Source organism: Gymnoscopelus microlampas (assembly GCF_963454915.1).
Source record: "Gymnoscopelus microlampas genome assembly, chromosome: 4".
Classification (NCBI taxonomy): Eukaryota; Metazoa; Chordata; class Actinopteri; order Myctophiformes; family Myctophidae; genus Gymnoscopelus; species Gymnoscopelus microlampas.
Window position 1 is genome coordinate 11,371,841 of NC_139941.1, and position 127,598 is coordinate 11,499,438.

Sequence of the window (127,598 nt, forward strand, 5' to 3'; positions counted from 1 at the left end):
TTCATGAAACATCAATCATTTTCAAAGGATCAAGGTTTGCATCGATCGAGGCATGGTCAGTTTTCTGCTCTGTGTGTTCGATCTTGTTGGTTTTTATGTTCAGACTCAGAGTGATGCTGTCGGGCTCTAAACCATATTTTATCCTCAACAGGTCTCCCTTGAGTCTCTGAGCATCTATTTGACAAATGGGTGAGGGAATCTCATCTTTCTATCATCCCTCTCCTCTCCTCCACTCCCCTCGTCTCTTCACCTCGCCAACCTGTTTGTCATTCACTCCTTCGTCCTTATTTTCAGAAGTTGATAATTTATGTATTGGTGGATTTTTCAGGTTTTGTACATTTGTGGGTTTGTAACAGCGTTCTTTGTTGACGCTTTATGTTCATGTTGTCATTTTTGCATGGAATATTTTTTTTTACATACATTACATTATTTATTTATTTACCCCCCCTACCTTTAGAGATTCATTCAAATTCAGCATCATTAGGGGTTGTGTCACCACTTCATCACTTAACAATTCTCATTGGAACCAGTCCTCACTAATTACCAGAATTCAGTGAATAGCCATGTTTCTATCAACACATTTATTTGTATGTACATTAACATGCACATTAACATGGCAGCCGTTTGGCTTCCATGTTATGTGGTCAGATCATGGGTGGGCCACGGACACTTTTGAGATTTTAAAATGGACACTGATCGAGAAATGGGTATCTCGACCTGAAAATGTATTTTCTATTTACTAAAGAGCTGGAGAGACGGAGTGACCCGTTACTGAACAAACAGTCAAACACTCTATAGCAGTGATTTCTACCAGGATATAGCTATAACGTTTTTTACAGCACATTTAATGTCTTATTGCATGAAGCAGTTTGTTTCCTCAGCAGTAGAGCAAAAAGTTTGGCCTAACTGAAAAGATCCCACAGTCAAACATGAATTTGTCAAGAGGCAGCGAAACTACAAACATTAGCATAACAGGACCTAATACGAAAATTACTCAATTAGCGGTTTAAAATAAGTTCCATTAGGTAACTTATTTGCATTAGCATTGCAAATTAGCATACTCAGAGGTAGTGAGATGAAATTAAACTGCTTCATTTTCATAATGGGAGGCTTGTCATTAGCTTCAGCACCATAATTCAAATCAGCAGTTAGACCTATTAGGTTTTGCCTCGTGTAATTGGTTGAATAAAAACATGAGATTTGTGTTATTGGAATGAAAGTGGATTAGAGAGGATAACATCTGGATCCTCCTATATTGAAATTGCCTAGAGGGTGGGTCGATGGTCGAGGGTGGACGTCACAAACGTAACATGCGGCGCACCGTTGCTCCACACTGTTCAGGGTTCTACCATGACAATAGTCACAGCAGGGGCCACGTCAGGACCCCCCCCCCCCACCAGTGGCCTCAGGCACACCGTTTTTTCAATCATCACCAAACTTGACACAAACTGTCACGATATGAGACAAGTTTTGGACCCAAGTGCAGAACCAGGCAGGCAGGGAAGGTTCAATGAATATTTATTAATAAACTCAGGATACAAACTGACATTAAAGCAGGACATACAAGGGCAGGACACACCATGACATTAACTATAAACTGACAAGGGAACACTGAACACAGGGAGGTTTAAATAGACAGACCAACAAGACACAGGTGAAACATCCTACCACTCAAACAGAGAGCGTCTCCTTTCAAACCCCAATGGTTCTATTGAGCCCCCCGCCCACAGGAGTGGCCCAATTCTCTCACAACTTGCTACAAAAGTCGCTCATGAAAAACTATATAATCTCCTACATTTCATTTTCCACCTTCACATGTGTCTCCTTCTCTAATAATCAAAAAGTGCTATATATTTCATCCGCAATTTACTTCCGGATGGTTCGTTTTGCACCTTTTTTTGCCACATCGGTCACGGGAAAGAAATAAGCACTGCCGTGGTCTATGGAAACGAGCCCAAAAGTGCACCCAAATAAGCCCAAAATCGCTTATACAAACAGTCAGACCTGGCAACGCAGCCTACTCCAATCATGCGTGAGAGATCTACAAGCTATGGGGCAGAGACGCCACCGTATCTTCGCAACAACGACAGCGCTCACTCTCATTGGTCGTGTCATGCCAGGAGCAGTTTCCAGACAATGGCATCGCAGAGAGCTTGCTGTAGCCATCACATTCAGTCGCAGCAACGACGGACAGGGAGCTGTGATAGCTGGCATGTAGCTAACACTAACGTCGCTGTCATGCCTGCAGCGGCTGTGCAATCACTTTGTCAACAATGCACGTTCGTGCGGCGAATGTTATTATTGCTGCTCAGTTAGTCCATTGTACATGGTGTGTGTTGTGGCCTTGTGTATCTTGTGGAGAACTGTGTAGCTCCACAGCAACTCCAGTAACTAACGTAATGGCAGGACCGCCCCGTGCAACGCACGTTTAGCCTGCATTATGGTAATGTAGTAATTTCAGATAATTTCGGTCCAACTAGGGCAGTGGCTCTCAACCTTTTCAGCCCCCCCCCCCCACCCCCAATTAATCATATTTGACCTGGGGACCCCCCCCCCCCCCATTTTGTTTGACTCCGTTCCACAAGTCAATATTGCGAAATAGCTTATCTACAAGCTCAAAACGCCTCACGTTGAGAGGCGCTGTAAGCTTGTAGATCGTCTATTTTCAACATGTTTGCCTCTCTTATATTATTTGACAATTTGGCCAATGTTATATAGTACAGTTTGTTGACTACTTTTGTTGCAGTAATGGTCTTTTCCTTTACTTTCGTTTTTTATTGTCTCCGCCAGGCCGAAAGGCATGGCGCGAGAGTATGTTTCACCCCCTGTCCGTCCGTCCGTCTGTGGATAGCCAATCTCCCGCATCGTTGGCTTGATCGCAGCGAAACTGTGCACACACACTCCCTGGATGCCAATTCAGAACCTCTGCCCCATTTTTTTCACATGGCCCTGTTATAGTGCCACCAGGAGGCCGCTTTTTGCAAAACACATTTTTCCACAGTACTCCTACATATTTTGTCCAAACATCACGCAAATCGGTACACAGTATCTCTATAGTCATTAAAAAAAACGGGTCCTTCAGATTTTTCATATTCCATCCTGATTGGCTAAAAATGGCTTACAAAGTTTGCAGGACTGCTCCCTTTTGACCAAAATGCACTCAAATTATGAACACAGCATGCACTTTCCGTGCAACTTTGCACCCACATTCCCACTATGCCCAGGAAGAAATTCCACTTGAGATTTTTCTAATCAGCCACATGGTGGCGCTATAACAGCCCGATATGTGTTTTTACCTAAAACTGCACCAATCTGTGTAAAACTTTGTATGTGCACTCTCTACAGGTCAAGGAAAAACCTTTGCCCTGCATTTTTTCACATCTACCTTTTATAGCGCCACCAGGAGGCCGACTTATGTAAAACATATTTCTTCACATTACTCCTTCCGATTTTATCTACATTTCACGCAAATCGGCACACATGATCTCTATAGTCATGTGCTCAAGACGGATCTGTTTAACTTTTCATATTCCATCATGGCTAAGATTCACATCTTAAGTTTGCAGGAGTGGCCCGTTTAGAACAAAATGCCACAAATCATCAATGCAGCGTCCGATTGCGGTTTTTGCACGCACATTCACACTATGTTGAGGAACAAGTGCTACCATTTTAACATTGGCCTGTGGGGGGTCCCCACCGACAGGTTGAGAACCACTGTATTAAGGGAGAGTCAGTGAGAGCTGGATAAACGAGGTAAAATGTGTCAAAAGGAGTCTGTACGGCTGTCGACAAATGAACACATGACGTCGGTGGGAGAGGAGACATTGTGTATTTTGGACAAACAGCAGCGTGGTGCTGATGTTTGTTGTGTGAAGCAGCTTAATGTCAGAGTCTTTGTGTTGGAGCGCCTCAGTGCGGCTGCAGAGTTCATGTGCAACATCTTCCAGAGAGAGATAGAGACACTAGAAACTCTGCTGGAGAAAAAACAACACTGCTGGGCATTGACTTTCATATGGACATTGATCTACACACTGCAGGTATGTCTGTTACACACACAACATCAAACTACACACTACAGGTATGATGCAGAATTTGCATTCCAGCCAGCACGCCAGCGGAGTTCCCATATGGTTTCAAGGTGGGCTAAACCATATGGACCCCATGTCGGCAATGTCATTGTGGACATACGTGTGTTCTACCTGGCCCTTAGGTGGGCCCCACCTAGGCAATTCTATGTGGGGCCGAGGTGGGTCTTAACTGCGATGCCCATGCGAGTATAAGCAGCTTCTACCTGGCCCTTAGCTGGGCCCCTACTAGCCACGTTTATGTGGGACCGAGGCGGGTCCTAACTGGGTTCGCCCATCCAGCCTTTAAGTGGGTTCTACCGGGGCAGTAGGTGTACCCTAACCAACCAGAGTGCAGTGCCCATCGCTCCAAATGTTGTGACGTCAGGGCTCTCAATACTGCACATTGGTCGAGGAGGAGGGGCCGCAGGGCGACCGCACACATCGCTGAACCAATGGTAGCCCACGGATGTTTCCTCTGGAGATTTAAAATCTGCCCCTCTATGCCACATATCATCCGCGCTACAGGGTCTTCACTGACCAAGCCACGGCCCCACTGGCCCTCATGACGCTACGCCACTTATATGCGCTGCCAAGTGGCCGCGGGCGCTACGTGGGCGTGGCCGCGGGCTAGACGCGAGGCCCCGCGTAGCGGGGCCGAGCATCTAGTAACTACAATCAACACAGGGATTGGCTGGGAGACTAACAGGACACAGGTGGAGAAACAAGTACTCACAGGGATGTGAGACAAGACAGGTAGCAAACACTAGGGCAGACAGTAAAGACTAGGAACATAACTACACAATAAAAGTACAAGGAGAAGTAAGGAAACAATAGGAGCGATACTACAAAATACGATACAAGGACACAGATCCTGACACAAACACTGCAGGGGTCTGCCATGACAATATGACAAAAAAACAACTAAGTTGCACATACTGTATATGGGGCACTACAGAAGTGTCTGTAATTTCAAATAGCCATAAATCTGTGACTATTGCTCTGATCAGCGCAATATAGGACTGGATTTGAAGGTCCATGTATTCTGAAAATCTAGTCAATTTAAATGTTTTGGGTTTCAGAAATTAGGGCTGTATCGTTGAGCTGGTCATCAAATTTGCTCTTTATCAATGATGAGGCACTGTATTCATTACATAATAACAGAGTTAACCATGTGAACCGTAATGTCCAAAATTATTATTATTATATATATTTATGCACATATTATATTAAACTATTATTATACAGGTCACAATGTTGTGAGCTTGGTAACTAACTCAGTAACTCTGTTGCAGATTGGTAATTAACTACCCTGCTGTGCTCTACACAGTCCCTTTTTGAATCATGGTTACAAAGTGCTTTACAGTGGCAATATAAAATACAGTACACCAAGAACTATTCAGTTTAATTGTTTTTTGATGTTTATGCTGAAACAATTCAGCTTAAAAACAGAATGGTAAGATAGCAGGGCTACAGCCTGTAAAACACAAAAAGACTATATTTGCCTATACTGTTATAAAACGGTAATAACCAGGGCCAGCTTAAGACTTTTCAGGACCCTGCGCATGGACCACTCTCTTCACAAAGAGCAACTTCTGGTATTTTTAAACTGCTGTAGCACACAGGCAAGACGGAGTTGGACAGAAACAGAGACAAACCGAATGAGAGACCGTTTGACAGAAAGGAAGATAGATTCATGCATGTTAATAGAGCGTGTACACAGAATGTACCTGCATGTCCCCACCCTGTTCCGATGCATTACGGTATATCTACGATCATTCCCAGGTAATCCTTTCAAGGGACATTTCCTCGTTCTAGATCACTATCTTGTGCCACTGTCAAATTCTGTGTGTGTGGGTTTGCTTGAGCATTTCTCAAACAAAAAACAAGTGATCAAGCATACACTTATTGACCTATGTTTTCCGTTTTTGTTTTATGGCTATTAGTCCTGTTACAGTTATTACATGATCGCCTAATCGCAATTCTTTGATATAATGGCAAAACATTTTGCATAACCATCATAATCGTCCTAAACATTTCCACGTTGAATATTTTTCATATATATTCAAATATTTTCAATCATGCATCATATTTCAATCATATTTTCTTTAGTATAAATGTATTAAATTATGTGCATTATTTGTCATTATCTGCCCTGTGCACCTTTTGTTTACGATGCCTAAAAGCCAAACTGATAATGTTCCAACGTACAACAACAGAAGCACAATAAAATCGTTAAACACAATTATTTGTATGACAATTAATCGTCAACTTAAATTGTGTAAATTGTCCACATTTAGTGCTTTGCATCATCACAAACAGTCAGTGGTGGAAGAAGTACTCAGATATTTTACTTAAGTAAGTAGGCCTGTGTTCAAAATCTTACATGAGTGAACAAGTACAAAAGTATTGGCATCAAAATATACTTACAGTACAAAAAGTAAAAGTACTAATGTTTTAGAATAGCAGATCTACAAGCTCACAACGCGTCGCTACACGTTGTGAGCTTGTACATCGGCTATTTTCAAATAGCCTATGAAGTTTTCAAATCATTGTAGTGGAGTAAAAATACAATATTTGCCTCTGAGGTGTAGTGGAGTAGAAGTAAAAGTATTGCAAATTGGAAATACACTAGTAAAGTAAAAAGTAACTCAAAATTGTACTTAAGTACAGTACATGTACTTAGTTACTTTCCACCACTGCAGACAGTTCGTTAGAAGGGTGATGTTTTTCAACAGAAATATCCTCAGATTTCCTCATACCAGGCTACAGTATATGACCTGGTTGTCTTATGTACGTTCACTCACTAAACTCACTCACCAAATCATGTGTCTCTTTTCAACACCGTTCCTGTTGCTGTTGCTCTGTGGAGCTCAGGCGACCCACTTTTATGGAACGGTCATAACCTTTGACTCAGAGGACCCAAACCCAGATGGATCTGTCTCGGTAGGTACAGGGTGTCTTTTTTTTTAATAGCAACATATAGCAACATATAGCAATACTTTAACCCATTAAGACCGGGAACGCATCTGTGTGTCATTTTTAGATTTCTTTGCCTATTCAAGAATAGCAGATACACAAGCTCATAGCGCGGCACCGAGTGCCGCGCTATGAGCTTGTAGATCTGCTATTTTTGAGAAATCGTGAAAATTTGTGATAAAATCTTGGATTATATATTTTTTAACGTTTGTAAAATATTTAGATCCAGGAACCCAGAAGCAAAGATTTGAGTTACAAATGTCCGCCAAAAGAAAAAGAAACATTTTTTAATATTTGCACAAATGTTCATGATTTTTGAATACCCAAAGAAATCTAAAAATGACACAGATGCATCTTAAAGAGTTAATATCTATTGATTAACATTGATCTCATTTGCAACTCTCCATACTAATTCCATGTTCTGTAATTCATTCTGTGTTTTGTCTATTTTTCCACACTTCTGTAAATGTGTTTATTTTGTGACTTAATCGTACAAATTAATGTAATTAACGATCTATTATGTAACTCAGTGGTTCCCAACCTTTTCTGGATCAGGGGCCACTTGAATATCTCGACTGTGATCTCAGATGGGTGGGCCGCGGGCAGTTTATTTGAATGATTAATCAGTCGATTGTTTTCTGGCTTGGATCAATGGAACTAGTGTAGTACACTTTAATTAGCTATTTATCACTATCAGAATGAAGGTTTCAAAGAAAAAATACCACCGTTTATTTTTTATATTAAAATGTGTTTATATATTTATGTTATATTATCAAATTAATCTTAGTGTTTTGCCAATTATTTGGGGGCACACTTGCAATATCCTGACGGCCCACCAATGGGGAATCGCTGACCTAACTCATTATCTCTTCTCAGTTCTTTACTGCCATCATGGTAAACAGTGGTGTAAAGTAACTACTGTATGTACATTTACTCAAGTACTGTACTTAAGTGCTGTACAATTTTGAGGTATTTTTTACTTCTGCTCAGAGCTCTCAGAGGCAAAAGTTATACTTTTTTTTAAAGTATAACTCCACTACAATTATTTGAAAACTTTAGTTACTAGTTACTTTGTAGATTTTTATTATTACTACAAAACCATACATTACGGCCATTTGAAAATAGCCGATCTACAAGTTCACAATGCAATGTGACACATTGTGAGCTTGTAGATATGCTATTTTCAAAAGATTTGTATAAATTTAAAAACTTGTGAAATGGGACATTCTGCATAATGAGTACTTTTACTTCTGATACTTTAAGTACATTTTGATACCAATACGTTTGTACATTTTGAATTCCGGACTTTTACTTGTAGAGTATTTCTATATTGCAGTATTGCTACTTTTACTTACGAAAACAAACTGTACTTTTTCCACCAATGATCATAATTACAGGCGGTCCTGCGGTATAAGACAGGCTTTCATACATGCTCACAAGCAGACACATGGGAATGCAGTAGCGGGTCGTTGTGTGGCAGTCAGACAGCCCTGTTGAGGGACACGGTGCAGAGCGCCACAGAGTGGTGTCAACGAGAAGGAATCATGAAACGACTGCTTAACAGCAACGCTCCCTTCCAGATGGAGTGAGTGAAGAGGGATGCATGACACAGCAAAAGCAATACAATTTTAAAACGTGATTTTCAACTTTTACACAGTAGCTAAACTGCTCTGGCCCGATTAAAGCTCTATATAGGTTCAATCAACCTAAAACAAGTAATTTTATGAGGATTTTGTTTTTGCCTAAATCATTCACTGGCACCTCTGGTAAAATTGTAAAATTGCCTGTATCCTTATTGAAAAGATCATGCTCTTCCCACCCCAGTATTACAATAGATTGTGACCTCTAGGCCATTTTATTTTGCGTAAGTCAAAAACAATGTGACTTAATACAATAAAAAATTAAAAAGCCCACAATTTTGGCCTGAGTAAAGTCTAGAACTGCCTAAGTCAAAACATAAATTGGCCTAAGTCATTTAATCCTCTTATGTTACATCATTGACAGACAGAGTTATTTGTATGTCAATACAGTATTGTTCTGAGATTTTTGGGTGAAATGATTAAGAAATAATTCATTATAGGCCTACAGTATAGTCTGTATTTGGTCCAGTTTTTTTTTTTCTTTTTCTTTTTTCAGTTTTCTGAAACGTTTTGTTTTCTACATAGGCATTATTTTAGCAAGGCTATAATTAGCTGTAATTCTGTATGTTTTATATTTACACATTTATTTGTATTTAGGATATTTAGGATAAAGGTTTTGTTTCTCAAATACTTTGTCTGAGATAAGAAAAAAAAAAATTGAAATACACTGTACTGCTATTATCCTGCTGTCTGCCATTCTACAATATAATGGCTTAGTTTCTAAACCAAACCACAACAACTGTATAACCTTATCTTCCACAGATTAGAAGGCGGTGACTGGATAAGTAACATCTTAAATAACATTGTGAGCTGGAGAGCTGTAACGCTGGTGGATCTCAGGACAAGATCTGACACTGGGAAAGCCAACAGGTCTCCTCAGACCACCATCATACCGTCACTACGGTAACGTAAAACACTTCCCTTTTGGTCTTTATATACTCAATAATAGCATTTATACCTATTATTATTATTATGAATCTCACTCTCTCTCTCATTCATACCTTCTTTTCTTTCACACTCTCTTTGTCTCCAAGAGTCCCTTCTAACTGTGTGAGGAACTTCAACCTGTTAGCATTTGATCCGGATGGAGACCGGGTTGAATGCAGGGTTGGTACAGGAAATGAGTGTAACCCCTGCACTCCACCTTCTGTTCTCAGCATCTCAACCGTGAGTCTAATACATTTTTTTATTTTTTATAAAAGGACTAACTCTAAAATACTTAGAGACTCTAATGTTAATACTAATTTGAATTAACAACTGAATGTATTTATTACCACTGTATCTTGCATGTATATATATGTATACATGTATATGTATCACTATTAATATTTAGTTTGTACAGTTTTTTTCTCCAGCCTTGTCTTCTTTCTTCTCCCTTCTCTCTTTTTTCAGTCTTGCACTTTGTCGTATGCTGCCCCCTCTGGCGTTACTGAGGGTGCCTATGCCGTCCAGTTGTATATGGAGGACTTTCCCAACCAGTCACTCACCCTCACACAGACTGGAGGATCTCAGACCAGTAGAACTACAAGCAACGCACTCAGCAAAATACCTCTACAGTTTGTTGTCAAGGGTACGGAACAAAATCCTCAGTTCATGTGCAAAATAGACCCATGCAGTCTGTTTTCATATATGGGGTGCTAATACATTGATACATTATATAGATACATAACCAGACGAAATTAAACATAAATAATCTGACATACAGTAACTTAATTTACCCTTTGTGCCCAGTGGATGGAGCAGTAGCCAGCTGTACAGAGGGACAGTATCTACCCAGGTTCCTGTCTCCGACCCCGGCTAACAGAGCACAGCTCTACACCCCTGTTGGTCAGATTCTGGAAATCACCATCAACACAACGGCAACACTCTCCACGTGAGTAAAACACAACAAGACTGAGGCCTCTAGTTGATGGCAGTAAACTGGAGCATTTAGCCATTAACCGCCCATCATATTTTCTAAGAGTTCCGCACAGATGCTAACGCTAAATCTCCCAACAGTGCTGACTTTCCCAATTACAGTGAGCAAAAACTGTATTGGTGGTGCTTGCAAGCGTGCATGCATGCATGCGTGTTTGTGTGAGTGCGTGCATATGTGTGTGTCAGCAGTATACCTTGCCTTCCCAGGACTTTGGGAATTCAGTTCATCATTTACTAAGCCCAGAAATCTGATACACCCTACCTTGAACCCTGGATCGGTTCTTGTGGCAAAATTCTTTATTCGTTCTTGCAGCATTCAGACTGGCACACCTCAGAATTCCTGAACTTCCAATGAACCAAATGAAGCCATTTGAATTGTCCTTTCTTATCCTGTGGTGACTGCATTCTTAATGTACCAAATTATGTATTTCAAGTTGTCCTTTGGTGTACTAAATGTCTAAAGGGTTGCTAAACATTTGATGTATCAAATGAAGTAATGTAGTTCCTGTTTTTTGATGTCCTATGGTGTCCCTAGTGTTTCTGAAAGTCTGAAGATGTGAATTAAGACCATCTTTGCTGGTGTTGTAGGGTGTCTAATCTGTGGTTCAGTGGACCCCACAACATGAACCTGACTGGGTCAGGACAGGGACCGTTCACCCTGAGATGGACGCCATCGCAGTCAGAGGATGGAGAGCATCACCCTGTCTGCTTTGTCGCTCAGGCTACTTTGAGGTGAGCAAGGTTACATTATCTGTATTTTTGATTGATTGATTGAATACTCTATTAACAGATTGCAAAAAAAAGCACAGAGGTACAGTTTCATACAAAAGGATGCTAAACGGATAAACCCAAGAAAGCCTTACGGCTTGTTTCCATTGGGGTCCTGTGTATTCAATTCATAGAAACATTTAAAGACAAACAATAATTTACAATTATATGCAAAAATGTCATATAAACGAGTAGTAAACTAGAAAAAGTGCTCCTCGGAGCACAGGTCTCCGCCAGGTTGGTAGGACATTCCACATTTTGGTGGCATAGCAGTAGAACGAGTTTAACCCCTTGTTTGAGACGAATCTGGGTTTAAGTAGTTTGACAGGTACATGGGTGTCTCTGTGGTGTTGTGTATCTTGTAGACCAGGCCCATTGCAAGTTGCTGTACTCTGTCCTCTACCCTGAGCCATCCCACCCTAGCATAATGAGCAGGGGTTAAATGAGTTGTAGGTGTGAGGCCAAGCAGTAACCTGACCAGTTTGTTTTGGGATTTGGCCACGGTTGCAAATAAAATTTACAAGGGGAAAAAAAGAATAAAGAGAGTAGCAACTTTTTTTATTATGTAAACCTGGCAGTGCTTAACATATATATATATACACATATATATATATATATATATATATATATATATATACACATATATACATATATACATATATACACATATATATATATATATATATATATACACATATATATATATATATACATACATACATACATACATACATACATACATACATACATACATACATACATACATATATATACACACACACATATATATTTACTTTTTGTTTTGTTTTTAGTTTTTTAGTGTAGTTTTGTTTGTTTTTAGTTTTTAGTTTATGAATCTAGATCATTATGTTAAAGCAATGTTGTTGTTTTAACTCAACTGCTACAACCCCAAACATAGTCATAGTTTGGACACATGCTACAGTACATCATTATGTACTGTAGTACATAACATTACATCTACTGTATAGATCATATAAGAATGTTTGAATGTTTGTAAACAAACAGGTATTTCTGAGTAGGATATCTATGGCATTTTCACAATGTAAAACAAAGTGTCCAGCATATTAGCTTTGTCTAGTTTAAATACAATATTTCCAATAGTCAAAAACAATATCATAAGTTTGTTGTTCTTCCAGATATAAGGTTAATGAATAATACTGCTCCAGTGCAACTTTGCTGGTGTTATCTACCCGGAAATATTTTTTTGGTTGTGGTGATGACATGATGATTATGTCTATTCCATGACCTGGGGTCATTAAGCACAAGTTCTGCCTATTGGTTGTTACTGCTGCCTGGAGCTACAAATGCCTGTGTGTCATAAGTGCACTCCAGTACTTTGTGTCCTCGTGTCCTGTGTCCCTGAGGGTAGGTACCCTCACAAAAAGTGTTCCTTCCACGCGCTAGGTCCAACCCTAGAATAAATAAGAAGGATGGATTACAGGGGCGTGTCCCAGCGTAGTACCGGGGTATTGCACATGCGCAGTGTTATCAGGAAGTGCACGACGGAGTGTTCCAGCAGAGGCGCTACATAAAAACCCCCAGGATCCCTTCTCAGTCGGTCGAGGTGTGTGTTTGTTGTTCTCTCCACTCAGCACCTAAACAGCTGGAGGTTTGTAATTCTAATACACAAGTGGACTAAATGACTTACATAGTTATAAAGAACAACAACAAAGTGACATAAACCCCCATATCCAAGTTATTAATATGCATATCTATTGTGTTTATGTCCCTACTGTTTATTATTGCTTTCATTGTTGTTGACCCACTGTTTGACTGAATTAAAGTTTTGATATAATTCATGCAGGTCTCCGTGGCTACTGAAGTAACACAAAACAAACACTACCGTTTAAGGGTCACACGCTGCCATCTACTGAGCCTTTTTGTATGTTCAGACAGGATTTTACTGCGCATGTGCAATACCCCGGTACTACGCTGGGACACGCCCCTGTAATCCATCCTTCTTATTTATTCTAGGTCCAACCAGGGAAACTCCCCCTGTCAGGTGATAAGAAGGCTTGGTAGCTCTCATGCATTGAAGGAGGCATGAGCTTGGCTCTGGGCTCTCCCTAGGCTGGCAGAGGGAGTGCAGCGCCCAGGATTACTTAGACAATTGGCACTGGGCGAAAAAAATGGGGTTGCAAAATCGTGGGATAAAAGGAAAAAAAAGCATTGTGTCATTCTATACAGCTTCCCACCCATGACTTACTTAGCCCTGGGTAGGTAATCCGGCCTGGCGGAGATCTGCGATCCGAGGAGCGCAGTTTTCTAATTCTGTTTGGTGCATCATTTTGAGGGCTAAATCAAGTTTACTGTGAGAGTCGCATTATTTTACTAGCTTACTGACATCACATGAAAATGATTAAAGTAAAACAAGTCATGTTTTTCAAACGTGTTTGTTTTCACAGCACAGCCAAGTATGACTCAGAGCTTCGCTGTGTCATTGTCAGTGTCTCAAATGGTACGTGAAGCCACACATGTTTACCACCATATTTCACATTCCATCAGTGAAGATCTGTTGTGAGGAGGCTCAAAATAAATCTGTATCTTTATGATCTCCACCACTACTACACCAACACCAACTACAACACCACCAACTACTTTTCCTAAATTCCCATTAAAGTGGATGGGGAAATTTAATGCACTAATAAATCAATATCAAAAAATCTATCCAGACGCAAATGGGCGTGGCCTATATGGGGAGATGCATCGTGACCGGGAAAAGGAAATTTAGATTTTACGACCTACGGTTCAAGAGTTATAGGCCAAAAGGTAAAGTGGGCTGTTATAGCGCCACCATGAGGCCGAATGGTGTAATATTTGTTTCAATAATTTGGCAATAAACTATGAACCTCCCCTCCAAATCTGGTAACTCTAGCTCTTACGGTTTCTGAGAAAAAAATACTTGAATTTGAGTTTTTCACTTTTCCATTAAAGTGGAAGGGGAGATTTAATGCACTAATAAATCAATATCAATAAAACTATGCAACCAATCTCTTAGCAAGGTACAAGCAGTCGATTCCCGGTGAAGCCGGTCATTATGACATCTGGCACAAAATTGGGAAAAATAAACTTTGGGAGGAGTAGCGAATAACAAAAAAGTTATTCTAGAATAAAGTATCTAGAGTACTATAGTCTTAACTTGGACCTATACAAATTATGCAACCAGCCAATGTAATTACAACACCAGTTAACAAAACATTGTATGTGCGAAAGCTTTTTACACAAGCTTAGTTTAGTCTCTTTTGCTTACCACAAAATAATAACAATATAATGACTAATATTACATTCCTTCAGTATATCTTTACAATATGTTTTTTGTTTTTGTTTTGTAAACGTATTTGGAGATGTGTGATCAGATAATGCTACTTTACCACAAGTTACTTCACAGCAAATCAATGTATTATTAGTGTGGCAACCAGACTATAGTAGGCCTACTCTATAAACTTTATTCTTCTTCTAGATAAACGTTATTTTGTCGCGCCACTCCTCCCACAGTTTTTTCCCCCCAATTTTGTGCCATATGTCAAATTGACCGGCTTCATCGGGAATCACAGGCTTGTACTTTGCTAAGAGATACGTTGTACAGTTTAATTGATATTGATTTATTAGAGCATTACATTTCCCCATCCACTTTAATGGGAAAATGAAAACACTCAAATTCAAGTATTTTGTCTCAATGAAACCGTAAGGGCTAGAGTTACAAGACTTGGTGGGGAGTTTCATAATTTAAAGTGAAATTATTTTTAAAAATAATTATATCATTCGGCCACATGGTGGCGCTATAAAAGCCCACTTTATGTTTTTGCCTATAGCTCTTGAACCGTAGGTTGTAGAATAAAAAACGTTTTCCCCCTAGATTCCTTGGGTCATGTTGCAACTCCCTATATAGGCCACGCTGGATAGATTTTCCGCCATTTTGAAATTTCTTCAAAACACACCTTTAGCTTCTTTTCCCACATATTGTGTCCAAATCTCACAACAATCGGTACACATGATCTCTGGACCCATGCGATAAACACCTCCAAGCGGAATTTTGATAGTCCGACTCCTTACCGTACGTCCGTAATTGGCTTCCAAAGTTAATGGGAGGGGCCCGTTTTACCAAAAACGACAAAAATCACTAACGAAACGTCCGGTCAATCCCAAATTTGAATCACACGTCGAGGGTGGTTTACTCAACGAACCCCCAAAAGCATTTCCACTTTGATCCATAGGGGGCACCAAAAATGCGCAAAATTTAACCTGATTTTTGAGGGGATCAATCCTCTCAAAATGAAACGAAAGTCATCTCAGGAATGACGTGACTATATAATCGGGCCGTTACATTTGTGGGAGGGGCCTGTTTCTTTATTGGGAGGGGCTTATTTCCTCAAATCAAAACGGCACGTGTCACGAACGCGGTCCGATCGGCACTGAATTCGAATCGCACGTCGCACGGCCTCCGACAATATTCCTGCAGGCGTATTCCTCAAGTCCTGGCGGCCGCGACCCGCAACCGGCGTCGGCGCAACCACACTTTGCAATTTCCCAGAATTGCGACACGTCTAGTTATTATTGTTGTTGTTGTCAAATGCAGGTCCAACAACAACTGCAGGTCCAACAACAACTGCAGGTCCAACAACAACTGGAGGTCCAACAACAACTGCAGGTCCAACAACAACAACAACTGGTCCAACAACAACTGCAGGTCCAACAACAACTGCAGGTCCAACAACAACTGCAGGTCCCACAGGTCCAACAACAACTGCAGGTCCCACAACAACTGAAGGTCCAACAACAACTGCAGGTCCAACAACAACTGCAGGTCCAACAACAACTGCAGGTCCAACAACAACTGCAGGTCCAACAACAACAACTGGTCCAACAACAACAACTGGTCCAACAACAACTGGAGGTCCAACAACAACTGGTCCAACAACAACTGCAGGTTCAACAACAACTGCAGGTCCAACAACAACTGGTCCAACAACAACTGCAGGTCCAACAACAACTGGTCCAACAACAACTGCCGGTCCAACAACAACTGCAGGTCCAACAACTGCAGGTCCAACAACAACTGCAGGTCCAACAACAACTGCAGGTCCAACAACAACTGCAGATCCAACAACAACTGCAGGTCCAACAACAACTGCAGGTCCAACAACAACTGGAGGTCCAACAACAACTGGAGGTCCAACAACAACTGGAGGTCCAACAACAACTGCAGGTCCAACAACAACTGCAGGTCCAACAACAACTGGAGGTCCAACAACAACTGAAGGTCCAACAACAACTGGAGGTCCAACAACAACTGGTCCAACAACAACTGCAGATCCAACAACAACTGGAGGTCCAACAACAACTGCAGGTCCAACAACAACTGCAGGTCCAACAACAACTGCAGATCCAACAACAACTGCAGGTCCAACAACAACTGCAGGTCCAACAACAACTGCAGGTCCAACAACTGCAGGTCCAACTACAACTGCAGATCCAACAACAACTGCAGGTCCAACAACAACTGCAGGTCAAACAACAACTGCAGATCCAACAACAACTGGAGGTCCAACAACAACTGCAGGTCCAACAACAACTGCAGGTCCAACAACAACTGCAGATCCAACAACAACTGCAGGTCCAACAACAACAACTGGTGGTCCAACTACTACTCATGGTCCAACTACAACTGGTGGTCCAACTCCTAGACCTACTACAACACCTACTGCAACACCATTTACTTTCCCTACTACAACACCAACTACTACACCTACTACTACCCCTACTACTACACCTACTACAATACCTACTACAACACCAACTACAACACCAACTACAACATTTAGTACTACACCTACTACAATACCTACTACAACACCTACTACAACACCAACTACTACACCTACTACAACACCAACTACAACACCTACTACAACACCAACTACAACACCAACTACAACACCAACTACAACACCTACTGCAACACCATTTACTTTCCCTACTACAACACCAACTACTACACCTACTACTACCCCTACTACAACACCAACTACAACACCTACTACAACACCTACTACTACACAAACAACAAATGGGACATCTCCACCCATAACAACCCCACCGCCCACAACAGAACTCCCAGCTCGTAAGTTTTATAAAATTATCTTTAGTTTTCCCTTCCTTTTTTCAAAGCTGTCATGTTAAAAAGTGTCAATAGAGCAAGTGATGTTATTAGTACTAAAGGCTACATTTAGCGCTAAAGGTAATAAATGTCTGTGTGGTGTGATGTGACGGCCACGGGCACCTGGAGCACAGGGCCGGGGAACGGCCGCACACCCAGCCCCCCCCCCCCCCCCCCCCCGACGCTCCGCCCCTGGCTATAGAACCCAAGGTTCTACCCACGTCATCAATAATATCATACCCGTCTGTATTCTAATTCTGGGATATTTTACCTGTAGGTCACGTCATTGGTCTGAGGATGGGGCTCTCTTCAGAGACATCATTAACCGAAGAAGACATCGAGAATATTGTGTTGCCGCAGGTACTGTAACCAAACTATCCTACTATAATTCTAGAAAGCTCTGTGGTGGTGGTGAAGCCAAAATCTCTTCTGCCCGGTTCTCCTCAGTGGCTGGAGCAATTGATCTGCATTTGCACACAGCCATTGACCATCACCATGTGCACGTTTTTATGTAAAAGAATGTTGCCATGGTTACGGCTGCCCAGGGATGGCCGCAAGCTATGGGCTGCATGATCAAACTACGCATGTGTTGTGTTAAGGCAGGTGCACACTGCAGGACTTTTAAAGTGGTCGGGGAGTCGTCTGATCGTTAAGCTTTACACATTGCAGGAGTTTATTTCTTGAAATCGTCTGTCATATATCGTTGTGGTTTTCACCCTATAGATTGATCCCCGACACCAGGGATTACACACTGTAGGATAGTTCACTAGGATGCTGTCCAGAGTCAGACCCAATACATACATTTGTTTTTATTACAATTCATTATAATCGAATGCCGTGATATATTTATATGCGCATATCTCTCTCTCTCTCTCTATCTCTCTCTCTCTCTCTCTCTCTCTCTCTCTCTCTATCTCTCTCTCTCTCTCTCTCTCTCTCTCTCTCTCTCTCTCTCTCAAGTGCGCAGAAGCACGTGTTGCTGCTTGTTCGCTTATTGTCCTCCCCCCTTCTTTAATATGTTCAAAGGCTATTGTTGGGTCTCAGCTGACAGCCCCATTAAAGGGATTTTCACCTGAACCAGCTCAATAGCCTTGGATAAGTAGGGGAGGGGCCTACACAGTCTGAAGGTGTTTATAAGTCTGTCCAGGCACAGTGTTACTTAAGTGTGTAATTGAACTTCTGGAGGAACCCTGTAAACTGCCTGGCCCACCTAGACAGCTTGAGTATATTTTCTTATATTAGCATGTTGCTTTAAGTAGCTGTACTTTGCTCAAAAGTATCTACGATGTGTTTTCTTCCTATTCCTGTCCTCTCCTCTTCCTGGTGGTCGCAAAAACACTGGGTTACACCCAGATGTCGTGATACCACTAATCTAATCTATCCTACTCTTTCAACTCACATTGAGCAAGTGGTAACAGGAGGGCTTTGGAATTGCCACTCGGCTGTGGTGGAAGGCAAAGCTGCTTTCATCACAGGCTACGCATCCTTGCTCTCCCTCAACTTCCTTGCTCTAACTGAGACTTGGATCAGACTAGAAAACACTGCTACGCCCGCGGCTCTGTCAGATGTGTACTCTTTCTCTCACACTCCCAGAGCCGTGCGGACAGGTGGTGGTGCTGGTCTGCTAATTTCCAGAAAATGGAAATACTCCCCTGTTTCACTGTCAAAATTCTCTCCTAACTCTTTTGAATTTCACGTGGTCACTGTTTCTCATCCAGTCAAGCTCACCATTGCAGTTGTTTATCGCCCACCGGGCCCTGCTGGTGGCTTCCTGGAGGAGCTGGACCATCTAGTCTCTCACTTCCCTGTCGATGGCTCTGGATTCATCCTTCTGGGTGACTTCAACCTCCCGACTGAGAAGCAGCTAGACCCACACTCCTTTTATTTCTCGCCGCCTTCGACCTAGTAATTTCCCCATCTCCTCCTACCCACGAGGCTGGCAACCAACTGGACCTGATCTCTCTCTCCTCTCTCCCTCTCCCTCTCCCTCTCTCTCTCTCTCCCTCTCTCTGCCCCTCCCTACCCACATGATTTCCTCACGTTGCAATCTTCGCTCACTTTCCTCCACTGATCTTTCCTCTTCTGTTCTCTCTGCTCTCCCTGCCCCTGAATCCTTTGCTCTTCTATCCCCTGATACCGCCACAGATCTTCTGTTCTCTACTCTATCCTCCTCTCTCGACCCGGTCCCATCCACTCTGCTGCAGTCCACTGCACCTGAACTTCTTCCCTTCTTAACCCACCTTATTAACACCTCTCAGACATCTGGTTACTTTCCCTCTGCTTTCAAGACTGCCAGAGTCACCCCCCTCCTGAAGAAACCGACACTTGACCCCTCTGAAGTCAAGAACTACAGACCGGTTTCCCTTCTATCCTTCCTATCTAAAACTCTCGAACGTGCTGTCTTCAAACAACTGTCCTCGTACCTCCAACAGAACAACCTCCTGGACTCCAACCAGTCTGGGTTCAAAGTGGGTCACTCGACAGAGACTGCCCTCCTGGCAGTGACGGAGTCGCTCCATGCTGCTAGAGCGAACTCTCTCTCCTCCGTCCTGATACTCCTGGACCTGTCTGCAGCGTTCGACACAGTGAACCATCAGATCCTCCTCTCCACCCTCGAGGGGATGGGTGTCTCAGGCTCTGCACTCTCCCTGTTTGCATCCTACCTGACGGGTCGCTCCTACCAGGTGATGCTGAGAGGGTCTGTGTCAGAACCACACAGGCTCACTACTGGGGTTCCCCAAGGCTCGGTTCTGGGTCCTCTTCTTTTCTCTCTCTACACTACATCTCTTGGTGCTGTCATCCACTCCCATGGCTTTTCCTACCACTGCTATGCCGATGACACCCAGCTGATCATCTCATTCCCCCCCTCTGACACACAAGTCGAGGCACGCATTGCTGCTTGTCTGGCTGACATCTCGGAGTGGATGTCGACAAACCACCTGAAGCTCAACCTGGACAAGACCGAGCTGATGTTCCTCCCGGGGAAGGGCTGACCACACCGAGACATGGCCATCACCATTGATAATGCTGTGGTGACGTCAACTTGGACTGTGAAGAATCTGGGTGTGACCTTGGACTATCAACTGTCGTTCTCGGGCTAACATCGCATCAGTGACACGGTCCTGCAGATTCCTCCTCTACAACATCAGGAGGATTCGCCCTTTCCTCACGGAGAAGGCAGCCCAGGTGCTCATCCAGGCTCTTGTCATCTCCCGCCTGGACTACTGCAACTCCCTCCTTGATGGTGCTCCGGCATCTGCCATCAGACCTCTGGAGCTTGTTCAGAAAGCTGCGGCTCGTCTGGTGTTCAACCGCCCCAAGTTCTCCCACACAACTATCCTTCTCCGTTCTCTGCACTGGCTCCCCGTAGCGGCTCGCATTCAGTTTAAAACCCTGGTGCTAGCCTATAGGGCAGTGAAAGGAACAGCTCCTTCTTACCTCCGGGCTATGGTCAATGCCTACACCCCTGCCCGACCACTTCGGTCTGCCACCTCGGGCGACTGATTGCCTCGTCACTCAAGGGTCCTTCTGGTCGATCGACACGGTCACGACTTTTTTCTGTTCTGGCCCCACAGTGGTGGAATGAACTTCCCACTGATGTGATGAAATGCACTTAAGACTTCCGGTGAATAGTAGTTTCGTTCCCTACCTATGTTGAATGCAGTTATTGTAAGTCGCTTTGGATAAAAGCGTCTGCTAAATGACTGTAATGTAATGTAATGTAATGTAATGTTGTGCCATAGACCCCCATACAAGATCTGTGTGGATTTGGAAAATATTCCACAATTTTCATTTATTTCCAAAATATTTACTTCTTTGAAAATAGCCGATCTACAGCGTGAGCTTGTAGAAAGGCTATTTTCAAATATACAATGTATTTGTATATAGGTTTAAAGTGCTCATAGTCGCTTTTGTTGGGCTTGTTTTCACAAGCCCATCTGAGTCAGATCGGGGGGGTTTTGTCGGCGAGCGCCAAAAAAGGTCCCGGACAGCATAATCGGACCAAATATCCTGCAGTGTGTACCTGCCCTTACACTGTTGCCGTCTGCCACAAGCACACACAGAGAACATGCTTCAACCAACGTGTGTGTGTGTGTGTGTGTGTGTGTGTGTGTGTGTGTGTGTGTGTGTGTGTGTGTGTGTGTGTGTGTGTGTGTGTGTGTGTGTGTGTGTGTGTGTTTTGGGGGGGGGGGGGGGGGGGGGGGGGTGAGGTTCAGGAAGGGACACGTGCAGGTCCGACGGGACGCGTGCGGTGTGTGTGTGTGTGTGTGTGTGTGTGAGAGTGTGTATGTGTGTGGGGGGGAGGGGGGGCTACGGGACGTGTGCGGGTCCAGCCGTCTGTGTGTGTGCTTACTATCTGTGCTCAGTGCATAACCCAAACTGCATATACTTTGGGTGCTCATATCCCCGACGGGTATGGACGAGAGATAGCAATGCGAATCACACGGGTGAATGAAATCATGTTTCATCATTATTATTCATAGGGTCTTGCTTCATCCTTGCTTGGATTTTTGAGAACTTTTGAAGTAAAAATACACAAACATTGTTGTATTATATATCTCCTTTGTGACCACGGATATGCTCTAGGAGTGTGAAAAATATGTCATTTCATGTTGTCTTTAAATTCTTTACAAATGTACAATATTTCATATTTTCTCAGCACGTTGTGCAAGCTATTTGACAGGACAATATGGTACTATAATGATTATCGGACTGAAAGGTAACCAGAATCAACTTACTGATCATACAGAGACATGATATAACTATTTATCAGTCAAACTATTTCTCCAGCTTGACTTCCTTCAAACTACACCATCTAAACCAGTTAAAACAAAAGATAACATCCGTTATCACAAATCAAAAACTTTGTTTACATTTTTTTCACTTCCAGCTTAAAGAAGAACTGGTCAAACTGGGGCTGCCAGCAGACATCGTACTAAAGCTGACAAACGTTAAAGACAAGGAGTGACAACTACAGCTACAGCACCCCCTTCTGGTCATCTCTTTTGGTCTCTCTCTGTAACTTTACACATAAATGGAGCTTGGAGATGAATTTTTATTTCACATTTTAAAAGTTGCGTTTAACTGATAGATAAACAATGTTAAAATGACTAATTCGATATACGCCTATACTATTGTCATACACAAAGGAAAACTGCAGAAAAAAAGACTGGTTCAGATTTTATATATTTTTAATGTACACGTAAATTGATTGGACTTAGTCATCAAACTTCGTTCAAAATGTTATCCTTAAAGCAAACCAAAACACCATTATTATTATTATTGTTCATATTTAGGGTTGCTGAACGTTTTATTTTGTATAATTCCATGTAAGAATGGAAACAAAAAAAAAGAAAATGAAGAGTTTGGTCAGTGGATCAACATACTGAAAGTGGGAGCATATCTATGTTCCCTGGGCCCACCGTAAGCCGCTGAAAGAGAGGAACATGTTTTGTGCGTGCTTCATCAAAACCTCTATGCTATGAGGGTTCATTGCATGAATATACAGTAGTGTTCTGTACTGTTGGCCACCAGATGACAAGCTCTACTTCCACATTCTTCTTGTGTGTCGTTATCTTGTCTGAGCACATCAAAACTAATTCCAACTCAACTGTATGTTGGTTTGGGCAAATAAATGATTTATTATTGAATGTTATACAAATATTCTTAATTTACAATGCTATATCTCTCTCTCTCTCTCTCTCTCTCTCTCTCTCTCTCTCTCTCTCTCTCTCTCTCTCTCTCTCTCTCTCTCTCTCTCTCTCTCTCTCTCTCTCTCTCTCTCTCTCTCTCTCTCTCTCTCTCTCTCTCTCTCTCTCTCTCTCTCTCTCTCTCTCTCTCTCTCTCTCTCTCTCTCTCTCTCTCTCTCTCTCTCAAACCCCCAAAGCTTAAGCCTACACTATTGTTAACCATAATAGGACCCTGGGAGCAAAAGAATGACACCCTGTGTAGCTGGAAAATATCACAGATGACCTAACCTGTTATTATCCACCCTCTCTGTGTTAATGAATGAGATCTACTGTAGTGTTTGGGTGAAATGAAAGCCTGAACGCACTTCTATCTCCATCGATCAACACCACTGCTCTAAGTACAGGTTGTTTTCTTTCCGGAGAATCATCTGTAAATTAGCCAGCCAAAACTAGCCTACCTGTTCCTAGTGGTATAAGGTGACCAGATGTTAACACACAGGCTTTCACACAAGTTCAAGCAGTAATAAACATTTATAGTAAATATCATAGTTTGCTAAATGTGGGCGGGGCGTATAGACTAAACAAGACCAGGAGACCTGGATGTGCCAGACCCCTAGTGGTTAAATACTCGAGGTGACGTCATGCCGACATCTGATTGGCTGGGTAGGAAAAGAGGAAAAAGGGACAGACCGACAAAGCCTCATGTAGGCCGACCCCATGGGTCTGGCAAAGACCAGGTGCACAAAACCTTTGTTTTTCTGATATATTACTTTTTTCAAGGGTATGTTTTCTAAAGAATTCTAAAGAAAGTTAAATAATCCATCTATCAATCATTCATTTATCCATATATTCTTCTCAGTTCGTCCGTCCGTTCGTCTGTCCATCTGTCCATCCATCCAAAGATCACCCAGCTATAACGGAGGCCGAGCAATAGGAATAGGAACTAGAAAAAGTGCTCCTCGGAGCACAGGTCTCCGCCAGGTCAGGTAGGCTATTGTGGCCTCCTGGTGGCGCTATAATAGGCCAACGTGAAAAGGGTGCCATTTCTTCTTAGGCCTTGCACGACAATGGGACACCGACTGCATTCATGATTTGAGGCATTTTGTTAAAAACATGTGTTTCGCTAAATTAGACCTGTTGGTGGCGCTATAACAGGCCAATGTTAAAATGTGTTCCTCAACATAGTGTGAATATGCGTGCAAAGTTTGAGCGCAATTGGACGGTGCGTTCATGATTTGCGGAATTTTGTTCAAATCAAGCCAATAATGCAAACTTTAGATGTCAATCTTAGCCAATCAGTATGGAATATGAAAAATCAAACACATCCGTCGTGATCACATGACTATAGAGATCATGTGTACCGATTTGCGTGAAATTTGGATAAAATTGGAAGGAGTAGTATAAAATAATGTGTTTTACATAAGTCGGCCTCCTGGTGGCGCTAAAATAGGCAGATTTTTCCTTGACCTCTAGGGAGTGTGCATACAAAGTTTTACACAGATCGGTGCAATTATAGGTAAAAACACGAATCGGCCTGTTATAGCGCCACCATGAGGCTGATTTGAAGAATTTCAAATGGTAGTTCTTCCTTGGCCTAATGAGAATGTGTGTGCAAAATTTCACGGGAATTGCATGCTGTGTTCATGATTTGAGGCATTTTGTTCAAAACGGAGCACTCCTGCAAACTTTGGAAGACATTTTTAGCCAATCAGGATGGAATATGAGAAATCTGAAAGACACGTTTCGTTTAATGACTATAGCGATACTGTGTACCGATTTGCGTGATTTTTGGACAAAATCTGTAGGAGTACTGTCAAAAAATATGTTTTGCACAAATCAGCCTCCTGGTGGCGCTATAAATGGCCCATGAGAAACATTTGGGGCAAAGGTTCTGAATTGGCATCCAGGGAGAGTGTGTGTGCACTGTTTCGCTGCGATCAAGACAACGGTGGCAGAGATTAGCTGGTCACAGACGGACGGACGGACACACGGACACAAGGACACACGGACGGACGGGCGGACGGGGTGGAAAACATACTCTCTCACCATGCCTTTCGGCCTGGCGGAGACAATAATACAAAAGTACCACAGTTCCAAGCTAGTTAACAAGAAATAAATAGCAGTCATTAACTGTAAACTTGGTCATCCTGAAGCTACATGATATTAAAGCCTTTTTACCAGGTTGCATAACCTGGTCTACATCTACACTCGCTAGTCCTGACTTTTGTGTCACTTTTTCCTCATTGGCTGGTCCATTAGCCAATGAGGGCTCAATGTCCTCTCAGAATATGGGAACTAAAGACGACCCACAATACTGTGTTCGGCCACTAGTGTAACCCTATGGTAAGTGGCCCTGTTGCTCAATGTCCTCTCAAAATATGGGATCTAAAAACGTTGCCATGTTTAGTGAGAGAAATAAGCAACCATATGGGATCTAAAAACGTTGCCATGTTTAGTGAGAGAAATAAGCAACCTGGTATAATATGACATTGTCAAGTTGATTTTAAGAGATTTTATGATTTGAAGAACAAAAAAAAAAACAGAAAAAGAAAACACAGCTCACGGTAACTAAAGCTCCACTGGCTAAGAGAAACAATCCACAGATCGTATAAAACAATTAAAAGAACGCTTTTTGAAACGCTTCCGTCTTCCGGTGAAAACGAATGGAATTCTGGGTAACGCAGTAATAAACGAACGGCCTGCAGTGACGGTAATGACCAGCAGAGTTTTTTTTAAATGTGCACTGTACAACTTTAACAAACCTACGTGGTGTCTATGTATAGAGGCCTCTGTCTTTCCTGTCCCAAGGCAGGAAAGACACATACAAAGTAGATTAGGTAGGGGAACAGACACTAAGTTACAACATTTTGCTCTGGGAACATATATGAGGGCTACAAAACAAGGCTACACCGACAGAGCTACAAACAGGTGAAATGTTGGTGAGAGACTGAGCTAAGGTGGGACCCAGCGTTTTATAGACAGCAGATGGTGGTGATTGGATGAGGGTGGGGCTAGGTAACAGGTTGATTGACAGCTGATGAGACCTGTAGTGAGTGACAGAGGGAAGGAGAGAGACAAGGGGAGGAATGCAGAATCCCAGACAAACCTATGTGGAACGTAACACTTATGGATTTAAGAGTTATTGGACTGAAATACATTTGTGATTTTAATAGGAATCTAATAAACACTGCCTCGTTGCCCATAGTGCTACTGCTTACTGTTTACCTTTCTGTGTTTTATTATTTATAAATCGATGTGTTTGGGGGAAACCTGTGTCTGTGTCACAAACCTCAGTCTGTGTCTTAACTGTGTTTTTGGGGAACCACATTTATAGACATGCTGCCTTGATATAACAACTTCAAGGAGGCGGTGGACATAATTTATTATGTAAAAGTAAATTCCTTGCCACCCCAGGTTACATTTACAGCAGCATTTATCAAAGGAAGAACAAGTGATCAATTATAGAGACATGGGCCGGATTCACTAAGCAATTTACGCCCATATTTTGATCGTACCGGCATTTACGACAATTCCTACATTAGTAGTATGATTCACTAATGTTTTATTGTCGGTGATTTAAGCGGAAGCTCCGCTCTTTCTCAAGTCAGCTCAGAGGCTGTCTTACCAGGGATCAAAGCTTGCGTATGTCATTAGATTAGAATGCTATATTCTTCATGCTAAATCAATTACAACAGTGCCAAACCTCAAATAAAATATGTATGTGCCCAACATTTGTCAACACAAAAATATGTCAAACTAGAAAAAGTGCTCCTCGGACCGCAAGTCTCCGCCAGGTCAGGTAGGTTATTATGGCCTCCTGGTGGCGCTATAATATGCCAATGTGAAAATGGTGCCGGAGTGTAGGAGTAATATACAAAAAATTGAGTTTTCAAAAGTAGGCCTCATGGTGGCGCTATGACAGGCTGATCTGAAAAATCTGGGGCAGAGGTTCTGCTGTGGCATCCAGGGAGTGTGTGTGCACAGTTTTACAGCGACCGGGCCAACGGTGGTGGAGATTAGCTGCTTGCAGACAGGACGGACGGACACACGGACGGACGGAAACACCGACGGACACACAGACACACCGACGGACACACGGACGGACGGACAGGGGGAAAAACATACTCTCTCGCCATGCCTTTCGGCCTGGCGGAGACAACGATGTATTGCTTGTTGCCAATGCATAATATAGACATGATGCAGATCCCACCGCTTTTTATTTATTTTCTAGGCTATCTCACCTCCAGTGTCCGCGGTATTATGTAGGCTACTGTATATTGATCACATGAACGCCACACACAATAGCCTAATAAGTCTTACCATTGTGGATGAAAGCTGGGTCCACAGGAATAGATCCATTCCCCATTCCGACGTATAGGGATCTATTAATCCAAAGGACGAATTTCCCCTCAGTAGATCAATAAGATCTGGTCCATAATCTTTTGGATAGCAGCGTTCCACTTGCCCTGGATTACATAATCTTTTCACCTATGTAAAGGAGAGCAATGTTCAGTAGAAAAGGCTTATATAATATCCTTTCCATTTCAATTAGTCTATTATTTGGTGGTTGAGGTTAAATGTTTTAAACTTCTTTAGTCTCATTACACATGAGATCATTAAGTTCAGCTGATCCATCATGCAATAGAGGGACTCGCTTCCAGACAGAACAGATGTACAAGTTGTCTGTCAAGGCGATGCAACGCCGACATCCGTATTTTTAGACGGGAGACAGGCGACGTTGAACTTCTCCAGCACCAGTGTTACCAGATTTTGTGAGAGAAATAAGCAACCAGGTCTATGAAAATAAGCCTAAGAGAAGCAACTATAGGGCACTAGGCCACATGAGAACTGTAAACCATAGGCCTACTATAAACATTGAAAATAGCCCAACAAAACAAATCTTCTATGAAGCCTAGAGGACTAGTCATCTCAGGCATTTCACGCTTTGCATCCTCACAAACAGTTTGTTGCTAGGGTGATTCTTGTCCTTCAACAGAGATTTCCTCATACCAGGCTACACTATATAAACAGTCTGTGTTGGGACCTACTTGCTGTACATTCACTCACTAAACTCACTCACCAAATCATGTGTCTCTTTTCAACACCATTCCTGTTGCTGTTGCTCTGTGGAGCTCAGGCGAGCCACTTTTATGGAACGGTCATAACCTTTGACTCAGAGGACCCAAACCCAGATGGATCTGTCTCGGTAGGTACAGGGAGTCTTTTTCAGCAACAAATCTATTGATTAACATTGATCTAGTTTGCAATTCTCCAAACTCTTTAATCTTAAATCTTTAATTTAATCAGTTTTATCGTTATTTCAAGCTACTGTAAATGTCTTTATTTTGTGACTTAATTGTTCAAATTCTACAATACAAATGAATGTTCTATTATGTAACTCATTGGTTCCCAAACTTTTTGTGGATAAGGGGCCACTTGAAAATCTTGAATGTGTTTACTCTCCACCCATCTAACCACCCCTTACAGGGATATTTCACTTTCAAACATGTTTGGGGTCATTTTAACGTCTACTGGGGCTTTGGTGAGCACCCCCACACAGTTTTTAAGTTGCTTAATTCAGTATTTAGATATATGATATTCATTTTAACAGACATGCCTCCTTCCCATACAAACCCATTGTAACTCCAAACTCCATTTTAACCATGTTAGATTAATTTAAAACACATGTCCTTGGTTCTGGTGACTGATATTGTCCTTCTAATGCTTCAGGAGACAGTGTTTTTTTTTTTTCAATTACTTTTTCAATTGATTTTCTATAATTTTTGGGGAAAATGAAAAAAAAATAATAAATGAAAAAAGTAATTGAAAAAACACGGTCTCTTCATGCATTAGAAGGACTATATCAGTCACCAGAACCAAGGATCAGGGGTCATCAACATCTGTACATGGACAAACATGTTGGCAAGACTTGTCTATGTCCATATGGCACTTGGCATTCTTTTTTAAGGAAGAATATCGGCTATACTTTTTCATTATAACATATTTTAATTATTCACAATCAAATCTTTAAAAAATTGTATGAATAATTTTGGTGGCTCATAAAGTGTCGGGATGACATGCTCATTAATATTTTGCAGGAGATTTGTGGTATTGTATGTGGTACCCGACGCCTGTACATGATTGCATCATGTGAGGACAAAAATACAAGATTCCCTGAAAATGACAATTTGTTTAAGACAATGGATTAACGAGGTGAGGAGTGTATGAGGTGTGTCAGACAATGAAACAATTAAAGTCAACGGTATGCGAGTGACCACAGTAAAAAATGGTGCAGGATAAGAACAAAAACAGATGGCATCATCTGTTGAGAAGGAGCACCAAGGTTGAGGAGGGCAGAACTGACAAGTAAAGCTGATTTACATCAGTTGAGAGAAAGGGTTTCAAAGTGCCCAATAATACCATTAACAACCATAATAACCCTCCACAATCATAATCCATAGAAACCCTTGATCCACAGCCTCACCATCAGACCTCCTCCTCACATCTGAGCAAACTTGGGCACCTTTGCATCGAACTATTGTGACACTGCATTCCTTTCAATCCTGCCACCTACTTCATTAGTCACTCATCGTTATCAGCATACCTTAGACTTTCTTATCAACATAGACTACCTGTTCACCTTCATGGAAACCACAGCTATTAAAGTTGACAAACAAAAAACTAGTTCAGCTGGTAGAACTTCCTGTCACCTCCTGTCCTCAATTAACAAAGTCATCTGTCTATAACTGTAATAACCATATGAAGTATAATACGCACCCATTCACCTTTGCAGCTAAGTGGCCCTTTTGCTCATGCAATGTAAGATGGAAGCACTGTCTGTACTGACAAGACCCAATTATTGAAATCCCAAAAATGGAATATAGTTGGACCATGCCACATTTAATGCCCGTCTCAGGACTGCCACCTGCCGGTACACAGTGGATTTCAGTCAGACAACTCTTGGATTGAATAAATATATTTATTGAGCATACATTTAAAGAGCATAAATATTTAAGCATATTTGGTGTCACGGCTCTGTATCATTTCCATTCCCTGTAAGCATCAATTATAATAAATTTGCCAACTATATTTTACAGGGAATGGAATGAAATAGACCCCCATAAGGGAATCATTGAAACATGGGGGGGGGGGGGGGGGGGAGTGGGGGGGTACAAAAAAAACTTTGTTGAGCAGAGTAGCAGAGCAGCAGCATAGCAGAGCAACAAGATGGCAGAGCAGCAGCAAGAAGAATGAGCTGAGAGCAGGGAGGTTTAAAACCCAATCAGATGGAGATAGCATGTGACTGATCAGCTGATCAGGAATTGGCACTCCTTTGAGTTTTCTGCCTGAATTAGCTCTGAACGCTTCGCATCATAACTTCCCAGTCTTGGATTTTCTGAAGTGTAGCTAACCACTTTAACCCTGACATCGCAATTTTGGGCACGTCATTATAGGCTAAAAATAAAAGAAAATTGCTGATCTACAAGCCCACAACATGCTGTGATGTATTGTGAGCTTGTAGATAGGCTTTCCCCCCAAAATAATTTAGATTACAGTGGAATAGAGTAGACACTATCACATCAGGAGTCCAGTACATTTAGGACTAGGCCTATGCGAGTCTGGTAATATTGTAACAATCGCCCTTTTACTCTGAAGGATAATTATTAACTAAAGGAAAAACAACGAGATCGGCAGGATTTTAGCTGAGGTACTTTATATCATTAAGCCACAAAAATAATAATTCACAAATCAAATGGCAAATAAACAGTACACTGCAGGCTCTTAAAATAGACGTCTGTCCCTATCTCTTTCCCTAATACACAAAATAAACACCCAAAACAACAAATTAACAATCAACACTTTGTCCAGAAACACCGCAGTTCAAACGTAAATAATAAACAATACACGATGACGTCAGAACACCGCAAACAGACGCTCACTCGCTTTGCGTGACAATAATAAACAGCCCCTCGTTATAGTCCAAACGGCCTCTTCAATCCGCGGACCCGAGAATGTCTATTGTGTCCCTTAATGATCCAAAACGAAACGCAAACGTCTTCTGATACACGGTCCAAATAATAATAAGTTCGGGGCACCCCTAATTGTAATCCACCGGAACAGTAATATGGAGTTATCTCACCCGCGGCTCCGCCAGAATCCTCTCGGTGACCGGCGGTTCATTCATAAATCCAGCGCTTGAAACCCCACGGCAGAAACGGCACGTTCCTCTTCCGCTGGGCATTACTTGCTTCTTGGCTGCAGCTTACTTTTAGTTAAAACGTTAACTTGACCTAGTAACGCTGGCGCCTAGGAGCTCCTCTCTTGTCTCTTCTCACCCATTCACACCCCGGTTCACACTAGTACACAGGTTGTTTGTTTGATCTCCCCTCCCCCCGTGTTACACCCTCTATTTGTAACGTCGGGTGGCTCCAATGTTCCAATCACCCGCAGCACTCAGCCCCATTACCCCTCAAGTGAATAGGAAATGTCCATATCTCATGTCACATGATATCACTCGTAGCCTATATAATAACATGCATAAACTTAGATCAGATGTTACATATCGACCAGACATAATAACACCCATAGATCAAGCAGATAAATATAATAAATATAATGTGCATTTGTCACAATATTACTGATCACTTGTTTTCCATGTCCGTGGAAAAAAAAAAATATTAATGGAAATGTCCATCACAAGTTCTTGACCAAGATGTAATCGATCTGGTTGTGGTAATCAAAATTAGTAAAAAAAAAATACCTTTAAGTAATTACAATTAGTAAAAAATACTAAAAAGTAATTTCGTCATAAAAGGGTAACTCATTTAAGTAAAAGTACTTAAAAGTCAATTAACTGAGTACAAATACTTTAAAGTAACAAAGTTGAATTAAAATACTTAAAATTAACTATTCAGAATAAAAAATACTTAAAAGTAATTAAAGTAAGTAAAAAGTAACTCATTTAAGTATAACTACTTAAAAGTTCATAAAATCTGGGATCGTTCCCAACGATATTTGCTGCGTGTCTCTCCCCGTTTCTCTCACTCCCTCTTTCCTGTCTATCTTCACTTGAACAATCAATAAAGGCAGAAAAGCCAAACACAAATCTTTAAAAAAAAAAATAATAATCATACAATCATAGAAAATAGGCTACTTCAAAGTAACTAAATAAACCTGAATTGCACACATAGCCTACTGTATGGGGCACCACAGCAGTGTTACAGCAGTTTATAACTCGGTGACCACTACTCTAATCAGCAAAAATAGAGTAATACCGGAATACCAGCACCCACACATCAAATAGAGTAGTACCGTCTGAATACCAGTGCCCGCACATCAAATACAGACAGTAGTACCGTCTGAATACCAGCGCCCACGCATCAAATAGAGAAGTACCGTCCGAATACCAGCGCCCACACATCAAACAGAGTAGTACCGCCTGAATACCTGCGCCCACACATCAAGTAGAGTAGTACCGCCTGAGTACCGCTGGGTGACCTACCTTCAAGTGGCGCTGTTGTGCAGCCTTGACATGAATGGACAGGGATTTACCATTGTTCCTCTAGTTCATATACTGTGGCTTAATGAAATGAACTCATCAAAGGCACCGCTCACTTCACACTGGGTGTGATTTTTCTTTCTTTTTTTAAAATATTTTTGTGGGCTTTTCTGCCTTTATTTATAGTGTAGTAGAGATTGACAGGAAACAGGGAGAGAGAGATGTGGAGAGACATGAAGCAAAGATTGACGGGAACGGGACTCCTGCGATGCGCTGTCAGGCTACTTTAGAGCCTAAGTGCCCGGACCACTAGGCCAGCAGTCCGGGCCAAGTGAAACTTTTTAAATGTATTGCTTCTTTGTAATAACAACTTACTGTAAACAGAACAGTGGAGTAGTCATCATGTAATATCTAAAGTTTATGTCATCATGGTAATAATTATCATAATTACAGGTGGTCCTGCGGTATAAGACAGGCTTTCATGCATGCTCAAGCGCAGGCACATGGGTATGCAGTAGCGGGTCATCGTGTGGCAGTCAGACAGCCCTGGAGGTGAACACGGTGCAGAGCGCCACAGAGTGGTGTCAACGTGAAGGAATCATGAGTCGACTGCTGAACAGCAACGCTCCCTTCCAGATGGAGTGAGTGAAGAGGGACGCATGACACAGCAAAAAAATATTATAAATGTGATTCTCATCTTTTAAACAGTAGCTCCGGCCTGCCATGTCAACAAAAATAAGAGGAACTGGCCAAGTGGCTATAAAGATAACATGTTTAGAGGTTAAAGGTCCTATGACATGCTGTTTTTTATTCATTTATTTTTTCAAACATGTTTTAATCACATACAGAGTGTGTACCGATGTGCATGAGATTAGGACTAAATCTGGGACTAAAAATGTCAGAAAATGTGTTAAGCAAGAATCAGTAAATGTCGGGCGCACCGTATGCATGCAAAGATCCCAGAGACGATCTGAAAGACTCCTATTCTACTCACAATTGAAGTGGCATTTCAAAGATTTATTCCTTAATTAATCCTGTGAAATAAAAAAAACATGTTTACCGCAGTGTCTTCTTGCCTACAGATATGCGGCCATGGAGTGTTTTTTTTTCTCTCTCTCTTCAATATGCAAGAGTCACACAACATTCAGAGGTCCCCCTCATTCCTAATTCTAAACGAATCTCTGTGATTCTAATTTTCCTATAAGCAGCAGAAGTGACAGTTTCAATTCCATGTGTCAATTGTGTTTATATAAGATGATAGTCTATTCAAAGACAATGATTTGTGCTGCACGCAATGCGCAGCACAAATCGCCATTCTCCAATGTAATGGCTTATAGTTTTTAAACCAAACCACAACTATAACCTTATCTTCCACAGATTAGATGGTGGTAACTGGATAAGTAACATCGTAAATAACATTGGGAGCTGGAGAGCTGTAACACTGGTGGATCTCAGGACAAGATCTGACACTGGGAAAGCCAACAGGTCTCCTCAGACCACCATCATACCGTCACTACGGTAACGTAGAACATTTCCCTTTTGTTCGTACACTCAATAATAGCATCTATAGCCTGCCTATTGTTATTATGAATCTCACTCTCTCATTGTGTTTCTCTTTCTTTCCTTCCTTCTTTTCTTTCACACTCTCTATCTTTGTCTCTCAGAATCCCTTCTAACTGTGCGAGGAACTTCAACTTGTTGGCATTTGATCCGGATGGAGACCGGGTTGAATGCAGGGTTGGTACAGGAAATGAGTGTAACCCCTGCACTCCACCTTCTGTTCTCAACATCTCAACCGTGAGTTGAATGCATTTATTTTCTATATAAGGACACAGATATTGCTGACTCCAATGCTAATACTAATTGTAATGAACAACTGAATTTATTAATAACTACTTTTTACCCCTTTTTTAAAAACTTCTTTTCACCCCTTTGTCTCACAAAGTTAGTCGTCACATTTTTGTGTGTTGTCACTAATATAATATCTGGATTTGATAATAATAATAATATCTGGGATTTATATAGTGCTTTTCTAAGTACTCAAAGACACTTTACATATGTGTGGGGGCCAGGGGAGACGACAAAAAAACTACAACTTTATTATTATATTACTATTCTAAACAGGTGGGTTTTCAGGGCGGTTTTGAAGGTAGGGGTGATGTGTTTGGGGAGTGCATTCCAGAGGGAGGGGGCAGCCACAGAGAAGGCCCTGTCTTGGCTCTGTACCTTGGGTGGTACAGAGCCTGCTGCTGTTGTATCCTACTGGCTCACATGCCAATGAGAAGCCCCCACCGGGAGGACGTAGAGTCTTGGTCCTACTCCTCCTGCCCAACACTCCCTTGCTCACAGGTGCCGCCCTAGCCTGTATTAACACCAGGGTTTCCGCTAGACATTTTTTGGGCCGGCCACCTTGACCGACAGGATTATATATTACCGGCCAAAGAATCAGCCATAGTATAATTAACGTCACATGCATGTTTGCAGATGCATGCACCCAACTGATCATTACACCTTGTTACGTTAGTGCTACGCTTCTTTCCACTTTGTCACAGATACGATCTGTTCCTGTTTATATAGTTAACTAAATAATATCTAATCTACTCCATCATGCAGAGATGTCGCTTACCAAAAAATAACTGAATAAAGTGGCCGTGAGTGAACTGCTGCGCGACACTGTACGTCACACAGTATTAACAAATTAATATAAGTTTTGGGCTTTACATCTCATTCAACCTTAATATGCAAAACCTACAACTTTTGTTTAGTTTTGTTACTGTTATACATGAATGATGGCGCAAGGGAGGTTGATTACTTGCCTTACTTGCCTGCAATGTGTGTCACCAACTTTCACCACTTTATCCATTGCAGACAGACAGTCACTGTGCTTGCTTGTATAATATCCACGACCCATACGAGTTCGGGTTTTGGCGGGTTTATCATAACACCCGGGCGAACCACTCGTACGCAGCACTGATTAGGAGGAGACAGACGCAGCTGTGTAAAGCTTCATTTGTAAATCTCCGTATGTCTGTGTTGCATATCGAAAATAACAGACATACAAGCTCACAACGTGGCGTGTTGCGACGTATTGTGAGCTTGTTGGTCTGATATTCCGCTGTATTTTCAACGCGCAACACCAACGTACGAAGAATAGGCTGATCTATAACTGCAGCGCAGAGCACACTGTCTGTGAGGCATAGCAGCAGCAGGCTCTCGGGAACCCACACTGACATTGTCAGAACATGATAAAAACTTTAAATGATGGGTTTTAATAGTTGTACTACTTTATCCAAATAATAATACTAATAATAGGCTTAAATGAGAAAATAGCCTATTATTTCCCAGCCGGCCACGGTGGCCGGTGATGTTTTTAATTAACGGCCAATTAAACATTTTATCAGTCAATGGCTGGTAAATACCGGCTAACGGAAACACTGATTAACACATGCAGTGATATCACCCTCCCCGCCCGGGTTCTCTCCCCTGAACACGGGCCAATTGTGTTCGTATAGATGCTGGACGCTCGATTCGAACCCAACCTCTGCAGTGGTGTGCAGGCATTTTACCTCTGTGCCACCCGAGCACAATTATTTATTACTACTACTGTTATGTATTACTATTAATATTTTTTGTTTGTACCGTTTTTCTCCAGCCGTGTCTTCTTTCTTTTCCCTTCTCTCTTTCATCAGTCTTGCACTTTGTCGTATGCTGCCCCCTCTGGCGTTACTGAGGGTGCCTACGCCGTCCAGTTGTATATGGAGGACTTTCCCAACCAGTCACTCACCCTCACACAGACTGGAGGATCTCAGACCAGTAGAACTACAAGCAACGCACTCAGCAAAATACCTCTACAGTTTGTTGTCAAGGGTACGGAACAAAATCCTCAGTTCATGTTCAAAATAGACCCATGCAGTCTGTTTTCATATATGGGGTGCTAATACATTGATACATTATATAGATACATAACCAGACAAAATCAAACATGAATAATCTGACATACAGTAACTTAATGTCCCCGTTGTGCCCAGTGGATGGAGCAGTAGCCAGCTGTACAGAGGGACAGTATCTACCCAGGTTCCTGTCTCCGACCCCGGCTAACAGAGCAAAGCTCTACACCCCTGTTGGTCAGACTCTGGAAATCACCATCAACACAACGGCAACACTCTCCACGTGAGTAAAACACAACAAGACTTAGGCCTCTAGTTTGATGGCAGTAAACTGGAGCACAGCGCAGTGCTCCGACATTAAACAGTAAACCCGAACCAAACCCGCACCCTAACCCTAACCACACGCGGATGCCACATAGTCGGAGAAAAGGTCTGTCGGATTAACGCATGCCTCCCCACTCAGCCATTAACCACCCAACGCAAATTTTTCTCAGAGTTCCACACAGTCGCTAACAAAATCTCCCATCAGCACTGACATTCTCAAGTACAGTGAGCAGTGTGTGTGTGTGTGTGTGTGTGTGTGTGTGTGTGTGTGTGTGTGTGTGTGTGTGTTTGTGTGTCAGCAGTATTCCACTGCCAACTTTCAAGTTTCACTAATGACAGGCATGTCTACAGTATCTCTTTTCACTGGAGGCTACTATGCAGCCAAACAGGAATACCTTGCCTTCCCAGGACTTGGGAATTCATTTTGTCATCACTGAGCCCAATATGATATGTCCTACCTTGAACCATAACCCTGGATCGGGTCTTGTGGCAACTTCTTTATTCGTTCTTGCAGCATCCAACTTCCAATGGACCAAATGAAGCCATTTGAAATGTCTTTTCTTGTCATGTGGTGTCTGAATTTCTAATGTGCCAAATTATGTATTTTGGGTTGTCTTTTGGTGTACCACGTCTAAAGGGTTTCTGAACATTTGAAATACCTGTTGTAATTTAGTTCCCGTTTTGTTGTCCCTATGGTGTCCCTAGTGTTTCTGAAAGTGTGAAGATGTAAATTAAGACAATCTTTGGTGGTTTTGTAGGGTGTCTAATCTGTGGTTCAGTGGACCCCACAACATGAACCTGACTGGGTCAGGACAGGGACCGTTCACCCTGAGATGGACGCCATCGCAGTCAGAGGATGGAGAGCATCACCCTGTCTGCTTTGTCGCTCAGGCTACTTTGAGGTGAGCAAGGTTACATTATCTGTATTTTGATTGATTGATTGAATACTTTATTAACAGACTGCAAAACAAAGCACAGAGGTACAGTTTCATACAAAAGGATGCTAAAAGGATAAACCCAAGAAAGCCTTACGGCTTGTTTCCATTGGGGTCCTGTGTATTCAATTCATAGAAACATTTAAAGACAAACAATAATTTACAATTATATGCAAAAATGTCATATAAACAAGTAGTAAAATATGTACAGTAAACAGTTGGGGGGGGGGGCTCATTCTGGTGATAAGCTTAGACTTTTTACAGGGACCTGACCAGTTTGTTTTGGGATGTGGCCATGGTTGTAAATAAAATTTACAAGGGGAAAAAAAATAATAATGAGAGTAGCAACTTGTTTTATTATGTAAACCTGGCAGTGCTTAACACGTATCACCATATATATATATATATATATATATAAATACATATATATTTAGTTTTTGTTTTGTTTTGTTTTTAGTTTTTTTAGTGTAGTTTTGTTTGTTTTTAGTTTTTAGTTTATGAATCTAGATCATTATGATAAAGCAATGTTGTTGTTTTATCTCAACTGCTACAACCCCAAACATAGTCATAGTTTGGACACATGCTACAGTACATCATTATGTACTGTAGTACATAACATTACATCTACTGTATAGATCATATAAGAATGTTTGAATGTTTGTAAACAAACAGGTATTTCTGAGTAGGATATCTATGGCATTTTCACAATATAAAACAAAGTGTCCAGCATATTAGCTTTGTCTAGTTAAACTACAATATTTCCACTAGTCAATAACAATATCATAAGTTTGTTGTTCTTCCAGATATAAGGTTAATGAATAATACTGCTCCAGTGCAACTTTGCTGGTGTTATCTACCCGGAAATATCTTTTTGGTTGTGGTGATATCATGATGATTATGTCTGTTCCATGACCTGGGGTCATTAAGCACAAGTTCTGCCTATTGGTTGTTACTGCTGCCTGGAGCTACAAATGCCTGTGTGTCATACGTGCACTCCAGTACTTTGTGTCCTCGTGTCCCCTAGGGTAGGTACCCTCACAAAAACATGCAGTAAACCTGGTCTCTATACTGCCTCCCCCTGGTCAGCCGGGGTGCCTGATGGAGGGGAAAGGAACTGGTTGGAATAACGTGTTCCTTCCATGCGTTACGTCCAATCAGGGAAACTCCCCCTGTCAGGTGATAAGAAGGCTTGTTAGCTCTCATGCATTGAAGGAGGCATGAGCTCGGCTCTGGGCTCTCCCTAGGCTGGCAGAGGGAGTGCAGCACCCAGGATTACTTAGACAATTGGCACTGGGTGAAAAAAATGGGGTTGCAAAATCATGGGATAAAAGGGAAAAAAAGCATTTTGTCATTCTATACAGCTTCCCACCCATGACTTACTTAGCCCTGGGTAGGTAATCCGGCCTGGCGGAGATCTGCGATCCGAGGAGCGCAGTTTTCTAATTCTATTTGGTGCATCATTTTGAGGGCTAAATCAAGTTTACTGTGAGAGTCGCATTATTTTAATAGCTTACTGACATCACATGAAAATTATTAAAGTAAAACAAGTCATGTTTTTCAAACGTGTTTGTTTTCACAGCACAGCCAAGTATGACTCAGAGCTTCGCTGTGTCATTGTCAGTGTCTCAAATGGTACGTGAAGCCACACATGTTTACCACTGTACCATATTTCACATTCCATCAGTGAAGATCTGTTGTGAGGAGGCTCAAAATAAATCTGTATCTTTATGATCTCCACCACTACTACACCAACTACAACTACTACACCACAACAAACTACTCTACCTACTACAATACCAACTACTATACCAACACCAACTACAACACCACCAACTACTACACCAACATCTCCACCCATAACAACCCCACTGTCCAAAACAGACCCTGGATTTCGTAAGTGTGAAATTATCTTTTTTTCTCCTTTTTTTTATGCTGTCATGTTGTAAGTTCAAAGTGTCAGTCTCTGCTCCCGCTGGCCTAGCGGTCCAGGCTCATACCACATAGCATAGGCTCTAATGCAAATTCTTATTATTGAGGCCTTTCACGGTATCAAAAAGGGATGCCTGGGGCACTTGAACAGGCGGACATATTTGATGAGTTGTGAATAGAATATTTTGCATTTGAAGGTGTGTCACTGTATATATTTTTTGTCTGTAAGAGCTTATAATAATAATAAAACTTTATGTATATAGCACCTCTCACTGTGTTACAAAGTGCTTCACAAAGAAAACAAGAAAAGAAAACAGTAACCCAAGGTTCTACCCACATCATCAACAATATCATACCATCTGTATTCTAATTCTGGAATATTTGACCTGTAGGTGAAGTCATTGGTCTGAGGATGGGGCTCTCTTCAGAGACGTCTTTAACCGAAGAAGACATCGAGAATATTGTGTTGCCGCAGGTACTGTAACCAAACAAATACATGATAATACAAGAGAAAGAGAGAGAGAGAGAGAGAGAGAGAGAGAGAGAGAGAGAGAGAGAGAGAGAGAGAGAGAGAGAGAGAGAGAGCTATGCGAATCACACAGGTGAATGAAATCATGACTCATGATTATTCATAGGGGCTTGCTGATGTAATAACTCATTACGTTTTGTTTGACAGGAACAAACAAACAAAAGATATCATAGCCGTTATCACATATCAAAAACATAGCTTTGTTTGTTTTTTCACTTCCAGATTAAAGAAGAACTGGTCAAACTGGGGCTGCCATCAGACATCATTCTAAAGCTGACAAACGTTAAAGACAAGGAGTGACAACTACAGCTACAGCACCCCCTTCTGGTCATCTCTATTTGGTCTGCCTCTGTAACTTTACACATAAATTGAGCTTGGAGAATAATTTTAATTTCACATTTTAAAAGTTGTGTTTCACTGTACATAAACAATGTTAAAATGACTAATTCAATAACAGACCTACTGTTGTTATAAACAAAGGAAAACTGCAGAAAAGGGTTTCAGATTTTATATATTTTTAATGTACACATGTATTAATTGGACTTAAAACTGTTATCTTAACTGTCGACTTAATTGACTGTCATCAAACTTTGTTCAATATTTTATTCTTCCTAGCAAACAAAGACAAGTTCATTTTCTTTTCTTTTTCTGCTTCACTATTATTATTATCATTGTTGATATTTAGGGTTGCTGAACGTTTTATTTTGTATAATTCATAATGAAAGTGGGAGCATATCAATGTTTCCTGCGTCCACCCTAACTCCAGACCCGCTGAGCAGAGAGAATCAATAATAAGTAGACTCGGTAACCTGACAGTAGAAAGTAACACTACAGTAAAGAACCTGGGGGTTATTATTGATTCTGAATTGAATTTTAATACACACATTAATCATGTTACCAAGATTGCCTTCTTTCATCTTAGAAATATTGCGCAAAAATGTTGATCCACGCTTTTATTTTCTATCGGCTTGACTACTGCAATGCACTTTTTTTCTGGCCTGCCAAAGAAAACAACAGAATATAGCTGCAAGCAGCAATAATACGGGGCCAGTGAATGAAGAATGGTGGAGAGAGAGAGAGAGAGAGAGAGAGAGAGAGAGGGGGGAGATGGAAATGGAATAGATTGAAGGTAGAGAGAGAGAGAGAGAGAGAGAGAGAGAGAGAGAGACATGGAAACGGAGATTTTGACGAAGATTATGAGATTTATTTTTTGATCGTTTTTAATGACCATCTATCATATGGCCAAGTTTCGTAAAAAGCGTATGGACGGTTAAGCCAGAACTGCCAAAACCGGCAGAAGAAACAGAATAATGCGAATTCAATCAAAACGGAGCCATGCTGGCAGCCTGGCCCCGTAATTACAACTTGTTCAAAATGCGGGCAGCCAGAGTTTTAACTAGAACTAAGATGAGAGAACATATAACTCCAGTTCTAGCTTCACTATTTGCTCCCGGTTGATTTCAGAATTGATTTTAAAAGTATTTTACTTATTTATAAAGCTCTAAATGGTCTGGCACCTTCCTACCTCTATGATTGCCTGCCTAGATATGTTCCAAACCGCCCCCTCAGGTCTTCTAGTGCTGACCTGCTCGAAGTGCCTACAATGACATATAAAAACACGGTGAAGCAGTATTCTGCTTCTACGGGCCGACGGCGTGGAATAAACTCCCATTACATATAAGACAGGCAGCCTCTGTGGATAGCTGTAAAGCACAGCTCAAGACCTATTTCTTGCTTTTAGTTGATTTTGAAATCTCTGTGTTGTTATTCATGTCCTCACTGTTTTGCCTTTTTTGCTTTTATTTTAATGTTGTTTTACGCTTTTCCTTTTCTTTTTGCTTTATTGTTAAATTAGTTGTACTTTTTCTGTAATTGTATTCTTGCTCTGTAAAGAACTTATTAATATTATTATAAGGGTTTGATGCTTGAATATACAGTAGTGTTCTTTACTGTTGGCCACCAGATGGCAAGCTTTACTTCTTCATTCTTCTTGTGCGTTGTTATCTCATCTGAGCACATCAAAACTAATTCCAAATCAATGTAAGTTGGTTTAAATGTTGGTTTAAACGCCCTTAACTGTTCTCAAAACGCCCTGATTTGGCCTGGGCCGCAGCGTGGTGGTCCAGGCACCCTAGGCTGCAATGCCAGCCTGACAGCGTGTCGCGGGTTCGAGTCCCGATCCCGACGACCCTTGCTGCGTGTCACTCCCCATCTCTCTCTCCCCATTTCCTGTAAGTCTACTATCTCTATCAATAAAGGCAGAAAACCCCCCCCCCAAAAAAAACGCCCCGATTTTACGACATGAATAACCGGAATACGACCAAAGTATGGAGAAGAGTTTCCACCGCCCGCCTCGCTGCCTGTCAAGTCACACACACACACGCACACGTACACGCACCTACCTACTTGCAAGCCCAACAGTGTCTTTCGTGTATTAACGGTACAATATTTGTCAAGTGGGCTAGTAGCCTACATGACACAAAGCACATCTCCATGAATGGATACGTTTGTATTAATTTATTTAACCCATACCGAGCAGTGCGCGTTCGAGTTACACTAAAATAAAGCAGTCATGTATTCCCCATGAGACTCGTGCTGCCCAAATAAATCCACAGCATGAAGATTCACCTGCGCTGGACAAAGGTTTGGAGCGTCGGGATTCTATGCTTAACCCAGGTTGTACATAACTCCATAGGTTTGGAGACCTCACTGTCCATGAAAAGGTTACAGTGGTGGCGCCGCGTTGGTCCCGACTCCCGAAAATGCTCTCGCGTAAACGCTCGTATATTTTGAAAATAGCAGAAATAGCCAATGCAGCCAGATCTGCAATCTTATCAGAATGACTTAACCCATTTATACCTGAGGCCAGGGAAGGAATTTCATGGCAGCCACGATGGCCGTCGTTGACCCTCTCTTTGGCCGTGTGCCCCTAGAAAAATGACATGCCCTACGGCCACAATGGCCTTCATGCCCCCGAATGTACTGCCCACGCTTATTTCACTGTTTCTCTCTCTGATCAATACGGTAGGCTAGACACCAGTTGTCTGGTTGAGATTCTAAAAACTGTGGACAATATCAAGTGAAACAGTGGTAGGTTTGTTTCTAGCCTATATTCCAGTTTAAAATGCTGCAGATCAAGCAATGCTTTTGACAGAGAGAGAGAGAGAGAGAGAGAGAGAGAGAGAGAGAGAGAGAGAGAGAGAGAGAGAGAGAGAGAGATAGATCTCCGCCAGGCCAGGATGACCTACCCAGGCCCATGAAATTCTTATGCATAGTATCCAATTAGAATTAAATCTGCTAGAACTGACTCATATACTGATACAGAACCATATAGGCTATTTATTTACTGTCGGGTGGAAACCTTGTATGTTCCATTTTTTTTAATGATTATTTAAAAACAATTTGAAATGGTGAAAATAGCCAATCTACAAGCTATAATTATTAATAATTAAGAAATGTTATATTTTTGAATAGTTAAAAAGCAGTTTGTTTAAATGAGTTTATAAAATATATATTTTCACAGGGATTACTTATTAGTGTGTTAGATATACATTTTGGAGGGGATACATGTGTCCAGATCATAGACTGTAAAAAAGAATGGACAAAGCCACTCCCCTGCTTTCTACAGAACGAAAATGAAGCCGATAGTTCAGGAACATGCATTCCTCCATCGTTAATATATACAGTTGGCCACGCCGGAACTCAAACGCTATTGGTTGAGACCAGACACGTGACCAGCGAACCGGAAAACACCCCCAAAAATGCTATTGGTTGGGTAGCTTGTCAATCAAGAGCGGGGGCGGGGAATTAATGCTATTGGTTGTGTAGGTTGTCAATCAAATCATCCCGCCCCTCCTGGAGCATAGCCTACTTTATCGTCAATTTTAGAATAAATGGGACCATAATTTAGCAAAACGCATATCATGATGATTGAAAGGAGACTTTAAACTAGCGACTGGAAGCATATAGAATTTATGACAATTTTTATTACGGTAAGAAAATCTAGTCTAAAGTTTGTCAAAAACCCATTCACTTGCGCTAAAATAAATTCTTTCTGACACTTCAGGTCGGCGCAGGGTAAAACAGCGCCACTCTGGCCATTCATACGCTTCCGTGTTGGCCTCATAGTAAATATCCAAGCCTTGCCCCTTGGTCCAGATGCCTGTCAGATGGTCAGACAATGCTGCTCCGCATGTCTTCGATGGAACAAACGGGTGTAGCCAAAGTCTACGCGCCCTCAGACCTGACGTGAGATCTGAGCAGGCCGTATTCTTTAGTCAAAGTGACGATAGATTGATAAATGCCGAAAACTGCGGTGATCTCGCCATATGCCCATTATTTGGTCTACACCATGTTGATAAATGAGGGCCAGTGTTTCTAAATCAGTGGGCTGAGTACCTCAAAGTGGGTTATGATCATATATGGCATCTCTGTTGATCATGGTCATCAACGGAGAACAACTGCTAGAGTAGCAGAGCGTTACTTAAAATATGGTGGTTCTTTGGTGATGTAAAAATCAGGTTGCAATTGAGAACTCATTCACGGCAATTGAAATATAATGGATTAAGACGTGATGTGCTTTCACAATTTATCCATTTTAGGAAGTGCATATAGTGCCTTGATAGATGTCCTCAATGACTTTACTCAGCCGGTCATCCACACACCAGGGACCCCAGCCGACTATGCAGCTTCCCTGCGGCAGAGACCGCAACGAGCAGTGCAGGATGTGCACTGCTCATCCTGCAGTTCAGTCAAAAAGGAACAGCAGAAACACTACTATGAGGGGAAAGTATGCCCCTTACAGTGTGGGAGAGTTGGTGATGGTGAATGACCCAGCCCGCTCTCGCAACAAAATAGCGCCACGTTGGCTTGGCCCCTATGTGGTCCTGAGGCAACTTGAAGCGGCCCAGGGCCACCCCCCAGTCACCTTTGAAATACGTGAGGCGGACAACCAGCTGGCCAAACACAGGGTGGTCCATTTTAATCAACTTAAGCCTTATGTGTCCCCCACAAGTCGGTTTAGGCGGGGTGTGACGATGACTACTCCCGCCCGTTTCACATCGACCCGCAGCCTCGGCTTCCGCCACCGCCCCTTCCCCCGTTTCACCTCGGGCCACAGCACTGGCCCTCCCCCCTGCCCCGGCCCCAATGTCGCCTCGAGCACGGGCCCCGGCCTCTAGCCCTGTTGCATCTCCTACTACTGTTACTGTACCTGGGGCGCCACAGGGGCCTCCTGCACAGTCTGTGCCTGCCCCTAGGAGTCAGAGACGCCTCGTTACTTACAGGACTTTGTGTTGTTTTGAGTCGTTATAGGTAGTATGAAAAACGACCTTGTTCTGGAAAAAAAAGTGTTACTGCAACTACTGTATCTTGTTACTGAAATATTTTTTTTCTATTTTGCCAGTTTTTGCACAGGCTGACCAGTAGTCGCTAAGGTTAATGTGTGGTTAATGTTTTGTATTGATTGTATTTTCATGGTTCTCATGGTCAGTGAGAAATGTGGACATTTCTTGATGGGAGGGGGAGTGAATGTAAGACTGAAAAGTTCCTAGAGCGAGAGAGTAAGGAGAGAAAAGGGGAGAGAGGAAAGAGACAGGAAGAATTGTTGTTGTACTGAGTTAGCCGGTTGTACAAGTTGAAGACAGTAAAAAGTTGATATTCTAAAGAGAGTTCTTTATTAGTTCTTTATATAGAACCCCAAGTGTTATACTATCCTAATTGATTGATTAGTTGCTTTTATTAACCACTTAAGCCCTATTTCATACTTTATTCATATGATTATGTCATGCAAAAATAACAATCTCCAAGCTCACAAGTCACAAAGCATAATTGCACATTGCAATTATTGTGTGGTAGATCTGCTATTTTTGCAATTAATAAACATTTCTGCCAATAATGACATCCCCAAAACCAGGACACCAGGGTTAACGTGGTTAAAGTGTCATCTTTCCTGGTGCCCAGTAAGCCCATAAGGGCTTAAAGGACATTTATAACAATATGTAGGCAATCTAGGCATCACAATATTGTTGTTTCAGTCACTCTCCTAATTCTCAACGAATCTCTGTGAGTCAAATTTGCCCATAATCAGCAGAAGCGAGAGTGTCAATTCCTTGTGTCAATTGTGTTTATATAAGATGATAGTCTATTCAAAGAAGACAATTTGTGCTGCATGCAATGCAATGCTCTCCAAATGACTGCATACTTCAGTTTTATTCATCGACTACGCAGGAAATAATGAACTGATTATTTACAATAATATAAAATCCTCTCTAATCAGTAGCATGTGAGTGATACTTATGTCTATGAAATATGGTTTTATTGAAAGGCAATCAAAGGCTATAGCCTATGAAGTAAACTTTGGGTGTATGGTGCATTGGTGTCCAATGTTATGGCGTCTCAGTGCGGTAGCAAAGTTCATGTCGGAACATGAGCAGTGTTGCCAGATTTTGCGAAAGGAATAAGCAACCAGGTCTATGAAAACAAGCCCAAAAGAAGCGACTAATAGGCCACATGAGCACTACAAACCTATATATGTCGGCTATTAAACAAAGTGCATATTTATGTATGTCGGCTATTTGAAAATAGCCGACCTACAAGCTCACAACCGCAACCCGCAACTACCATTATTTACAAGCAACTTCACAGAAAAACAAGCCCACGTGGCTTATAATAAGCAGACCTGGCAACACTGGCAGAGGGATCATTATGATCGCTTGTGTGTGTGTGTGTGTGTGTGTGTGTGTGTGTGTGTGTGTGTGTGTGTGTGTGTGTGTGTGTGTGTGTGTGTGTGTGTGTGTGTGTGCGCGCGCGCACCTGTTACGTTATTATAGTAGCATAGATATGTTTGTAGATAGTGCATGCCTGTATGTCACTTTCCACTTACTGTACTCCGATCCCTTTTCTCCTCCTCGAGGGGGGGGTTAAAAGAAGAGCTCAGCGTATAAGTTGTTATAGTGTGTGTGTGTGTGTGTGTGTGTGTGTGTGTGTGTGTGTGTGTGTGTGTGTGTGTGTGTGTGTGTGTGTGTGTGTGTGTGTGTGTGTGTGTGTGAGGGAAGATGATGATGAAGAGGATGATGATGATGTGTCACAGTTTATCAAACAGCGTCCAAATGTCTTGGACAGCACTTTGACCTCGGCCCTGACCAGGCATCTAGTCGCCACTGAAGGAGGTGTTGTTGCGTTGGAGGGACACAGTCCTCCGAACAATCCGAGATTTACCTACTATCTGCTTTTGTTATTAAATTCCAGAAGCCGATTGGCAACAACAAAGTCAGTGGCAGAATTTAGTTTTTCTCCTGTAGAAAAATGTTATCTGACAGAGAAGCAGCCAGTGACCATGCATAGAGAGAGAAAGAGAGAGGTTCAGCTTCAAGGATCGAGAAGCAAATTTAACATGACTGAGTTAGGCCAAAAATTACACTTATAATAATTGATACACAAATCAGGATCTAATGTATTAATGATTATTAAAAATAGATCTAACAGTTTATTATTAATTATATATTTGTGTCTGCCTCTGCTACTCCACCCCCAAACACATGCCACTCAGGTTACACAAAGTTGCTCTCAAAGGACTACAATGTATATAAGCTCTTGGAACTGTTTTGGGTTTTATCCTTTTGACAGATATGTACAAATGTCATGGTCATACTGTATATTTCTTTTGTCAATAAAAACATAAGTCAGAGGACCGACGGACAGACTGACAGAATCAGCCAATGGGATTGCAGTCTGTAAAATACAAATAGTCTATCTTTGCCTATAGAGTCGTACAGCATAACACAGTGATTCCATGAATATCATCTTTGAGCTACATGCAGGCATTTATTGATTGATTTAATACTGGGGGAATGTTAGAGGTTATGACCTTGGTTTTCTTTGCGTTTAGCATGTGACCAAATTCACACTCTGGTTAAGAGTGTGAGTTCCTGTTCTACTTGATTAGATAACATAAACAGATGTCATCGGCGTAGTCCAGGTCTGTCAGGGTTTCTGCAGAGGTGGATAGTTTGGATTCCTGCACAAGGAACTTTTTAAAGTGCCAAAGGGGGTGCGCTCTCCCCAGTAGCACTATCTTTCCCATGATGAGGTAAACCTGCTGGCGTGGGTGCACCAATGCCGACTGTCCCCCATCTTGCTGTTGGCTACTCAACTTGTGCGCTGAGCTCTTCTTTTCACCCCCCGAGGGGATGAAAAGGGAGTACATAATATTATCTATGCTACTATACTAACGTGACAGATGCTTCACACGCACCCTACACCACAAAGACACCCACGTACCTACTATTTCAAAAACGTTAATGACGTCCACAATCACAACACCAGAGGGAGCTCCACAAGTCACATTCAACCCCAGATTTGGCTCTAACAAGGGATTAAAATTGATTAAAATCTGTACTTCTCCGTGCTTGTTTTTGCAAACTGTTAATAAAGTATTTAATAAAAAAAAACAATCAATTAATCAATCAAACCTGTGTGAAGCGTGTGCGCGCACACACACACGCACACGCACACACAATTTTTCACCTCCTTCTCAAAATTGAGACTTTCGAACAGGCAAGAGCGGCATCAATCCAAGACAAGAGAGACCACAGGAAATGTGGACCTCTCACCTCAACACAGGACAAAAATTATGCGAAACCTGCAGAGCTAGTTCAGGCAGACAACTCAAGGCAGCATGCCAACCTGATCAAGTGAGCATGTGGCCTTACATGATCTCTTCTCCTTATCTGGGCGGATATTTAATCTTCTCTGCCTACCTGTTATTCTGGCTCCTCTCCTGGCTGTGCTGCTGTTGCTGCCTCTTCTTTCTATGGAAATTAACGTTGCGATGGGAATGATGTACAAAAACAAATTTCACCCACTTTTTTACCTTGTAAACCTGTGATGTGACAATAAATCTGATTCTGATTCTGCCGTCTCCTCTGCTGTCTGTTGCTCTAATCTGTATCGGGTTTAATTGTGTTCTATTGTCTATTGTAAATTAATTTAAAAAATAAATGTGGTGATGATGATTGTAGTTGTACAAACTCTTGTTTTATTGTTTTATTGGATCTTGTTTATTTGGTACACTTATTTGTTTTAGCTCTTGCTCATTTGATTTTCCTACTTTGTCCCATCTGTTTATGAAAGTAGGTAGCTGATATATTGACCTTTTACTTTAGCGCTAGGTATACTCGGCTTGGTTGCTTGTTTTAGAAGAGAATGCACTTAATGCTTCTGGTGATTAGTAGTTTCGTTCCCCACCTATGTTGAATGCACTTATTGTAAGTTGCTTTGGATAAAGCGTCTGCTAAATGACTAATGTAATGTAATGATGACAACGACGACGACGAGACACACACACACACACACACACACACACACACACACACACACACACACACACACACACAAAGCAAGTGGGGGCGGGACTGAAGCATGACAGACAGAAGCATGTTCCTCTCATCAGTTCAGTTCAACCAGCAGCTGGCTTATGCAAAGCATTCTTAACCGGATCACAGTCATTCGCTGAAACTGCGGTAAAATGATTATTATTATTATAATTATTATGATTATTATTACATTTATATTATAATGTATTTATTATTATATTATTATTATTATTATTATTATTATTATATTAGATATTCAACTCGGAAATCCCTGTTTGTTTACAAACATTCAACCATTCTGATCTGTTCTATACAGTAGATGTAATGTTATACTACAGTAGACTACATAATTATGTACTGTAGCGTGTGTCCAAACTATGACAAAATATGACTCCAGCAGTTGAGATAAAACAACGACATTGCTTTATTGTAATGCTCTAAAATAAACAAATATGTAAATGTATATATTTAAAAAAAATAAAAATAATAATAACTAGATAAAGTGCTCCTCGGAGCACAGGTCTCCGCCAGGTCAGATACGTTATTGTGGCCTCCTGGTGGCGCTATAATAGGCCAATGTGAAAAGGGTGCCATTTATTCTTAGGTCGTTCACGGCAATCGGACACTGCATTCATGATTTGAAGCATTTTGTTCCAAAAATGTGTTTTGCTAAATTAGACCTGCTGGTGGCGCTATAACAGGCCAATGTGAAAAGGGTGGCATTTCTTCCTCGGCCTAGTGGGAATGTGCGTGTGAAATTTCACGGAAATCGCACGCTGCGTTCATGGTTTGAGGCAGTTTGTTCAAAACGGACCAATCCTACAAACTTTGGATGGCAACCTTAACCAATAAGGATGGAATATGGGAAATCGGAGAGATCAGGGTTGATCACATGACTATAGAGATACTGTGTACCGATTTGCATGACGTTTGGTTAAAAACTGTAGGAATAATGTGAAAAAAATGGGTTTTGCACAAATCGGCCTCCTGGTGGCGCTATAACAGGCCCATGTGAAAAATTTGAGGCAGAGGTTCTGAATTGGCATCCAGGGAGTGTGTGTGCACAGTTTCGCAGCGACCGGGCCAACGGTGCCGGAGATTTGGTGGTAACACACGGACACACGGACGGACGGACGGACGGACGGACGGACGGAGGGTAAACTAGAAAAAGTGCTCCTCGGAGCACAGGTCTCCGCCAGGTCAGGTAGGTTATTGTGGCCTCCTGGTGGCGCTATAATAGGCCAATGTGAAAAGGGTGGCATTTCTTCTTGGGCCTTTCAATGGGACACTGCATTCATGATTTGAGGCATTTTGTTCCAAAAATGTGTTTTGCTAAATTAGACCTGCTGGTGGCGCTATAAAGGCCAATGTGAATGTGAAAAGGGGGGCATTTCTTCCTCGGCGTAGTGGGAATTTGCATGCAAACTTTCACGGAAATTGCACACTGCATTCATGTTTTGAGGCATTTTGTTTAAAACTGACCAATCCTGCAAACTTTGGAAGCCACTGTAAGCCAAATAGGATGGAATATGAAATATCGGACAGATCCATCAGAATCACATGACTATGGAGATGCAGTGTACCAAATTGCGTGTTTTTTGGACAGAATCTGAAGGAATAATCTCCAAAAAATTATTTTACATAAGTCGGCCTCCTGGTGGCGCTGTAAAAAGCAGATGTGAAAAATGCAGTCCAATGTTTTTCCTTGGCCTCTAGGGAGTGTGCGTGCAAAGTTTCACGCAGATCGGTGCAGTTATAGTTAAAAATGCAAATCGGCCAGTTATAGCGCCACCATGAGGCTGATTTGAAAATGTTCAAGTGGCATTTCTTCCTCGGCCTAGTGGGAATGTGCGTGTGCAATTTTATGGAAATGGCAAGCTGTGTTCATGATTGGAGGCAGTTTGTTCAAAACGGACCAATCCTGCAAACTTTGGAAGCCAACCTTAGCCAATGAGGATGCATTATGGGAAATCGGACAGATCCGGGTTGATCACATGACTATAGAGATACTGTGTACCGATTTGCATGACTTTTGGTTAAAAGCTGTAGGTGTAATGGGAAAAAATGGGTTTTGCACAAATCGGCCTCCTGGTGGCGCTATAACAGGCTCATGTGAAAAATGTGGGGCAGAGGTTCTGAATTGGCATCCAGGGAGTGTGTGTGCACAGTTTCGCAGCGACCGGGCCAACGGTGCCATAGATTAGCTGGTAACACACAGACAGGACACACGGACACACACACGGACGGAAGGACGGACGGAGGGTAAAACATACTCTCTCGCCATGCCTTTCGGCCTGGCGGAGACAAAAATGCAGTGCAGGTGTTTTTCCTTGGCCTCTAGGGAGTGTGCGTGCAAAGTTTCACGCAGATTGGTGCAGTTATAGTTAAAAATGCAAATCGGCCAGTTATAGCGCCACCATGAGGCTGATTTGAAAAAGTTCAAGTGGCATTTCTTCCTCGGCCTAGTGGGAATGTGCGTGTGCAATTTTATGGCAATGGAAAGCTGCGTTCATGATTGGAGGCAGTTTGTTCAAAACGGACCAATCCTGCAAACTTTGGAAGCCAACCTTAGCCAATGAGGATGGAATATGGGAAATCGGACAGATCCGTGTTGATCACATGACTATAGAGATACTGTGTACCGATGTGCATGACGTTTGGATAAAATCTGTAGGAGTAATATACAAAAAATGGGTTTTGCACAAATCGGCCTCCAGGTGGCGCTATAACAGGCCCATGTGAAAAATTTGAGGCAGAGGTTCTGAATTGGCATCCAGGGAGTGTGTGTGCAAAGTTTCGCAGCGACCGGGCCAACGGTGCCGGAGATTAGCTGGTAACACACGGACACACGGACGGACACACGGACGGACGGACACACGGACGGAGGGTAAAACATACTCTCTCGCCATGCCTTTCGGCCTGGCGGAGACAAATACTCTCTCGCCATGCCTTACGGCCTGGCGGAGACAATAAAAAGGTAGCATAGAACTGAATTTATGACACAGTAATACAACACAGTATAATACATTTTTAAAAGGCTATACAGACATACCTCAAGGTAGAATGAGAGACAAAGCAGACAGGGTGATGCTGTCCATTCTCTGACTGCGATGGCGTCCATCTCAGGGTCAACGGTCCCTGTCCTGACCCAGTCAGGTCCATGTTGTGGGGTCCACTGAACCACAGATTAGATACCCTGCAACACCATCAAAGATGGTCTTAATTTACATCTTCAGACTTTCAGAAACACTAGGGACACCGAAACGGGAACTAAATTACTTCAATTGGTAAATCAGATGTTCAGAAACCCTTAAGACGTGGTACACCAAAGGACATCCCAAAATACATAATTTGGCACATTACAAATTCAGACACCACATGACAAGAAAAGACAATTCAAATGGCTTCATCTGGATGCTGCAAGAACGAATTAGGAAGTTGCAAAAAGAACCGATCCAGGGTTATGGTTCAAGGTAGGACGTATCAGATTTCTGGGCTCAGTGATAACAAAATTAATTTCCAAGTCCTGGGAAGGCAAAGTATTCCTGTTTGGCTGCATAGTAGGCTCCAGTGAAAAGAGATACTGTAGACATGCCTGTCATTAGTGAAACTTGTAAGTTGGCAGTGGAATACTTCTGACACATAAAATCACACACATGCAAGCATCAGTGGCGCAGCCAGAATGCTGGTACAGGCTGGGCCTGAGCAGGAGCGGGTGGGCACCTGCGCGCGCGTGCATGTGTCCGCGACACATGCACGGTTATTTCCGATTATTGCGCGGATATTGGGCGTTTTTGGGCGTTTCTTTGTTACTTTATTTTGGTTTTAGGGTTGGGTTAGGGTTATGTTATTTAATTCTTATTTTTGCCTGATTTTACCGATTTTTTATCAAAAAATGTATTAAAAAAATAAAAAATATATTATTTTTGCAAACTCGATTGGGTGGGCCAGCTCTCTATGTGGGTGGGCCACGGCCCACCCAGGCCCACCCATGGCTGCGCCCCTGTCACGCACGCACGCACCCACCCATGCACGCACGCACAAACCCACGCAATGCATGTAAGCACCACCAATTACAGTTTTGCTTACTGTACTTGAGAATGTCAGTGATGGGAGATTTTGTTAGTGACTGTGAAAACACTGTGTTGGGTGGTTAATGGCTGAGTGCTCCAGTGTACTGCCATCAAACTAGAGGCCTCATACTGTACTTGTTTTGTTTTACTCACGTGGAGAATGTTGCCATCGTGTTGATGGTGATTTCCAGAGTCTGACCAACAGGGGTGTAGAGCTGTGCTCTGTTAGCCGGGGTCGGAGACAGAATTCTCAAAATATTGAAGCCACTTTCCGCTCAGTCTTGGCTCATGGTGACATTATTTATAGGATTGCTGCTCCATCAATCTTAAAGCGCCTTGACAACGTTTATCACTCTGTCTTAAAGGGATATTTCACTTTCAAAAAAACTTTGGGTCATTTTATTGTCTACTCAATCTTTTGAGAGCCCCCCAGACCGTTTTTAAGTTGCTTATTCAGTATTTCGATATTTGATATTCATTTTATCAGACACGCCCCCTTCCTATACAAACCCATTATAACTTCAAACTCCATTTTTAACATGTTAGATTCATCAAAAACACCTGGCCGTGTTTTTTCGATTACTTTTTTCATTTATTTTATTTTATGTTTTTATTGTATTGAATTTCTTTCATTTTCCAAAAAAAAAATATTAAAAATAAATGAAAAAAGTAATCGAAAAAACACGGCCCCCTCACGTATTAGTAGGGCAGGGTGAGTCACCAGAACCATGGACGGGTGTTTTTGATGAATTTAACATGTTAAAAATGGAGTTTGAAGTTATAATGGGTTTGTATAGGAAGGGGGCGTGTCTGATAAAATGAATATCAAATATCTAAATACTGAATCAAGCAACTTAAAGATGGTCTGGGGGGCTCTCAAAAGCCTGAGTAGACAATACAATGACCCAAAGTTTTTTTGAAAGTGAAATATCCCTTTAAGATGGACTGGTGATAATTATGGCACCCACTATTGTGCACTTTATGGGTTAGGGTTGTGGAGCGTAGCAGACAGGTAAAAAATTCCAACGGCATGATTATTTTTGTGACAATCTTTCTTTGTTGGTGGTTTCTAATTAATCTAAGACTGCAACACATTTTTCCTCACAGCATGAGTTCAAAGATTAAACAAACATTAAACAAACGTCTATGGAACTTGTTAACAATCTTATTATCAGGAAGTCCCAGAATTAGACACATAGGGGTAATTTTACTTATGATTCACATTCCTTGTCTACTCTAATCTGTATTGGGTTTAATTGTGTTCTATTGTCTATTGTAAATTAGTTTAAAAAATAAAGGTGGTGATGATGACAACGACGACGACGACACACACACACACACACACACACACACACACACACACACACACACACACACACACACACACACACACACACACACACACACACACACACACACACACACACACACACACACACACACACACACACACACACACACACAGCAAGTGGGGGCGGGACTGAAGCATGACAGACAGAAGCATGTCCCTCTCATCAGTTCAGTTCAACCAGCAGCTGGCTTATGCAAAGCATTCTTAACCGGATCACAGTCATTCGTTGAAACTGCTGTAATATTATTATTATTATTATGGTAATATTATTATTATGGTATTATCATTATTGTTAATATTTTTATTATTATTAATTCATTTTTATGTTTTTCCCCCAGATATTCCAAGGACTGATCCACATTAGACCCAGCATGTATCACAGGCTGTTGATTGTAGCTGTAATTGTATTAATCCAAGGTGTGTTATTCCTTTCAACTATCGTTTAAGTGGTTACCATCATGACCACTTAAAACTTTTTATTTTTTTAATTTTCAAAAAAATAAATTAGTAATTGAAAAAAAGGCCCACTCACGTATAATCTTACTTACTGTAGTTTCCATGACTGTTTGATACTATCTATCCATCAAGTAAATTAATTCTGCTTGACCTCAGACTTGGAAGGTAGAGGGGCTCAGGCACAGACGTACCACTGGAGCAACGACCCGGTCGGTGACTGGGACCAGGCACGCCAGTGGTGCCAGGACAACTTCACAGACATGGTGGCCGTCCGGACCAGAGAGGAGAATAATTACATAAACCAGCTTGTGTCTGTGGACGGCCGTGAATCATACTGGATCGGCATCCGCAAAGTGAATGGTGTCTTTACCTGGGTAGAAACCGGGGAGAGTGTGACCACGGAGGCTGCAAACTGGGCGGCTGGGGAGCCTAACGGTGATGGGGACTGCGTGACGATTTATATCAACCATCGACCAGCCATAAACGGGCAATGGAATGATGCCAGGTGCACCGTTGTACTGCGTACAATTTGCTACAACGCTACCACAGGTACAACAGTCATGTAAAGACTTGTTCAGTTGTTGTCCTTGTGTTCACAGGTCTTATAAAGTGGTATATAGTATTTTGACTTAAATATTGTACTTAAGTACAAGTTTAGGTACTTTCAATTTTGCTCAAGCTAATTAAAGCTTTATGATCTCCACCTGCAGCAGATACAGACAGCTTTTTTTTTAAAAGTAGTGAAAATAGTAGATCTACAAGATCGCAACGTGGAGCCTGGAGCCTATCAATCAAAATGCGGGACAGCGTCTCAATTTGCGGGACGCATGAAAAGTCACTGAAATGCAGGACTGTCCCGCACAAATCGGGACATATGGTCACCCTAAGTATCAGTCAGGCGGACCCATGTGTGGGTCATGGACCAATTTTTATGGGTCGCAAGTCTTTTTTTCCGGTTACGAATGAGTGAAAATAGCAGGTCTACAAGCTTGCAACACAGCACGAAGCAACGTGAGCTTGTAGATCTGCTATTTTCAGTAGTTTGGGTCCGGGCAGACAATGTTTTGTCCCGGCAAAACATTTTAGGAACAACTGATCTACAGGCATGTGCTGACTAATAGTTCACTGGTCATTGTGTAAATTAGCTAAAGTACATTGACTAAAGTATTGTACTCATGTACAATTTAAGGTGAAATCTGTCATCTTTATGATCTCTATCTCTCTCTGCAGCAAATACAACCACGGTCCAAACTACAACACAACAGACCACTACGACAACACTAACTACAACCACTACCCCGACCACAACACAACCAAGCACAACCACCCAACAGACCACTACGACAACCCCGCCTACTACACCAACTACTACTGCAACTACTGCTGCTGCAACTACAGCCGCTCCAACTACTGCTGCTGCAACTACAGCCGCTCCAACTACTGCTGCTGCAACTACAGCCGCTCCAACTACTGCTGCTGCAACTACAGCCGCTCCAACTACTGCTGCTGCAACAACTACTGCTCAGGCAAAGACGTACCACTGGAGCACCGACCCGGTCGGTGACTGGTACCAGGCACGCCAGTGGTGCCAGGACAACTTCACAGACATGGTGGCCGTCCGGACCAGAGAGGAGAATGATTACATAAACCAGCTTGTGTCTGTGGACGGCCGTAAATCATACTGGATCGGCATCCGCAAAGTGAATGGTGTCTTTACCTGGGTAGAAACCGGGGAGAGTGTGACCACGGAGGCTGCAAACTGGGCGGCTGGGGAGCCTAACGGTGATGGGGATTGCGTGACGATTTATATCAACCATCGACCAGCCATAAACGGGCAATGGAATGATGCCAGGTGCACCGTTGTAGAGCCTACAATTTGCTACAGCGCTACCACAGGTATAACAGTCATGTAAATACTTGTTCAGTTGTTTTCCTTGTGTTCACAGGTCTTATAAAGTGGTGTAAAGTATTTTGACTTTAATATTGTACTTAAATACAAGTTTAGGTACCGGTACTTTTACTTTTGCTCAAGCTAATTCTGTCATCTTTATGATCTCCACCTGCAGCAGATACAGACAGCTTTTTTAAAAAGTAGTGAAAATAGTAGATCTACAAGATCGCAACGTGGAGCCTGGAGCCTATCAATCAAAATGCGGGACAGCGTCTCAATTTAAGGGACACATGAAAAGTCACTGAAATGCAGGACTGTCCCGCACAAATCGGGACATATGGTCGACCTAAGTATCAGTCAGGAGGACACATGTTTGGGTCATGGACCAATTTTTATGGGTCGCAAGCCTTTTTTTCCAGTTAAGAATGAGTGAAAATAGCAAGTCTACAAACTTGCAACACAGCGTGAAGCAACGTGAGCTTGTAGATCTGCTAATTTAACTAGTTTGGGTCCCGGCACGCAATGTTTTGTCCCGGGCAAAACATTTTCGGAACATCTGATCTACAGTCATGTGCTGACTAATAGTTTGCTGGTCATTGTGTAAAGTAGCTAAAGTACATTGTCTAAAGTATTGTACTCAAGTACAATTAAAGGTGAAATCTGTCATCTTTATGATCTCTATCTCTCTCTGCAGCAAATACAACCACGGTCCAAACTACAACACAACAGACCACTACGACAACACTAACTACAACCACTACCCCGACCACAACACAACCAAGCACAACCACCCAACAGACCACTACGACAACCCCGCCTACTACACCAACTACTACTGCAACTACTGCTGCTGCAACTACAGCCGGTCCAACTACTGCTGCTGCAACTACAGCTGGTCCAACTACTGCTGCTGCAACAACAGCCGGTCCAACTACTGCTGCTGCAACTACAGCCGCTCCAACTACTGCTGCTGCAACTACAGCTGGTCCAACTACTGCTGCTGCAACAACAGCCGGTCCAACTACTGCTGCTGTAACTACAGCCGCTCCAACTACTGCTGCAACAGCTCAGGCAAAGACGTACCACTGGAGCACCGACCCGGTCGGTGACTGGTACCAGGCACGCCAGTGGTGCCAGGACAACTTCACAGACATGGTGGCCGTCCGGACCAGACAGGAGAATGATTACATAAACCAGCTTGTGTCTGTGGACGGCCGTGAATCATACTGGATCGGCATCCGCAAAGTGAATGGTGTCTTTACCTGGGTAGAAACCGGGGAGAGTGTGACCACGGAGGCTGCAAACTGGGCGGCTGGGGAGCCTAACGGTGATGGGGACTGCGTGACGATTTATATCAACCATCGACCAGCCATAAACGGGCAATGGAATGATGCCAGGTGCACCGCTGTACTGCGTACAATTTGCTACAGCACTACCACAGGTACAACAGTCATGTAAAGACTTGTTCAGTTGTTTTCCCTGTGTTCACATGTCTTATAAAGTGGTATAAAGTATTTTTACTTATTGTACTTAAGTACAAGTTTAGGTACTTTTAATTTTGCTCAAGCTAATTCTGTCATCTTTATGATCTCCACCTGCAGCAGATACAGACAGCTTTTTAAAAAAGTAGAGAAAATAGTAGATCTACAAGATTGCAACGTGGAGCAAAGCGACGTGAGCTTGTAGATCTGCTATTTTCACTAGTTTGGGTCCTGAACATCAATTTTGTCTTTTGGGTCTTGAGCTAAAAAGTTTGGGAACCGCTGACCTGCAGTAGTCATGTACTGATAAATAGTTCACTGGTCATATACAGTGGTGGAAAGTAGCTTAAGTACATTGACTAATATTGTCCTTAATGGACGACTTCACCCATTTTCAACCTATCTTTATATTATTGGTCCTCAGTAATGCTCATTATAATATGGTACCACTTTATCCAATACAATATAATAATAGCACAATAAGACGCAGAAACAGAATAAAATAGATTGAACTTGAGACAAAGCAGCCCATGCAATTAACAAATGAGCATTCTGAACAGTTGAGCAGAGTGCTGAGGGATTGTGGATATTATAATGTATTTCTTTATTGTGTTGCTTATAATGCAGAGACCATTTACCAATAGAGAAATCTCCTCGGAACCGAAACTAGTGAAAGTAGCCGATCTACAAGCTCACAAAGCGTTGCTATCCAAAAAGTTGTGAGCTTGCAGATCGGAGGAAATAGGAGGAAATAGGGTAATTGAAAATAACTACTCTCAAAAAAGCATTTCATGTTATTTTTTTAAATTGCAAATGCATTAATTAACACATTGAGTGCCAGGTACTATGCATCCAAATCATCCTCAGAGTGCTACCGTTTTTTACCGTGTTTTGACGATCTTTAGATTATATGTCCCTCACAAATCGGGACATATGTCATTGGTCATCCTACGTATCAGTCAGGAGGACCCATGTTTGGGTCATGGACCAATTTTTATGGGTCGCAAGCCTTTTTTTCCAGTTAAGATTGAGTGAAAATAGCAGGTCTACAAGCTTGCAACACAGCGCGAAGCAACGTGAGCTTGTAGATCTGCTATTTTCACTAGTTTGGGTCGCGGCACACGATGTTTTGTCCCAGGCAAAACATTTAAGGAACAACTGATCTACAGGCATGTGCTGACTAATAGTTAACTGGTCATTGTGTAATGTAGCTAAAGTATTGTACTCAAGTACAATTTAAGGTGAAATCTGTCATCTTTACGATCTCTATCTCTCTCTGCAGCAAATACAACCACGGTCCAAACTACAACACAACAGACCACTACGACAACACTAACTACAACCACTACCCTGACCACAACACAACCAAGCACAACCACCCAACAGACCACTACGACAACCCTGCCTATGACACCAACTACTACTGCAACTACTGCTGCAACAACTACAGCCGGTCCAACTACTGCTGCTGCAACTACAGCCAGTCCAACTACTGCTGCTGCAACTACAGCCGGTCCAACTACTGCTGCTGTAACTACAGCCGTTCAAACTACTGCTGCTGCAACTACAAATGTTCCAACTACTGCTGCTGCAACTACAGCCGGTCCAACTACTGCTGCTGCAACTACAGCCGGTCCAACTACTGCTGCTGCAACAACTACAGCCGGTCCAACTACTGCTGCTGTAACTACAGCCGGTCCAACTACTGCTGCTGCAACTACAGCCGGTCCAACTACTGCTGCTGCAACAACTACAGCCGGTCCAACTACTGCTGCTGCAACTACAGCCGGTCCAACTACTGCTGCTGCAACAACTACAGCCGGTCCAACTACTGCTGCTGTAACTACAGCCGGTCCAACTACTGCTGCTGCAACTACAAATGTTCCAACTACTGCTTCTGCAACTACAGCCGGTCCAACTACTGCTGCTGCAACTACAAATGTTCCAACTACTGCTTCTGCAACTACAGCCGGTCCAACTACTGCTGCTGCAACAACTACAGCCGGTCCAACTACCGCTGCTGAAACTACAGCCGGTCCAACTACTGCTGCTGCAACTACAAATGTTCCAACTACTGCTGCTGCAACTACAAACGTTCCAACTACTGCTGCTGTAAATACAGCCGGTCCAACTACTGCTGCTGCAACTACAAATGTTCCAACTACTGCTGCTGCAACTACAAACGTTCCAACTACTGCTGCTGCAACTACAAACGTTCCAACTACTGCTGCTGCAACTACAAACGTTCCAACTACTGCTGGTGCAACTACAAACGTTCCAACTACTGCTGGTGCAACTACAAACGTTCCAACTACTGCTGCATTTACCTTCCCTACTATAACACCAACTACAACACTAACTACAACACCTACTACAACACCAACTACAACACCTACTACTATACCTACTACAACACCTACTACAACACCAACTACAATACCTACTACAACACCAACTACTACACCAACTACTATACCTACTACAACACCAACTACAACACCAACTACTATACCTACTACAACACCTACTACAACACCAACTACAACACCAACTACTACACCAACTACTACACCAACTACTACACCAACTACAACACCAACTACTATACCTACTACAACACCAACTACAACACCAACTACTATACCTACTACAACACCAACAACAACACCAACTACTATACCTACTACAACACCAACTACAACACCAACTACTATACCAACTACAACACCAACTACAACACCAACTACAACACCAACTACAACACCAACTACTATACCTACTACAACACCAACTACAACACCAACTACTACACCAACTACAACACCTACTACAACACCAACTACAACACCAACTACTATACCTACTACAATACCAACTACTACACCTACTACTACACCAACTACAACACCAACTACTACACCAACTACAACACCTACTACAACACCTACTACTACACCTACTACTACACCTACCACTACACCTACTACTACACCTACTACAACACCAACTACTACACCTACCACTACACCAACTACAACACCTACTACAACACCAACTACTACACCAACTACAACACCAACTACAACACCTACTACTACACCTACTACTACACCTACTACACCACCAACTACTACACCTACTACAACACCAACTACAACACCTACTACAACACCAACTACTATACCTACTACAACACCAACTACAACACCAACTACAACACCTACTACAACACCAACTACTATACCTACTACAACACCAACTACAACACCAACTACAACACCAACTACAACACCTACTACAACACCAACTACTATACCTACTACAACACCAACTACAACACCAACTACAACACCTACTACAACACCAACTACAACACCTACTACAACACCAACTACAACACCTACTACAACACCAACTACAACACCTACTACAACACCAACTACTACACCTACTACACCACCAACTACTACACCTACTACACCACCAACTACTACACCTATTACAACACCAACAACAACACCTACTACAACACCAACTACTATACCTACTACAACACCAACTACAACACCAACTACAACACCAACTACAACACCTACTACAACACCAACTACTATACCTACTACAACACCAACTACAACACCAACTACAACACCTACTACAACACCAACTACAACACCTACTACAACACCAACTACAACACCAACTACTACAACACCAACTACAACACCAACTACAACACCTACTACAACACCAACTACAACACCAACTACTACAACACCAACTACTACACCTACTACAACACCTACTACAACACCAACTACTACACCTACTACAACACCTACTACAACACCAACTACAACACCAACTACTACAACACCTACTACAACACCAACTACAACACCTACTACAACCCCTACTACTACAACACCAACTACAACACCAACTACAACACCTACTACAACACCAACTACTACACCTACTACAACACCAACTACTATACCTACTACAACACCTACTACAACACCAACTACTACACCTACTACAACACCTACTACAACACCAACTACAACGCTAACTACTACACCCAATACAACACCAACAACAAATGGGACATCTCCACCCATCCCTCCAACCCCACCGCCCACAACAGAACTCCCAGCTCGTAAGTTTTATAAAATTATCTTTAGTTTTCCTTTCCGTTTTTCAAAGCTGTCATGATGTAAGTTAAAAAGTGTCAATAGAGCAAGTGATGTTGTTAGTACTAAAGGCTACATTTTGTGGTAAAGGTTATAAAGGTCTGTGTGATGTAATGTGACGGCCACAGGCACCTGGAGTACAGGGGCGTTGAACGGCCAAGCCCCCCAACCCCCCAACCCCCCCTGACGCTCCACCCCTGGCTAACCCAAGGTTCTACCCACATCATCAACAATATCATACCCGTCTGTATTCTAATTCTGGGATACTTTACCTGTAGGTCACGTCATTGGACTGAGGATGGGGCTCTCCTCAGAGACATCTTTAACCGAAGAATACATCGAGAATATTGTGTTGCCGCAGGTACTGTAATCAAACTAAGTATGATAATTTAATATATATAATAAATAATCACACAGGTGAATGAAATCATGATTCATGATTATTCATTGGGTCTTACTGATGTAATCACTCATTACCTTTGTTTGACAGGAAGTAACTGAGATTGGATTTTTGGGAACTTTTGACGTAAAAATACACAAACATTGTTGTATTATATATCCTATATGCTCTAGGAGTGTGAAAAATATTTTATTTCATGTGGTCTTTAAACTTAAAATGTACAATATTTCATATTTTCTCAGCACGTCTTGCAAGCTATTTGACAGAACAGTAATGGTACTATAATGATTATCGGACTGAAAGGTAACCTGAGTATTAATGTAACACACAGAGACATGATATTTATCAGTTAAACTATTTATCCAGCTTGACTTCCTTCAAACTATGCCATCTAAACCAGTTAAAACAAAAGAGAACATAGCCGTTATCACATTTCAAAAACATTGTTTTTTCACTTCCAGCTTAAAGAAGAACTGGTCAAACTGGGGCTGCCAGCAGACATCGTACTAAAGCTGACAAACGTTAAAGACAAGGAGTGACAACTACAACTACAGCACCCCCTTCTGGTCACCCCAAAAACAAAGCATTGCATTGGGTGCATCCACACATGAGCGACAACTTGACGCCCGGAAGTCGGAAGTCCCGTCCACTCCCATGTTATAGGAAAAACGGGACCGGAACTTCCGGTTTCTAACTTAACATGGGTGTGTACGGGGCTAGCGTAGCGTAAGCGTAGCGTTTGCCGTCAGCATACGCTCATGTGTGGATGCACCCTCTAGCCCCGTACACACCCATGTTAAGTTAAAAAACGGAAAGACCGTCCCGAGTTGCTTCCGGAAAAGCACATCCGGGTTCCGCTCTGGTAAACGATCACCCGGAAGTAATAGGCACCAACCAATAGGACAGATACTTCCTGTGTTCTCTCCACTGGGCGGGTTAGAGCTTGTAGTTTTCTCCTTTCACAGAGCCAAACCCCGAGTCTGGGAGGGACTTGTGAAGAGAAATATGACGATGGATACAGGATAGGTGGACACTAGGGACATCTGGGCACCTCGAAGTGAAATTGGATATTTGTCCAAAATGTTCAAAAATAAAATATTTGAAAATGTGTATTATGTAATGTAAAATACACATGATGTGAACAAGCACGGTACCTCATTATCAGACTTAATTTTATATCCTTCAACCTCTTGTTTATGCCCCAAAATGACTGGATATACAGGGTTTGTAGCAATTGTAAAACTATTAGACCCCAATTGACGGATGTTTAAGCATTTTCTAATCCTGTATAGATAGATAGATAGATAGATGTCTTTATTTCTGTGTCATGCATAAAGGTGCCCACATGGACTTACAGGACACAACATATAAATCATTGCATACCTGTGTACAATAGGCTATAAAACAAAAATAAAAACTCTGCTTTTCAAACTCACTTCAAACGTACAGAACATTCTGTCCCCAAGGCTATTCCCAAGACAATTCAAGTCTTTCATAATCATCTAACACAAATAGTTGACATTTTCCAAAATAGTAAATGTCTTTCATCATATGGGCAGTAAAACCAAACATTAACCTCACTTTCAATTTCCTCCAAATCACACGACAAACAAACTCTATCCTCCTCAGGAGTAGGCCTACCAATGAATCTACCTATGGCTAAGGTCCCAGAATGTTCTGTGCACAAAATGATCTTTGACTATAATAGATAGATTCTGCGTGACATAAGGTTCAGGACCATCATTATTCTTAAGTCAACAGACCATCTCTCTTTATATTTAAGGAACATATCATTCTGCATGTCATTATTATTACAATATAAACCATGTAAATAAATAAATGATGAATTAGTCATAAAGAATACAGATTTCATTGGCCCATGGGTAACCATTGAAAATGTCCCAGTTAAAAATTGTTTTTGTTAATCTGTCATCAGGCATGCTAACTAACACGTCTATTTTATTTAACCTGTAAGCTGATTGTATGACGTTCTGTATAGTAGTGTGTCTGTCTGTCTGTCTCATGTCATCATGATTTGTGTGCATGGGGATCTCATCTTAAACAAGCTCAGTGCTTTATGAGCCTTCCAGTTTAGTAGACCTTGTATTGTGAATGTGTACGTCCATGTACTGTTGTTCTCATGTCTTACTAAATAAAGTACATCAATCTATCAATTCCAAAGTCTCAACATCTCACCGTTATGTCTGATATTCACAGCCATCGATCCCATATCTCCGCTAAGCATAGGGACTCCAAATGACCGTATGGCTGTAATTGTGTTACAACTTACATTTTCATGGAAACCCCATACATCAGAAGCATAATCTGGAACAGGACAACACAAGATTGATATAATGACTGTGTATTATGAATTTGGGAACACAGGGTCCAAAAAATGAAAAACAGCGCCCTCTGCTGCTTGACAGATTATGATATCCTAAATCTTTACAAGCTTTCACTTTATTCTTACCCCAAAGCTCTACCAGCTGAATCAGTTAAATCCTGTATGCCTCCCTTGAAGTTCATATGCTTATGCTCCCCCCCCCCCCCAAAAAAAACAACAACATTTTTTTGGGCCCACTCTTCCTTGGTGCCAACCTAACCTGTTACCTTGTCAAGTACTGATTTTGTCAAGTCTGGCACTGATTTGTACATTATTGTGTATTATTGTATGTCTTCAAATGTCTTCATGAATTGAATACAAAGGACTACAATGTAAACAAGCACTTTGGGCTTTTTGTGTTATGCCTTTAGCATCATTGTATAATCATACCAGTCCACTGTACTATTTGCATTTTGCTAAATATTAATAAAGTATTCAATCAATCAATTTAGTGTCGAGCCTGACACTGATTTTGTGTCCCCCCATGTGCTATAAAATCGCTCAATGCATAAGCAGACTTAGAAAAGCATCATGGAAGACCAGAGATTAGAGGTTCAGGAAGAGGCAGATGATGAGACCCTCATCATGAGTGTCAGGGAGCAACCCATTATATATGATAAAACACACCCCCACTATATGTTTACTTATATGAGGAACAGAGCCTGGGCTGCTGTAAGCGCAGCCTCAGGCATTGAACGTAAGTAAATACAATTTGATCCATATTTCATACACAATGTGGCTACACAGATGTGTTGGTTTAATGTGCTATTCTACCTCCTAATGTCATGTCGGCAACTAGATTGCTATTGTTTAGTTAGTCATTGCTGCAATGTCAAGGAGAGAAACATGTAACAATATTAGATCATGTGTTGGTGACGGTATCATTCCCCAGAAAGCTTGCAAGTACACATTATAAACTATTATGTACTGTCAATGTTCTTCCTCATGAAACCAGGACACAAATGACAATGAAGTGAAGACTTTTATTTCTAATACCGCAGCTGTATCACACACAGCAGATATTCAATTCCCAAATACCACCAGTGAATGCGTACAGTATGTAGTCAAAGATTGACCAAAAATAACACATTATACAGACATCAAATATTTGACGAAAAATGTGTGCACACCATACACACCGTCTAATACAGAATACTGTCAAAATACACTGCAGTGTAGTTGGAAAAGAACAAACAAGTGTACTTGAGTTCATCCCGTGAAGAAATAATGAAGCAGAGATGGTTGCTGTTGTAGGGTTCAGGTATCGCAAAATGGAATCTTAATCTAAGGATCTCCATGGTAGTGCCTTGGATCATACATGAACAATTGGAATAAGACAGAACACAAACCATTTCTAATTCATCTCAAAAGTATTTTGGTGTCCTCCCCATACAGCTGCAAGGTGTAAAAGCAGATGGAAGAACCTCCGGGACGCCTACAGGAGATGGAGAAACAAAGTCAGGGGGAAAAAAAGTGGTAGTGCCGGGGGACGCACTCCGAGTTATACCTATTCAGGCATAATGGGGTTCTTGGATCCACACACTGATCCAAGGAAAACCACTTCGAATTTCTGCCGTCCAAATGAAACAGAAGGTCAGCATGTGCTTAATGAAACAGATACATCGAATGTCATTGACACTGTGGGGGACATTCAGTTGTCAGAGCTGTAACTAATAAATGTTTGAACCTCACTTTATAGAGAGCAGTCAGCAGCCGGCCTATGATCCAAGCGAGGACCTGTTTGGCCCTGCTGAAAGTGGTAAGAGATACACATCAGTCATGACGGTTTACAAATACAACAATCATAAAGCTGTACACAATCAATTCTCTAAACTTACTTTATAGAGAGCAGCCAGCAGGTCTTCCAGTCCAGCCAGGATTCAGACACGTCCGGCACTGAAAGTGATAAGAGAAACATGTTAGACACAGCTCTTTACAAACACAACAGCAAACTATAAAGATGTACACAATAAATGTTTGAACCTTGCTTCATAGACCGCAGACATCTCACCAGTCCTTCTGCCCTGCAGTTTATTACTGAACATGGTAAGATATTCTGATGACTCACTCAAGCCAAATGACTCTTTGGTAGAGGTTTGTGTTTTGTAGTAATGTAGCTATATGCAACTCCTAAACGTATATGTGAGATATCTTCACATTTGCTCTGTTGCTAGATAATCCAGAATAGTCTCCCCATTTACACTGCACAAAGAAAGAGGTCTCAAATGTAGACTTTTCACACAAGCAAATGTAAAAATGGTTATGCCAATGTCTAACATTACAAAAAACTGTTAAAGACATTCCGCCAATATTTTCGACTTCCCCCATGGCAAGGTAAACTACACAACCCAAACTTCTCAAGTCTAGTTGTGCTTTAAAGTTTACAAATTCACAAAACGATTGAACCCAATGTAAGACATGTTTGAATATTACCTAATAGTGACCAGTCTGCCGAGGCTGCCAGTGGCCCTGCCAGTCCCCCCAACAGCAACCGTTTCACGGCCTGTGGGAGCAGCAACTTCCTCAAGTGGTAAGATATTCAGATTAGTCCTTAACGTTTATAAATCCAACCCCCAAACAAATCAAGCTCAGTATAATACATCATTGAATCTTAACACACCAGCAGCGTCAGGGTCCGGTCAGGGGAGAGCAGGAGTGGGACCTCCAGGTCCCCGAGTACCAGCTCCGATGTCCTTGCAACAGCTATGGCCTCCACCCGCCTGTAGTGGTAAGATATTAAGAATTGACATGCAAGTTCTGTTACAATACAAATCCATCCAGCTCAATGTAATACTTCATTGAATCTTACTTCATAGTCCACCGCAAGTCCATAGCCAAGAGGCCAGGGTCCAGTCTGGGGGGAGCAGCAGTGGGACCTCCAGGTCCCCGAGCACCAGCTCCGATGTCGGTGCAACAGATATGGGCTCCACCCGCCTGTACAAGTGGTAAGATATTAAGAATTGACATGCAAGTTCTGTTACAATACAAATCCAGTCCAGCTCAATGTAATACTTCATTGAATCTTACTTCACAGCAATGGGGTCAGGGTCCGGTCTGGGAGTGGTACTACCAGCTCCCTTGGCAGGGCCACAGCCTGTGGGACCAGCCACTTCCTCAAGTGGTAAGATATTCAGATTAGTCATTAACGTTTACAAATCCAACCCCCAAACAAATCAAGCGCAGTATAATTATTGAATATATTACATTAATGCATCTTACTTTATAGTACGACGCTACGCCACACCCAGGTCCAGTCTGGGGGTACCAGCCCTGGGACCCCGAGGTCCCCCACCACCACCAGCTCCTGGATCACAGGCACGATCTGTGGGACCAGGACCACCCCCTCCTACAAGTGGTAAGACATTCAGATTTGACATAAGAGTTCTGTAATAAAATACAAAATCCAGTCCAGCTCAATATAATAAATGGTTGAACCTTACTAAATAGGATCCAGTCGAAGGCCCAGGAACCGTGAGGGGGGACAGGAGGGGCCATCGAGTGACCAATTTGATGATGTGGTGATGGCAGAGCTGCAGAGGGAGCGGCTAGATGGGACAGCCCATTTCGGACTGTATGTGGCCAGTCTGCTGCGGGACCTGGAACCCGAAATTAAATTACAAACCGAACTGGAAATCCTGAATTTAATTTCACAGGCCAAATACCGAGGCAGCCAATAAAAGGCCTTTTTTTTTTTGTTTGTTTTTTAAATTTAACATTCTAATCAGTGGTGTAGAGTAACTAATTTAAAGTACTTAAGTACAATTATGAGGCATTTTTTACTTTACTGGAGTATGTCCAATTGTCTATACTTTTAATTCTACTCCACTACCTCTCAGAGGCAAATATTGTACTTTTACTCCACTACAATTATTTGAAAACTTTAGTTACTAGTTACCTTGCAGATCCAAAACATGCATTAACCACTTTAGCCCATTAAAAATAGGCTATTTGAAAATAGGAGATCGACAAGCTTGCCACACGTCGCATCGCTTGTTTGCTATTTTCAAACATTTGGGTACTTTTACTTTTGGTACTTTAAGTACATTTGGATGCCAATACTGTGGTACTTTTACTAAAGTACATTTTGCATTCCGGACTTTTATTTCTACATTGCAGTATTGATACTTTTACTTGAGTAAAACATTTTGAGTTATTTTTCCACCACTGATGCTAATTAAAAAAGTTTGAAGACTAGACTGTTTCAGTTGTGATTTGTTTGTGTGAAGATTGACATCAGATGTTACAAAACTGATGGGTAAGACAACAGATCATTTTAAAGGTTTATTGCTCTGTCTCAGGTCTTTACCGTTTGTCTGCTAAACAAAACCCAGAAGAACTCAGATTTTTTTCTAATAGAAATCTAACCTTGAATAATATAGTGGGTGTCAACTATTGCAAATAACTCACATGAGAGGCATTTTTTCTGAACCACAGTGCTGAACCACATAAACCCTAGTCTAGACTTTGTGAACTGGACCTTGGTTGTCTCTGTACTTGGACTCCCTTTTTTCTGTCAAGACCAAATGTCTTTGCCAAAAATAGCCGCTCTACAAGCTCACAACGGGTTGCATTGCAAACTTGTAGATTGGCTCTCTTTGGCTAATGTTAGCCCAGACTATGGGTTCAAGTGGTTAAACAAAGGACTTTGCAGTACTTCTTGTGTGGCTTGTAGGTTTCTAAACTACATTTCTCCAAGGGTAGCTTTTCCATAGTTCAAACCATTTACATAGTGTAGTAGGTACTTTAAGGTAGCTTCCCCAACAGTGTTAAATTCACGCTGTGAAATGACTAAAAAAAAAGATAACAGAATAAAATCCTTACAGTGGGAGTAAATAGCCGAACCCGCCGCAGTTATGGAAATCCTAATTCGTTGCATTGGTCAGTTTTGAACAGGTCACACAGCAGGCATTAGTCCATTGTAGTGAGCACGTTTTCTTAATTGATGAATTGATAGTCAATGACTTAACATTAACATCTACGAAATGTTTAGGACATGTGCGCCTCTATTTGTCGATTTTGTTGGCCCACAAGTGAGCATTCATTAATTCACTAGTACTGAGACTATTTACCAAGTGCTACAATATAAAAATTACCAAGTCACACAGACGGTGGAGCAGCCGTCTTGAAATTGGAAGGTTCCCGGTTCGATCCTCCTGGCTGCATGTTGCTGTGTCGTTGAGCAAAGCACTTAACCCATACAGTAACTGCTCCCCATGAGCAGGTTGGTACCTTGAATGGTGTCCTCTGCCGTCAGTATGTGAATGTGTGTCTGAATGGGTGAATGTGTGATACTTTCTAGAGAGTTTTGAAGGGCCGGGAGGACTAGAATCGTGCTGTATGATTGCAGTCTTATACAGAACCTTGACTTGCAGGAGGAGACAGACATTTGCCCAGAGAGGGCAAATGTCTGTCACTGCACTAAGGATTGTATTTATAATGCACTTTAATGCTGTTCTGGATATACTGGAGCCTTTAGAGGCTCTTGCTAGGGATCCCGATGCGTTGCAGTAGTCCAACCTGGAGGAGACGAAGGCGTGGACAAGTTTCTTGGAATCTGCTAGCATGAGTCTGGGGCAGAGTTTTGAGATGTTTCTGAGGTGGAAGAAGGAAGCTTTGGACAGATGATTGATGTGGGAGTCAAAGTTCAGGTGAGGGTCCATTTTTACTCCCAGGTTGGTGACAACTGGTGAGAGGGGAAGGTCCTGTCCGGAGAAGGTGATGCTGGTTATGGAGGATGTTTTTATCTGGTGTGGGGTGCCTATTAGAATTACTTCGGTTTTGGAACTGTTGAGCTGCAGAAAGTTGTTTCTCGTCCATGCCTACATCTCCTCCAGGCAGGTGGTGAGAGTGGATAAGGGCGGTAGTGATGATGAGGATGATGGAGTGGTGGGTTGTTTTTTATGTACAGTTGTGTGTCACCAGCATAACAGTGGAAAGATATGCCATGCCTGCTGATGACACGGACAAGGGGTAGCAGGTACAGGGTGAACAGGGTGGGGTCAAGGACAGATCCCTGGGGGACGCCACAGGTGGCAGGCTGGGTGAGAGATTTTGAACCTCCCAAGGAGACGTACTCTGTCCTGCCAGAGAGATATGATGTAAACCAGTGAAGTGCTGTACTGCTGAGTCTGATGGTGGAGTGAAAGGGGTTGAGAAGGATGCCATGGTCGACGGGGTCAAACGCTGCGGTAAGGTCTAGGAGGATAAGCAGAGAGGGGGAGCCAGCATCAGCCGCCATCAGGAGGTTGTTTGTGACCCTCACCAGGGTGGTTTCTGTGCTGTGGGCGGAACGAAAACCAGATTGAAATTTTTCACAGAGGTTGTTGAGGTTGAGATGATTTTTTAGCTCTGTGGACACTTTCTCCAGAATTTTAGAGAGGAATGGGAGGTTTGAGATGGGCCTGTAGTTTGCCAGTGTCTGGGTCTAGGGAGGGTTTTGAGAATGGCAGTTTTTAGAGCGGGTGGAATGTGGCTGGCCCGAAGGGAGAGGTTCATGATTTCAGTGATCTGGGGATTTATTGCACAGATGTTGGATTTGACTAGGGTGGTGGGAAGGGGGTCCAGGGCACAGGTAGAGGGCTTCATCCTTCTGACAATGTCCTCAATCTCTTGCTGTGTGGTGTTGGTGAAGCAAGAGAGCGGGTGGGAAATCCCAGACTGTGGGACGACAGTGGACAGGCCGAGTGACAGGGCCGGAGAGGAGAGAGCGGATGTTGTCTACCTTGGTTCTGAAGAAGTTGAGGTAGGTGTTGCACTGTTCCTCTGTGGTATTACTGTGTTTAGGAGTTTGTGGATTCAGGAAATGGTTGATGGTGGAAAATAAGTGTCTTAGAGTTGCCAGGGATATTGTTGATGATATTGGAGTAGAACTGTGACTGTGCCTCCCTAAGGGACCTTTAATAGGCCTTCTGGTGCTCTCTATAGGCCAGTCTATGGACAGTTAGCCCAGTGGCCTTAAGTCGCCGCTCGAGGACACGCCCCGCTGCCTTCATCTTTCTCAGCTTGCAGGCGAACCAGGGGGCTGAGCGTGAGAAAATGACTGTTTGAGTTTGGACAGAGGCGTGGAGGTCGAGGAGGTTTTGCAGGTTGGTGTTGTAAAAATCCACTGCTTCATTGGCTGATGGGAGGGTTGCAGAGGAGAGATGGTCGAGGTCTGAAGTCATGGTGTCCTGGTTGATATTTTTGACATTTCTGAATGTGATTTGGCGTTTTGGGCTAGAGAGGGAGGGAAGGGCAACTCCATGGAGATGACCTTGTGGTCAGACACACCCAGTGTGTATAATATCAGATTACTGATGGGGGGGGGGGGGGGGGGGGGTGTCAGTGATGACCTGGTCGAGTGTATGTCCCTTTTTGTGTGTGGGGGTATTTACATGTTGAGTGAGGTTGAGACAGTCCAAATATTCGCCAAATATTTTGATGTTGGCAGATGTTGTGCAGAGAGTGGTGATAAGGTCCTGAATTTCTGAGATGAATGTTGAGTTTTGTTTGGGAGGCCGGTAATTGAGAAGTAGAGTCATGGAAAAGGGGGGTTTACATTTAAATGCAAAGCACTCAAATGGGGACAGCAAAGGCAAGGGGACTGGGGACAGTTCCAGATGTTTTTGTGGAAAATGGCTAAGCCACCACCAGGTGCTGCAGGCCTTCTCCTGGTAATTGGAGCCCGGTGGACAAGTTCAGTTGAAATTGGTGAACTCCTCTGGTTTGTGCCAAGTTTCTGTGAGGCACATGAAGTCTCTTGTCAAGGATGTGGTCATGTATCAGGGCTGGTTTGTCTGTGAGAGATTGTACATTAAAAAGTTATTTTTTGAGAGTTTGTGAAAGGGTGAATCTCTGGGATTCTAGGACTACTAGGACAAATAGTGTGGAGCCTCTGTATTACTTGGTCATGGTGACACTGCTCACTGTCAGGTCAAGAGATTTAGACCGCGCAGGGGTCACCAATGTGTCCGTACACTGACAAATGTCTGTGGTAAGACTTTTCCATGTCCGTGGCAAATATTCTATGTGTGTGGCTGTCTTGCCAGTCTCAAATTTTTCTTCAGAATGGGTAGGACACCGATTTATTTTTGGTGGAAATAGCCTACAATTGTTTTAAAATGTGTAGCACATTGTAATAGGCACATTAGGAGTCCACAAGAATACATTTAGGGTTAGGTCTATGTGCTTCTGGGATTAGAATGATGCTCATTTCGTATGTCTGTGACAAAAATAAAGTTGGACAAAAAATGTCCACCACAATCTGGCACGGTGAGGACCCCAGAACTGGTGGCATCAAGTGCTCAGGGGGCACAGCAGTGACGAGGGACTCCAATACGAGGGAAATGTAGAAGTGACAGAATGACTGGGAAGGGGGGATAACTTGGGATGAGGGAAGACTTAAAATAACCAGGTGAAATGAGGGATGTCATGGTGGCTAGATTCCCTTTATGGAGGACACCAGTGCGTTTGGGTAACGTGGGGAGACACTGTCCTTAACAGATGTGGGTCAGGATACAGTCACATGGAGTCCAAGATAACTGGGGGCCCAGGTATGCTGCAGCTTTCATCCGCCTTAGTTGGATCGCACTTTGTCTGGAACCTCCCCCTTGAGCTTTCCGCCATGGGTGACCCTACCAGGAGCAAAGCTCCAGACGGCATAGCTCTCAGGTTCATTGGAACTCACAAGCTTCTCCACCACAACAAGGTGGCGATCCGAGGAGAAGAAAAATAATATGGAGAAGGAAAATAAAATGGGACTAATGGGTAGGTGAGGATTAAACATGGTCGTCCTGCCACGACACAGCACCGGCTGGTGAACTGAAGAACTCCATGAAGGTGTTTCTCACAGAGCGAGCCTCTTCCCCATCGCTCCCAACACCTCCAACTTGGAAGACAGTATCTGGAGTCTCCTCTGGAGTCATGTGTGATGCCTCCTCGTGCCATCTGAGGAGGTTGTGGAGGACGGTGGTTGCTCTCACAATCTTCTCCGCATTGTCAGGGCTCAGCTCCATCACTCGGTGGTAGATACGAAACTTGGAAACCATAATGCCAAAGGCACACTCCACAACCATCCGTGCACGGGACAGGCGGTAGTTGTAGATACGCTGCGAGTACGTCTCGAGGTATCTTCCAGGGACTGGCCGCATCATGTCCCGCCGCAGGGGAAAGGCTTCATCTGCCACTAAGACGTATGGGACCGGCCCCAGGTGCTCTGCATTTGGGAGCGGGTCATCGTCAGGGAGGTTGAGAGTTCCCTCTCTCAGAGCTTGACCAAACTCTGAGGCCCAGAGGATGCCGCTGTCGTTGCTACACCCATAGCCTCCCACATCCACCACCCGGAATAAATAGTTGGCATCTACCACAGCCAGAAGCACGATGGAATACTGGCCTTTGTAATTGTAGAAGCGGGCCCCTGAATGCTTAGGTCTCCGGATTACGATGTGTTTGCCATCAAGTGCACCCACACAGTGAGGAAAGTTCCACTTCTGACCAAAGCCATTGGCTGAAGCTTCCCAATCCTCCTTAGTTGGCACAGGCATTAACTCCGGAACCAAACACTCCCAGATGGCTTCTGCAACAGTGGGCACAATGGCAGCCACAGTGGATTGGCCCACACGGTAATTACTGGCAATCATGCCAAAAGAATCACCATGGGCAAGGTATCTGTAAAAGAGGTATAGACAACAATCATCATGTTAGAACACAAGGTATCTGTAACAGAGGTATAGACAACAATCATCATGTTAGAACACAAGGTATCTGTAACAGAGGTATAGACAACAATCATCATGTTAGAACACAAGGTATCTGTAACAGATGTATAGACAACGACAATCATCAAGTTAGAAGTAGACCACAAGGTATTTCTAATAGAGGTAGAGACAACCATCATCATGTTAGAACACAAGCTGAACTCACATGTTACAAGTGTGGTTGGTAACTAGGATTAAGGTTTATTAACCACAACTCCACTACATCTCTGAGGCAAATAATGTACTTTTTAATCCACTACAGTTAACCACTTGAACCCCAGCATCCCTATTCAGGGAAAAATGTTTGCCAAACTAGCCGATCTACAGTACAAGCTCAGAAAGCATAGCAATGTCAAGTGGTGTGAGTTTGGATACCGGCTATTTTCGGCAAAGTCATTTGGTGTAGAGGGGTTAAAGAGCGCAACCAGTACAGAACATTTCAGTTTCACTGACTATAGAGGGTCTAAGTGGTAACATTACCGGTTACTTTAAAGATTTACATTATTATAACAAAAAATACATTAACCATTTGAACCCCATTTCATACTTTCATACCTGAAAATAGCCAGGCTACAGGCTCACAGTGTGTCCTGATGCAACAAGCTTGTAGATCAGCTATTTTCAAATAGGTGATAGACACATTTGGACAAATTGGAGTACTTTTACTTAGGTACTACATGTATATTTGGAAGCCAATAGTAAAGATACAAACCTTTACTCAAACTGTGGAAACAGGACTTTTACTTGTGACTGAATATTTTCTACATTGTATTACTGCTACATTTATTGAAGTAAACAATCTGAGGACTTGTTCCACAGCGTGGAAACATTAAATACAGATAATGCCGTACACCATGCCTCACAAGTGTTGTCGAGTTGAAATGATGCAGTGGTGTAAAGTAACTATAAGTACATTTACTCAAGTACTGTACTTAAGCACAAATAAGGTACTTTTACTTTGGCAGAGTTTTTCCAATTTCTCTACACTTTTGCTCTACTCCACTAAATGTCAGAGGCAAATATCGTACTTTTACTCCACTACAATTATTTGAATGGTTTAGTTACTAGTTACTTTGTAGATTTGGATTATCATTACAAAACATACATTAACCACTGTAGCCCTACATATATTTCGGCCATTGGAAAATAGCAGATCTACAAGCTCACAATTGTGTCGCGATGCGACGCATTGTGAGCTTGTAGATCGGCTATTTACAAAAGATTTGTATACATTTTATACATGTGAAAACCTTCAGAACAATGACTACTTTCACTTTTGGTACCTTAAGTACATTTTGATAGCAATACGTTTGTACTTTTACTCAAGTTAATTTAGAATTACGGACTTTTACTTGTAACATGGTATTTCTACATTGCAGTATTGATACTTTTACTTAAGGAAAAAAAAAGTCAGTACTTTTTCCACCACTGAAATTATGTGAATACAGGTACAGTCTCTCCACCTCTAGCCTTGATACAAGACAGTCATATAGTATATGACAGTCTTGGATGATCTTCAAAATAGTGTTTACACTTTCAAATTTCAAATATAAAGTGCTTACCCCATGGCCACGGATGTTATAATTATGTACGGGTCCTCAGAAGTACCCGTATCTTCCGTATTGTTCAATAAAAAGCATTTTAATCCGATCGGTGGCCATTTTCTCATAGAGTTATATTGTATCCGAGTGCAATACACCTCCCAACCAATAGGGTCCCGCAGTTGAAAGCATAGGGAGAAATGGCCACCGATCAGATTAGAATGCTTTTTATTGTACAATACGGATATCTGGGTACTTCTGAGGGCCCGTACATAATTGTAACATGCGTGGCCATGGGGTAAGCACTTTATATTTGAAATCTGAACGTTCAAACACTATTTTGAAGATCATGACAGATGGCCGCCCGTCTTGTGACTACTAACGACCGATCACAGTAGCAATGTAAACAACAGCAGCAATGATCATATTGGTGGGACTTACCGCAAACAGATGGCAAGACGTTCGGCTGGACTGATGGCTTCACGCCAAAAAGTGTCTTGCTTCTCAATCTGTGCCTTCACCTTATCCAGAACCCAGTCGAACTGCTCCACAGAGAGCCTGAAGTGCTCTTGGAAGCGTTGTTCATCCTGGCGTAGCTCCATAAAAAGGTGCCGGTAGTCCCCTTGTTCTGGCCTTCGTACAAGGATTGGATGGACCCAAAACCTCCTCCTGACCCTGTCCTCTTCACCCTCCGCTAACCTCATCAATCTCCTTCTCCTTCTCCTTCTCACCGCAACCAACGCCAAAATTCTTCTCTGTCTGTCAGTAAACATCTTCTCAATGTTACGCCCACTTCACCACAACAATCAAAGCGGACTACACGCCATTAAATACGCTTCCGTGTGCGTCTCTCCAGGACCGCCCCAAGCCCCGGAAGATATCAAAGTAGCGGCGGATCCGGAACAAGGGCAAGCGTAGCGTAGCGTAGCGTTTGCCGTCAGCATACGCTCATGTGTGGATGCACCCATTGCCTACTTGTATCCACCTGTTTCCTAGGCTTTTCACTGTGTTCCACTTCCTGTCTTTTGATCCAATGAAATCCAATGAAACCGGTCAGATGACTAATGATATCCAATGAAATCCGACAGGAAGTGGAAAACACACAGCCAAGAAACAGGTGAATAGAAGCCATGAAGGGAGCTGACAGGCCCTTCTTGTTGTCAATCAAGTCACCTTAATCCACGTGGTAGATGCCAAAAAGAGGAGGAGTTTTTAGCAGGTTGTAAACCTGCTCTAAGAAGAGGCATACCAGTAGTCGACACATTACAGATTTGCATTCGACACATTTGCGACACATTTGCCTCATTGGCTGTCCTTTAAGCCAATGGGGATACTTTCCCCTTTCCCATACTCTGAACGGGCGCCCCGCCCCCCCCCCCCCGGCGCAGCGGCCATCAGTGGTCTCAGCTGCGCAAACACAAGACCTGATTGAATGGAATGTTAAGCAACTTGCGCTGCTCTATGAAGCCAGCTCTCTCTCTCTCTCTCTCTCTCTCTCTCTCTCTTGGAATGGCTGAGATTTTATTTTAAAGACAACTTTTACATTTTGTGCTGCAGATTGGGGCAAAAAAAGCCTGCCGCAACCTGCTATATTATGACTATGTCATTTCTTGTTTGACTTTTGTTTATAAATATTTTTAAATACTCTAATGTAATTCTTTTGGGCACCCCTGGACTCTAATCTAATTAATTGTCTAATCTGTATACTGTATGCTCCCTGCTTACATTTGCCTTTATAACGCTCCGGTTCCTCATGCTCAGGCAGAGTTGGGCAAGGCAGCATTCTCAGGCAGTAGTCCAGCTCATGGAATGAGCTTCAAAAGTCTTTAAAGAAATCAGTTCCATCATTTGGTCAGTTCAGGGCAATGGTTTTTAACAGTTTTACTCAAGATTGTGGCAGTTTTAATCAATTTATTTTGTTTTTTTGGTTTAGCTGTTTTAAGTACTTTTTAATCTGTTGTAATTTTACTTCTTTATTTCTTCTTTTATTTCAATAGTATTTTGCATAGATTTTTACATTTTATGACAAAGACAAAACAAAACAAACAGCTCAGCTCAGACACGTTGCAAAACAAAGGACACAGATACAAATATAGACCACATACCTACGTCGGTCCATAAAATATAGCATTATATACCCACATTGTTTGGTGCTTGACAGTCTGTGGACGGGTGAATAACTACACCAATAATAAAACAATAATAGTGTTAATATCCACAACAACAACAATAATAGAAAATCAAATATATAAATAAATAAGAATAAACAAGGATTAATGATATAGTCCATCAAGGTTTGCGGTATCGCTTCTGTTAAGGAACTCTATTGTTTAAGTGTCAGCTAATTGAGGGCCAATAAATTGCAAATATGGGTCCCATATTTTACAGAAGGGCAGGCATCAGTAGTGGAGCGTAGTAGGCAGGTTAAAAATTCCAACGACATGCACTGCATGATTATTTTGTGCCAATCTTTCTTTGTTGGTGGTTTCTAATCAGGGGTCATCACCATGCAAGCTTGTGATTAGGGATGGGTATCGTTAGGATTTAGGAGTCCGATTCCGGTTCTAGTTCTTCTTATCGGTTCCGGTTCCTAACGGTTCCCTATTTTGGTTCCAAAATGGTAAAAAAAAATAAGAGGTCAAATGTTTATTTAACAAAAGTAACTCTAAGCCTTAGTCAATTTAATACAGAGAGTAACATCCCAGGGCAGTAGTGTTGTACTTCTTACTACTGACAATGACAATAACAAATATAAAAGCCTGTCTGAGCAGCATTGGCGCCAAATATCTACTGTAAACTGAATTCACTGCAAAAAAGCAAGTCTTCGCTTAAAATTATTAATTCAAAGTGCATTCAGTACATAACAGCTGCTTACATCCAAATAAACATAGTCCTTTGACAACAAACATCGTGACCACTCGGTGACACTAGTCCGTTTTGTTACCGTCCGAGCCCCACTGCAGTGTGGTCTGAGACATTGATCGGAGGAATACCAAAACGCTCGCCCCAAAACACTGTCGCCCCAGGTGCAAATCCAGCGACCTCGGAACAGTCTCTACCTGGTATTCCTAAACGTAACCTCTGTAAACTATGCCTAAACCTAACCTTATTCCTAATCTTAACTTCAGTAAAATGGTGCCAAAACCTAACCCTATTTCTAAACTTGACCTCAGTAAAACTATGCCTAACCCTAAACGTAGGGTGCCGTATTGTGTGCGCGGCCAGGGGGGCTGAACTTGACCTCCAGTACCCCCCCCCCCCTGTATAGCGGGCCACATACGCGATTTTTTAAACTTAATTAATTAAATGATCATAAAACAACATTAACACTCTCCACCCATCCTTCAGTGGTGGAAAAAGTACTCAAATGTTTTACTTAAGAATCAATACTGCAATGTAGAATTAAAAGTACTTGAGTAAAAGTATAAAAGTATTTGCATCAAAATGTACTTAGAGTACCAAAAGTAAAAGTACTCATTATACAAAATGTCCCATTTCAAGTTTTCAAATATATACAAATCTTTTGAAAATAGCAGATCTACAAGCTCACAATGCCTCCCTCAAATGTGATTCGTGAGCATTATGAGCTTGTAGATCTGCTATTTTCAAATAGCTGATATGGGCTGAAGTGGTTACTGTTTGTTTTGTAATAATAATCAAAATCTACAAAGTAACTAGTAACTAAAGTGTTCAAATCATTGTAGTGGAGTAAAAGTATTGGAAATTGGAAATACTCCAGTAAAGTAGCTTACAAATGCCTCAAAATTGTACTTAAATACTGTACTTGAGTACATGTACTTTATTTTAGTTATTCACCTCTGTAATTTAACTCATGAATCCCCCCTGGTGGCCTATGTAACTTGATGAACCTACAGGATTGGCCGCTGATTCTCCTTTAGCACTCTGTCTGGGCTATGGTTACATGTCGCCTTTCCGACATTAACGATTCCTATACCTAACCCTAACCCTAACCTTAACCGCACACGGAAGCCACTAGTCGGAGTGGCGAGATGTCGGAATGGAGAAATTACCCCCTGGGCTATTGTTCTAGAATCTAGGTGTTAACGGTGCGTTGCGGCTCTCTCGCGGGCACACATTTGCACCTTCAGAGTTGCGCCACTCTATAGTAATGGTAATGAAATTGGGCCCCGATATTTGACATTCATGAGGGGGCTGACCAGTTGAGCATGGGGGCTTTGGTCCCGAAGCCCCCACCCTATCGGCGCCTATGCCTAAACGTATTTCTAACCTTATCCACAGTTAAACAAATGCAAGAATCGCCCTAGCGTGCGGTCGGCTGGAAATAAATGGGGGCGGGTTTGTTTTGGGGTGAGCCTTCCGGTTACCGGTCAGAGATCGCAACACATCAAACACCGTACACTCTTTCAGGTGAATGCCATGCTGTCTTAAATGTTTCGTCATATTAGACGTGCAACCTGTCTTAGCACTAATTAACTTTCCACATGTATTGCACTTTCCCATTTAATCAGGGTCTCTTTTATGGTGAAGCCACACTTTAGAGCGTTTGCCACGGCCCATATTTCACAGCATGCCTGTGGCTCGCTCCGAGTTGCTCGCATCTAGCCACGCTGCGGTGTGTGTGTGCGTGTGCGTGTAGTGCAAATGCGTAGTGAAGTTAGACAGGTCCTGACAGATAGTCAACTTGTCATCATGAAGCCTTTGTTTGAACAGCTTTTAGCGTGTCTAGGAACCGATATGCAGAACCGAAGTTAAATTATTTTTATGGGTACCTACTAGTTGGAACCGAATTTCGGTCCATGATGTGCCATAGCGTCTACTCTATTCCACTGCGCTACACATTTTAAAACGAGCGACTTATCAAATAAAAATGATATATAAATTATTTTCCGGGGAAAGCCGATCTACAAGCTATCAACACATCACAGCATATTGTTGATTGTAGATCATCAATTTTATTTTATTTTTAACCTATAATGACATGCCCAAAATGTGGATGTCAGGGTTAAAGTGGTTAGCTACACTTTAGAAAACCTGTGAAGTTATGATGCGAAGCGTGCAGAGCTAATTCAGGCAGACAACTCAAAGGAGCGCCAATTCCTGATCAGCTGATCAGTCACATGCTCTCTCCATCTGAATGTGGTGGGACTATTTAAACTTCCCTGTTCACCTCTCTGCTCTGCTGCTGCTTTGTGCTCTGCTCTATTATATGAAGGTTTTTTTTGGTGCTCCCACCACTACCCCAGCATCCACCTGTGGGCTCTGTTTCCATTATTCCCTTATGGGGGTCTATTTCATTCCATTCCCTGTAAAATCTAGTTGGCAAATCCTCCTCCTATAATTCTACAAAGCTCTGTGCGTCTATAATCTGCATTTGCACACAGCCATTGACCATTACCATGTGCACGGAACACGGAAGCCCGTTTTTCCGCTTTCCCCTAATGTCAGCTGTTTATTAGTGTTTTAACGTAAAAGAATGTCGCCATGGTTACGGCTCCCCAGCTGTGGGATGGCCTTCCGACCTATGGGATGAATGATCAAACTCTGCCACAAGCACACACAGAGGCCCAATTCCAAACCACCCCCTCACTGACTCATTGACTTGGGTGCTCCGTAAGGGCTTGAGGGTTGTTCCAAATGAAATCGGAAAGTCAGCCTGAAGTCAGCGAGGGCTCGGGAACGCCCCTTTCTGCACCCTTTCCGTAAGTCAGCACCTTTGGAGACTTTGGCAAAGAAATTGCCCACAATACATTGCGTAGTGGGAGTTACCAGAGGACGCCGATACCCACGGTGCCCGGATTTAAAAGGGAAAGAGGCCTTTCTTCTGCGACGTCGCTGGCCGAGAAATAAATGCAGAATTAATATGTCTTTTTACCACCGGTCTCAGTAGCGGGGGGGCGGGGGGATTCATGTCATGGCATCAGGCCAGGGTTCATTAGTGAGGAGAATGGAATAAAAAAAATAAAAAGAAGTTCAGTTGAACGTTTGAGAACCTTCAAAAAGCAGGTTTTTGAGGGATTATTTTTATTTATTATTTATTTTATTTCTAAAGGAAAAATTGTAATGGATTTTTTATTATCAAATAAATTGATTAAACACTTTAATCAACCCTATTTTATACTTCGTTGTACTAAGTTGTTGTGCAAAATAGCAACGTGTCCCAGAAATATAAAGTTACTCCTAAGGCTATCATATAATTTACTTATATTGACTGTATCGATAGCTGTTTCACTCATGATACAATGTCTCTTTTTTATAATATTTTATAATATAAAAGTTTATAATTGTGTCAGTCGAATCTTTGGTTGTCACGGCAACGTTGTCATCTGTCGTCAAGGTAACGTGGGACGTCACAAAGGGCTGTTCCATTGCTTTTGTACCCTTTTGGAACCCTTAAACCCTCCCACACTCAGGCACTTACCAGCTGACTTACCTTAAGCTAATGAGGGTGCAGGGCTTGAGGGCTTAGGGTGGAGTTTGGAATTGGGCCAGAGAACGTGCTTAAGCGGCGACGGGATGCGCGCACGTGCAGGTCTGCCACAAGCAAAAATAGAGGACGTGCTTACGCGCCTGTCTGTTCGAACTGTTGCCGGTACCAACTACCCAGGGGGCAAAGGGGGGTGTGCTGCATTTGCCCTGCCATCAAAGGTTGGCCACCAGAAATAATATCTATGACCCAGTAGGATCACAACCTATATGGACAACCCGGTCAATTTTTTGCTGGAAATCCAATATGGCCGCCTCAATATTGGCCCCTATCAGAAAATAGTTTTGGCGATAACTTTTGAACCAGATGGGCTAGAAATGCAAACTTGGTGTCTATTTCATGGTTTCAGAGCATGAGATACTCAATGGAATACTTATCTTTATGATTAGGTGTGTCTGGACCTTTACTTTGCATATTTCCAAGATGGACGCCACCCGAAAATGAGTTTTACTATGACTTTTACAGTGACAGCTAACTGTTATGGCAAAAAGTCTGCTTTTTAAGCAATATGAACACATTTGGTCAGTTTGAGCTTTCATTTCTATGTTGTCAATATGGCTGCAGTCATAAATAATAGTTGTGGGGATGATTGCAGTGAAAAATCTGAGAAAAAGCCCACAATGTATCTTATGTATCATTTTAATAAACTAACTACAATATAAACAGACACATGCACACTCCAAGACTTGCCAAAAACTCCAACTTTAGGGCTATACAAATTAACATAGTGGTATGCATTCAAGTAACATAACAAAATATAGACTACTTAGTGACAAACAGAGTAAAAGCGGATTTGAGGTTGCCTACAAAAGGTTCATTTTGACCTCTATGGTGCTGTCTTGCCTGCTTCTAAAGCCAATGATTCTATGGTACAATGCTATTCACTGTCACTGTTGTCACGTGTTGCACTGATCCTGCTGCATCGTGTCTCCAGTCCCTGGCAACGGCATCCTAAGTAGCATGGAATTTCCTTCTTTGCACAGGAACAGTTTTTCTGCCAGCCTTTGATACAGCTGCATGATATTGCCTTGTTCATTGACACAGGCCAGGCTGGCTCGGTAGATGCAAGGGGGACTGCATTGCTATCCAGGCAAGGCGTCCAGAGATGGCAGTCCTAGGAGAGCAGCTGCTGCTTTTTCAGGAATCATTGAATGGGCAACCAACTGCAGTCCTCTGGGCAACCTTCCTGGAGATGTCAGATATTCTCCAAAGGTTTATCTACTACGATCGGGAAGGTGACTGGACAGGACATCTCTGTGAATCAGGAAGAATGCTACCCTACCTCACTGCAGCAGGCCACTACAACTACGGGCAGCAATCTTTACCTCTGTATTTGGCTGAGATGAAGAAACTACCAGAAACAGCTTCAGAGGTACATGAAGCACTGATGGCAGGTGTATTTGTTGGCAGACGAGCAGATGGCAGCCACAACAGTGTTGCTATTGACATGCTACTGGAGCAGACCTATAATGCTGATGCCAAGGATGCAAGCGGTCTGGATGGCATTACACTCAGCCCTGCTGCCCGGACAAAATGGGTCTACACAAAACCACTCACTGCAGCTGTCTCTGCAGAGCTCAAGTCTATGCTCCACCTCCACTCCTCCAACCCACACCATGAGTCTGGTCAGAGTCGTGTAACCCGGGATGCAGAGATGGTAGTCAAGGTCATGGCAGCAGTGGAGACTAACCCATTTACAGTGAGCACATCATCCATGATCAACATATCTACAGGACAGTGTGCTGATTCCACAGCCAAGGACGACTTGATGATTGTGAAAGAACTGGGTCTAAAGGCACTGTGTGAATCACTGTCCAGTGATCAGAAGAAGACAAGCATAATGAAGCTTAACACTTTCCACACACAAAACACAAAATCCAAAAAATCGAAGGGGAAAACCTCAGCACCTGGCAAGAGCAATGAAATTACTGCCCTCCTGCGCATGACCCAAATCATAGCCAGTGGTGGAGAACTCAACCTTGTTGACTTTATAGGCAACCACGAGTGCAGTGACTTCCCCCCCCTTCCCTCTTCCAGGAAGATGGCAGGATGAGAACGGGTACCAAGGCAAGCCTTGTGAAGGTCCTGAAAGAGGAGACCAAAGTTGCATGCATCCCTGACCTGCCTACAGAAGACAGAAAAACAGCAGTAGTTATTGATGCCATGTATGCCATACGCCATTGGTCGTTCCTGAAAGGTGAAGCATTTGGAACAATCGCTGAACGATACCAACGTCTGCTGTTGAATGATGTGCCTGCTGGCACAGAGATCATTCACTTCTGTTGTGACCGGTACAGTGGACCTAGTCTTAAGACAGCTGAGCAAGAACACAGATATGCTCGACCAAAACCTTCCAAAGAATATGAAGTCAGTATGCATTACACTGCTCCAGATCCTCGGGAGTTTTTTGCTGTGTCAGCTAACAAGGCAAACCTATTGAGTTTCCTCTGTAACGAATGGTGTGAAAATGACAAACTTAAGTCGGCCCTTGGTCCAACACATCTTTACCTGGGTGGGGGGTTTAAAGAAGAGACAATGAGTGTGGTGATCAAGGAGGGGTCTATTGAAGATGTCCCTGCACTAGAATCCACACAACAGGAGGCTGATACAAGAATAATACTCCACACCCTGTATAGTGTCCAGAATGACAAAGTTGACAGAGTTGTCATCCATGCCAATGACACAGACATCATCATCATGTGCCTTTACTATAAAGCAACCCATCTAAGATGCCTTCCAGAGCTGTGGGTGAGAACAGAGCAAAATTCATACCGTCCTATCCATCAAATGGTATCAGCACTGGGGCTCGCACGGTGTCGTGCCCTGCCCTTTATCCATAGTTTAAGTGGCAGAGATACCACCAACTATCCCTTCTTCACTGGGAAGAAGGCATGGTTCAAGGCCAGCATGTGTCTGGATCTCCCTGCACTTGAGGCGTTTGGTGAAAACTCTTCTGATTCCCTCTCAGATGACGTCATCAATCAGGCACAAGACCTCACAATTGCTGTATATACATCCAAAGCGGACCACCCGGAGGATTTTGACCTGAGTAAGCTTAGAGTGTACAAGTTCCTCAATAATAGATCAACCCTCTTAAAGCTGCTGCCCCCGACAGAGAATGCCTTTGACCTGCACCTGAGAAGAGCTGCTCTAGCAACCATAATAGATAAATGTGCACACATCGCCAAGCCGGATATTCCCTCTTTCGCAGAGTATGGATGGTCTCTCAGTGCTAGGAATGCAGTCCCCCTTGCATCTACCGAGCCAGCCTGGCCTGTGTCAATGAACAAGGCAATATCATGCAGCTGTATCAAAGGCTGCCAGAAAAAAACTGTTCCTGTGCAAAGAAGGAAATTCCATGCTACTTAGGATGCCGTTGCCAGGGACTGGAGACACGATGCAGCAGGATCAGTGCAACATGTGACAACAGTGACAGTGAATAGCATTGTACCATAGTATCATTGGCTTTAGAAGCAGGCAAGACAGCACCATAGAGGTCAAAATGAACCTTTTGTAGGCAACCTCAAATCCGCTTTTACTCTGTTTGTCACTAAGTAGTCTATATTTTGTTATGTTACTTGAATGCATACCACTATGTTAATTTGTATAGCCCTAAAGTTGGAGTTTTTGGCAAGTCTTGGAGTGTGCATGTGTCTGTTTATATTGTAGTTAGTTTATTAAAATGATACATAAGATACATTGTGGGCTTTTTCTCAGATTTTTCACTGCAATCATCCCCACAACTATAAATAGAATCTGAGCAAAAATGTAATACAATACATTATTTATGACTGCAGCCATATTGACAACATAGAAATGAAAGCTCAAACTGACCAAATGTGTTCATATTGCTTAAAAAGCAGACTTTTTGCCATAACAGTTAGCTGTCACTGTAAAAGTCATAGTAAAACTTGGAAATATGCAAAGTAAAGGTCCAGACACACCTAATCATAAAGATAAGTATTCCATTGAGTTTCTCATGCTCTGAAACCATGAAATAGACACCAAGTTTGCATTTCTAGCCCATCTGGTTCAAAAGTTATCGCCAAAGCTATTTTCTGATAGGGGCCAATATTGAGGCGGCCATATTGGATTTCCAGCAAAAAATTGACCGGGTTGTCCATATAGATTGTGATCCTAGAGGGTCATAGATATTATTTCTGGTGGCCAACCTTTGATGGCAGGGCAAATGCAGGTTTCCAAAAAAAGGGGGGGTTTGCCCCCTGGGTAAACACTCACTTTCCATCCCTGATATACTATCTGTGCACAGTGCATAACCTAAACTGCTACTTTCGGTGCTCATATCCCCCGACGGGTATGGTTTATTATAATTCATGCTTACAGGGAATGAATGAAATGAGACAGAGCTGTGATGCCAAATACGCTTAAATATTTATGCTCTATATATTTATGCTCAATAAATATATTTATTCAATCCAAGAGTTGTCTGACTGAAACCCACTGTATACTGGCAGGTGGCAGTCCTGAGACAGGCATTAAATGTGGCATGGTCCAACTATATTCCATGTTTGGGATTTCAATAATTGGGTCTTATCAGTACAGACAGTGCTTCCATCTTATATTGCAGGAGCAAAAGGGCCATACACTAGAGGACAGGAAGAAATTAAACTCTACCAGCTAGACTAGTTTTTTGTTTGTCAACTTTAATAGTTGTGGTTTCCATTAAGGTGAACAGGTAGTCTATGTTGATGGACTGGAATGATGAGAGATTAATGAAGGGGGTGGCAGGATTGAAAGGAATGCAGTGTCACAATAGTTTGATGCAAAGGTGGCTAACTTTGCTCAGATGTGAGGAGGAGGTCTGATGGCGAGGCTGTGGATCAAGGGTTTCCATGGATTATGATTGTGGAGTGTTATTATAATAATAATAATAATGAATTGCATTTTTATAGCGCTTTTCCAAGTGCTCAAAGCGCTTTACAATGGTTCATTCATTCATACACATAATCTCTATAGTCATGTGATCAACACGGATCTGTTTGATTTTTCATATTCCATCCTGATTGGCTAACATTGACATCTAAAGTTTGCAGGAGTGGCATGTTTTTGACAAAATGCCGTAAATCGTGAACGCAGTGTCCGGTCCAGTGTGCGGTGAAACTTTGCGCGCACATTCGCACTACGTTGAGGAACAAATGTCACCCTTTTAGCGTTGCCCTATTATAGCGCCACCAGGAGGCCAATTTTTGCACCACTGCGTCTGTCCGTGTGTCATTCTCTCTGTCTGTGTACAGCTAATCTCTGGCACTGTTGGCTTGATCGCAGCGAAACTGTGCACACACACTCCCTGGATGCCATTTCAGAACCTCTGCCCCAAATGTTTCACATGGGCCTGTTATAGCGCCACCAGGAGGCCGCTTTTTGCAAAACAATTTTTTGATAGTACTCCTACATATTTTTTTCAAACATCACACAAATCGCTACACAGTATCTCTATAGTCATTAAACGAAACAGGGTCAAATGGCCCGGATTTACAGAGGACTATGTCTAAAAAGAATGTAATGCAAATTCTCTCTACCACACACACACACACACACACACACACACACACACACACACACACACACACACACACACACACACACACACACACACACACACACACACACACACACACACACACACGCACACACACACACTTCCAATAACAGTCACAACACAACCGACATGATAGTGTAGATCAGCCTTCAATTCCAGAGCCACAAACCAACAGTCACTAAACATTTCACAACGAATGTTTCACTGCCACACTAGGCCCCAACATGACAGCAACAGAGCTACTGTACATTTGAACCACATCAACACACGACACGAACAGCATCAAACACGAACAGCATAAACAACAAAAACATCATACAACACAAACTGCAGCAGCATCCAGCAAAGGAAAAATTTGGTATGTCACAATTATTACATAATCACCCGATCGCAAGTATTTGAGATAATCGCAATACTTTTTCGGATAATCAACATAATCATTTTCATGTTGAAAAATGTTCATATGTTTTCAAACGTTTTCAAAAATAGTGGAAATAGCAGACTGCTATTTCCACTATTAATGTTTTTTTTTGTTATTGAATTATGCAAGTTATTTGTCAAATCTGACCCGTGGACCTTTTTATTTACGAAGGCAGACACATTTGTATTAATAATGTTACAATGTTCAGTGTACGACGCAATAATTCATTCATTCGGCCCAGTTAATCGCAATTATTTGAGCGACAATTAATTATCAAGTAAAATTACATAATCGTGACAGCCCTTGGTTCCTACTTTGAGTCGTCTTCATCAGCCGTCTTCAGGGGAAACCCCCGAGAAGGACGAGGTCTTCGGGCATTCGACCGTGCGGACCAAGTCTTCGGAGGAATCCCCCATGCAGACAAACCCATGGATAGAGAGAGATCTCCAGATCTCGATCTCTAGGGCAGGGCATCCTCGGATGAGCCTTCCAGCGGGCGTCTCCCATCATCTCCATACATTTGGTTAGCTTCACCAGTACTTTACATCTCTCAGGTTAGCTTCACCAGTACTTTATTAGAGGTGAATGGTCTGGGAGGGTGTTACACTGTAGGTGAGAACCTCAGTCTTCTGGGCATTTACGTATGTGTGTGGGGGTGAATGGGTGTGTGGGTGTGTGTGTGGGGTGTGTGTGTGGTGTGTGTGTGTGTGTGTGTGTGTGTGTGTGTGTGTGTGTGTGTGTGTGTGTGTGTGTGTGTGTGTGTGTGTGTGTGTGTGTGTGTGTGTGTGTGTGTGTGTGTATAACATTTTTTTTTTAAACACTACATTAGGGAGTCATCTAGACCTCCTAGTTGTAGTAGTGAAGCCCAGTTCTTGCTCCCCTCTTCCACTGATGGCCTGTCTTCATAGTCCACGCTTATAATGAAGAGGAGGGGGAGGGGGGTGTCCCCTGCAACACCTCTGCCAGCCTTGAGTATCAGAAAGAAAGAAAGAAAAAAAGAAAACAATAAAGAAAGATAGATTGAAGTAACCGAGAGCCACATACGTATACTGTATCCTATCACAACATACACAGCCTAGTATATGTATACTGTATCCTGTCATAACATACAGCCTAGTATGCGTAGAGCTTGTAGATCGGCTATTTTCACAACGTTATCCTCTGTCTTACGTAATATTTGACTATTTGGCCAATTTAGTATTAAAAGTCATTAAATTGTAAACTTTATAAATGTGCAAATACCCTATACACTTATAGGGCATAGCAGTGGCGTCCATTTTGAGGTGTCACAGATAGAAAACCCATTAATTTTTCCCATGGAGAAATATTTTTTATGAATTATTAAACCTGGAACCAAGCCATCCAGGATCCTGATGAATGTGTAAAGTGATTTACTAGGCCCAGTGGTGCAAAAAGCACTCAAAATCTTTACTTGAGTAAAAGTACCAATACAGAAATTTTTAAATACTCTATTACAAGTACAAGTCTGGTTTCAAACTTTACTTCAGTAAAAGTACAAAAGTATTGGCATCAAAATATACTTAAAGTACCAAAAGTAAAAGTACTAAATATGCACAAAGCGTTACGATGTGACACGTTGTGAGTTTGTAGATCGGCTATTTTAAAATAGCCTAACTATATAGGCTAAAGGGCTGAAGTGGTATGTTTTGTAATAATAATCCAAATCTACAAAGTAACTTGTGACCAAAGTTTTCAAATAATTGTAGTGGAGTAAAACATTTGTCTCTGGGATGTAGTGGAGTAGAAGTAAAAGTATTGAAAAAGTAAAATACTCCAGTAAAGTAAAAGCTCCTCAAAATTGTACAGTACTTGAGTACATGTACTTAGTTACTTTACACCACTGACTAGGCCTGCATAGCCTGTTTTAGCATCACAATCAAACACAGCTCAACAATACAACATATTCACTTCACATCACATCACACAACACAACAATGCTTCATCCTGACTAGTTGTTGCTTTAATGCTAAGCCGCTAATTAGCTAAGCTAAGCCACCTGCAGAAACTCACCTCAGTTGTCAGATGGAGAAAATGCACTTCTTTTTCCACAGTCTTGTTGTCACAAGCGTGTTTTAGCAGCTTTCACCACTCTGGTAAACATTGAAAACTTTACACAACGTTCATGAGTTGTTTATTTTGATATTTTACTTACAAACATATTGCAGAGCTTGTAACAAACTGTGTGTGTGTGTGTGTGTGTGTGTTTGTGTAGGGAGTGTGGAGCTACAACTAACTACCTCCCAGGGCAGGGTTTCTCAAAGTGGGTGCCCCTTGGCCAGTGGTGTGAAGTAACAAAGTACATTTACTCAAGTACTGTACTTAAGTACAATGTTGAGGTATTTTCACTTTACTGGAGTATTTACAAATGTCAATACTTTTACTTCTACTCCACTACATCTCAGAGGAAAATATTGTACTTTTACTCCACTACATTTATTTGAAAACTTTAGTTACTAGTTACTTTGCACTTTTGCAGATATCAATTATTACATTATAAAACATACATTAATCGGCTATTTGAAAATAGCCGATCAACAAGCTCACAACGTGTCACATCGCGACGCGTTGTGAGCTTGTAGATCTGCTGTTTTCAAACATTTTAGTACTTTTACTTTTGGTACTTTAAGTACCTTTTGATACCAATACTTTTGTACTTTTACTCAAGTACTCAGACCTGCCAGCACTCTCCCCTCAGTGCTCCATATTCTTTTTCTTATAGGCTCGGCTTTCCATCCACACACACGCATTACACCATGTTCCACACATCCATAGTATACACATTCATACACCACTGATTTACTGACTCCACACCTCACAGTATCCTTATCTCATCTGTTCAGTTATGCCATCCATATATCGTAGTTGATTATGTTTGGCTAATTATTTAATCAACATTTTTATTGATTTTACACCTGATGTTCCTTCCCTTATTTGTCATGGATTTGAGCCAGCCATGACACTGGGGACACCCTGCCCCCCTGGATTCGCAATTTATCTGTGCCAGATTACATTATCTACCATAATGTGTTTCTTCAAAACACACTAGGGTCATGTGATCAAGATGTATGAGTCAGACCCCATTCCAATTGGCTATGACTGGCTTCCAAAGGGCCCTGGGTAGGCAACCCGGCCTGGCGGGGACCTGTGCTCTGAGGAGCACACTTTTCTAGTTAAAATATGTTTTTACATTATAATGAAAAAGTATCTAGGCGATATTTTTCCTTAAAAAATATGTCCGGACATGTTGATGACCCCTGTTTCTAATTAATCCAAGACAACAAAATATTTCTCCTCGCAGCATGAGTTAAAAGATTAAACAAACGTCTATGGAACTTGTTAACAATCTAATTATCAGGAAGTCCCAGAATCAGACACATAGGGGTAATTTTACTTTTACTACTCACATTCATTGTCTACTAATCTGTATTGGGTTTAATTGTGTTCTATTGTCTATTGTAAATTAGTTAAAAAAATAAAGGTGATGATGATGATGATGACCACCGCGTGCGCACATACACACACACACACACACACACACACACACACACACACACACACACACACACACACACACACACACACACACACACACACACACACACACACAGTAAGTGGGGGCGGGACTGAAGCATGACAGACAGAAGCATGTTTCTCTCATCAGTTCAGTTCAACCAGCAGCTGGCTTATGGAAAGCATTCTTAACCAGATCACAGTCATTCGCTGAAACTGCGGTAAATTATAAATAATTATATACATACACATACACATATACATACACATACACATGCATATACATATACATATACTTTGGTCGATTATTTCTCTCCTTAAATAATACCAATTGGTACTGTATATTACTTTATATTATTTTAATCGTTGATTAGTCACCTTTACAACGAGGTACAGCCTTGTAAGGATTGTGCAATCGTGGGAGGTGCCAGTCTCAGGTGTGTGACTGGCACATATCACACACCTGAGACTGGCAGCACAGTCGCTGCTGACTGTGCCATCAAACTTAACCCTCAAAACCAGAGGGGATCGCTCTTTTGCGGTGGCAGCCCCACAGCTGTGGAACAATCTCCCCCTCCACATCAGATCTGCTCAGTCCATCCAGATGTTTTAAGACCTTACTTAAAACTCACCTCTTCTCTCTGGCCTTTAACCACTTCCAATCATACATTTTCCTGTTTTAACTCATATCTAATCGTTTCCCTACCCTCTGTATAGGCCTACATAGGTGTAATTATGCAACATCAGACGAATCTGCCATTGCAAAAAAAAAACTGCCCTCGGCAGATTAGGTCTGGCCCCTCTCCATAGAGATTTTATTTCTCTCCCTCCAAAGTTGTGAGGGACCAATCAGAGCCGAGTATGCAAATGTGCGGCGGGTTTATCACCAGAGGCATTTTTTGAATTTGTATCTCAGAAATGCAGGTTCCACACAGAGATTCCAGACTAATATCTACGCAGTGAAGAAGACATTGAGAGAGAGAGAGAGAGAGAGAGAGAGAGAGAGAGAGAGAGAGAGAGAGAGAGAGAGAGAGAGAGAGAGAGAGAGAGAGAGCTCTATGCGAAACACACGTGAATGAAATCATTGATGATTATTCATAGGGGCTTGCTGACGTAATCACTCATTAGTTTTGTTTGACAGGCAGTGATTGACATTGGATTTTGGGGAACTTTTGACGTAAAAATGTTGTTGCAAATCCAATGTGACCATGCTGCTCTAGGAGTGTGAAAAATATGTCATTTCATGTTGTCTTTAACCTCTTTACAAATTTACATTTTCTCAGCTTACAAGCTATTTGACAGGACAGTAATGGTACTATAATGATTATCGGACTTAAAGGTAACCTGAGCATTAACATACTAAACACACAGAGACATGATATTTATCAGTCAAACTATTTATCAGTCAAACTATTTCTCCAGCTTGACTTCCTTCAAACTACGCCATCTAAACCAGTTAAAACAAAATAGAACATAGCCGTTATCACTTATCAAAAACATTGTTTTTTTTGTTTTTTTCCACTTCCAGCTTAAAGATGAACTGGTCAAACTGGGGCTGCCAGCAGACATCGTACTAAAGCTGACAAACGTTAAAGACAAGGAGTGACAACTACAGCTACAGCACCCCCTTCTGGTCATCTCTATTTGGTCTCTCTCTGTAACTTTAAGCATAAATGGAGCTTGGAGATGAATTTTTATTTCACAATTTAAAAGTTGTGTTTCACTGTACATAAACAATGTTAAATTGACTAATTCAATATAGGCCTACTATTGTCACACACAAAGGAAAACTGCAGAAAAACTTTTTTCAAAATGTTATTCTTAAAGCAAACAAAAACAAGTTCATTTTCTGTTTCAACATTATTATTATTAGTAGTAGTAGTAGTAGTAGTAGTAGTAGTAGTAGTAGTAGTAGTAGTAGTAGTAGTAGTAGTAGTAGTATTAATATTATTGTTGTTCATATTTAGGGTTGCTGAACGTTTCATTTTGTATAATTACATGTTAGAATAAATAAAGAGTTTGGTCAGTGGATCAACATACTGAAAGTGGGAATATACCCATGTTCCCTGGGTCCACCCTAACTGTTTTGTGCATGCTTCATCAAAACCCATTATGAGGGTTTAATGCCTGAATATACAGTAGTGTTCTGTACTGTTGGCCACCAGATGGCAAGCTTTACTTCTTCATTCTTCTTGTGTGTTGTTATCTCATCTGAGCATGTCAAAACTAATTCCAAATCAACTGTAAGTTGGTTTGGGCAAATAAATGATTGAATATTGAATGTTATACAAATATCTTTCATGTACAAGGCTTTTAATCTCTCTCAATTGCTCTACCATCTGATCTCTAACTGCCAACGCTTAAACCTACACTATTGGATATTACTATAACTAGCAGAGAATCAAATGTAAATTAGCCTGCTAATAAGCTAGCCTACCCATTCCTAGTGGCATCAGAAGGTGACCAGATGTTCACACACAGGTTTTCAGTTAAAAAAAAGTTCAAGCAGCAATAAACATTTATAGTAATTATCACCGTTTGCGAAATGTGGGCGGGGGTACACTAAAAGACCTGTCCAGGTGCACACAACTTTTGTTTTTCAGTTTACTTTTTTCAAGGGTATGTTTTCTAAAGAAATCTTAAGTTAAATAATCCATCTGTAACCCGTTAATCATTAACAGGCAGGACTAAGTAGAATAAGTAGAAAACCTATAAATCTTGATTTGGTACAAATAAAAAATTGTAATAAAACTCAGTTTTATTCCAAATAACTTTAACATGCATAGGTGAGCAATGACGTACAACATTAATAACATCCCCTGCTTGTTGTGTACCTAAGGGCAGGTACACACTGCAGGACATTAGGTCCGATATTGCTGTCGCCGACCTTTTTTGGCGCTCGCCGACAAAACCTCCCGATCTGACGCAGATCGGCCTTTGATCGGCAAGATAATGCTCGCTGTGTGTGAAAGGCTCCGCAACACGATGTGGCTGCGAATCGATTCTCCGCTCTGCGACGGCTTTCCGACCGTTTTCAGATAACTAATCTGTTAGATATTCAGATACGTCCCAGACAGGACAGCAGACAATATCATACAATATGAAAGGATCTGCGATCACCTTGCGATGAGATGAACGCTACAGCCAATGAGAGCACATTACAGTCACCGTGGCTATGGAAGGTCTGTGGACCTGACCACAACAAACAGATCCTCATCATCCCCCGCATAGTTACCGCCCAGTCCTGTATTAAGTTAAACCTTATTATAAAACAGAATGAGTGAGAGAGCGTGCTAGAAGAGGGGCTGTTTATTTGAGACATTGCACAGAGATAGAGAGAGAGAGAAAGACACAGAGAGCGAGCGATCTGTATGTGTGTGTGTGTGTGTGTGTGTGTGTGTGTGTGTGTGTGTGTGTGTGTCTGTCGTTGTCTGTGAGTGAGTGTTGCCAGATTTTGCGAGAGAAATAAGCAACCAGGTTTGTGAAAACAAGCCCAACAAAAGCGACTATGAGCACTTTAAGCCTATATACAAATACATTGGATACTTGAAAATGGACGATCTACAAGCTCACGTTGTAGATACGCTATTTTTAAAGAAGAAATGTTGGGGGTCAGATCTTGTATGGGGGTCTATGGCACAACATATTTTCAGAAGGGGGAGGTCTGCGCCTCTGTGGACAATTCATTATTATTATTAATTTGGGGGTCCTTGCCATGAAAATGTTTGAGAACAACTGGTTCAAACAACATTAGGAAACAAAAAAGCAACTACACTTTCAAGCAACTTTACAGAAAAACAATCCCAAAGTCGCTTATAATAAGCGGACATGGCAACTCTGTCACTGACCGCTTCTGCGCTCTTGGCGTGCGAGCGAGAGAGAGAGAGAGAGAGAGCGAGAGAGGGGGGAAGGGAGAGGGAGAGAGGCATATCACGGGATACGTCGATTAAAATGAATTGGAATAAACACAAATGTATGTATTGGGTCTGACTCTGGAGATAGCATCCTAGTGAACTATTCTACAGTGTGTCAGCCCTTGTCGGGGATCAATCGTGTTGTGAAAACCACAACGATATTATGACAGCCGATTTCAAGAAATAAACTCCTGCAATGTGTAATGCTTCACGATCAGATGACTCCACGATCAGGTGACTCCCCGACCACTTTAAGGTCCTGCAGTGTGTACCTGCCTTAAGACCCAACTGGCCATGTGCTCAACTCACTTACTGGTTCAGAAAGGCCTTAAATACCTGTGTCACTTATAATGTGTTACTTATCACTTCATCTCTGCCTCCCTCTAGGGGCTACACATCTATCAATTCATTTATCTATATATTCTATTCAGTCTGTCCGTCCGTCCGTCTGTTCATCCAGGGAAATAGATCACCCCGTAATTTATTTATAAGACATTTTCAGTTTTATTTCCAGTTGATGGAGGCCGAGCAATAGTAATAGGAAAATACACAAGTACAGCACCCAGTTCTATGCTAGTTAACTAATAAATAGCAGCCAGTCAACTGTAAACTTGGTCACCCTGAAGCTACATGATATCAAACCCTTTTTTGTTATTGGTTTGGAGGGCTTGAAACAGACTTGTTTCCCATCAGTTAGTTCACAATTACACCAACCTAGGGCATTTCTGCTTTATTTTTTTAGCTGCCAATGTGCATAAAAATCGTGAAAATATTTGAATATATTATTTTTTTAAGGGAATATTTTTGACTAAAATCTTTGATTCTGGGGGTCCCTGGCACAAAATATTTTGAGATGGGGGTCCCTGGCAAAATACATATCATTTTGGGGGTGCTTGACATGAAAAACTTTGAGAACCACTGATATAGAAACATACGTTTTTCAAAAAACTGTAGGATTTAGGAGACATTTTGTAGACTCCACAGAAGCAAAGATTTGAGTTAAAAATATATATATATTCAAAGATTTGCACATAGCAGATCTACAAGCTCACAGTAGACTCGGTGCCGCGCCATGAGCTCGTATATCTGCTATTTTTGAATAGCCAAAGTATAAAGTAATGGTTATAGCTCAAATCTAAAATGACACATGCGTTCCAGGTCTTAATGGGTTAAGGCCATGTCAACATTTGGTGCTCTATCAGCGGCTGGAAAACAAGAGCCCTTTGCTGTTAGGCATCTCAGGTGTTCCCCGTTACCGCAAATGGTTTGTGGCTAGGGTGTTCTGTTCGTCAACAGAAATTTCCTCATACCAGGCTACAGTACAAAAACAGTCTGTGTTGGGGCTACAACACAGACAACACAGCTACATTCTCTCATTACACTCACTCACCAAAGCATGTGTCTCTTTTCAACACCATTCCTGTTGCTGTTGCTCTGTGGAGCTCAGGCGACCCACTTTTATGGAACGGTCATAACCTTTGACCCAGAGGACCCAAACCCAGATGGATCTGTCTCGGTAGGTACAGGGTGTCTTTTTCATCTAACTTTAATATCTATTGATTAATATTGATTTAATTTGACTTCATTGTACGAACTAGAAAAAGTGCTCCTCGGAGCACAGTTCTCCGGCAGGTCATGTAGGTTATTGTGGCCTAATGGTGGCGCTATAATAGGCCAATGTGAAAAGGGTGCCATTTCTTCTTAGGCCTTTCACGGCAATTGCACGCTGCGTTCATGATTTTGAGGTATTTTGTTCAAAACAGACCTATCCTGTAAACTTTGGAAGCCAATGTTAGCCAATTAGGATTATGAAATATCGAACACATCTGTCTTGATCACATAACTGGAGATACTGTGTACCGATTTGCGGGATTTTCAGACAGAAACTGAAGGTGTAATAGCAAAAGAATTGTTTGATGTGCCGGTGAGGTAAGAAAACCTAGGGGCTACCTCACCATTTTACATTACGTACAAACAAATGATTTGATATAAAATAAAATAAAAAGAACAAATAAAAAACAAAAAATATAAAAACATGTGATAAAGAAAATAGGACAAACAATAAATATAAAGTACATACTGAGCAGAAAAGACAAAGCAAAAAAATAGAAATGAAGAGAATTAGAAAATCCATGTGACTATGGATGCCTATCATCTAGTTACCCATTCAGGTATTCAATTTACGTATTAGGCTTCTTTTGTAGGTAGGTAGGGAGGATGTGGTATAGCTACTATATGGAAGTGGGCATTCCATAGTGAAACACCATTATATTTTATGGCGAACTGCCCCCTGGTGGTGGTACATAGTGGGACATGTAGTTGATTTGCTTGCCAAAGCTGGAATTTGGCTGGAAGTACTGTTTTACAGAAGTCAGCTTCCTGGTGGTGCTCTAAAAGGCAGATGTAAAAAATGCAGGGCAAAGGTTTTTCCTTGGCCTCTAGGGAGTGTGCGTGCAAAGTTTCACACAGATCGGTGCAGTTATAGGTAAAAACGCGAATTGGCCTGTTACAGCGCCACCATGAGGCTGATTTGAAAAATGTCAAGTGGCATTTCCTCAGCCTAGTGGGAATGTCTGTGCAAATTTTCATGAAAATTGCATGCTGCGTTCATGATTTGTGGCATTTTGTTCAAAACGAAACAATCCTGCAAACTTTGGAAGCTACAATCTTAGCCAATCAGGATGGAACATGGAAAATCGGACAGATCCGTGTTGATCACATGACTATAGAGATACTGTGCACGGATTAGCGTTTTGTTTGGACAAAATCTGTAGGGGTAATATAAAAAAAAAATGTTTTGCAAAAATCGGCCTCCTGGTGGCACTATAACAGGCCAATCTGAAACATTCGGGCCAGAAGTTCATCCAGGGAGTGTGTGTGCACAGTTTCGCAGCAACCGGGCCAACTGTGCCGGGGATTAGCTGCTCAAAGACAGACGGACACACGGACGGACACACGGACAGACAGGGTGAAAAACGTAGTCTCGGCCATGCCTTTCGGCCTGGCGGAGACAATTAATATAATTAATTTTCTATTATGTTCATTCATTGGTTTACAACCTTTTCTGCATTAGAGGCCACTTGAAAATCTTGAACGTGTTCACTGTCCACCCATCTGACCACCCCTTAAGTGTCCAGATGGGTGGGCCATGTGCAGCTTGTTTTAATGATCAATCAATTGATTGTTTTCTACTTGGATCAATGGAACGTATGTAGTATACTTTAAGTTGATATTTATCAGTATCATAATGAAGACTATGTTTTTCAAGGTTTTAAAGGAAAAAAAACTTTACATTTTTACATAAAACTTTCTCTTTTTTTTATACTGATGCTATAATATCAATAAAATCTTAGTGTTTTGCCAATTATTTGGGGACCCACTTGCAATATCTTGATGGCCCACCAATGGGCCTCGGGCCACAGGTTGGGAAACGCTGATCTGACATTCTCTCTTCTTCTCAGTTTCTTACTGAATGAGGGAAACTTCTTAAATGTATTACTTCTGTGTCCTAACAACTTACTGTAAACAGATAGAACAGTGGAGTGTTCATCATGTAATATATAAAGTTTATGTCATCATGGTAATTATTATTATAATTACAGGTGATCCTGCGGTATAAGACAGGCTCTCATTCATGCTCGGATCCAGACACATGGGAATGCAGTAGCGGGTCGTTGTGTGGCAGTCAGACAGCCCTGTTGAGGGACACGGTGCAGAGCGCCACAGAGTGGTGTCAACGAGAAGGAATCATGAAACGACTGCTTAACAGCAACGCTCCCTTCCAGATGGAGTGAGTGAAGAGGGACGCATGACACAGCAAAAAATAATTAAACAGGATTTTCATCTTTTACACAGTATCTCAACTTTTCAGGCCAGATTAAAGCTCTATATAGGTTCAATCCCTGAAACAGGCAGTTTGTCCATTGATATGTCATGTGTTAACTGATACCAGTAGATCCTGTGTTATATAATTTACGAATTTGTTTATATTTAGATTTAAGTTTTGTTTCTCAAATGCTTTATCTGAGACAGTATAAGAATATAAGAATTGGCCTGGACGGCTGGCATAGCGGTCCAGGGACCTAGGCTCAATGTAGCCTGACAGCGCGCCGCTGGTTCGAGTCCCGAGCCCGATGGCATTTGCTGCATGTCACTCCCCATCTCTCTCCGCATTCAATATATAAATATCAATAAAGTCATGAAAACCCAAATATATATATACTTTTTAAGTAGGCTACATCTTTGGTTTTTAAACCAAACCACAACTATAACCTTATCTTCCACAGATTAGATGGTGGTAACTGGCAGACTAACATAAATGGCATTGGGAGATGGAGAGCTGTAACGGCGGTGGACTTAAGGACCAGATCTGACACTGGGAAAGCCAACAGGTCTCCTCAGACCACCATCATACCGTCACTACGGTAAACTAGAACTCTTCCCTTTTGTTCTTATACTCAGTAATAGCATTTATAGCCTGCCTATTATCATTATGAATCTCACTCTCTCTCATTGGGCCTGGTCGTAAATACCGTAGCCTACATAACCTGGTTGAGTCGCAAATACTCTATAGTGCAAAAATAAAGCAATTGCACTTGCCCACTAAAATTGCACCTGCCCCCTAAAATGATGCAATAGCAACAACAGTATAAAAAAACAGCAACATTAAAAAAAAACTTGTGTCACAGTTTCAGTTCATAGTGCAGAGTTCATGTAGCCTAATTATCAGACTGAAGCTGCGTGGAGCTTCAGTCTGAAATTGGCTGCAATGTCCGCGATTACTAGGGGGAGGGGATTCAAATTTCCCTAAACCAATCACAAGAGATCCACGGATCCGCCTACATCTGACGTCATCGCACAGCTTGTTTTAGCAGATATTCGCTGATTGGCTTGTCGTTAGACCACCCCCACCTCCGACTCTGATTTGACAGGTTGTTCTTCGACCGTGAAAAGCCATAGGCTCACATTATGACACCAGACCAAGAGGAGCTCAGTCAGAGAGTGGGCGGGGTCTATGGTCTGGAACCAGGCTAGAGTTCATGAGTAACCTTACAGATCAGATCACTAGTGCAATGATCACAGTTCATGGTCTAGAGTAAATCATTCTCACAGCTACAGGGAAGAAGCTAGTCTAGCCTGTGATTCTGGCTTTAATACTACGCAGCCTCCTGCCCAAAGGGAGAAGGGGCAAACAGACCATGTGCTGGGTGGGGGGCATCTCTCTTGATGCTGGTAGCCTTTTTCCTGCACCTGCTGGTGAAAATGTCACTGATGGCGGGAAGGCCGCTTCCAGTGATTTTCTGTGCAGAGCCTTCCTATGCGCAGCAGAGCAGTTTCCATGCCACACTGTGATGCAGGATGAAAGGATGCTCTCCACCGCACACCTGTAGAAGGAAGTAAAGAGGTAACATTAAGACGTTGGAATCCAGGAACACGAGATCCGATCGCAGACATTAGAGGTGTGCCTGTTACTTCCTGCAATGTGGAAATAATCTATGATTATGAAAGATAATTGTGGATTATTATTAATGAGATAGTAATGTACTTTGTTTCAAATGTCCTGTTGGAGAAATTGGTGAGTTGGTCTAGTGGAACTAGACCCCCTGGTGAGCTAGTAGCTTCAAAGGGCCCCTTGCATACCAAGCGGGGGAAGGTTGAAGATAAGGGACAAAGGCTTTGTGTGGCAAGGAACAGTACAGTACCAAGAGCAATGCCTCATGGGAGAAGATCTGCCTGCCCTAAAGGCGGATCTTATGTGTAAAGTTTATAAATGAAGCTGTCTTGGAGAAGACCTTCAGATTCGATTGAGCTGTGCTAGGGTATGGGACCTAGTACAGGTTGCTAACAACTTGGCGAGAGAATGGATGGACTAAAGTAAGTGAGAATTAACTATGTAACGATTATAACTCTGATGTGTTCATAATGGGATGAGGATTCACGTCATTTAATATTGTTGTTCTCTGTGTTTTGTAAACCTAACCGGTCTGTCTAAGTGATGTAACTAACGTCTGTTTATACCATAGCCTGACGCTGACTTAATGAACCAGCGCCAGGTCTATCTGTAACTGACCATGTAACTTATGTATTCGATTTATGTATTATGTGTGATTTAGTGAATAAATATCTAAAAGACAACTGATTTGAGTGATTAGCTTAGAACACCAACCTCTCTCGACCCCCTTTTTCATTGGGCTTTAGCAACCGTAGCCACTGCTCAAGGCAGGAAGTACGTGATTTGCTACAAAAGTGAACAGTTATTAAACTTTAGTAGTCTCCGGAGGAGACTTTTCTACTAAGTTTAAGCGGCCTTTAATAAGGTCTCTGTGTTATACAGAGGTATAACACAGTTATTAAACTCTAGCAGTCCCCGGAGGGGACTTACAACTGAGTTTTAAGCAGCTTAACCGTGTTATACAGAGGGTATAACACAGTATTAAACTGTGCTGGCCTTTAATAAGGCCTTCAGAGTTGTGTATTACTAAAGTAATAAAACTACTGGTGTCCCCGGAGGGGACAACCTAGAGTTTAAGCAGATTAACCGTGTTATACAGAGGGTATAACACAGTATGAAACTGTGCTGGCCTTTAAGAAGGCCTTCAGAGTTGTGTATTACTAAAGTAATACACCTTTGTGTTATACAGAGGTTTAACACAGTACTAGTTTGTCTGAGAGGGACAACTAGTGTTGAATGAATCACTTGGAAAGTTATAACCCGTGGTAGCCTATATGATAGCTTGATGAAGTATTAGGCCCTGGAAGCGGATGATATAATTGAGTGATGCTGTGTTGTTGTAAAGATATGACACAGATAAAGCCGTGGTAGCCTATTAGGCGCTTGAAGCGGAACGTATAACTATACTGTCTCTTTAAGATGAGGAGTTAGTTGCAACAAAATAATTATTTGGCCTGGTATGGGACAGGTTTAAATAGGCTCACAGAACTAACGCTGGCTTAATGAACCAGTGCTAGTAGTGTGTGAACAAAGGGGACAAAGGGCCTCAACTAACACAAACTGAAGGAAGTCATCTGTCCACGGAGGCGAAGGGGGATACACGGAGCCGGCGGCCTACACACGACGCTAGGACCGAGGCAGTAATACCGTACGGGCCTGAGGAACCTACCGGGAAGAGACTCACTATCAGGTTGCTATGAACAAAGCCCCACAGTTCTGCGAAGACCGTGGAGAACCAAAGACTTTAGAGTGAAACGCTGCGTGCTGACGATTCTATTGTCTGAGCTAAGATAAGGAGTTAGGAGGTTTAGCAGCAAGCTAACCACAGGGTTCGTAGCTAAAGGCTACCGTTAAAGGTGTTTAGCGTTAAACCAGGGGTGGGTTCAGCAGGCAGCTATCCGTCCTGAGAGCTTTCTTAGCGTCACTAGTTTACAGCAAGCTAAGTAGCTCTTTTGTCTAGCATAAAGTGCTAGCTGCTAGCCAACTGCCACTGCTGCCCCTGACCTGAGTGGTGGGGGAGTAAAATTAGCATGAGCTAACCGCCAAATTCTAACACGCCTTGAGAGGAGAAGTAGTTAGGTTTGGTTAATAATCTAATCATAGATGCTTGCTTTAAGCTGATTAGACAAACTTTAAAATAGTATTCATGGTTTAACTAGGCTTTATGAGAGACCAGACACAATATAGCTAAAAATTAGACTAAAAGACAGATTATGAGGTGATCTTATAATTGGGAGTTAAAGGCCATTGTTTACTGATAAGGGGTGGGGGAGGTTTTCTACCACTAGTGTAATACCATGTTCAACCAGACTTTATGATAGACTAAAACTGTGAGCAACTACATGATTAGTTACGATAGCAGTGGATTAAGTCATCATTGTGGGTTAAATGCTATTATTTACTTTGGTAGAGCTAAATAAATCCTGCCAGTATTAATTAACAAAATAACTAAATGTGAATAGACCATTAACAGGCTTCTTGCATAGAATGCTAAAGGGTGGGTGCTATTACAGGTTAAACACAGTGTTAATTAATTATTGTTGTTATTAGCTAAAGGCTGAACAACACTACTACTTGCTAAAAATAACTGACGATTGCTTTCACGGCCTATTGAATTAAGACTAACTGAAAAGCCTAAACCTAAAGTCCTATAGCCAAGAAGGCGAGGTAAAAAAGGGGAATATGGCAGGATTAGCTGATTTAATGGAAGGGGTGATGGCAGCAGAGTCAGACTTTGGGTGGGAAGCAGAGTTGGCTGACGACCAGATGTCTTACCTTTGGCTCCAATTATCAAAGCCAGAGCTAGCCACGAAGAGAGAGAATCTGAGGACGGTTTTTACCAGACTCTATGAGATTACAGGTGATTATATCACCGCGCTAGTAGAAAGTGGCAGCGACACCCATGAGGTTTACAAGATGATAGAAGCTTGTGAACAGAGGTATGTAGAAACAGACCAGAAATTTGAGACCTTCTTTTGGTCCCACCATGTGGAAAAGCAAATGCACGATCTGGTCCAGGAATTAGTGCAAGCCTTAGATGAGGCTGAGAAAATCAGCTCACTGGCCGTGTCCAGCACAACGCAAAATAAGAAGGGGCGTGTGTTATCTAGGAGACTTGTTTATCTTGAGGAAGCAGTGCTGGGGTGGAAAGGCCATATCTCGAAGCTTAAGGAAACAGAGATGTGCAATAAATACCAGCAGCTGAGGGAAAGAAAGGTAGCCCAGTCGACCAAGTGGTCAAAAGCCGAAGTGAGTGAAGACCCCCCTGCTGTGAGGGAAAAGCGAGTGACTATCTCCACAGATAAGAAGGCAGCAGACCCGGTCGTAAAGGACAGAGCAACTGGAGGAGGTGAAGATGTCACCAGTCCTACAGATAAGCCGGTCGCTGCAAAGGGGGGTCGGAATGTCACACCTACAGCTGGATCAACTGGGCCAGCAGTCCTCAGAGCCAACCCAGATGGCACCACTCCAGGGGGGAACGCAGGGTCCTGCCCGGGGGTCCCATTCTACGCTGCAGAGGGAGGTGAGAAAATTACTCCCACTGTACAAGCAGCCATCGCCGCTGCTGCCATGGAAGTCGTTCTAGATGCTTCCACTACTGCACCAGGAGACGACGCTGAGAAGGTTCCGGGGGGAACCGTGCCGGGAGTCAACGTCGCAGAGGAGTCGGCGGCCGAGGAGGGAGTGCCATCGGAGGTCGATGACTTCACAGAGGCGTCAATCGTGACAGCCACGGAGGAGGACCCACTCAACGCAGAGGGATACCATCCACCAGAGGTCGCAGGAGAGGCGCCGGCGGAGGCGTCAGAGGACGTCGTCACCGAACCACTCATAGCCGAGGAGGTTGTGACAGCTGGAGGAGAGGACGTCGCCACCGAACCAATCAACGCTGAGGGGTGCCAGCCACTGGATGTCGCAACTGGAAATGCTGCACCAGGAGAGGCGCTGGCGAGGGCGTCAGAGGACGTCTACACTGATCCACTCATCGCGGAGGAGGTCCAGGGAGTAGCTGCTGGGGAAGGAGCCATGGCCAGCCAGCTGGGTGGTCCTACGGAGCCCCCGGGTAACCAAGGTGGCGGGCTACCTGCTGAAAGCGGTGTTTCCTCTGAGCCTCCAGTTCACAACGGTGGCAGGAGGCAAACCTTGGTTTGCAGACCAGTCAAGGTAAAATTATGCGGTGGCAGGCTACCAGCTGAAAGCGGCGTTTCCTCTGAGCCTCCAGTTCACAACGGTGGCAGGAGGCAAACCTTGGTTTGCAGGCCAGTCGAGGTAAAATTATGCGAATGTGCGAACTGCAAATCTCCTGACCTCTTGAAAAAATGCGAGTGTGAAATATGCAAGCCTCCTGACCTCTTCGCTCCAGTCCGGTGGGTCATGAGGAAATTGCGGAGAGAAAAGAGAGGCAGGGTGCTACGTCAGGTCGCTTCAGTTCTTACCGCCAGGATCCAGGCAGAGAGAATGCTTCGTCCTGGTGGGGCTGGAATAATTAGAAAAAAGAAGGTGAAGATAAAAGATAAGCCTTCTTCACCCTCTGCGGAGGGGAGCAAAGCCCCACGCTCTTTCTTGGCAACAGCCGAGAAAAACCCGCAGCTGGGTGCTGCTGGAAAAGCAGTCCCACTGGCGGGTGGTGGTGCCAGCAACGTGACACTGGCGAACGAACTGACACTTGCGCTGCCACCCTCAAAGTAAGGGAGCAGTGCGGACGAGAAGCGAAAAGAGGCCAGCGCGGTGTCTAAAAAATCGAAATGTCTTATTTGAGCGACTGTTTACATAGGAATTTCGAAATATATTTTGTAAATGAATGTATCATTTCTAGGTTTGCAATATACCACAGAAGAAAAACTTAACGCATAATGAAATGTATTAAGCTACTTGTAACTTCCAAAACTATGCCACTAAGTTCAAAATGCAACATAAGTTGGGAGGTTCTTCCGCACAACAACAATTATTCTCTACTGATGTTTGACTCATGGTATGAGCAATCAGACCTGTTTGAATTATTATTTGTTGATTGTCTAAAAAGCATTTTAGGATGTGTGCTTGAGGTTAAAGTTAAAATTTCTTAAGGTGAAATTGTAGATCAACTATTTTGATAATCTTTGGGTGTCAAACAAATGGGCCTTGGAGGGTTCATGCTTGAATATAGATAATAACTACAATTAAAGTTAATTTGTCCTGGGATTTAGGAAAAATCTCAGGGATAAACTAGTGGAAAAGAATTGTTGCTAAATTAAATTGGTCATGATTTACTATGAAGTAAAGTCAATTTGAGATCAAATATTAGCCACAATGTCCAAAAAGTATTTCAAACAAATTGAGAACATTACGTTGAACTGTTAATTGTTTCAGTATATGGGTTTAGAGCCACTTATGAAATGTGTGTTGAAATGTAATCTGTATGAGTATGGGATCAGAGCAGTTTACAGAGAGCCATACTAAACAATTGTTTTACCGAGCCGTTATCTAAAGAGCCAAAAAGCTCACGAGGAATGTTCTGTGTGTGTCCTGGATCTAGATCAGACACACAGGTGGCAGGTGTGGAAATAATCTATGATTATGAAAGATAATTGTGGATTATTATTAATGAGATAGTAATGTACTTTGTTTCAAATGTCCTGTTGGAGAAATTGGTGAGTTGGTCTAGTGGAACTAGACCCCCTGGTGAGCTAGTAGCTTCAAAGGGCCCCTTGCATACCAAGCGGGGGAAGGTTGAAGATAAGGGACAAAGGCTTTGTGTGGCAAGGAACAGTACAGTACCAAGAGCAATGCCTCATGGGAGAAGATCTGCCTGCCCTAAAGGCGGATCTTATGTGTAAAGTTTATAAATGAAGCTGTCTTGGAGAAGACCTTCAGATTCGATTGAGCTGTGCTAGGGTATGGGACCTAGTACAGGTTGCTAACAACTTGGCGAGAGAATGGATGGACTAAAGTAAGTGAGAATTAACTATGTAACGATTATAACTCTGATGTGTTCATAATGGGATGAGGATTCACGTCATTTAATATTGTTGTTCTCTGTGTTTTGTAAACCTAACCGGTCTGTCTAAGTGATGTAACTAACGTCTGTTTATACCATAGCCTGACGCTGACTTAATGAACCAGCGCCAGGTCTATCTGTAACTGACCATGTAACTTATGTATTCGATTTATGTATTATGTGTGATTTAGTGAATAAATATCTAAAAGACAACTGATTTGAGTGATTAGCTTAGAACACCAACCTCTCTCGACCCCCTTTTTCATTGGGCTTTAGCAACCGTAGCCACTGCTCAAGGCAGGAAGTACGTGATTTGCTACAAAAGTGAACATGCAACATGATGCTTGTGGCAACACTTAAAGAAACGGCAAACACGCCGAGGGATCTAATTACAGGTCTAAATGCATCAACTGAAAATACATAAAAACTAGAAAAATTGCTCCTCGGAGCACAGGTCTCCGCCAGGTCAGGTACGTTATTGTGGCCTCCTGGTGGCGCTATAATAGGCCAATGTGGGTGCCATTTGTTCAAGGGCTTTTCACTGCAATCGGACACTGCATTCATGATTTGAGGCAATTTGTTCCAAAAATGTGTTTTGCAAAATTAGACCTGCTGGTGGCGCTATAACAGGCCAATGTGAAAAGGGTGGCATTTCTTCCTCGGCCTAATAGAAATGTGCGTGTGAAATTTAATGGAAATCGCAAGCTGCGTTCGTGATTTGAGGCATTTTGTTCAAAATGGACCAATCCTGCAAACTTTGGAAGCCAATCTTAGGCAATCAGGATGGAATATGGGAAATCAGATAAATCCGTGTTGATCACATGACTGTAGAGATACTGTGTACCGATTTGTGTGATGTTTGGACAAAATCTGTAGGAGTAGTATCAATAAATGTGTTTTGCACATATCGGCCTCCTGGTGGCGCTATAACAGGCCAATCTGAAACATTTGGGCCAGAGGTTCTGAATTGGCATCCAGGGAGTGTGTGTGCACAGTTTCGGAGCGGCCGGGCCAACGGTGCCAGAGATTAGCTGCTAACGGACGGACAGGACGGACGGACGGACGGACGTACGGACGGACAGGGGGTAAAACATACTCTCTCGCCATGCCTTTCGGCCTGGCGGAGACAATCAGTTGAATTTGCATCATGTCTATACATCCAAGCAATAGATTGTTGTCTCCACCAGGCCGAAAGGCATGGCGAGAGAGTATGTTTTGCACCGTGTCCGTCCGTCCGTCCGTTCACCTGTGTGTGTGTGTGTGTGTGTGTGTGTGTGTGTGTGTGTGTGTGTGTGTGTGTGTGTGTGTGTGTGTGTGTGTGTGTGTGTGTGTGTGTGTGTGTGTCCTGTCCGTCCGTTAGTAGCTCATCTCTGACATCGTTGGACCGGTCGCTGCGAAACTGTGCACACACTCCCTGGATGCCAATTCAAAACCTCTGCCCCAATTTTATTACATGGGCCTGTTATAGCGCCACCTGGAGGCCATTTTGTGCAAAACCTTTTTTTTTATATTACTCCTACAGATTTTATCCAAACGTCATTCAAGTTGGTACACAGTATCTTTATAGTCATGTGATCAACACAGATATGTCCTATTTCCCATATTCCATCCTTATTGGCTAAGGTTGGCTTCCAAAGTTTGCAGGATTGGTACGTTTTGAACAAAATGCCTCAAACCATGAACGCAGCTTGCGATTTCTGTGAAATTTTACACGCACATTCCCTCTAGGCCGAGCAGGGCCGGTGCTAGGCAATTTGGCGCCCTAGGCAATATTTTGCCCCCCCCCCGCAGGAGGCCACAATAACGTACCTGACCTGGCAGAGACCTGTGCTCCGAGGAGCACTTTATATAGTTGGACATCTGTTTTCTTTTGTTTTTATAAGTGTTGAGTAATGTTGGGCACATAAATATTTTATTTGAGGTTGGGCACTATTATAATTGATTTTGCATGAAGAATAAGGCATTCTAATTCAATATGGTTTGAGGCATATAAGTCTGCTTCTGAGCAGACATAAGTTTGAGTGTACAGGGTTAGGGTTAGTATGTATGTCCGCCCAAATTCACGGACAAAACAATTTTGATGAAACGAGTTGCGGAAATGTTGCGGAAAAGTACCAAATATGTGCGGACCCGAGCTTAGTGAATGAGGCCCATCGTCTTTCTCTTTCCTTCATTCATTTCTTTCACACTCTCTATCTTTGTCTCTCAGAATCCCTTCTAACTGTGCGAGGAACTTCAACTTGTTGGCATTTGATCCGGATGGAGACCGGGTTAGATGCAGGGTTGGTACAGGAAATGAGTGTAACCCCTGCACTCCACCTTCTGTTCTCAGCATTTCAACCGTGAGTCTAATTCATTTATTCTTTATAAAAGGACTTACTCTAAAATACAGACTCTAATATTAATACTAATTTTAATGAATAACTGAATGTATTTGTATTAATCTATTAATTAATCAATTAATTAATCTATTGATATATTTAGTTTGTACAGTTTTTCTCCAGCCTTGTGTCCATTCTTCTCCCTTCTCTCTTTTTTCAGTCTTGCACTTTGTCGTATGCTGCCTCCACCAGCATAGACAATCGCTACGTCGTCCAGTTGTATATGGAAGACTTTCCCAACCAGTCTATCACCCTCACACAGACTGATGGATCTCAGACCAGTAGAACTGCAAGCAACGCTCTCAGCAAAATACCTCTACAGTTTCTTGTCAGGGGTACAACGCTAAATCCTCAGTTCATGTACATAGACTCATGCAGGTCCATGTTCATAGGAGCTGCTAAGAATAACATAGATACATGACCAAACTAAACATAAATAATATGACATACAGTAACTTCATTTACCCGTTGTGCCCAGTGGATGAAGCAGTACCCAGCTGTACAGAGGGACAGTATCTACCCAGGTTCCAGTCTCCGACCCCGGCTAACAGAGCACAGCTCTACACCCCTGTTGGTCAGACTCTGGCGATCACCATCAACACAATTGCAACACTCTCCACGTGAGTAAAACACAACAAGACTTAGGCCTCTGGTTTGAGGGCACTAAACTGGAGCACTCAGCAATGAACCAACCAACGCAGTGTTTTCACAGTCGCTAACAAAATCTCCCATCAGCTCTGATATTCTCAAATACAGTAAGCAAAAACTGTAATTGGTGGTGTGTGCGTGCGTTGCGTGGGTGCGTGTTTGTGTGTGATTTTGTGTGTCAGCACTGCAGCAGTATTCCACTGCCAACTTACTGTACAAGTTTCACTAATGACAGGCATGTCTACAGTATCTCTTTCCACTGGAGCCTACTCCAGTGGAGACTTGGGAATTCATTTGGTCATTACTGAGCCCAGAAATCTGATACGTCTTACCTTGAACCATAACCCTGGATTGGTTCTTGTGGCAACTTCTTTATTCATTCTTGCAGCATCCAGATGAAGCCATTTGAATTGTCTTTTCTTGGCATGTGGTGTCTGAATTTCTAATGTTCCAAATGATGTAATTTTTGTTGTCCTTTAGTGTAAGTTGAAAGGGTTTTTGAACATCTGATTTACTAAATGAAGTAATTTAGTTCCCGTTTTGTTGTACCTATGATGTTTCTGAAAGTCTGAAGATGTAAATTAAGACCATCTTTGGTGGTTTGGTAGGGTATCTAATCTGTGGTTCAGTGGACCCCACAACATGGACCTGACTGGGACAGGACCGTTCACCCTGAGATGGACGCCATCGCAGTCAGAGAATGGACAGCATCACCCTGTCTGCTTTGTCGCTCAGGCTACCTCGAGGTATGTTTGTGTCTATATAACCTTTTAAAATGTATTATATTGTGCTGTATTACTGTGTCATAAATTCAGTTACTATGCTACCTTTTTATTTATTTATTGAATTGTCATTTATTTGTTTTATTTTTTTAGGTTTTAAAATGTATATATTTACATATTTATTTAGTAATCTAAAGCATTATGATAAAGCAATGTTGTTTTATCTCAACTGCTGCAACCCCATACAGAGTCATAGTTTGGACACACTCTACCGTACATTATGCAGCCTACTACTATTACCTTACCGCATAACATTATCTACTGTATAGACCAGCAGATCTGAAAGTTTGAATGTTTGTAAACAAACAGGGATTTCTGGTGTAGAATATATATGGCATTTTCAAAATATAATAATAATATAGTAATAAATAAATAATAATATAAATACAATAGTAATAACGTGACCAGCACATTAGCTTTGTGTAGTTTAAAATTAATATTTTCAATAGTCAATAACAATATAAGTTTCTAATGAATAATACTGCTCCAGTGCCACGTTGCTGGTGTTATCTACCCGGAAACTACTCCACAATTACCACAACACCCCAGCAAATAACCTTAATCAACTTCCACTTACAAAAATAGATAAAGGAAATAGTTGAACCGATTTAAAAAAATGTTTCCCCTGGATTTCTTGGATCATGATGCAACTCCAGATATGCAGTAGTAGGTCATGCCCATTTGTAAGTGTAGCCTAACTACAATTTCCGCCATTACAAATTTTCTTCAAAACATTGTTATTGCTATTACTGTAATTCTACAGATTTTGTCCAAACTGTTCTAATGTGTAAACTTTATCTCTGGAGGCATGTGACACAAATGTCACTGTTGCAGAAACATTATGTATTTTTGTATTTTTCAACAAAAGTCATGTTTGTTGTTCTCAGCGGAGCCATATATGACTCAGAGCTTCGCTGTGTCATTGTCAGTGTCTCAAATGGTACGTAAAGCCACACATGTTCACCACTGTGTCATATTTCACATTCCATCAGTGAAGATCTGGTGTGAGGAGGCTCAAAATAAATGTATGTTTATTATTTCCACCTGCAGAACCTACAACCACAACCCCGACGACCACACTGCCAACTACTACACCTACTACTACACCAACTACTACACCTACTACTACACCTACCACTACACCTACCACTACACCAACTACTACACCTACCACTACACCTACTACAACACCAACTACTACACCTACCACTACACCAACTACTACACCTACCACTACACCTACCACTACACCAACTACTACACCTACCACTACACCTACTACTACACCTACCACTACACCAACTACTACACCAACTACTACACCTACGACTACACCTACGACTACACCTACGACTACATCTACTACAACACCAACTACTACACCAACTACTACACCAACTACTACACCAACTACTACACCTACGACTACACCTACTACAACACCAACTACTACACCAACTACTACACCTACGACTACACCTACTACAACACCAACTACTACACCTACGACTACACCTACTACAACAACACCTACTACAACACCAACTACTACACCAACTACTACACCAACTACTACACCTACCACTACACCAACTACTACACCAACTACTACACCAACTACTACACCAACTACTACACCAACTACTACACCTACCACTACACCAACTACTACACCAACTACTACACCAACTACTACACCAACTACTACACCTACCACTACACCAACTACTACACCAACTACTACACCTACCACTACACCTACTACTACACCAACTACTACACCAACTACTACACCAACTACTACACCAACTACTACACCAACTACTACACCAACTACTACACCTACCACTACACCAACTACTACACCAACTACTACACCTACCACTACACCTACTACTACACCAACTACTACACCAACTACTACACCAACTACTACACCAACTACTACACCTACCACTACACCAACTACAACACCTACTACAACACCAACTACTACACCTACTACAACACCTACTACAACACCTACTACAACACCTACTACAACACCTACTACAACACCAACTACAACACCTACTACAACACCTACTACAACACCAACTACAACACCTACTACAACACCTACTACAACACCAACTACTACACCTACTACAACACCTACTACAACACCTACTACAACACCAACTACTACACCTACTACTACTACACCAACTACTAAACCTACTACAACACCTACTACAACACCTACTACAACACCAACTACTACACCAACTACAACACCAACTACTATACCTACTACAACACCTACTACAACACCAACTACTATACCTACTACAACACCTACTACAACACCAACTACTACACCTACTACAACACCTACTACAACACCAACTACAACACCTACTACAACACCTACTACAACACCAACTACTACACCTACTACAACACCTACTACAACACCTACTACAACACCAACTACTACACCTACTACTACACCAACTACTACACCTACTACAACACCTACTACAACACCTACTACAACACCAACTACTACACCAACTACAACACCAACTACTATACCTACTACAACACCTACTACAACACCAACTACTATACCTACTACTACACCAACTACTACACCTACCACTACACCAACTACAACACCTACTACAACACCAACTACTACACCTACTACAACACCTACTACAACACCTACTACAACACCAACTACAACACCTACTACAACACCTACTACAACACCAACTACAACACCTACTACAACACCTACTACAACACCAACTACTACACCTACTACAACACCTACTACAACACCTACTACAACACCAACTACTACACATACTACTACACCAACTACTACACCGACTACAACACCAACTACTACACCAACTACTACACCTACTACAACACCTACTACAACACCTACTACAACACCTACTACAACACCTACTACAACACCAACTACAACACCTACTACAACACCTACTACAACACCAACTACTACACCTACTACAACACCTACTACAACACCTACTACAACACCAACTACTACACCTACTACTACACCAACTACTACACCTACCAATACACCTACCACTACACCAACTACAACACCTACTACTACACCAACTACAACACCAACTACAACACCTACTACTACACCTACTACAACACCTACTACTACACCTACTACTACACCAACTACAACACCAACTACAACACCTACTACAACACCAACTACAACACCAACTACAACACCTACTACAATACCTACTACTACACCTACTACAACACCTACTACAACACCAACTACAACACCTACTACAATACCTACTACAACACCTACTACAACACCTACTACAACACCTACTACAACACCTACTACAACACCTACTACAACACCTAATACTACACCTACTACAACACCTACTACAACACCTACTACAACACCAACTACTACACCTAATACTACACCAACTACTACACCTACTACAACACCTACTACAACACCTACTACAACACCTACTACAACACCTACTACAACACCAACTACAACACCTACTACAACACCTACTACAACACCAACTACAACACCTACTACAACACCTACTACAACGCCAACTACTACACCTACTACAACACCTACTACAACACCTACTACAACACCAACTACTACACCTACTACTACACCAACTACTACACCTACTACAACACCTACTACAACACCTACTACAACACCAACTACTACACCAACTACAACACCAACTACTATACCTACTACAACACCTACTACAACACCAACTACTATACCTACTACAACACCTACTACAACACCTACTACAACACCAACTACTACACCTACTACAACACCTACTACAACACCTACTATAACACCTACTACAACACCTACTACAACACCAACTACAACACCTACTACAACACCTACTACAACACCTACTACAACACCTACTACAACACCAACTACAACACCTACTACAACACCAACTACAACGCTAACTACTACACCTACTACAACACCTACTACAACACCAACTACTACACCACCTACTACAACACCAACTACTACACCTACTACAACACCAACTACAACACCAACTACAACACCTACTACAACCCCTACTACTACAACACCTACTACAACACCAACTACTACACCTATTACAACACCAACTACAACACCAACTACTACACCACCTACTACAACACCAACTACTACACCTACTACAACACCTACTACAACCCCTACTACTACAACACCTACTACAACACCAACTACTACACCTACTACAACACCTACTACAACACCAACTACAACGCTAACTACTACACCTAATACAACACCAACAACAAATGGGACATCTCCACCCATCCCTCCAACCCCACCGCCCACAACAGAACTCCCAGCTCGTAAGTTTTATAAAATTATCCTTTTTTCAAAGCTGTCATGATGTAAGTTAAAAAGTGTCAATAGAGCAAGTGATGTTGTTAGTACTAAAAAAAAAATCACACCCTGTGTGAAGGTAACGGCGCCTTTGATACATTTTGTCATCGATATGTGTTTATAATGTGTTTATAGCCATTTGTCACGTGAAGCTTGACCAATCACTTTGTTGACGGGTCTGACCAATCAGAACGTTGACGGTGAACACGGACAAAGTCAGGTATAGAGCAGGAGCGCCGCTAATAAAGGCTACATTTTGTGGTAAAGGTTATAAAGGTCTGTGTGATGTAATGTGACGGCCACGGGCACCTGGAGTACAGGGGCAGGGAACGGCCAGCCCCCCAACCCCCCCTGACGCTCCACCCCTGGCTAACCCAAGGTTCTACCCACATCATCAACAATATCATACCCATCTGTATTCTAATTCTGGGATACTTTACCTGTAGGTCACGTCATTGGACTGAGGATGGGGCTCTCCTCAGAGACATCTTTAACCGAAGAAGACATTGAGAATATTGTGTTGCCGCAGGTACTGTAATCAAACTAAGAAGGATAATTTAATATATATAATAAATAATCACACAGGTGAATGAAATCATGATTCATGATTATTCATAGGGTCTTACTGATGTAATCACTCATTACCTTTTGTTTGACAGGAAGTGACTGAGATTGGATTTTTGGGAACTTTTGACGTAAACATACACAAACATTGTTGTATTATATATCTCCTTTGTGACCACGGGTATGCTCTAGGAGTGTGAAAAATATTTAATTTCATGTGGTCTTTAAACTTAAAATGTACAATATTTCATATTTTCTCAGCATGTCTTGCAAGCTATTTGACAGAACAGTAATGGTACTATAATGATTATCGGACTGAAAGGTAACCTGAGTATTAATGTAACACACAAGAGACATGATATTTATCAGTTAAACTATTTATCCAGCTTGACTTCCTTCAAACTATGCCATCTAAACCAGTTAAAACAAAAGAAAACATAGCCGTTATCACATTTCAAAAACATTGTTTTTTTCACTTCCAGCTTAAAGAAGAACTGGTCAAACTGGGGCTGCCAGCAGACATCATACTAAAGCTGACAAACGTTAAAGACAAAGAGTGACAACTACAACTACAGCACCCCCTTCTGGTCACCTCAAAAACAAAGCATTGCATTGCCTACTTAGAAGCCATGAAGGGAGCTGACAGGCCTTTCTTGTTGTCTCCGCCAGGCCGAAAGGCATGGCGAGAGAGTATGTTTTACCCCCTGTCCGTCCGTCCGTGTGTCCGTGTGTCCGTCATTCTGTCTGTGTACAGCTAATATCCGGCACCGTTGGCTTGCTCGCAGTGAAACTGTGCACACATACTCCCTGGATGCCACAGCAGAACCTCTGCCCCACATTTTTCACATGGGCATTTTATAGCGCCATCAGGAGGCCGATTTGTGCAAAACATATTTTTTGACAGTACTCCTACAGATTGTGTCCAAAAATCCCGCAAATCGGTACACAGTATCTCTGTAGTCATTAAACGAAACAGGTCTTTCACATTTTTCATATTCCATCCTGATTGGCTAAAAATGTCTTCCAAAGTTTGTAGGAGTGCTCCATTTTGAACAAAATGTCTCAAATCATGAACACAGCATGCAATTTCCTTGAAATTTTCCACGCATATTTCCACTATGCCCAGGAAGAAATGCCACTTGAACATTTTCGAATCAGCCTCATGGTGGCGCTATAACAGGCCGATTCGTGTTTTTACCTTTAACTGCACCAATCTGTGTAAAACTTTGTAAGTGCACTCCCTAGAGGTCAAGGAAAAACCTTTGCCCTGCTTTTTTCACATCTGCCTTTTATAGCGCCACCAGGAGGCCGACTTATGTAAAACATTTTTTTTTATATTGCTCCTTCCAATTTTATCCAAATTTCACTTACATCGGTACACATGATCTCTATAGTCATGTGATCAAGACGGATGTGTGTGATTTATCATATTCCATCCTGCTTGGCTAAGATTGACATCTAAAGTTTGCAGTAATGGCTTGTTTTGAACAAAATGCCGCAAATCATGAACGCAGCATCCGATTGCGGTCAAACTTTGCACGCACATTCTCACTATGTTGAGGAGCAAATGTCACCCTTTTAACATTGGCCTGTTATAGCGCCACCAGCAGGTCTAATTTAGCAAAACACATTTTTTGAACAAAATGCCTCAAATCATGAATCTGATTGTCGTGCAAGGCCTAAGAAGAAATGGCACCCTTTTCACATTGGCCTATTATAGCGCCACCAGGAGGTCACAATAACCTACCTGACCTGACGGAGACCTGTGCTCCGAGGAGCACTTTTTCTAGTTGTCAATCAAGTCACCTTAATCCAAGTGGTAGAAGCCAAAAAGAGGAGGAGTTTTGTGACTTTTGTTTATAAATATTTTTAAATACTCTAATTGTAATTCTTTTGGGCACCCCTGGACTCTAATCTAATGAATTGTCTAATCTGTATACTGTATGCTCCCTGCTTACATTTGCCTTTATAACACTGCGGTTCCTCATGCTCAGGCAGAGTTGGGCAAGGCAGCATTCTCAGGCAGTGGTCCAGCTCATGGAATGAACTTCAAAAGTCTTTAAAAAAATCAGTTCCATCTGATTTGGTCGGTTCAGGGCAATGGTTCTTTAACAGTTTTACTCAAGATTGTGGCAGTTTTAACACATCGGGTGCCAAACACGGTCTGAACCGTGTGTTTACATAGTGGCGGTTCCGCTGCTTCGGTGCCGAACACGGTCTGAACCGTGAGTTTAGTCTTTTTGTTTTTTTCGTTTTTCTCCGCGCGGCCGGGGCTAGAGCAGCTCTGGGAGCACCCATTGTAATCCTGCGAAGGAAGTGCCAGATCGCTCACCGGAAACAATTTTTTTCCCCCCATCCGCTTCCTGTCTATTTCCTACTTTGAAACGCCTATATCTCCGAATCTGTTTCCTGTGGGGAAAACCGGTCATGCGCGATGGGCGATCCCCCCCCGTTGTAACTCGCCAGGGTAATGTTATGGTTCCAGCCTGTAGCCAGGCTCATGGGACAACATGAATCGATGCTTTTTTTTGCGTGGATTTGCTTGTAACGCACGCCGAAGCTTTAAACAGCAAAGCGCAGTCAATGGGGAGAATGCTGGCACCCACGGTAAGTTGTTATGAAAAAATGCTGGCACCCGATGTGTTAATCAATTTATTTTGTTTTTTGGTTTAGCTGTTTTAAGTACTTTTTAATCTGTTGTAATTTTACTTATTTATTTCTTCTTTTATTTCAATAGTATTTTGCATAGATTTTTACATTTTATGACAAAGACAAAACAAACAGCTCAGCTCAGACACGTTGCAAAACAAAGGACACAGATACAAATATAGACCACATACCCACGTCGGTCCATAAAATACAGCATTATATACCCACATTGTTTGGTGCTTGACAATGTGGACGGGTGAATAACTACACCAATAATAAACAATAACAGTGTTAATATCCACAACAACAACAATAATAGAAAATAAAATATATAAATAAATAAGAGTAAACAAGGATTAATGATATTATCCATCAAGGTTTGCTGTATCGCTTCTGTTAAGGAACTCTATTGTTTAAGTGTCAGCTAATTAAGGGCCAATAAATTGCAAATATGGGTCCCATATTTTACAGAAGGGCAGGCATCAGTAGTGGAGCGTAGCAGGCAGGTTAAAAATTCCAACGACATGCACTGCATGATTATTTTGTGCCAATCTTTCTTTGTTGGTGGTTTCTAATCAGGGGTCAACACCATGCAAGCTTGTGATTAGGGATGGGTATCGTCAGGATTTATATGAGTCCGATTCCAGTTCTAGTTCTTCTTATCGGTTCCGGTTCCTAACGGTTCCCTATTTTGGTTCCAAAATGGTTAAAAAAAAATAAGAGGTCAAATGTTCATAACAAAAGTAACTCTAAGCCTTAGTCAATTTAATACAGAGAGTAACATCCCAGGGCAGTCGTGTTGTACTTCTTATTACTGACAATGACAATAACAAATATAAAAGCCTGTCTGAGCAGCATTGGCGCCAAATATCTACTGTAAACTGAATTCACTGCAAAAAAGCAAGTCTTCGCTTAAAATAATTAATTCAAAGTGCATTCAGTACATAACAGCTGCTTAAATCCAAATAAACATAGTCCTTTGACAACAAACATCGTGACCACTCAGTGACACTACGCCAAATCCAGCGACCTCGGAACGGTCTCTACCTGGTATTCCTAAACGTAACCTCTGTAAACTATGCCTAAACCTAACCTTATTCCTAATCTTAACCTCAGTAAAATGGTGCCAAAACCTAACCCTATTTCTAAACTTGACCTCAGTAAAACTATGCCTAACCCTAAACGCAGGGGCGTTTTGTGCACGGCCAGGGGGGCTGAACTTTTTTAACTTAATTAATTAATTAAATGACCATAAAACAACATTAACAACACTCTCCACCCATCCTTCAGTGGTGGAAAAAGTACTCAAATGTTTTACTTAAGAATCAATACTGCAATGTAGAATTAAAAGTACTTGAGTAAAAGTATAAAAGTATTTGCATCAAAATGTACTTAGAGTACCAAAAGTAAAAGTACTCATTATACAAAATGTCCCATTTCAAGTTTTCAAATATATACAAATCTTTTGAAAATAGCAGATCTACAAGCTCACAATGCCTCCCTCAAATGTGATTCGTGAGCATTGTGAGCTTGTAGATCTGCTATTTTCAAATAGCTGATATGGGCTGAAGTAGTTACTGTTTGTTTTGTAATAATAATAATAATATAATAATAATAATAATAATAATCAAATAATCAAAATCTACAAAGTAACTAGTAACTAAAGTTTTCAAATCATTGTAGTGGAGTAAAAGTACAATAATTGCCTCTGAGATTTTGTTGGAGTAGAAGTAAAAGTATTGGAAATTGGAAATACTCCAGTAAAGTAGCTTACAAATGCCTCAAAAAACGCATGCCTCCCCTTGAGTACATGTACTTAGTTATTCACCTCTGTAATTTAACTCATGAATCCCACCTGGTGGCCTATGTAACTTGATGAACCGACAGGATTGGCCGCTGATTCTCCTTTAGCACTCCGTCTGGGCTACTGTTCTAGAAACTCAGTGTTAACGGTGCGTTGCGGCTCTCTCGCGGGCACACACCTTCAGAGCTGCGCCGCTCTATAGTAATGGTAATGAAATTGGGCCCCGATATTTGACATTCATGAGGGGGCTGACTAGTTGAGCATGGGGGCTTTGGTCCCGAAGCCCCCACCCTATCGGCGCCTGTGCCTAAATGTATTTCTAACCTTATCCACAGTTAAACAAATACAATAATCGCCCCAGAAGATCGAGTCGGCAGGAAAGAAATGGGGGCGAGTTTGTTTTGGGGTGAGCCTTCCGGTTACCGCTCAGAGATCGCAACACATAAAACACCGTACGCTCTTTCAGGTGAATGCCATGCTGTCTTAAATGTTTCGTCATATTAGACGTGCAACCTGTCTTAGCACTAATTAACTTTCCACATGTATTGCACTTTCCCATTTAATCGGGGTCTCTTTTATGGTGAAGCCACACTTTAGAGCGTTTGCGACGGCCCATATTTCACAGCATGCCTGTGGCTCGCTCCGAGTTGCTCGCATCTAAACACGCTGCGGTGTGTGCGTGTGCGTGTGCGTGCAGTGCAATGCAGTGCAGTGCAGCGTGAATGCGTAGTGAAGTTAGACAGGTCCTGACAGATAGTCAACTTGTCATCATGAAGCCTTTGTTTGAACAGCTTTTAGCGTGTCTAGGAACCGATATGCAGAAATGAAATGAAATGAGACAGAGCTGTGATGCCAAATACGCTTAAATATTTATGCTCTATATATTTATGCTCAATAAATATATTTATTCAATCCAAGAGTTGTCTGACTGAAACCCACTGTATACTGGCAGGTGGCAGTCCTGAGACAGGCATTAAATGTGTCATGGTCCAACTATATTCCATGTTTGGGATTTCAATAATTGGGTCTTATCAGTACAGACAGTGCTTCCATCTTACATTGCAGGAGCAAAGGGGCCATACACTAGAGGACAGGAAGAAATTAAGTTCTACCAGCTAGACTAGTTTTTTATTTGTCAACTTTAATAGTTGTGGTTTCCATTAAGGTGAACAGGTAGTTTATGTTGATGGACTGGAATGATGAGAGATTAATGAAGGGGGTGGCAGGATTGAAAGGAATGCAGTGTCACAATAGTTTGATGCAAAGGTGGCTAACTTTGCTCAGATGTGAGGAGGAGGACTGATGGCGAGGCTGTGGATCAAGGGTTTCCATGGATTATGATTGTGGAGTGTTCTAATAATAATAATAATAATAATAATGAAGAATTGCATTTTTATATCGCTTTTCCAAGTGCTCAAAGCGCTTTAGAATGGTTCATTCATTCATACACATAATCTCTATAGTCATGTGATCAACACGGATCTGTTTGATTTTTCATATTCCATCCTGATTGGCTAACATTGACCTAAAGATTGATCTAAAGTTTGCAGGAGTGGCATGTTTTTGACAAAATGCCGTAAATCATGAACGCAGTGTCCGGTCCAGTGTGCGGTGAAACTTTGCGCGCACATTGCACTACGTTGAGGAACAAATGCCACCCTTTTAGCATTGCCCTATTATAGCGCCACCAGGAGGCCATTTTTTGCAACACTTTTCTTTTTGATAGTACTCCTACATATTTTTTTCAAACATCACGCAAATCGCTACACAGTATCTCTATAGTCATTAAACGAAACAGGGTCTTTCAGATTTTTCATATTCCATCCTGATTGGCTAAAATGGCTTCCACAGTTTGCAGGAGTGCTCTGTTGTACCTACCAAAAAGTGACCCTTTCAAATGGCCCGGATTTACAGAGGACTATGTCTAAAAAGAATGTAATGCAAATTCTCTCTACCACACACACACACACACACACACACACACACACACACACACACACATCCAATAACAGTCACAACACAACCGACATGATAGCGTAGATCAGCCTTCAATTCCAGAGCCACAAACCAACAGTCACTGAACATTTCACAACGAATGTTTCACAACAGAGCTACTGTACATTTGAACCACATCAACACACGACACGAACAAACACGAACAGCATAAACAACAAAAACATCATACAACACAAACTGCAACAGCATCCAGCAAAGGAAAAGGAAAAATTAGGTGTCACAATTATTACATAATCACCTGATCGCAAGTATTTGAGATAATCGCAATACTTTTTCGGATAATCAACATAATCATTTTCATGTTGAAAAATGTTCATATGTTTTCAAACATTTTCAAAAATAGTGGAAATAGCAGACTGCTATTTCCACTATTAATGTTTTTTTTTTGTTATTGAATTATGCAAGTTATTTGTCACATCTGACCCCTGGACCTTTTATTACGAAGACAGACACATTTGTATTAATAATGTTACAATGTTCAGTGTACAACGCAATAATTCATTAATTCGGCCCAGTTAATCGCAATTATTTGAGCGACAATTAATTATCAAGTAAAATGACATAATCGTGACAGCCCTAAAGAGGTTCCTACTTTGAGTCGTCTTCATCAGCCGTCTTCAGGGGAAACCCCCGAGAAGGACGAGGTCTTCGGCCATTCGATCGTGCGGACCAAGTCTTCGGAGGAATCCCCCATGCAGACAAACCCATGGATAGAGAGAGATCTCCAGATCTCGATCTCTAGGGCAGGGCATCCTCGGATGAGCCTTCCAACGGGCGTCTCCCATCATCTCCATACATTTGGTTAGCTTCACCAGTACTTTACATCTCTCAGGTTAGCTTCACCAGTACTTTATTAGAGGTGAATGGTCTGGGAGGGTGTTACACTGTAGGTGAGAACCTCAGTCTTCTGGGCATTTACGTATGTGTGTGGGGGTGTATGGGTGGGTGGGTGTGTGTGTGTGTGTGTGAGTGTGAGTGTGTGTGTGTGTGTGTGTGTGTGTGTGTGTGTGTGTGTGTGTGTGTGTGTTCATAAAATAAAATAAAAAGACTACATTAGGGAGTCATCTAGGCCTCCTAGTTGTAGTAGTGAAGCCCAGTTCTTGCTCCCCTCTTCCACTGATGGCCTGTCTTCATAGTCCACGCTTATAATGAAGATGAGGGGGAGGGGGGGTGTCCCCTGCAACACCTCTGCCAGCCTTGAGTATCAGAAAGAAAGAAAGAAAAAAAGAAAGAAAGAAAGAAAGATAGATTGAAGTAACCGAGAGCCACATACGTATACTGCATCCTGTCACAACATACACAGCCTAGTATATGTATACTGTATCCTGTCATAACATACAGCCTAGTATGCGTAGAGCTTGTAGATCGGCTATTTTCACAACGTTTGCCTCTGTCTTACGTAATATTTGACTATTTGGCCAATTTAGTATTAAAAGTCATTAAATTGTAAACTTTATAAATGTGCAAATACCCTGTATACACTTATAGGGCATAGCAGTGGCGTCCATTTTGAGGTGTCACAGATAGAAAACCCATTCATTTTTCCCATGGAGATTTAAGAAAATATTTTTTATGAATTATTAAACCTGGAACCAAGCCATCCAGGATCCTGATGAATGTGTAAAGTGATTTACTAGGCCCAGTGGTGCAAAAAGCACTCAAAATCTTTACTTGAGTAAAAGTACCAATACAGCAATTTTTAAATACTCTATTACAAGTACAAGTCTGGTTTCAAACTTTACTTCAGTAAAAGTACAAAAGTATTGGCATCAAAATATACTTAAAGTACCAAAAGTAAAAGTACTAAATATGAACAAAGCGTTACGATGTGACGCGTTGTGAGTTTGTAGATCGGCTATTTTCAAATAGCCTAACTATATAGGCTATAGGGCTGAAGTGGTATGTTTTGTAATAATAATCCAAATCTACAAAGTAACTTGTAACCAAAGTTTTCAAATAATTTTAGTGGAGTAAAACATTTGTCTCTGGGATGTAGTGGAGTAAAAGTAAAAGTATTGAAAATGTAAAATACTCCAGTAAAGTAAAAGCTCCTCAAAATTGTACAGTACTTGAGTACATGTACTTAGTTACTTTACACCACTGACTAGGCCTGCATAGCTTGTCTTAGCATCACAATCAAACACAGCTCAACAATACAACATATTCACTTCACATCACATCAGACAACACAACAATGCTTCATCCTGACTAGTTGTTGCTTTACCATGTAAAATAAAAGTGACATTAAACTCACACATTCCATCAATTCCTTTAATGCTAAGCCGCTAATTAGCTTAGCTAAGCCACCTGCAGAAACTCACCTCAGTTGTCAGATGGAGAAAATGCACTTCTTTTTCCACAGTCTTGTTGTCACAAGCGTGTTTTATCAGCTTTCACCACTCTGGTATTGACAACTCTACACAACGTTCATGAGTTGTTTATTTTGATATTTTACTTACAAACATATTGCAGAGCTTGTAACAAGCTGTGTGTGTGTGTGTGTGTGTGTGTGTGTGTGTGTGTGTGCGTGCGTGTGCGTGCGTGCGTGTGTGTGTGTGTGGGGGGGGGGGGGGGCTGTGGCAATTGGAGGACTTATAAAGCCCCTCCCTCCCTCCCTCCTAGGGAGTGTGGAGCAACACTTTACTGGAGTATTTACAAATTTCAATACTTTTACTTCTACTCCACTACATCTCAGAGGAAAATATTGTACTTTTACTCCACTACATTTATTTGAAAACTTTAGTTACTAGTTACTTTGCACTTTTGCAGATATAAATTATTACGTTATAATGAATTGCATTTTTATAGCGCTTTTCCAAGTGCTCAAAGCGCTTTACAATGGTTCATTCATTCATACAGGTGGGGGACATTGGGAGGTGGAGCGGCGAACAGTCGACGCCTGCGTCCCCACTTTCCCCACATTCACACACCAATGGTGGCAAGCGAGCGCCGACCGAATCATTGGAGGCAATGTAGGGTTCAGTGTCTTGCCCAGGGACACTTCGACATGTGGTCAGGAGGAGCCGGGATTTGAACTGCCGACCCACGGATCATTGGACGACCTGCTCTACCTCCTGAGCCACAGCCGCCCTTATAAAACATACATTAACCACTTTAGCCCTATTTTATACATAGGCTATTTGAAAATAGCCGATCAACAAGCTCACAACGTGTCGCATCGCGACGCGTTGTGAGCTTGTAGATCTGCTGTTTTCAAACATTTTAGTACTTTTACTTTTGGTACTTTAAGTACCTTTTGATACCAATACTTTTGTACTTTTACTCAAGTACTCAGACCTGCCAGCACTCTCCCCTCAGACAGTGCTCCATATTATTTTTTCTTATAGACGGGTTTCATGTTAGTAAACATGAGAGGAATATGACCGCGCAGAGGAGGGGGAAGCCTATGGGTGCGTTTGGAAATTACGCACCGGAGCACACTCGCCTATTAGTTTGTATTGGCCAGTGCGCTCACTGCCGCTCAGGGCTGTATTTTCGAACGCGCCTTTCACCCGGGCATGCGCAGATTGCGCATTCTGCTCTGTGATGACGTCGCGCGGAAATCCGTCTATAGGCTCGGCTTTCCATCCACACACACGCACTACACCATGTTCCACACATCCATAGTATACGCATTCATACACCACTGATTTACTGACTCCACACCTCACAGTATCCTTATCTCATCTGTTCAGTTATGCCATCCATTTATCGTAGTTGATTATGTTTGGTTAATT

The 127,598-nt window shown here is 42.1% G+C and overlaps 3 protein-coding genes and 1 long non-coding RNA gene across 5 annotated transcripts; all 4 read left to right on the plus strand.

The window, feature by feature from the left end:
- Positions 1-11,203: 11,203 nt before the first annotated feature.
- Positions 11,204-23,224, plus strand: LOC311043485 (uncharacterized protein). Of its 2 annotated transcripts, XM_084054743.1 has the most exons (5): positions 11,204-11,332; positions 13,795-13,847; positions 15,966-17,057; positions 17,824-17,906; positions 22,438-23,224. In XM_084054743.1, the coding sequence occupies exons 2-4, from the start codon at positions 13,806-13,808 to the stop codon at positions 17,839-17,841; spliced, it is 1,152 nt and encodes a 383-aa protein (XP_083910869.1). In that variant the 5' UTR covers positions 11,204-11,332; positions 13,795-13,805; the 3' UTR covers positions 17,842-17,906; positions 22,438-23,224. The 2 variants fall into 2 exon arrangements, 1 of the variants encoding a protein (XP_083910869.1); XR_014600605.1 differs by lacking the exons at positions 11,204-11,332; positions 13,795-13,847; positions 15,966-17,057 and adding an exon at positions 17,066-17,510 and having other exon boundaries at positions 22,438-22,496.
- A 5,082-nt stretch (positions 23,225-28,306) lies between these two features.
- LOC311043491 (uncharacterized protein) lies at positions 28,307-42,269 on the plus strand. Its single transcript, XM_084054750.1, has 11 exons — positions 28,307-28,442; positions 33,189-33,376; positions 34,113-34,253; positions 34,400-34,532; positions 36,425-36,602; positions 36,764-36,905; positions 37,705-37,848; positions 39,461-39,513; positions 39,763-39,774; positions 40,203-40,285; positions 40,562-42,269. The coding sequence occupies exons 1-11, from the start codon at positions 28,323-28,325 to the stop codon at positions 40,637-40,639; spliced, it is 1,272 nt and encodes a 423-aa protein (XP_083910876.1). The 5' UTR covers positions 28,307-28,322; the 3' UTR covers positions 40,640-42,269.
- Positions 42,270-52,823: 10,554 nt separating this feature from the next.
- LOC311043178 (uncharacterized protein) lies at positions 52,824-63,531 on the plus strand (the record flags this gene model as incomplete). Its single annotated transcript, XM_084054362.1, has 6 exons — positions 52,824-52,869; positions 55,750-56,142; positions 56,824-57,489; positions 58,179-58,925; positions 60,248-61,090; positions 63,440-63,531. 6 exons carry the CDS (start codon positions 52,824-52,826, stop codon positions 63,529-63,531), a joined length of 2,787 nt encoding a protein of 928 aa, XP_083910488.1.
- An 8,166-nt stretch (positions 63,532-71,697) lies between these two features.
- Positions 71,698-72,513, plus strand: LOC311044634. Its single transcript, XR_014600715.1, has 3 exons — positions 71,698-71,837; positions 72,091-72,110; positions 72,262-72,513. It is a non-coding gene; the product is annotated as an uncharacterized lncRNA (long non-coding RNA).
- Positions 72,514-127,598: the final 55,085 nt, after the last annotated feature.

Coding starts and splice junctions, on each gene's coding strand:
- LOC311043485 (XM_084054743.1), top strand. CDS start 13,806: ATGACTCAGAGCTTCGCTGTGTCATTGTCAGTGTCTCAAATG. Junction 13,848..15,965: donor CATTGTCAGTGTCTCAAATG/GTACGTGAAGCC, acceptor TGTCAAATGCAG/GTCCAACAACAACTGCAGGT.
- LOC311043491 (XM_084054750.1), top strand. CDS start 28,323: ATGTGTCTCTTTTCAACACCATTCCTGTTGCTGTTGCTCTGTGGAGCT. Junction 34,254..34,399: donor ACCATCATACCGTCACTACG/GTAACGTAGAAC, acceptor TTTGTCTCTCAG/AATCCCTTCTAACTGTGCGA. Junction 36,603..36,763: donor TCTACAGTTTGTTGTCAAGG/GTACGGAACAAA, acceptor CGTTGTGCCCAG/TGGATGGAGCAGTAGCCAGC.